The 144,179-nt window shown below is 43.1% G+C and overlaps 1 protein-coding gene across 7 annotated transcripts; it reads right to left on the reverse strand.

Moving 5' to 3' along the window:
- Window positions 1–11,091: 11,091 nt before the first annotated feature.
- FER1L6 (fer-1 like family member 6) lies at window positions 11,092–112,643 on the reverse strand. Of its 7 annotated transcripts, none has more exons than XM_054815514.1 (41): window positions 112,532–112,643; window positions 87,390–87,472; window positions 84,109–84,235; window positions 83,449–83,503; window positions 83,222–83,353; window positions 82,425–82,487; window positions 78,007–78,085; window positions 76,362–76,518; window positions 75,117–75,303; window positions 73,314–73,506; window positions 70,734–71,083; window positions 67,438–67,546; window positions 64,430–64,610; window positions 60,239–60,359; window positions 59,208–59,308; window positions 58,467–58,557; window positions 57,572–57,691; window positions 56,230–56,382; window positions 54,707–54,893; window positions 54,020–54,144; window positions 52,079–52,213; window positions 51,347–51,496; window positions 47,401–47,511; window positions 45,058–45,219; window positions 43,733–43,916; window positions 43,348–43,538; window positions 41,703–41,825; window positions 41,535–41,574; window positions 39,705–39,820; window positions 38,440–38,571; window positions 37,287–37,412; window positions 34,851–34,978; window positions 32,876–33,046; window positions 31,542–31,702; window positions 28,488–28,630; window positions 27,817–27,905; window positions 25,704–25,802; window positions 21,507–21,748; window positions 21,003–21,166; window positions 18,197–18,297; window positions 11,092–14,447 (listed from the first exon to the last, which is right to left on the reverse strand). In XM_054815514.1, the coding sequence occupies exons 1-41, from the start codon at window positions 112,549–112,551 to the stop codon at window positions 14,261–14,263; spliced, it is 5,589 nt and encodes a 1,862-aa protein (XP_054671489.1). In that variant the 5' UTR covers window positions 112,552–112,643; the 3' UTR covers window positions 11,092–14,260. The 7 variants fall into 7 exon arrangements, with proteins under 7 accessions (XP_054671489.1, XP_054671488.1, XP_054671487.1 ...); XM_054815513.1 differs by lacking the exon at window positions 112,532–112,643 and adding an exon at window positions 97,302–97,390 and having other exon boundaries at window positions 43,348–43,532; XM_054815512.1 differs by lacking the exon at window positions 112,532–112,643 and adding an exon at window positions 97,302–97,390.
- Between the last annotated feature and the right edge of the window lie 31,536 nt (window positions 112,644–144,179).

Here is a 144,179-nt window from a genome sequence, read left to right on the forward strand (position 1 = left end):
CAGCGAGAGCAGAACTGCTTCCCTGTGTCATGTTTTGCTACACCAGGGGCTGAACGCTGGCAGAGAGTCATTTCAGATTAATGTTTAAGCCGTGCTGGGGATGACTGAGCACACAAACCATATTGTCTGTCCGGTAATTAGTTGAGCATGAATGCTCTGGCATACCAATGTCTCAGGAGCTTTGCTCTGATGGTGGGTCCCACCATGAGAGCTTTGCAAGGTGCAAGCAGGATGTGTGCCAGCTGTATGGAGCTCAGCACATGACCTGCAACTGCACACACGCCATTCAGAGCAGCACTCAGTTTGCTTCCCTTTCAGTGAGGTATGTTGTAGCAAGTAAAACCAACTCACAAGGGTTCCTGTGCTAATGACCTTATGACCATGGGATGAAAGATATTTTGATGGATTATAAAAAGTCATGCATATTCATTAGACCCCAGTGAAAGCCCTGAGCTAATGTACTTATAAGCAGTGCAATCAAAGAGCTTTCACATATTAAGTACTTGCAAGTTGCCCTAGGTTAAAATAACATTTTTCACTGACAAATTTGCCTTGCCCCCTCAAAAGCGCTGTCAAAACAATACTGCCTGTTTTTCTGAGACAGGGATCATCCTTTATTTAATTCAGTTTCAAGAGAAACTGTCAGTGGTTTTGAATAAACCTGGGAGAAACTTGCATAAAGACTTGCAAAAGTATGGAAATGCCATTGGACGCAGAGAGCTGAGATGAGACCAGATCATTTAGGGGTGGGCTAGTGCTGTCAAAGGCTGATCCTGATCAGCGCTGAGGAGCCTTGACAGCAACAGAGCCCGTCCTCTGTCACGCATCCCACGGGGCACCTCGGTCCAGCTGGTAAGTCTGCTCCTGTTACACTCAAGCTGCTCTGAAACCTGGCGGTAGCAGGACCAGCTGTGAAATTTGGAGCTGGTTCCTCCTCTGTGCTCCTGCTGCAGTTGGGATGCACAGGACCTGGGCTCCAGGTCTGGGTCTGATTTGTGCTGCCAAACCGCCTTGTAAAATGCACTTTCTGTAGCTCATTTTCACTTATTTCCAAGCATGCTACATGTTTCCCAGTCCCAATGACTGCACAGATGGGATCCACCTGCTTTTATGCTGTAATTTACAGCCAATAACAGAAGTCAGTAATACAGGCTCAGTAAATAACATGCCCTGAGTATTTTGCATCACACAAAGCAACGATGAGCCCAGTTAAACCAGGTGTGCATCTATTTTTCATTGCTGGTGGAAGATGCGCTTGGTCCACTGGTATTTAAAATGAAAGAAGAACTTGCAAGGTTGCCTTCTTCCAAAGAGTGGATTACTTGTCTGCTCTTGCACAGGGGAAAAGAAACGGGGGGTTTAGCCAATCAGTTGGTGAATGTTTAATTTCAGCAGTGAGTGAAAACTGATTTAGAAACATTGCTGTTTTGTGATCAGGGACTGCAAGGAAAGCCTTGTGCTCTTGAAGCACGCAGAGGAGAGGTCTGAAAGCAGGGAGTGACCCAAAGTTAATTAAAGGGTAGGATTTGTATTGCGTGCTCTGTTTGTCCTTCAGACCTGTCAGATGGGAACAATTAACAAAGCAAGGCATGATCAGCAGGGATTGATAAATATAACCGCTTTTCCAAGACCAGACTCGAGTAGTGAGTCGGTATTTCTCTCCCCAGGTGCCAGTTCCCCAGCCTGTCTGGGAGGTCCTTGGGATGCTCACAGTGACTCATGAGGAACTCCCTCACAGAGGGAGCAAAATGAATGGGAGCAAATTTAGAGTCAAACCCATCGCTTTTTGTGAAGCTACTGAAATGTAAGTGATGGCAGTAGTCAGTGTTTAGTTTTGTGTGCAGCAAGATAATTTTCTTGCTATGAATAAATTATCATATTTGAATACTAACCAAGTGGAACAACCTTTCAGGCAGATGTCAGACCTTCCCCCCCCCCCCCCCCCCCCCTTCCTAAAAAGGTTTTGTCTCTGGCATAAAGGGTTGAATGTCTGGGGATGCCTCACACGCCTGGATTCCACAGGGAATTCAGTCAGCATCCCAGTGACTACAGGTGCAAGTGATGTACAGGTGCAGCTTCCCTTTTGGGGTCCAATGGGAAGAGCACCTCGCATAACCTAACACGTGCTGGGAAATAATTTGCCTGAGGTAGTAAGAAATGGCTTTGGCAAGGGGGCACTCAGCAGAGCAGGATCTCACCATCTGGAGTGTGTTTGTGATACAGGCCCCCAAGGATTGATACAAGAGCTTAGCCTGGACCGTGCCACTCATACAGCTCTGTGTGCAGCTCTGCCACCGTTCTTGCAGCTGCTGCTGGGTGGACAGTCAGGTTTGATGGCTCATGGTCCAACCTGATGCAGCAGCCCCAATTTCTGGTCAGTCTGTGATTCCCTGTCCCTAAATCCATCTGACTTCTCAAACCACAAAATGGAAATGGAAACACCAAAGGCAATCTATAAAATTTCAGCCCTAAAATCAAAGGTGATTTGGGGAAAAGTGAGGTTCTTGGAAATATAGGTGTTTTGGGACTTGACCTGAAGGGCTGCAGGGCCTCCACAGTCACTGGAATTTTAGAGGGCTGTAATGGGATTTCAACTACAAACATAGCTGTTCCCAAACTTTCCTGTTTTAGCTGCCTGCACAATCTTTGGTTTTAGAAACCAAAAAGGCCCTGACCAAAGCCCACGGAGTCAGTAAAAACAGTTCAGCCTTTCCATCTTTCCTCTACCCATCGCAGATGTTATAGGGAAAAAATGCTGACAAAGCATCCGACCTTCACTTTTCATGCTGAAATACCTTTCATGTCCAAAACTAAAACAACTGGAGGAGCTAATAAATTCTTATTTCTTGAGCACATGTGTTGGTCCTACCCTCTAAAGGTCTGTCCTGGTGGGCAGTGAGCATCACTAATGAGAGACACTGACCCAGGATCACATGGACAGCATTGGAGAAGACAGATATTCCACTCTGCTGAGGATTTACAATACTCCTGGGAGGGGAAATCACAGTGCCTGGCTTTGAAGCCCAGCTTCCATATTGTCATGTTTCACACACCCAGTCCATAAGTGCTCCTCACAAATAGCTACTCCACATCCTTGTGCCCAGAACAGGAAGTCCTGGCCCCAGTACATCAAAATCCAGCCATGTTCCCAGAGCCATGGGCGAGCCCTCTTTGTGGTCATAGCTGCTGATGGGGCATCTGCGTGAGCTGCACCCTATCAGGAATCAGTCAAAACAGAGCCTGGGACATGCAAACCATTTCCAAATGAAGATATTGAAGGAGAAATGTATGAACTGAGCAGAACAAGATGAGTCTCATTAATCCTTTGATTAACAGGTTGCTCTTATTATTACTGTTTCTTAACGGATTGACTTTACTGCATGATATTCACTGCAGTTGTGTTCCAAGGCTCTAAAACAGCCTTTGAAGCTGCTATAGTGTAGCACTTTCAGACAAGCTGCGTGCATCTATCTGCACTGTGGGCACCAGCACTGGAGAGCCCGTCAGCCGAAGGCAGAGCTGCTCTCTTCGGTGAAGCTATTCACACACCAAGCGCCAAGAACATAATGATGGTGTCAAGAGGCCACAGGCTTTTCAGAAGTGCTTTGTTTAGTGTTTCGGTGAAGTTTTATTGCAATGGCTAATTAAAAGTTCATCACACGCACCAAACGCAGCCAAGGTTTATTTGCTGTACAGTCATATTGACAGGCCAGTGTTTTGTCAGTATATTAGAATTGTGTGCTTGGTTCTGGAGTGGATTAACTATTGCTTATCTGTCAGGGAAAAGAAACATCACTAACAAATAAGTAAACAAAAAAATAAATCCTTGTCTCTCATGACGTGCCAACAGCCTTTGGAGTTGCTTTTGCATTTAGCTCTTTTTCTTGTATTTTCCTGAAATTCGGCATGTAAAGTTGTAACGCAGAGCTAAATGGCATGGACCAGCTTACTCTGGGCATGACAAACCGATCTGGATTTCCTTGTGTCTGAAACCTGTCCCTTAGCCCAGTGGCAGCTTGCAGCTGTAACCACTGCTCGTGAGTGCAAAGTGCTTTCATCAATGAGGAAAGTTTGAGAGGCAGGGCTTCCAAACGGGGCAGCTGGGCCAGCTGTAGCCACTTCGGCTGCAGGTAGGAAAAGTGGGTGAAGGAATCCCTCTGAGGTGTGGTACCCCAGGGTGGCCAACTGCCCTGGTCCAGGGACTAAGGGCATGCAGAGACCCTTCTGGATGAGAATTGCAGAGGGTAACAAAGAACTAGAGTAAAAGGACACCACTGGAGGAAGGTGATGGCAGTATAACCACACTGTTCAACCACCCCACCTAGCAACGTAGACATCTGAAGAATTCTTGGTCTATATTTTTAATATATTTTAATATATATTACAGTATTTCCCAATATCCAATGACACTCAATTTTGTCTACTAATGGATGCCAAATTTCTATACATGCTTTTCTTAAAAGATATTTGTGGAAGAAGTCTAACAGCACCTGCAGACACCACCCGCAAGTCTGCCATGTTTTCAGTGCCTGAATGGCAAGGGAAAATGGAGGCTGGGGCTGGACATGGAAATTGGAGATGGTTTCCTTCCCCTCTGCCAGCCTCCCCTTCACTCCAGCTTCTGAGCCAGCAGTTGCATGCAGTGGAGTTGCTGCTTTCCACCTTGCTCACTGGCAGGAGCCAGCTGCTTGCGAAATGAGTACCAGCCACCAGCGCAGCGAAGCGGGTAGGCATTGCTGGTATCGGTGTCTTCCTGCACTGACAGGTTTTGCACAGCCCTCTTGAGGAAAAAGTTCTGTGCTGTGATGAGCAGGTAATTCTGAAAGAGCAGGGTGCTGGATTTAGCCCGTTAATTAGCTGTCAGTGTCGTCAGAGAGAGTTCAGTCAGAGCCACTCTTCAGTCAGTGGGAGAGAGGGAACAGCAGAGATCTTTCCAGATTGCTCTTAATGAAGGTGGCCTCCGTTACTGCCGCGGAGTCCTGGAGCCATGGCAGAGGCATCCAGGAAGCAGATGCACAGTTTCTGCTAATTAATGTAGCTCTGATTAGTCTCCATACCTGCTTGCAGAAGTGATTAAAAGAGACATAGTCTGAAAGATTTTTATAAATCATCCTTTCTCTATCAGAAATACATGAAAAAATGTTGTTTGTTTGCTTTTGAGATGGGGACTTAATTAGAAAATGGAAGGGAGAGGTGGTTGTCATATACCAAATGTCTGGGAGCCTGGAACTAGATCTTGGGTTGAGCTTTTCCCCAGTCACAAATAGCTGATAGAAAATATATGAATTAGTCTGGAAGGAGACAGCACTCTGCACTTCAGAACTGAAGGCAAGCAGGCTATTCAGCCAAGCTCATAAATATCCCTTTTGGAGCTCACAGCTGGCACACTGAGCAATGGGGAGCTTCTCCTGGCAATCAAAAGCCGTTTCTGTGACTAATGTGTGGAGGAAACAAATTCTTATATCACCTCATCAGATTTGTTTCTTCCAAATATAAAAATCATTTTAATGTAGTCATTAGTCACTACGAGACCAATCTGCTGGGTGCAGTGCAGTTTGCGGGCTGGGAGCAAGGCACAGAATATTCTGCAAAAAGCAGGGCAGGGCAGACCCCCCCGACTCCACTGGCTTCACACTCTGACCGAACCACTTTCCCAACAAACACCTCAGAAGCAGCAGCAACTGCAAAGTTACAAGACATTTCTGTGCTTTGTGGAACAATTCGGTGCACTGAGATGGAGGTTTCACAGAATCACAGAGCGGTAGGGTTGGAAGGGACCTCTGGAGATCATCTAGTCCAACCCCCCTGCTAAAGCAGGATCACCTAGAGCAGGTTGCTCAGGATGGCATCCAGGCAGGTTTTGAATCTCTCCAGAGAAGGAGACTCCACAACCTCTCTGGGCAGCCTGTCCCAGTGCTCGGTCACCCTCAGAGTAAAGAAGTTTTTCCTCATATTCAGATGGAACTTCCTGTGTTCCAGTTTGTGCCCGTTGCCCCTTGTCCTGTCACTGGGCATCACTGAGAAGAGTCTGGACCCTTCCTCTTACATCCACCCTTTAGATATTTGTAAGTATTGATGAGATCCCCTCTCAGTCTTCTCTTCTCCAGGCTAAACAGACCCAGCTCTCTCAGTCTTTCTTCATACGAGAGATGCTCCAGTCCCCTCATCATCCTTGTAGACCTCCGCTGGGCTCTCTCCAGTAGGTTTTTTTTTCTTTCTTGAACTGGGGAGCCCAGAACTGGACACAGGACTCCAGATGTGGCCTCACCAGGGCAGAGTAGAGGGGGAGGATATCCTCCCTCTACTTGCTGGCCACACTCTTCTTAATGCACCCCAGGATACCATTGGCTGCCTTGGCCACGAGGGGACATTGCTGGCTCATGGAGAGCTTCCTGTCCACCAGGACTCCCAGGTCCTTCTCTGCAGTGCTGCTTCCCAGCAGGTCAACCCCTAACCTGTACTGGTGCTTGAGGTTGTTCCTTCCTAGGTGCAGGACTCTACACTTGACCTTGTTGAATTTCATTTGTTTCCTCTTCGCTCAACTCTCCAGCCTGTCCAGATCTCACTGAATGGCAGTGCAGCCTTCTGGTGTATCAGCCACTCCTCCCAGTTTTGTATCGTCAGCAAACTTGCTGAGGGGACGCTCTGTGCCCTCGTCCAGGTCATTGATGAATATGTTGAACAAGACCAGACCCAGTACTGACCCCTGGGGCACACCACTAGCTACAGATGTCCAACTTCACTCTACACCACTTGTCACAGCCCTCTGAGCCCTGACATTCAGCCAGTTCTCGATCCACCTCACCATCCACTCATCCAACCCACACTTCCTAAGCTTGCCTGTGAGGATGTTATGGGAGATGGTGTCAAAAGCCTTGCTGAAGCCAAGGTAGACTTTGATTTATAATATTCCATATACGATGAATACAGCTGTCTCTTATCTATATGGACAGCACAGCGGTCATAGTTAATCATGAAAGACTCTAGGGTACCTTTAGGTGAGGAATAAGATTCAAAGGTCTGGGTAATGCCTTCCACTTACTGCAAGGTGCCAGGACTGGCTGGAGATGGTCTAATACATGAGGTGTAAAAAGGGAGACCTCCAGGGGTAGGTGTAATGGTAGGGAGAGCCCCAGGTGTTAGGCCTTCAGATAAACTAACTTCTGGAGCTATGATCACATGAACATCAACCGTAGTGCTTTCAAAGCTTTTCTGAGTAGGAAAGAAATCTCTTTACAGGTAAAATCTTTTCAATTTTTCCAAAATCTTAACTTTCAAGTAAGTTATTTTTGGGGGGAAAAAAAAACCCTAAAAAACAAAACAACAAAAAAAACCCAAACTAAACAAAAAATACCCAACTCCAGGACATCCAGGCTATTTCATACTGGACTTAAAAAACCACAAAGAATTAAGTCTGCGAAGAGGCACAGAGTTGTTGAGTTTGTTGTCTCAGAAGAATGATAGCTGCATAAAGATGTATACAGTCTGTTTTGGAGCTTAGCTTTTCCCCCTTGCTTTGCTTTGCAGGATAAATTGTTCTGCCAATCCACAAATTCAATATTCAGTACAACTTTAATGCAGTGTAACTATGAATGACCACTCAGTATGGTAATCCCACCAAAACTAATTGAGTATGCTATCCACAATTTCTGCCAGACACATTGCTATCTTCCCTTTTTAAAATGTTTGCAAGAAGGAAAAAAAAAAAAAAAGACTAGGCTGTCAAAAGAAATTATCCCTTCCTTACAGACTGGAAATCGGAGGATACATTTTTGAAAGCTGTCCTTTGACCTTTATGACAATTTGGTTGATACTTAGGTATCTCTACATGGAAATTTTACAGATTTAATCAGTTCTTGATGCTTTTCATGGTTTGCATGAAAACCTGATTCTCTGTGCCCTCTCAAAAGGCAAAGAGGAGTCTGTGGCAGAGCCAGGAAACGGTGTCAGATCGCTCCATTTGTGGCACTTTTCTACAGAGAGAGTTGAAACACCAGCACCTGGCCTGACACGTGGTTATGTCCCTGTGTAGGAAAGGACTGCTCTGCTTCTTAAGTGAAGCCTGGTTTATCCTGAAAGCTTTAGTCTCCCTGAAACATTTCAGAGATACAGGTTGATAGCGTAGTTTTTTTTCAATCAGCCTCAATTCCCCTGGTTTGACCAGCTGAGCTGTCTGTTTTGTGACATTTCTGGCATTTTGGAGCAGGTGTGGAGGTGCCAGCTGCTGTGCTGCAGCCACGGCTGTGCAACGACAGCTGTGCAAACACGGATGTACAACCACGGCTGCTGACTGATGCATTTGAGAGACCTGTGGTTCAGCGTGAGCAGCCAGGGGTCCAGCAGCAAATTAGATGCTAACTGCTGCAAGGGGGTGGCTAAAGGGTTGGGGCAGTCAGCAAACACATGTATTTCCATCGCTCCCTTGAAAACAGAAAGAACTGCATAAATGATAGCCAGCAAAGTTTCCTTCCACTGCAGAAACAAATTAGAAAATCTCTGATGAGAAGCAAAGTGTGTGAGTTACTGGAGTTTCTCCCATGTGTGAAAGGGACCTTCTGACATCTCTCCTCCCCTCCGTGTCCTGCTCTTCCAGAGTCTGACCAACGCAAGGCCAAGATGCCAGGCTGGGCTGGCACAGGTCCTCGGAGCCAGCCAGCACCTCTCATGGTGCCTGCAGAGGCTCTCCCAGGTCTCCTGGCTTGTACTGGTGTGGGGGAAGAGGCGAGCACACACCGTGCTCAGAGCACAATGACTCCCAGCACAAGACCTGGAAAAATTTGTCCATCAGCTAGGTTGTCAGAAGAGTACCCCCACAAAGCCCATTTATTTTGGGAGGGAAGCAGACATTCTGCCTCATTCACAGCAGAAGCAAATCAGCCCTTTGCCAAGGTCACAACGAGCAGGGGAGGGATGTACCTGCTGCCAAGGGGCCAGTGCCAGTGCGAAGGGCCCACGTGGCAAAGAAAGGAAAACAGATCTCCAGAGCAGGTCTCCGGACAGAGTACTAAGCTGCAGATGTGAGTGTAGCCCATTTGGACAACCCATGTACCAGCCTGGTCCTGCATGCTGCTGGGACGCTGCCTCACTATATGAAATGCAGACAGACTAGCTGCACAACACACAGAAACTGGCAGGGCCCTGGTGAGTTTTGCAGAAATGACTTTGCAGATGACGGTGAGCATGTCCTGGCTGGCCCAGCATGAGCCTGGGCTTGAAACCTTGTCCTCCAGCACAGCCTCAGGGCTGCACCTTGCTGGGGCCAGGGCTGCTTGGGAACACTGCAGTTGTCCTGGCTCTGCTGGCCAGCTCAGCATCAATGGGGGCTTGGGGGGAACTTGGCTTGCAGGGAAATCAATCACTGCTTTTCTCTGGCTGACTCAATAGGCAGGGAGAGGGAATTAGAAATCACATTTTTTTCCCAGATCCCTTTTTATCCTGTGGCTGTTCAAGGTCCCGAGTTGCGGTGGCAGTGGAGGGAAGCCTATGCTTGAGTTTTCCTGAGGGTTTTGTGCCAGGCTGGGGTGTTATGAGTTGGGACTAGCTGGTAATGGGTGCTGCACATGGCCCCATCCTTAACTCCCAGCGAGTCCAGTGATCATTTCACACTATGGTGTTTTCCAGACAAGCACAAATAAACAGTTGGTCTTAGCAGCTGGGCTGAGATAGCTGCTGCCTACACAGCTAATTGTTCAGTTTTGTTGCAGACTTGTGTAGCAAGAGTCAGGAACAGCAAGTGTATTCCTTGGGAGCTGCTACACTGTGAAGTGTGAGACAACATTTTTTTTTTTTCCAATTAGATATATGGGAAAGCAAAATTGTCAAAAGGGGTCAATACCTATAAGACTCACCTTTTACCATCATGTTGCCAAATCAGTGATAACAGCTCTTTTCTGCGTTTAGAGTAGGAATCCAGGCAAGACTGCAGCAAAGCCCACTGTGGTGGCATTACTGGCAACTGTCTGCTTTTACTGGCTAAGCTCAAAACTTCTGCTGCTTTTTAAGCATTTCATGCTCTCGTTTGCCTGTAGTATTACCATGTCACTGTATGTTCCTGAACTGAGCCAATAGAAATGACAGAGGTACAAATGAATAGATATTTCACATGAGGCTTCAGAAGTCAGTAATCTGTTGGGTTTTTTTCAGTATTGTTCCCTTTTATGGGAGGCCGTGACAGAAAAGATCTGATAGTGATTTTCTATCACTTTCCTCCCGCTCTGTTAAATGGAATGGTTTCATGTCTCTGCTCTACAATGGTAGTAATGTTTCTTCCTTCTGACTCAAGTAATAGCGTTTTATAAAGATTTCATTTTAGCATGCCTGTGAATATGCCCAGAGCTGCGATTTTTTTTTTTTTTTTCTGCAGAGAACCATTCCTCTTCTTGTGGTTTACATTGTATCTTAATTAGGTTCTGCTTTGGTTTTCCTCCTTAAAAGTAGACTTTCCATTTCCTTTCCTCAGATGTTCTTCAGCTGTATCACCAGAACCAGGCAGAGGTCCATCTTCCCCTCTTGCCCCATCTCTACCGCTGTGCTGTTGGACATCAGCTGGTAGCACTTATAAACCTGTACAATTTCTTTTGATGCAATGTGTTGCCTAGTGATTGAAAATACAGCACATCCACCTAAAACAATGGCCACATGTGTGGGTGACAACAGGCCACTATCTGCTCTGTGTCTTGATGTGTTCTGTTGAAAGCATCAAGGCTTTGGCACCAATACATGTTTCCAGGCTAGAGCTGGCTTCCATCTGGTCAGCACAACCCTCTGACATGTCTGTCCCCAGTCACCCATCTTGATGTGCCTGTAGGTTGAATTGGCTACAGGTGGAGCCTAGAGCAGGAAGAGCCTGTTGATGGCCAGCTTGCTCCACAGCACTAAATCATGGGACTCTGTACCCACTCTGCTACTTACATGCCAGGAGGAGGTGAGTTTGTGTCTAAAAATCTGAGCCAGGGTACCTGAAATTGGGCACTCAGAAATTATTACACCCCAAACCTGAGTCTGTCTTCCACAGTTCACGCATAGGTCTTCCAATCTTTCAGGTTTGCCCCCCAGAAGGATAACATCTGAGAAGATTTTTGTGTGCAAAAAGCAGTGTTTATTGTTGCAAGCCAAATGTCTCAAAGCAGGACATGATGATCAGCAGTGTTAGGCTATTATTTCCAAATATTTCGGGGATTCCTGGCTAGCCTTCCCATTCTGAGAGCACAATCCTACATCCACAGATCTTGTACTTGCCAATGGTAGCACTCAGCTATTTAATGAGCTATTTGTGGTCAGAAGCCAGTTGATAAAACTCCAAGTTGTTGAGGCCAAGCTAGCCTCAAAATTGAGCCAAAATAATTGCAGATCAATGTTGAGATAACTGTTCAGGATAAAGATTCCTTCTTTTTGTATGAAATAGATAGGAGTCCCTGACAATAACAGCAATCCTCGATATAAACCTCACTCCCTATTAACCACAAAGCCCATGTCACCATAAACTCAATTAAGATGCAAAATTGTAACATCTAGCATCTGTACAAGTAGTCCAGCATTGAGTGCTGCTATACTTTGTCTCTTTAATACTTACTGACAGCCCTACCTCTCCAGCTACTTTGTAGCCATCTGGAAGATCATTGAGAGGTATTTGATTTAGCTTTGTCCTATGAGACAAAGCTATCCAGATCAGCTTACATGTGTTGAGTGTAGTGATGGGCAGTTTAAGAGTTGTGGAGGTGTTAGCTTCCTTTTTGGCTGTGTGATGCCCTTTTTAGCCGAGACTGCAGGGCCACACAGGGGTAAGGGGACCTTGGTGTTCAGCAATACAAGGGGCTCAGAAATGGCCACGCTGCAGGGGATTGAAGACCCAAGGGCCAGCAGAGGTGAAGGAGGTGGCTATCTGCACTGATATGCAAGGGACAAAAGGAGACAGGGTCTTTACAAGGTCCCTGCTCATCCAGACTGAGACCAGGACTTGGAGGGGGATGCCTTTTCATCCATCTCATCCTAACAGTGCTGCCACTCTGTGCTTGCTGCTGGGGTCCAGAGGCAAGGCTTGGCCCTGGAGCTGTGCAGGAGGACCCTCCAGCAAGGGCAGGGTGCTCAAGCCACAGTTCAGCACTTCACACAGTCCTTGGCAGTAAGGGCAAACAAGCAGAGTAAGGACAGATGGTCACAGCAGCTGCCATGCAGGGTGAGGCCTACTGCCCTGACACACTGGAAAAAAAATCAGAACCATCACCTCTAGATTGTCACAACATACTCCGATTGTCACAACTTCATCTCCTACCTTTTGCACCAAAATAATTTTATTTGCTTTTATTGGAGCTTTTAAATTGTATTTCCAAAATTCATAGTATGGTGAGACATGTTAGGAGAAATAACATTTCCTTTTCTGTTTCATACAGGCTCAATTGCAAAATAGCACAAAATTGAAAAACAAGCGGTTTCAGAGGAATGTGTCACACATGTTGTGTGAGCAGAGGCTGCACCAGATGAGGGCCCACTGCAGAGAGATATGAGATGAAGAGGGACTCGAGGGTAATCAGCACCTTTCCATGTCACTGTCTTGCACTGCTACATTTAACTAGTGCAGATTCAACCATGTAATTGTGTTCTAATTTCTTGGTCATATTAAATGCACTTCTAAAGGAAAATAGCCCAACAGTAAAACCCATCCAGTGTGGTCCTTTGCCACATGTCTAGTTGTAATGTAATTAATCACATACCTAAATAATTCAGTTCTATTTATTGTATACTTAGAACATGAAATTCAGAAGAAATACTGAGTCACAATCTGCTGTATGGGGTGGGGACGGGATGCTTTCAGCCTGTCTTTAGCCATCTGTCTTTATCATCAGTGGGATGAAGAATATGATACACTTTTAGAGCAATTCATCTCACCCAAAATAAGTCTCTAAAATCCTTTTAAAATGTAAAATATTTTTCTCTGTGGAAGTTCCACCAACATCCATTTTTCAGAATAATGCAATTACCTGTGTTGTAGGCCAGAGGGGAACACAGAGGCTCATTGCACAGCCTTAACAGGCCAGGTACAAGCAGTACCACACAGGCTTCCCATAGAATTGGCCTCTGAGAATGATGCTGATGCCTACATTTCTATTCCTGCACCCTGAGCTTGGCAGAATTATCACCATTTCTCGGTTTTCCTTTTCTTTTGATACTTAAAAATTTGCAAAGGGTGCTCACAGTTTGTATGAGTGGAGCATGATGGAAAGCATTTTCTCAAAGGTCACCTTTATAACATGTCTAACCATGGATGAGACTAGAGGAGATTTCTATAGCTACTTCAAATTCACAACCACTCATTGTAAGGCCAAATGGGGTCATTAAGTTACCAAGCCTTGCCTTGCGCATGACACAGGCTGCAGCATTTTCTGTATTCTTAAGTAGGATGAAGACTTTCACATTGACAACTGTGTAATGTTTTATTCCTTGTTTTCTTTAATCCTCCATTATTTTTTCCACTCTGCAGCCCTTCTCTTTTCCATTCCTCTTTCCCTCTGCTCGTCAAGCCGCAGGATTCTCCCTGTTCCCTCTCCTTTACAAGGATCATTTGCTACCACAGTGCTTGTGGCTGAGTCTTTATCTTCCTGATCCGCCTCCTCCAGCGACATCCAGCACTTTCAAACCACAGCCGAAAAAAGTTCTTTCCATCTCTGCTTCTACCTCCCCCTGTCACCAACACTTACCTCATTTATAAGTGTGTCAGATGTCTTTACAGAGCACAGAGCTCCTACAGAGAGGTGCAGGATGAATTCTGCACATGACACAACATGAGGCAATTTAACCTTAGATTTTTTTTTAAATAAACCTTTTATCTCAAAATAATCATGCCATTATAAGGTCGTTGAAAAACAGTTCAAATAATTAGTTACAAAACTAGGCAAAGGCTGAACTATACATGTGTACAGATTTTGCTCTTAATATTTAATCATTTGTCTGTAATAATAACTATTTGTCTGACAAATCAGTTTCCACATAGAATTAAGGAATTTACTTTCAAACTCAGTTTTAGGCGCAGAATCAAACTTTCATTAAAGCTGCAGCAGTATGTCATGATAATGTACAATAAGACTGGGTGTGAATGAGCTGCCAAAGATGAAGTCAAAATATTGTAAGAGACCTCCAGTTTCTGATATAAATAGTTATGTTTTCTTTTTACAAGATGTGTTTCAGGTTGATTAATTCTATATGCCTGACTTTTATTTTATATCTGAATTGTTTGTATATGATTGGTTACAATAAGATTCATAACCTACGGTTTTCCTACAACTATCCTACGACTGATTGCACCTGGCAACGTGTAGATGAAGAGCACCAGGAAGACAATGAGAACAAGTAGAATTATGCCGATGATGATGTACTTCTTGTAATTTCTCCAGATCAGGTGATACAAACACTTGAAAGGATTTACAAACCAAGAGAAGGATGTATCTGGTCGGCTAAAGGGGAAGAAAAAAAAAGAGAAAAACTTTTGTAAAGGCAGATCCAGCCATTTCCAAAGCTACCCCACTGCAAAATATATATTTGAGACTAAAAAGGTCCTTTAACTCCTGAGAACCCACTAAAGAGCTTAGAGGGAACTTCCATGAGTTTCACATACTATTGGGTCACTCTTCTTCCATCTGTCCCTGAGCTCAAGCTCCACACACCACTCAAAAGGAAACTGCCATTCACACTTCATACCTACTGCAATTTAAGGCAAGATACGGGGTTCAAAATTGCAGACAAGGTCATGATAAATCCTAAAGAAGAAATTAAGACATCTTGAACATGAGCACAAAAGCTTTCTAATCATTGCAATGAATTTAGCATTGCAAAAGGAGTAATGAATCACTACAAAAAATCTGATTGATCAGTGACAGTCATGGTGCCATAACAGCCTGACCCAGCTCAGGCCTGGCATACAGCCCAAAATGGCATATTTTCAGAAGGAAATTTAAAACGGACCTCCTGAAAATGGAGATGAGATGAAACTCAAAATCTAGGCAGTTTGCCTAGAGCCACCTTCTCCTAACAGAGAATATCTGCACTGCACAATCCTAAGTTTTTTCCATATGTTGCCCCGTGTTGTATTCTCCTCCATAACCAGGAGTTTCTTCACACTGTACAGCAAAGCTGGCTGTATACAAAGAAGAAAACAATGTTCTCCTTAGGAAAAATGTTGGCGCGGTCTCTCCTCCAGCATGCCACCCAGCTTGGGAGGTTAGTCTGCCTCTGACTTCAACAGCCCTACCCCTGCGATGAGCTGAGGCAGCATCTGTCAGCTTTGTATGATGGGATGACCTGATGAGTACGGTGGTATGGAGCAACATTAACATCTACAAAACTGGGTGCAGGTTGTCTTTCATACCCAATATCTCGGTAATTGTGCAGATGGTGCAGCAGTAAGGAGAATGAAATTAAGACTGAGGGTCACAAAAAGCAATGTCTGTGTCTTACTCCAGAGCACTGTTTAAGGAATTTAAGTAATGTCTTAGTCATCCAGAGAATTCAGCATTCAGCATATGGAAGTGCATGCTAATGTGACAGAAAGGCTGTAAATCCAAAAGGCCAACTTTTAATTAAGGACTGTGTTTTATACTGAGGTAGAAATGACTCAGAAATAAATCAACAAATAAGCCCTCCAGGGTAAAAGGAATTATTAAAAAGTGGATACTCTGAAGAGTAAAACAGTGAATCACAGACTTGAGTAACAAAATGATTAGTCTGCACGTTCCAACTACTTCAGGGCTTTTCATAACCTTTAAAGACAAGGAAAAAAAAGCCAAACTGTTGCTCATTTAAGTTGTTTTCTCTGCAACATAAGCAATAGAATTCAGTACCAGTTACAGCAGCATATTTGTTATAAAAGAGTGCATCTGGAAAAGCATCCTGTCTTGACTGGCAGAGATGGAGAGATGGATAACCTCATGGTGCTTTGGCCAGCAGGAAATTACGCTCACTGCACCTTATTTCTCATTAGCACATTTCTCTTTAGTTCCCAAACATTTAATCTTTGTCCACCTTTGCTCTGGTACATTGAAGAGTCTGCTACTGTCTAGTAGCTCCTAGAAGACAATTTTGGGTTTGAAATTATTTTGTTTCTTAATTTAAAAACTTAATTACTCAATCTCAATATTTCTCTGCCCCTCTGTGTGAGCCTACATGATTAGCAAAAAAAATGTGAACCTGCAGTACTGGCATAGAGATATGGAAGTCCTGACACAAAGCTCATTGAGATCCACTTCTTCCCGAAGAGAAGTCATCTGAGGTGCAGAAACAGTTATCTGTTATCTCTCAATTATTTTGAATACTCTGTGTGTATGAACCACATATTCCATCACTCAGGGGCACTGAGCTGGTAAACTTTAATACCAGCTTTATGGATCTGAGGCATGCAATGTTTTCAGCTATTAGTTTATTCTCTTTCCAGTAAGTGCGTGTCTAGCTAAAATAGTATTTACTATCCACATGCTGATGTTGCTTTAGTAACCTTAGGATTTATTTTGTCTAACTTTAAAATTTAGGTGCCCAACCTGGTCAGTCCTGGGCTGTCTGCATGTGGAGAGGAAGGACCTTCTGGAGGACAATTCATCCCACTCCCCAGCTCCCATCTTAAGATCATGTTAGGTAAATGGGATGACTCCCCCGCCTGTACATGAGCAGCCTCAAAAGGAGCCTGAATCGCCTCCTTCTGAGATGGGTAACGTCGAGTGAGATTAGCTCCACCCTAATTCTTTCAGACAGACATCTGTCAGGCATAGCTCATCCTGCCTTTGGGTAAAGATCTTGGGTGAAATGATTGATTAACGTCTTTCTAAGGCTAATTTTCAACAAATATCTGATACCTCTAATTTTCAGGCTAAATTTATAACTTTTGTAGGGGTATTGGCAATCACACCTTTATGTCATTTTCTGCTTTTTCATGTTTATGATGAGATATATATCAAACCAACAAAATTAAACAGAATGTGCAATGATTACCATTATGATTAGCAATTGTTTCGTAGAAGCTTTGGTAGCAGGAAATATAACATCAATTTCTCTCTCTCTTTTTTTAAATCTAGCTCATTACTTTAGTAGAACAAAGTACTTGAGCTAAAATAGATTAGAAGTACATCTTTTCTGAATGCAAAAAATCTCAGCTGATAATATTTTTTTTGATGTGACAAATACTGAAATATAAAATACTCCTTCTAGATCATCTGCCTCTATTAAACCACTTAAAATGTCCTCATTAAAAAGTATGATGAAAAACAAACATCTTCATTATTTCATTATGAAGTACAAAAATATTACAGACAGATTTGTTAAAGTCATATCATTCCCATATGACCTGATTTTAATTTTATCACTTTATCTGCAAGTGATTAATTTATGCAAAAATAAATAGACATATGATGCAGAGGTCAGTTTTTCACGGACATGTAGCAACTAAGACACCTTTAAATGTGCGTAGATAATTCTTAGAATCATAGAATCACAGCATCATAGAATAATTTATGTTGGAAAAGACCTTTAAGATCATTGAGTCCAACCATAAACCTAGCACTGCCAAGTCCACCACTAAACCATGTCCCTGAGCACCACATCTACATGTCTTGTAAATACCTCCTGGGATGGTGACTCAACCACTTCCCTGGGCAGCCTGTTCCAGTGCTTGACAACCCTTTCAGTGATTAAATTTTTCCTAATATCCAAAATTCTGTTTTCCTAATACTAAGACTCTGTCTCCTAATGTTCATATTAAAAAAAAACCCCTGGACATAGGAAATATTTCAGTCATTTTAAAGCGCTTAAACACTAATGGCTTATAGTTATCCTCTTAATATAATAAATATAATCCATCTGATCTTTATAGGTGACCAAATTAAGGTGTTGGGTGTATGCATAAGTTATGATGGTTTAAGAGGTTATCACATGCCAGGTCAGCTATGGAATGAGCCCGTGTGTGAACCCTAGCTGATGACACATGTGCAGCAATGCAATTTATTTGGGCTTCCAGAGGAAGGCATTTCAGCTAATCTGGAAGGTGCTGCCAGCTATGAGTGCCAGCAGCCAGGAAAAGCACAAGTTGGACAAATGACTTGCTCAAGGTTACAGCAGGAAAGAGGACAAAAGCCAGGAGAGGAGCAAGGAGACCTGCTCTTCCCCGTCTCCTGCTGAACACCCCTGCCCCAGCTTGTTTAATGAGTATGATTCTACTCACTTGGGTTTTTCCAAGGGCTCGGGCTCCTTTCGAGCTTTGCCTACTGGATTCTTCTCAGCTTCTTCTGCTGTGACTAAGTGAAACTCAGCTTCTACCTTGCCCTGGATCAGAGAGATCATATGTAAGCATCCAATCCTGGGTTATTATAATTAAATCACAGCAGGATTCAGCTTGTGGAGAAATTATGGAACCAGCTGAGGGCAAAGGAGATTGATTAAAGAAAATAAGATAAAGTCTTTGTAGTTGAAGCACAAAGGAAAACCCAGGCACCAAATTCCTGACTTATGCTCAAAGACTGTGGGGAAAGAGAGGTAGGATGTTTTCTGCCAGACCCATATATATTTTTTCTGCTTCCTAAATTATAACGTAATTCATCTGAGAAAACCTGTCTTCTGTCTATCACACGTCCTGGCAGCACTGACTGGCTGAGATGGAAGCTGCGTTGCTGATGTGGATGAGGTGTAGTCCACCAATGGGGTGAAATTCAGCCAGTCACAAGTGCTGGAGCAGTTGACCTGTGGGGTCTCAGCTCACAAAAGGAAGATGTATAGAAATGAGATCTGTGTGCAGAAAATGTCATGCAGTCCTAGAGAGTTCTGTTCAGACTAAAAGACCAGCGGACTGGTAGGTGGATTCGGAGTCAATTTTCTTGATGGATGGCCAGATGATACTTGGAGTTGTGACAAAAGGACAACTTTGTTCATCAACTTACTGATAATTTCTAGAATTCAGAAATGTCATAATGGAATATAACTGCTGGTTTACTGCTTGTTTTCATTGTGACAAGCCATTAAAGCTTGTTGAGTGACCAAGAAAATATTAGCACTTATAAAAGATCATGTCTGCTACACCTTGCAGTAGAAATACGTAATCTGAGCTATTTGGACTCTTAGTATCAACTGTAACTTCTGCTAGGGAAGTTAGAGCTTCCTAAATATGGGTTAAATATTTGTTTTTCCCTTGCACTCACAGCAACAAATCTGTTGATATTTCTGTTTGTTAGGTTACAGAGACATTCTCTCTTTTCCCTGTTCATCCAAGTACATTCTTCAGTACTATCTCCACTACAGACTTAATTAGGCCAAAGGAAAATAAATTAAGATTTCAGCGATTTAAACATTCCAGTAACAATGAAGAGCTGGTAAATCAAATCAGCTTCGTAAAATCTGTGATGGATGAAAAATAAGACTTCTCCTGTATTTGTTATTTTCCTACCTCATACCTTTATGGATATTAAAACCTAAAGTGTTAACCTATGCGCAGTGGCTAGGATTCAGCACAGAACTGAGCTGAAAGAAGGATGCAGGTAAAAGGGATCATCGTGGAAGACAAGGGGATCAAGAGATGAAACTGGACCAGAAGAAAGACAATCAATTGTACTAGAGTTGAGAAAATGGAGGTAAAGCAGGGATTTGGGAGTGGAGCCTGTTCACAAAATCCATGGAAAGTACACAGTCACCTTCAGTCTGAAGAAGGCAACGAACCTGAAGATGGCACTTTTTATTAAAATATTCTTCTTGCTGGAATGGATAGAAATATGAAGGAAGGGTTAGGTTTAAGAAAACCCTTGGAGAATCAATGAAAGTCTGGAGAGGGAGGGAGGGAGATCCCCTAAAAAAGGGCCAAGGTAGGTGAATTTGTAGAAGGCTATACTACAGGAAGGTAGCTTGTAGCTCTTGCTCTGTGTCCCCAGAGGGTTTGGATGCACCTAAAAAGACTCCAACCACACTATTCCCAGAACTGGGCTGCAGGGATGCCGGGTTCGGGTCCCAGCTCCCAAAGTGCTCTGGGGCCACGTGAGCACATCAGCTTGGATTTTCCTTTACTAGCTCACACAGCTCTGCTTCATGCTCTGTTTCATGTAAACATGTCCCAAAGACCATGTGCAGAGTTAACTTTCAGGATGTACTTCATGCCTAGATACACGCACTCCACCTAGGAAACAGAGGATCAGAGCTGTCTTTCATTTCCACTGAGGATCCCTATACTGCTGTAACAGTACAAAGGAGCCTTAAAGACAGGGAAAATGGAGAAGTTGTATTAAACAGTGAGAATTTCAGTGTAGCTTCAGATTATATACAGAAAGCACTACAACATTATGAAGAGAAGCTGCAGCAGAAAATCCTGAGATAAATGGCTGGGTACACACTGAGAGAAATTTACACCCTGCTGCAAGCCTTGTTACACTAGAGACTTCAGGTAAATGAAAATTTGTGTGGCAGCATTTATATTCTTCTTAGGAGGATACTTCTAACATAAAAACTCCTGCGGAGTTTGGGGGAAGCTGTCATTGTCCTTTGCATTCCTTTATACCAATTGTATTCTGCCACTAAACCAAAAAATATCGGCTTATTGAGCACACTTCAACAAGGAGAGAGGACTGTGCTCTTTCTACTTAAGAAGTGTCACTAGCAAGGAGAATAATGGTAGACTTCAAAATCAGTTCCTTTGCTCTGGTTGAAGTGAGAAATAAATAGTAAAGAAATAAACAAGCAGGTGAGATTCCTCCCAGGATTTCCTCAGCTGACATAAAATTGGCTGGAAACACCTGATTTTCCACTCTACCCATCCAGTGTGTTGGGAGATGAAGAGTGGAAGAAAGCAAAGAAAAATTACAAAGTGCTCTGGTTGCCTGGGATTATCTGAACCAAATCTATGGGGAACCATTAAAGTTTGGAGGAGTCCTATGGATTGCCAGGGGTGGTTGTTCTTCAGATGCCATAGCCAAAATTAGCATCTATCTCGGGATTTCAGCAGAGCATATCAGTCCCAGAGAAAAGCTGCTCATCTGTAGTGAGCTGCATACCGTGAGCTCCCCAGCCTTGATGAAAGGCCACCAGCCTCTGACACGCTTCTGCTGAAATATGGACATCTTATTTTCTTCACTTGCTGCCATGACCATGCCTAGGTCACAGCTCTTGGCGGTCTTTGCTGCTCGAGGGAATCCATTCAGGTTCAATTCAAGAGTTCCTAAAGAGAGAAGTAATGTGACAACACTCAGAGACCAGACAGACATGATGGCATTCAAACAACAGCTTCCAGATGAGATACATGGAGCAATGCAGCAGCTTGGGCACAAGTTTCAGAGCTGGGGATCTCTCTATACTGTCAGTCATTCATTTGTATTGCCCTGGCATCGTCTCATCTGCGTTCCTAATTATTCCCTCTCCAAGAAATGTGTAAGTTTGCAATGTGATGCTTCAAAGACAAGCAAAAGTTGTGTCTCAGACACCACTTTGTACATACCTGTACAAAATACAGGTCTGGCAAGACCTCAGGTGAAGTTCAGTCAGCTCTATCACATACTTACCCAAGAAATCATCTGCAGAGAGTCTTTCAAAGTCCCACACTTGAAGCACCAGCTCAGCAGGTATTTTGCGCTCTGTCTTTTCCAAGGAAAATATGTTTTCTCTTTTACTAACCACCATTTGTTTCTCTGCTGGGAGATAGTGGAACGGGAACACAAAGCGCCAGTTGAAGTTGCCCTCTCCTGTCAAGGAGTTGTAATGTACGTCTGTCTCCTGCTTGTCCTCTTCCAGACCCTTTAGCCACCTATGGCAAGCACACAGTGGAAAGCACTGCTGTCACCAGGGGAGCTTGAATTGTGGTTGTCATTATTTGCTTACAAGCATGATCATCTACTAATTCCTACCTAATCAGTAGAGGTAACACATCGTTCAGGACTGTGACACGCAGCAACAGCCCTGGCTCAGGGATCTTGGCCACCTCACAGCTGTGGCACAGACTGCAGCAATGGCCAGTGATGATCAAAAGCTGAGAGTGAGAACATGATTTTTATTTTGATCAAGACCCCAAAATACCAGTTGGCCATTTGCTATGGGACAGGCAAAGACACTCAGTCATTTATCCACTACTAATCATCCTGTATTCATGTTGTGCCACACTAATAAATTCTGTGTTAGAGTCTAAATTGTTTGCAGTTGCTGTTTGGGGATATAAACATGGCATACATATGGCTGGAGAAGTCTCCATTTTTTTCTTGTGATTTCCTCTTGGTTTCTGCTACAGTATGCACAACGACCGATGTGGAATCTATGGTACAAAAGGACAATGCTTTCCTAAACATAATCTTCTTCTCTGAAGAGCTCCACTGAGGTAATGATCCAGGTAGGTATGTTTTAGTTCTGAAGATGATTTATCACAGCTTGAGTAGAAATTAGCATTTTTGTGCTGCATCCAAAGAGTGGCTTTTTCCCAGCAAGCCCCATTATTTCAAAAAGGAATTGAGAAAAACAGTAACAATCCCAAGCACAGCACTGCCCCCAGTGCAAATCCATGCCTGGTGACAGATTCAGTGCCACGTGCACTGTCTGAACATAATGAGATTTGTGTCTTCATCATTAAGGCACAAAAGCAAAAAGTTATCCACTCCTGGCTTTCCCCATCAGACCACTCTGGCATTGATAGTGGTGTCCTCATATTATCACACAGCTCAGCACAAAGGCTGGCTCCCTATTTATTTCCTCTATTTCATGCCCTCAGAGCTACTTTGCTAGTGCTCTGAAGACGTTAGTTTATTGCTAAATTGGGTATATCCATGTGAACACCAGTGATTTCAGAGTAGCTCCTCTCAGGGACGTGCAAGGAGAGGTTTGCTCAGCCAGTGTATGTGGTAACCACACTTGTTGCACTCTGGGGATGATATGGTTGTATTGGTGCGTGCTTCACCTGGCCTAATATCGCTTGCTCCAAAGGAGTGGTACAAGTCCTGGTGCCCCACACAGCTTGCTCAGAGCTAATGCAAGTTTCCTTGGTAAAATGCATGCAGATATACCCTAGTCAGGGGTAAAAGCTGCTATCAGACTGCAGCTGCAGACTCCAGCTCTTTGTATTTGGTCATCAGCAATACTGCAACAGGATTTTTAAGGAAATTAATTTTTCCATGTCCCTAGTGCTCTACAAATTCAGATTTTTCCAGGATTGCACAATGACACAATTCATATTGGCATACTAATCTCACTCTCTAATATAAAATCATAGAATGCTTTGGGTTGGAAGGGACCTGAAAAATCATCTAGTTCCAACCCCCCTGCCATGGGCAGGGACACCCTCCACTAGACCACGTTGCCCAAAGCCACATCCAGCCTGGCCTTGAACACTTCCAGGGAGGGGGCATCCACAGCTTCTCTGGGCAACCTGTTCCAGTGCCTCACCACCCTCATAATGGAGAATTTCTTCCTAATATCTAATCTAAATCTACCCTCCTTCAGCTTAAAACCATTGCCCCTTGTCCTATCACTACATGCCCTTGTAAACAGACCCTCTCCAGATTTCTTGTAGGCCCCCTTCAGGTACTGGAAGGCTGCTATAAGGTCTCCCCGGAGCCTTCTTTTCTCCAGGCTGAACAAGCCCAATTCTCTCAGCCTGTCCTCATAGGAGAGGTGCTCCAGCCCTCTGATCATCTTCGTGGCCTTCCTCTGGACTTGCTTCAAGAGGTCCATGTCCTTCCTATGTTGGGGGCCCCAGAGCTGGACGCAATACTCCAGGTGGGGTCTCACGAGAGCGGAGTAGAGGGGCACAATCACCTCCCTCAACCTGCTGGTCACGCCTCTTTTGATGCAGCCCAGGATATGTTTGGCTTTCTGGGCTGCAAGCGCACTTTGCTGGGTCATGTTGAGCTTCTCATCAACCAACACCCCAAGTCTGTCTCCTCAGGGCTGCTCTCAATCCATTCTCTGCCCAGCCTGTAGCTGTGCTTGGGATTGCCCCGACCCACATGCAGGACCTTTCACTTGGTCTTGTTGAACTTCATGAGGTTTGCACGGGCCCACCTCTCAAGCCTGCCAAGGTCCCTCTGGATAACATCCCTTCCCTCCAGCGTGTCAACCACACCACACAGCTTGGGGTTGTCAGCAAACTTGCTGAGGGTGCACTCGATCCCACTGTCCATGTTGCTGACAAAGATGTTGAACAGTGCCGGTCCCAGTACCGATCCCTGAGGAACATCAGTCATCACTGGTCTCCACTTGGACATCGAGCGGTTGACTGCAGCTCTTTTGAGTGCGACCATGCAGCCAATTCCTTATCCACTGAGTGGTCCATTGGTCCAGTCCATGTCTCTCCAATTTAGACACAAGGAAGTAGTAGTGGAAACACAGCAAGAAATCTAAGACCAGTCTCTCACCTGAGGTTTCCAATACTTCCTGCTGTCATAGTTTCCCCCCACCCTATCTGGTACCTGCATTCAAATTGTGCTCAGATGCAGAAAGTGCAAAGCAGTACTCCAAAACATGCAAGTAATTTTAAGAAATATCCTGCTACAATCTCAGGAAAGAGCTGTTTTGAGTGTCGAGCTTCCCTTTCACTCTCTTTTCATTTTATTTATGTGAAATCATTCCCATTTACTGATTATCCCAGTTACATCTCTGAAGCTGTGACAGGCATTTTGTCTGCAGCAGGAAGGAGATGGAGAGCAGAAAGTGCCCACATGACATTCTCCCCAGCATGGCCATAGTCATTCACTCTCCCCACATGAGGTTAGAAAATATTTCCCATGGAAATAACCTGGAATATATGTGCTGTCTTGTTTCTAATGTGGTCATAATTTCTTTTTCTCTGATTATTTCATACCTCTCTGCATCTTTGCAAACCCTTACAGGTCAAATTCAGTGTTTGATCTCTGCTAAACTGTGGCCTGGTTCACAGATTCACAGAATCACAGAGCAGTATAGGTTGGAAGGGCCCTCTCTACAGATCATCTAGTTCAATCCCCTGCTAAAGCAGGATCACCTAGAGCAGGTTGCACAGGATCACGTCCAAGCAGGTTTTGAATATCTCCAGAGAAGGAGACTCCACAACCTCTCTGGGCAGCCTGTCCCAGTGCTCGGTCACCCTCAAAGTGAAGAAGTTTTTCCTCATATTCAGCTGGAACTTCCTGTGTTCCAGTTTGTGCCCGTTGCCCCTTGTCCTGTCACTGGGCACCCCTGAAAAGAGTCTGGACCCTTCCTCTAGACATCTGCCCTTTAGATATTTATAAGCATTGATGAGATCCCCTCTCAGTCTTCTCTTCTCCAGGCTAAACAGACCCAGCTCTCTCAGCCTTTCCTCATACAAGAGATGCTCCAGTCCGCTCATCATCCTCGTAGCCCTCCACTGGACTCTCTCCAGTAGGGTTTGTTTTTTTTTTTTTCTTTCTTGAACTGGGGAGCCCAAAACTGGACACAGGACTCCAGATGTGGCCTCACCAGGGCAGAGTAGAGGGGGAGGATAACCTCCCTCAGCCTGCTCCCTTGGTTCTCGTGCCATCTCTGGCTGAGCAGGAAGTAAGGACTAGTGTCATTTTACAGTTATTTGATTTTAAGAGGGGAGGAATAAAAAAAAAAAAGAAACTGTATGTAATACAGATAAGTAATTTGGACAGGCATTTAGAGCAAAGTGCCAAGGTCACAGAAATAGTTTATCGGATATTCTCACAACATAATTTTTTTGTTTGATTTTTAAATGAAATATTATATGTTCTTTTGAAGACAAGTCCTGACGAACTTACCCTTTTACATAGATATCACTTGATTTTTGCCCCGTAAAGATATTTTCATCTTCTAGAATTACATCCTCTGTATTCCAGATTATTACCCTCAGTTCATAGCTGAAAAAGAAAAGAAAGTAGGCCTGTGTATACTCAAGCTCTGGTCAGACACTAATGTAAATCTCTATCAAATCATGCTTTTATAAAGTGAGAAATGTTGTATTTGTGCAAAACTCTTAAAATAGCATCAGCCTCAGGCCTCTACTGTTTACAAAAATGTAGTGATAGAGAGGGGATGGTGGCTGCTCTCAGCTCTTGGAGCATGCTGGATGACAGCAGAGTGACTGCCAACTGTGGATGGATGGAAAATTCTTTGCTTTTTATATGCCTGTTCCTTTTAAATTCTTTTCACAAAAATGCCACAGTGAAACAAGGCAAAGTTGATCTGAACAACATCATCAGAGCAGTCTCCAATGCTGCTCTGGTGGGCAGCTTGCTAATAAAAAACAGTACTCCCTGGCAGATGCTTTTCAGAAGAAATGCCTAAAACATTGTATTTGGTGAGATCCAGTACACTGAAAGGGAAGAGAAGCACTGTTTAGAGATATTTTCATTTAAGCAAGTGCAATGATCTTTAGAAGCAACAGTAAAAGGAATTAAAGCTTTCCCATCCTTTTCACTCCCTATATACATTTATGGTGGCCATTCAAAGCTCTAGAAGCTTGAACTGATATACAGATGTTGCAGGTGACATAAAAAATTGATATTCAAATATTTAGGTATGCCTTGAGTCATTGTATGAACTGCAAAATAAAAAAAAAACCCAACAAATATGTTTGAGAACACCAACATATGATTTTTTCTGATATGATGTGTTGTCTTGGAAATAGCCTCAATCGCAGGTGTGAAACAGTTCATGCCAGAAGTTACTAGGTACCCTAGGTCATGGGGCTCTTGTGGAGATGTTGACCATGAAAACGAAGCCTCTGAACTAGCCAAAGAAACTTTCATCTGCAATGCTCTGTCAGATCCCTGTTCTGTCGGAGATTGTTTTCACAAAGTGTTTGAAGTGTTATGGAGCCTGGAGCCTGTTTTGCTGCAGCAAATATGCATTTCTCAGCAAAAATGTATAACTCGTGCTTGCATGTTTACTTTTGTTCTCATAATTAATGGTTTGACAATATTTTTCCCCGCTTTTGTAGACTACAAAAATGGCAGCAACAATTCGGTTTTGTGGGTATGATTAGTTTTAAATCTTTTTTGGATTGGAAAATGCTTGTTGTTAAGGAGCTATATAGAAAGTTCTGGTCTGAAGAAAGTAATTGTTACATAGACTCTTATTTTTGTCAAATCTTGGCTTTTGTAAATGTAAAGGAAAAGAAACAAGATTTTATTTCATTGTTTCTTGTTCAAACATAAATAATACAGGAATAGCACCTGACGCTGCTTCAGAAATAAAATTCTCAGGAAAGGCCTTGCTAAAATATTGGAATAAAGCCAAAACAGGATGGCCTGAGAATGCTCTTGCTCATTTTTGTGTTTCATTTATAAACATTAAATTAGCTTGAAGAACTATGTGTAGTGTTGCATATAAAGCAGCATAAATATCTGTGTGAAATTTGGCAGAAGGTTATTCCAAACATATCTCTTCTATCAGTTGCTGCTGCTTTATGTGTTTCTTGATCTTATCTTTGAACAAAGTGCTGGGAATCCTATAGATGTAATACTATTGCATCAGATTAAAGATCTCAACCAGGGTCAAGTAAGCTATGTAGCTGAAAGAGGTAGTGAAACTAGAATTACTTCTTTCAGCTCAACAAGTGGATGATAACATCAGAATTATTAAGGGATACTTGTCTCTAGCCACCTGCAATCTCTCTATGAAAAAGGGATATCTTTCTAAAAGAGATGTGTGATAGCCATTGATGAAAAAATCATCAACAGTTCTTTGAGTTGTTTAATGGAGGAGAACAAACTAGATGCTCTCTTTGTACTTGAAGTCATGTGAACCTAAGAAAACTTTCTCAGGATCACAGAAGTTGTGATAGTTCTTTTTACAGTTCTTTCCAGACACTTAAGACTCAGTCTTCGAAGACTTATGGCATTGTGCTGGGACAAAAACATAGAGTATTACCCTTTGGGTTTTCTTGGTGAAATGTCCACTGGGGGTCCTGGCAGAGGCATATCTTTAGGAAACATGTCGACCCACATCTGTACACGACCCTTGAAAACAAAGAGATAAACGTCTCTGTAACCTCATTTTAGAGAGACTTTAAAAGACTTTAAATGTAGTTCTGACATCCAAACCCACCACTGCTTCTATAAGCACCAACAAGCTCACTATCCTGTAACTGTGATTTCATCTATAAACCCACTATATAATAAAATTTTTATACATATATTCTATCAATATCTCAGGCATTTGGTGAAGTTGGAATGATAAAGTTGAGGCCAAACAATGGCAACTTCAAGGCAAAATCCATATAAAAATAGTACATGAGGAAAGGAAAAAAAAGAATCAAAGCCCAAATACAAGCAAAGTTTGTGTTAACTTAATAAACTAAGGTATTTAAAAGAATGAAAGTATGCAGTCACACTTTGTGTGATTACTGTGTATTTAGGTAACTGGCTGCATACATACATGTGTGACAATTTCCAGGCTGATACTGTACAAAGTCTCATGTATGGTACAACATCTGGATACTGTCTCTGTAAGTTTGCAGGTAGAAATAGAAACCACAGTATATGGAGGAAAGGAAAACTGCTCCTGGGTCTACCATCACCACCTTCTCTGAGCTGCTCTACCTGTTCCATGCCTGGTTTATCCTTATGGTAGAGAGGCCGAGTCTCAATGTGCTCTGGGACCAGTTTGTATCCAGCTCCAGGGACTTCTTCCCAAGCACATAAAACCTTTAAAGAGAGATGTTCATACGATTCAATTGGCTCCTCTATAGGAAAGAGTAAAACAAAAAGAACAAAGAGAGCTGAATTATAATATTGAACCCCTCGGTAATACATTCCATTAATTATTGAAAATGGTCATTTAAAATCTGCTTGAGTTAAAAGGAAGGTTTTATGTATCACAGCTAAGTAAAGAAGGGTCTTGAAATGCGTTTAATTCTCGTAAATAAGGGTACACACCAGCATAACTAGAAGATTAGCACTTAGGCAGTAGTTTATCTATAAAACACAGAGAATCATTTCACTATTACAGCAGCAGTTTCTAACAGGAAGATGGAAGAAACCTGTGAACTACTCTTTTTATATAAAATTGCAAATGTAAGGCTTTTCTATGGTTCATGAAAGACAAGGAGACTTGGATTTTGATGGAACTGACAGTAAATAGGCACTAGGAATTCTATCTACACCTCATTTTGCCTTATGATGGCAATAGCAAAGACACCGCTGGAGAACTGAATCACCCCTCAGGCGAAGAGGGTTGAAGTCCATGGGCAAGAACATGTCACCTCCTGACCAGCTCAGCTTGGCCACTGGAAGAAGGCAGACCCCAGAAAATAGCACCTCAAGGAAGGACCAATGCTAATATTGAAGGTAAGGAGGATATTGGAAAGCAGAGAAAGCCTTTTGAGCTTTTGAGCTTCTCTTTCCTCCCTTTTTCTGTGTGCTCCACACAAAAGAAACCCAGACTTTTGAAGAGGGATGCCTCCTAGATTAGGAGAGAAGGACCCAAGTGAGAAGAAAGTTAAGACTTCTTTCTGTCAGCAAACAGTTATCACTTTTCCTACAGTGTTGCTATCTCTGAGTTGCTGGTAGGAGACAAAAGGTTTGTTTGGGATTTAAACAGTAGCTATCAACCCCTTCCTAATGTCTCAGAGAGGGAGGAATGATGACCCTGTGGTTATGAGTCCTAGTTTCCTCTTGTGCACTGACATGTGTTTGAGATGTGATGTATTTCATCAAATTTTAGCCAGCTAAAAGCAAGGTCTTTAGCCTGAGCTACTCAGGCAGCCAGAATAGCAGGGACAGATCGTCCCCTGATAACCCATATCTTCTCTCAGGCACCTTTGTAAAGATTGTTTTCACCCTCTGAAGATGCTTATTTCTTCCTATTGGCTGCAGGTAGTCCTAGACTACCTGGGAGTAGTGGTCATGTAGTTGGACTAGATGATTGTTGTAGGATCCTTCCAATTGAACTATTCTATTGTATTCTATTGTATCCTATTGTAACTTCTATGATCATAGAGCAAAGTTAAACTATTCTTTCCCTTGCAATTTAAAGCTAGATGTAAGGCCCACGAGTATAATTTTCTCCACCTGTAAAGTGGAAATGGTACTGCTCTCCCTTTTCAGTACTCCTCTGTAGCTCAAATCTGTGGTCCTTGTTAGTTTTAAAGACCCAAATGATGACCAATACAGGAACCCAGCAGGAAATATGTATCCAGATGTACTTGTCAGAACAGCAGTCTGGATAAGGATCATGCAGAAGACTGTATGCTGTAAACTATTTCTTTACAACATGTTGAAAAACTTATGTACATAAGTACTTTGAATTTTGCCATCTGGTTCTGTATTTCCTTGCTTTTGGTTTCCATCTTGTCTGATGCTGGTTTGTCTGAAGCTCATTTTAGTGAATTAAAATTTTGATCAAGAGATCCTGTTGCTGGTAGTCGCACTTAGTCATCTGTTAGTGAGGAAAACAAACAGCAATACTGGAGTCATAAATCTGTCTCCAGCCAAGAAACCAAAAATGGATCAACTCTTCTCCCTTCAACAACGATACCTGAGCAGCTTTCCACTCAAGGTGTGAGCTATATTTTGTAGCTGCCAAGGGGAATGTGCTCAAAGATGAATAAACACAGATAAGGGAGTAGAGGTTTCTCTGCACTGCCACAGTGTCTTCTACTGTCTCCAAGACCAGCTCCTTTTGTTCCCCCTTGAAAGTCTCCATCCTCACACCTCTTTTCCTTACCCTAAGTATAAAACTGAATCATTGAATGGTTTGGGTTGGAAGGGGCCTTCAAAGATCATCTCATCCAACCCCCCTGCCATGGACAGGGACATCTTTCACTGATAGCTCTGTCCCACTCCACTCCTATGTGATATGGACACTCAACTTCCTTATAGCTTTGTCCTCTTTTTAATCTGGGAGCTCTGAAAGCAAGTTCTGTCCTGCCTTCTGGATTCATGGACCCCAAAGATACCTGGATTTACACAGCGCTGTGTTAGTGCTTCAGAAGAGCAGTCAGAGTGGTAATAATCAAGAGGAGGGAAAAAATAACAGAGAGGAAAGCCAAGTAGGTAAGGTAGGACTAGCAGGTAAGTGCCCTGGAACCTAACTGTGGTCAAACAGAGGACTTCTCTGATCTTGAGTGACTCACTTCATACCTTTACTTCCCTTCCATCTTCTTCTCACTTCTTGGGTTTGTCTACACTAGTGTTTTAGTTTAGACAGAGAATGTATTTTTGAAAAGACTCTCCCTGACTTCCCATGCTTTGATTTCTGTGTGGAAGGATCTCAGAGCATGCAAACTGCACTCCTTTCAGATGAAACTAAGCCAGAACACATGTTCCAAGAGGGTCCCCTGCTCTCCAACCAACCCTGGGCATCCAATCCTTGGGATCAGGAAGGAGCTAGTCCAGAGTATCCCCCAACACCTACCACAGGGATGTCAGGTCATCAGCAATAACTGTCTCACCCTACAGATTCTCTGCAATTAAGCTACAGTAATAGCTAATATAGACACAGCCTTCATCACCACAGTTATATGAGTATTTCAAAGCAGATACAGGTTCCAGTAATCTGACTTTAGAGCACATAGCACAACACGGTCCCAGCTACAGCTTGTGCAGCCTCTTGGTACTGCTACAATGCAGGTGAAGCATGATAAACTTCATTACCATTCTCATCTTCTGTGAAGACTGTCTGTCCCTTAAAGACTTTTGTTCCTACTTGTATTTCCCCTGGCCGCATGAAGGGTCCACTTATTCTGTAGTCCTTACACAGTTTAGTGAGGATCTCACTTGGCTTGGTTGCATCTCGCCACGCATTGTACCCTTCTCTGCAAGGAGGGAACAGAGAATGAAGAGAAATGGGTGAGGTTTTCCTTCAGCAAAGTGCACTGGCAAATCAGGACTTCCCATGCAGAGATTCACTCTGTGGTCACTGGCTCTGACATTGGCTCAGTCAAATTTTTCCTTTGAATTATCCAGCACTACTTCTTAATTGAGACATCCCCTCCATCTGCTCAGGTCCTGGGGCCAATTACTCTTTTCTCTTAAAACATAGGAGAAGTTGAGGCAGCCTTACCCACACCTTAGATAAAGTAGCCCAGGCATTGGCATGCTCCCCAAAAGGAAAAGGACCATAGCTTGTTCCCTGTTCTAACTAAAGGATTCAACTCTACATGTTCTACCTCCATTTAAGGAGAAGTGTTCTGCAGCTCCCACATGCAGAGGAGAAGCCAAGATTATTTGGGACCTGGAACAAGCACATAAAGAAATACCTCACACTGGAGACTGAGCTGGCAAGGGAAGTCTTGGTGTTTGGTCTGTGCTTCTGGATTGCTTTTTTACATTGCCCACCCTTTGTAGATAAAATAGAGAAACAATCATAGGAGAAGAACCCCAAACCCACATCTCTCAGGTTAGTGCCCCACCCCAGGGCAATGGAGTTATTTTAGTTTGACTTTCTCTGCATTAGTTAATCTTTGTGCACTACGTCCTTGAGAGTGCAGCCATATGACAGGGACCAGGAGCTCAGCACCACCGCCCTGTGACCCACCTCTGTTACAGAGGCAATGCCAGCAGCCCTGCTCTGTTCCCTCTCCCCCCATGCCACACCAATCCCACCGGCCTTGCTGCAATCACTCCGGTTGCAGTTGAAAAATGGAGAGCAGAGTAGAGCCCTGTCATAACTTCTCTGACAGATTATTTTCCATTTGCCCTTTATGCCTCTCCAAAGGCAGTTTATCAAGCAGGTATGTTATACATAGTATGTTTACTATCTAAAATACTTGGTGAACAAACAATGTTGTTAATTTTAAAATATCCACTTCCTACTGAGGCTGGCAGCTACCCAAAGCCACTGCTAAGATCTATGGTGAAATTTAGTTAAAATACCTCCTGTGACACTTTTGTTCTGCAGAAAGCATAATATTTAGCCACATCTGGAATTTCTCCTTCAAGTCATTCACTGTGTTCTGCTCTCTGTTGCTGTCTGAAGAGGTACTTACATTTCATATTGACTTTGTAATCCACAAGTAGCTCGATGTCTGCTGTAGAAACGATTTTCCAAATCAATTTTAGTCTCTCCAATGAGATCATCTGTTCCCACGAAGTCATGGTCATAGATCTGGAGTGTTAGCAAGGAATCCTTGGGGAATGTAGCTTGGATTTCAAATGATCTACAGCAAAAAATAAGAACTATGTGCAGTCAAATCAGTTTTGAAGCTTAAAAGACTGAGTTAATGAATACTATGCAAATGATGTGTGGACAGTGTCTCTTCTAATAAGCAGTGGAGGTTTTTCAGTAGTGTTTTATGGTTTGATGAAATATCTGAACATACTGGAAACACATAGTGCAAAAGTATTTTCCTTCTCCTGCTTCCCCACCATGCCCTGTACAGGATTCTTCCTACCTACAGTAGACAGAGCCTTGGGATGGAGCTGGTCAGTTGCAATAATTTATCCTGAATCTAACAGAGGTGGAAGTATGGAAATTATAAGGCTAAAGAAGCTGTATGAGAGTTCTGACATGCTTTTCAGAACCCCCAAAAGGGACATCTGAGTATTTTCTGCTTTATTCCAAAAGCTCCAGAATAAATATTGAATATAGGAATCTGGGGGCACCCAACAAAATGTTCAGGCAAAAGCTTTAAAACAAGATTCAAAAAAAGCAAAGATCAGAACTCCCTTTTCATCGGTGCATTTTTCAGGGATACAAATTGTTGTTGTCAGATGTTTAGGGAAGCTGAAAGTATAAAGGTGATTTTAAAAGGGATTTGACAAATTAGTGGAAGACAGGACATCCTCATCATCACAGCACTGGCTCCAGATTTCTCCAAAGCACAGGCAAAACTGAGCTTTGTCTCCTGAAGGATGAGTTTTGTCCTTTTTCTCAAAGTAGACAAAGTCAATTTTGTAGCAACAGCAGGGCAGTTTTTGGAAGAGAGAGAGGTTTGGGAATGGTCTGGGATTGCTAGAGATTGGTGGTGCCATGCCGACCAGGGCTTCTAGGATGGCAAGAGGTGGTTACCATGACTGATGCCACTGCTGCAAAGGAGTTTCTGGTCCGGTCACACTAGTGATGCCGCTGGCAGCAGCAGCAAGGACTATCCAAATGAACAGCCCATTCTTAACCTTGTCTAAAACACACACAGTGGTGATTTCCCATTCCATCTATATGCATCTATAATGGCTGTGGTTCAGTTGCAACCTCTACTAAGGAAGAGCTTAAATCACAGAAACTGAGATGGCATGCTGTGGAGGGACCACTCTGTTCTTGTCTTTTCTCCTTACACGTTTTTTCTTTAAGTCTCTGCTTTTGCAGACAGGACACTGGCCTAGAGGACTTGCAGTCCAGCGTAGGATAGTTTCTCTGCCTTAGCCTTCTTACAGAATAACTCCATCCCAATTCAAAACATTTTCAACCTTGGCAAATAATCACAGCTATTAGTGTTAACAATATAAATAAGTATAAGGCATTGATAAAACAAAGTCGATGTTTACTGACAGCTTGTCCTTGGCTTCCCTATTCAGAAGACTGTGTGGGTTCAAAAAAACTAGATTTTTTTTTGTCCTAGTCCTAATATTATGAGATTTCTTTGGCACTTTGTTCAACCTGAAATAGCAACAAAGATTGTGAAATCACACTTCACTGTGCTGATGTTTATTTCACTTTAAAGTTAACAATTGCATTAATGTGCACAGATCATTTGTTGCCTCATTTCCTCTCATGCATCATTTTGCAAAAACCTCTCACAGATTGCATTCCATGATGTGTTTTGACTGGTATGAAAATGAAATAATTTATAATCAGTTCTCAACATTTTATAAACCAATTCTCAATATTTTAACCAGTAGAATTACAAAACATCCAAACAGGCAGAAATCAGCATATAACAAACACTTTTTAATAGTAACAGCAATATTGGTGGCAAGTGATAAAGCAGAAAACATCCCTGAATAAGAAAATAAGCCATCACTGACCTTCCAAATACTGGGTTTAGCTGCTTGGGGATGTAGTTTTCTCTGTCTTTAATTTCTGTGTTGCCCAGTCTCAGCACAATGTAGGGATCTGACTTGCCATCTGGATCAGCTGGGCTGAGGTTAAATGCCTGTTAGGAAGAAAGACTGTGTCCTCAAGAAACTTGCTTAAATACAGTATGGTCATGACACAGGACCATGGGTTTCCTGCCCAGTCCTGGGTGTTCTGGAAGTGCAGGGGCTTTGCTTGCCTCATGTAATATAAAATTTGGCATTTAGCTTTGCAGACTACTGGAAAAAGATGATCTGGAGAAGAGCATTTGCAAAGGTGAAGCAGATATGAGTGCTGTCCCAGCACTAAGGCAGAAAAAGAGACAAGCAGGAGAGGAAACACCGAGGAAGAAGCTGGCTGCACAACTGCATGTAGAGTTCAGGAAATGTTTCCCAAAAGCATTGGTCCAGATCCTTGAACAATGCAAAACAAATCCTCAGACTATATTTACGAGATTGCTTGGAAGCCTTTATATTCAGGAAATAAAGCAACCTCTTCCTATTCTTCTCTTCTGTTTTGTTTACTACTGTCTCTTTGCATGCCATTCTTCCCCTCTTAGATCACCTGCAACCCTTGTTTCTCTGAAATACCAGCTCCTTTACCCCTTTCACTTCTCACATCATGCTCCTCATCATCTTGTCCTCTATATTTCTTCCTCTTTCTCCACCCCATAGCTTATTCACAAAATCCACCACTTTGATTACAGGCACTTCACAGTTCTCAAAAAATATGCTCCCATTTCCCCCTTACTGAGAAGGTTTTGTTTAAAAGCATGTCATTTTGAAACAATTCTACTGATTAAAACTGGCTGCAATTGCATAATGTGGCTGGAACAGGTTGTCCGTACTATGTTAGTTATGTCCCTAGCCCTTTCAGTTTGAACAAGTGATTCTCCAGTCTTGTGATTTATCATGATTGATTATTGTGATTGGTGACAGCCAACATGGCTTCACTAAGGGCAAATCATGCCTAACAAATTTGGTGGCCTTCTATGACAGGGTTACAACATTCATGGATAAGGCAAGAGCAACTGACGTCATCTACCTGGACTTGTGCAAAGTATTTGACACTGTCCCACACAACATCCTTGTCTCTAAATTGGAGAGACATGGACTGGACCAATGGACCACTCAGTGGGTAAGGAATTGGCTGGATGGTCGCACTCAAAGAGTTGTGGTCAATGGCTGCATGTCCAAGTGGAGAACAGGGACGAGTGGCGTTCCTCAGGGGTCGATATTGGGACCGGCACTGTTCAACATCTTTGTCAGCAACATGGACAGTGGGATCGAGTGCACCCTCAGCAAGTTTGCTGACAACCCCAAGCTGTGTGGTGTGGTTGACACGCTGGAGGGAAGGGATGTTATCCAGAGGGACCTTGGCAGGCTTGAGAGGTGGGCCCGTGCAAACCTCATGAAGTTCAACAAGACCAAGTGAAAGGTCCTGCATGTGGGTCGGGGCAATCCCAAGCACAGCTACAGGCTGGGCAGAGAATGGATTGAGAGCAGCCCTGAGGAGACAGACTTGGGGTGTTGGTTGATGAGAAGCTCAACATGACCCAGCAAAGTGCGCTTGCAGCCCAGAAAGCCAAACATATCCTGGGCTGCATCAAAAGAGGCGTGACCAGCAGGTTGAGGGAGGTGATTGTGCCCCTCTACTCCGCTCTCGTGAGACCCCACCTGGAGTATTGCGTCCAGCTCTGGGGCCCCCAACATAGGAAGGACATGGACCTCTTGAAGCAAGTCCAGAGGAAGGCCACGAAGATGATCAGAGGGCTGGAGCACCTCTCCTATGAGGACAGGCTGAGAGAATTGGGCTTGTTCAGCCTGGAGAAAAGAAGGCTCCGGGGAGACCTTATAGCAGCCTTCCAGTACCTGAAGGGGGCCTACAAGAAATCTGGAGAGGGTCTGTTTACAAGGGCATGTAGTGATAGGACAAGGGGCAATGGTTTTAAGCTGAAGGAGGGTAGATTTAGATTAGATATTAGGAAGAAATTCTCCATTATGAGGGTGGTGAGGCACTGGAACAGGTTGCCCAGAGAAGCTGTGGATGCCCCCTCCCTGGAAGTGTTCAAGGCCAGGCTGGATGTGGCTTTGGGCAACGTGGTCTAGTGAGGGTGTCTCTGCCCACAGCAGGGGGGTTGGAACTGGGTGATTTTTAAGGCCCCTTCCAACTCAAACCATTCTATGATTCTATTAGGAATATGTAATATTTTCTACTCTGAACATCCATTTCTGCAACATGAAACATTGTCTGAAATATGACCAAAAAAAATTCTACTACATGGATGAGGATTTTCAGAAGCTTCACTTCAAAGACACTGGAGGTAAACTGAGTTGAAAATAAATGTCCGAGTTATTTCAAGGTTAAAAGAACATCTGTCTACTTACTGCCACAATATAAACTCTGATGAGGACTTTGACGGATTGGTTTGGTGGTATCCCTTGAAGGATGCGGGGCTGCCCTCTGTCCAGCAAGTTGCCATCCTCAGGACTTGGGTATATGCAGAAGGAGCCCTGGCAATACAGTGTCTTTTATCTCCCTCAAAAATAGTTCAAGTGCAATACAAAACCAATCCTTTGAATGCAAACAAAATGTCATTCATGCAGCCTGCACTGCAGCACGTACATATACACAAAACATTTTGTGGTACCACTCAAAGGAAACGCAAGCTTCAGTGCACTAAACAGCATCTTTTAAAATGTCTTTGCTGTATTAAATGGTACTATCATCACATTTAGATAAATGCAAGAAGTACTTGCATGCTCTCTATTATTTAAAGAACTAACACCTGCAGGTCTTCTAAATCTAGTTTTCTTAGTATTAATATTCTAAAAATAGTATTTGTCCTTAACTGTATATTGCAAATTGATAATTCCACTGAGTCAGTTTCACAACAGTGTGACTGGAATCCAACTGTATTTTTGCAGCCACTATACAACTCATATAAATCAATATTGACTCATGCTGCTGAGTAGCTCATACTGCCTGAAAGCAACTGGCAAGTAATTTGAACAGAAATTTGCATTGCAAACTACTTGAGGTATCAATGAGTTTAATCAATTCCTCTAAACTACAAAGTGCTTGAAATCCTACTAACATTATTCATGCTTTGAACTATGTTTTCAGATTGCCTAATGGTGCCCTGGATCAGGCTGTGCAATTGTTTCCAACTGGAGTAGCTGTAAGGGCCTCCATTTACATTACTGGAAATTACATATAAGGTGCTGCAACTGATAGTGCAGTAATAAAGTTGCATTAGTGGAATCTGAACTACATAATATATCTCTTCTTCCCCTTCTGTGATTTAAAACTTTTTAGTAATTCCTTGTTTCAAAACAACAGTGAGCATCTGGTGCTGGATGCTGTTTTCATCTATCAGAAAATGGGAAAGGAAAAATATGACTATAGATCCATTAAAAGAGATAACTATTTACAACAGACTGTCAATGTCTTTTTTCTTTCATCTTTGGTATAGCTGAAATATGCACAAAACCATAAAGTCTCTAAATTATTACCCATTTAATCAACATTAAAGCTCACCTTAAATTTTCCTATTATTCTGTCTTCAGAGTCAGCATGAACTTCATCATTAGATTTTCCTCTTAAGAGCTGGAAAGTTTTCACCCAGTCTTCAAAGTTATTAAATTCACTCTCCAAGTCTCCTTCATAAATCTTTGAAAACAGGAGAATGCTTATTTTTTGTGGCACAGTGAATATATTTATAACAACTTTTTTATTATAGGATGACTAGAAATCCATTTTGACCCAAAATACAGATTTTAATAAAACCAAGGTTTTGCAAAAGTCCTTGAGGAAAAAAAGTTAATTCCCCACTTAAAAAAGGAGCAGTTTTGTCCTTAACCAAAGTCATTTCCAACTACTGGAATAGCACATTAGTGCAGCAGGTAGAAACAGCTCTAGAAGGCCCAGCATGAACATGTACAAGGACTGGGGTGGGGGGAAAACAGCGTGGATGTGCTGCTCTCTGCTTCTGCTTCATCTCTGCAACGTGCCTTTGATGTACTGACCCATTCTGTTAATGTCTCAGAACATGAGAGCAAATCAGACAATAATAAAGTGCTGTGGGGACAGAGCCTTAGCATAGGTAAAAAGACCAAATAATTTTTAAAAGGACATTTTTTTCCTTCAACGTTCTCCCCCTGTAATTTATAAAGTGTTATTCAGTGTGTGAAATAGAGGGGCCTAGACCAGTGCCATCTCTTAAATAAACGGAAACAGCAGTTTCAAATTCCCCTTTATTCAGTTACAATCTAATCCAAGCAGTCCTAATGTTTTCAAACCTCCTCATCTCTCCAGTCATTTTGCATGACCCATATAGTTTCTTTGAATTCTTTCTATCGTTAATCAACCAAATCTAATGCGAGCTGAATATTACCTCCCCATCAGGCAAGATGCACTAGCAATTGTGGCGATGCTTTCCATACTCTTTTTTTTAAGTTATTTTTAATATGCTGTAATATTTCCAACATAAAATTTGGAATTTCCGATCTCAGTGTTTTACAGGTGAACAACAAAACTGAATTTTCACTTAAGTCTCTCTGGGTGTGTCTTTAGTGCTAAATTGCACGTCTAAGGCCAAGCAGGCCACATCCACTCTACAAGACTCTGGTCTCCTCTGGGCCCCATGTGCTGATGTGCATTGTCACTATCATTTTGTGTGTTTTATTCATTTCAAAGTGTCTGAAATAAATGTAAGGAGGGTATTGGTAAACTGAGCCGCTGAGGTCAAGCTTTGGGGAGACAGTGAATAACAGCCTCACCCCTCAGACCTACTTCCCTCTTACCTGCAGTGTTGCTAGGTTTGGAGTTTCTTTCTGTTTCCTCTTCAGTGTCTTCTCCTTCTTCTTTTTGTCTGGCTCCTCTTCTATGATCAATGCAATGTGGTCAGAAGTCTGCCTGTCTGCAGAGATTTCATGACATCATGAAGGTTTTTAGTGAGCAAAGTACATCAAACGCTTCAGATAAGGATGCAAAATACATATTAAAGATTCCCCTCGCTCCTTCTCCATTCGTTCTTCTACTGCCAAGCATAGGGTCCTCTCTTTTCCCACCACTCCTCCCAGGCAGGGAGGTGGCATTTTATCCTCTCTGTGGCTAACAATCTTGATGAAGAGCTTGGTGGACCAAGTGTGATGGTGTCCTGTATCACTCCTTCCCTGCTGGCCATCTCCCAGAATGCCTTTTTCCTTCCTCTCTGACTCCTCCCAGACACAAACTAACAGATCTTAACAGCTTTCACATAAAATTTGAGGCTCATTTAAAACTGGAAGCCACTATTTAGGCTGACTGGTACTTCAGGTATCAGGTCATCCAAGTCCTTCTCTGCTCCAAGTCATCACAAATAGAGTGTATCTCACTTTGGAAAGCTCAGAAGTATGAGAAATGAGAGGAGGTATCTGACCAGCCTTAAGCCAGACTCTGAACACTGAGAGAGGACTTCCCAACAAATAGAGGGTGAGCTCTCAGAAACAGCACTGAGAGGGTTCAGGTCTTTGGTTGAAGTTTGGATTTTGAGTTCACTTTCATTTTTTGAGTAGTTCATGCATGTTTCATATCACTAAATATTTTGAAATATACATATATGTATATATTATATGAGTGCTGCCCTGTATGTATAATGCTTATCATCATAGGTTAAAATATATAATAAAAACTATCAGGGAGAATTTACAAGGTCTGAAGTCATCAGTCAAAAATGATATGCCACAACTGCCTGAATAGCATGTGGGTGGATGTCACAATATCAAGTAAATATCTAATTGTAAGTGAACATCACACCTTTGTAGACTGTTCTTTATCTAAATATTTCTTCCACGTGAACAAGTGAGTTCCACTCAGAAACTGATCTCCACCTCATCTCTCAGCAGCTCTGATGATCATTGAAACACCATCAGCTGCTATTTCCAGAATGATACCATCTGTACATTTAGGTTATGTCTTCCATTCAGAGCAATCTCAACACCTCCTTTAAAATAGAAATCACCTCAATCACTGGTGAAGTGCAGTCAGCCCTGGGATGAGAAGATGCTATAGTTTAATTCTGAATAGCAGCTCTGTGTAAACAGTGAACACTTGTTTTCTCTCCCAGTCTGCTCAAGCAGTCACATTTGTATAAAAGACCACACAAACTTTTCTAGAGCTCCACTTCTGGGGGGACCTGTTAAGCCATGGAGTACGCATGTATGAGGACATACATACGTATGCATACACACACAGCTTATTTCTGGTCAATTCCTTTAGATTATTGTGCAAAATATTTTCCACTTAAGTCTGAGCTAGACACAAAGCTTTACAGCTATGGAAGTAACACACATGACTATGGAGTCTCCTAGCAGAATCTGTTCCTATTAGGATTAGGATAATCTCCACCTTCTATCATTTAAGACTTTGACTTTACAACTCTTTGTGCAAGAGACTTGAATGACAGGAAACTCATGTTAACCCAACACTGCCTGTGAAATTTTAACCTACCCACCATCTGATCAGCTGTACAGGAAAGAACCCCTTATACCGGCAGAACTCTGTTATCAGACATTAATTGTTGACAGTAAAATAGTAGAGAAGCAAAGTATTAGCAGCACAAAATAATAGAAAAATGCAAGTAATTTACTTACTGTCTTCAGATTTTGCCTCACTGGAAAAAATTCCTTTTGCCTTTCAAAAGAAAAAGATGATGGACAAACTCCTCAGTATGAATGTAATACCAAAAGGAATCATTCAGCAGTAAATCTACTTTTACAACTTTGCTCATTCATGAGTTTTGGGCATGCCGAGTGACTTACCTTTTGCATTTTCAGCACAGAAGCATAGTATTTTGACCACCAGTCAATTACATTTTCAGCTGATTCATCTGCAATTGTTCTTTTTCTCCTCTTTGTTGACCGTCGAATGGATTTTTTCATATCCTACAAATGCATAGGAAAAACACTGTTGAACTCTAGAACTGATTGAAACTAATTGCCTGACTCATGACATCAAGCATGAACAGATGAAGAAAATGAAGAACATGAAGAAAATGTCAACCTCCAAGAGCTAAATAAAATGCAATATGAATTAGTGTCTCTGTCTTCATGGTCATCATATTATTAAAGTTATCTCTACGTTACCTAATGATGATGCCAAAATTTTGAACATTTGAGACTTTGCCACAGGAGCAACTCATGCAACAGGCGAATCTACACAGAGAAATGGGTAATGTTTTAAGGGATGTGAGCATTCAGACACAAATTAGTTTCTCCCATTTAAGTCTGCAAGTATTTTAAGAACTCCCATTATTACTTTATTGCCTTTTGGAAAAAGAGTCACAACGGTTGCTACAGTTCAGCTGTTCTCTTCTTACAAAAAGCTAAAATCTGATCCTGAAAATCACCTGCTCATGTTGCAAATCTTACTAGGTTCATTCTAGCCTAAGAAGGATTGGCCCTTGTTAAATAGAGTGTTTCATCCTACACCTTTACAAAGAGCTGTCAATTTGGCTGGGGAGACCAAAGAAAAGATAGAAATAGAAAGGTGGGAATGACAATTAAATGACACAGACAGTTAAATTGCAGGTTTCCCTCTAGGAATCATTTCTTACTATACTTTGCTGTTGTACATTAAATTTGTTCTGTAACAGATGAAAGATCCAGACTATCGTTTATCACTAGGGAACAGGACATCCCTGCAGTTTCTTTGACCTCTTAAGTATGAAGGATGCTGGAAATATCTGACCACTGAAACATCAAAGGCTAAAGAAACACACTTCATGCAGCTGCAGAAACAGCTTCTGAAATGAAATTCAGTCCTGTGTCCTGTTTTTATTGTTGTTAATAAAAGAATGATTGTGATGGGAGAAACTACAGAGAAAGGAGGAGCATGTTCATCTGAACAAAAAATACAGTGCACAATCTAGAACATATACTATACTGTAAGTACCATGCTGACCGGAATTGCCTTGTTTTCCTGTACTTTCCTATATGCTTCTACCCACAGACTGACACCAGTTTTATACTTTGACCATAAGATCTTTTGGAAACAGACTTTGTGCTCCACATTTGTACAGCATCTAACAAAAGGCAGCTTTCACCCCTACCTAAATGCCATGGACACAGAAACAGTCATTCACAGTGAGAGTTTTGCAATTAAGCAGATCATTCAACGCCAGGAAAAGCAAAAATCCTGTTACTCCAGTAGTACTTGCCCATGGGATGACCATTTAGCACAAAAGGAAAGAAAGGAAGTATCTATTAATGGAAGTAATGAAATTATGTGGGGTCAGAGCTGCATTGCTAACTAGTTCTCTCAAGGGCCGGCAAGATAGTGTGGGTGTTAACACCAGTACCCAGAATCTCTAATCCTGAGTTATGTAAGAGATTACCATTTTATAGGGAGGGCTAAAGTGTGCAAGACTGCAACAGAAAGTTAGCTGGCATCTTCAGCTATACCCACCTTCTGTTTTCTGTCTTTCCCTGGTTCAGAGGCAGAATGCTCTGGTTCAGTGGGAGGAACTGTTGCAAGATATGGGTCTGGCTCTACCACTGTACATTTACCCTGCTCCACCTCGGCGTAGACATGATCAGCTAAAAATGGTTCTTCTTGGGATAACTCAGCAGGCTGGGATGACTCAGGTGAAGCTGAAACTGAAAATTTTTGCGTTAGGTAAGATTTTGCCAGAAACTTTATCATCACATTTGGTGATCATCAAATGATCATATCATTAAGGGTTTGACCCTACACTCAACACAACAAAGCATATTTTCTAAGTATGTGCCTAGTATTAAGCCTCTGAACAGGTCCTTTGTCTTTTTATTTGGGGTCAGGATTGGACATTTACCTTTCTCAATTTCTACAATGTCTAGTCTGTTTGGTGTAGCTTGAGGACCCAACTGGGTCTTACATAGGAATTGCTTAAGGTAATTGATGGTGTGCGTTCCAACAAGAGTACTCCTCCCAAATGCTCTCCAGTCGACCACACAGATGCTTAGTGGCGGATGCAAGAGTTCATTTTCAGGCAGCTCCTATGGAGGAGGGCAGACAGCAGCATGAGAATTGCTAGAGAATATAGAAGAGGTGTAGAATATTTGTTGTGCATAGCAATGAGACTATTAGTCTTCCCTCCCTTCTTCTCCTCACCTATTAACATACCCCAAATGCAAAATGCATATGGCATAAGCAATATAGTTCTGACCACAGTTTTCTGCAAAGTCTGGAGAAAGCCTTGTCCTTAAGAAAAGAAAGTGTGCTGCTGAGTTCGGTCCCATGCTGTCATATACAAGTATCTCTTGGTAGAGTAAACTGGGAGTATCAGGAACATTTAGAAGGAATGAACTCTGTGTTGGAAGTTGTGAGTCTTAATGCCACTGCCACTTTATTGAAGACTATCAACCCTATCTGCGTCAGTTTGCCCAACCATGAGATGTGGACACTGGGTAGTTACAAGCTTTATGGGAGGAATTACAAAAGGGAAAATGGCTCTTTGGACATGTGACATACAATGGAAGCTAAAAATACTGTAGCAACCATACTTCAGTATCCAGGTTAGTGTTTTGATATCCTTTTGTCTTATAAATAAACTTCTCTCTTGATGCTAGCAAGTAGAGCAAATCGAACAGATTATTTTTTTCTGATGCTGACCTTCGTCCACTGAAAGTACCAGCTCTTATAACCCAGCCAACAGGCAATAATTAAATTTCCACTCCATAACAGCAAGTGTTACAACATGAAAAGGTCCAGAGCTCATGAGCCAGAAATGATCTATCCCCTTAATAGCCCAGTAACACATGAAGGAAAATTAAAAGAATTGAAAGAAAATAAAGGAAACTGAACACTACCCTGAAAAATGGGAAAGGAGGAGGAAAAAGTACTAAAAATATCCCTGTTATCTGACAACAAGTTCCAACCTATCAGTAAAAATTTGATTACAACATATTGCCTTGCCTACTTGGGACATAACATGAGGAACATCATCTTTTATCATACGTTTGTAGCAGAAGTCTTTTAAAGCATCTTCAAATCAGTAGATTTTGCGTTAGAACTGATGTCCCTTATTATTTAATCAAGACACAGAGGAAATTATTTGACATGAAAGGAAGGAAATTAGTAATTAACACTTTGTCTAACCAGAGAACAGACAGGCAAGGAACAGCATGCTGTACGCACCACTTCAAACCAGTCTGCAAGGCCACTGAAATTGGGATTTTTCTTGTAGCTCTGGATGACAGAGGATTTCACTCCTTTCCCCGCACATTCGATGAGAACCTGAGGGCGATCTACAGAGAGGAGTTGGACTTTCTTCAGCTCTCGAACACCCCAGAACAAGACCTGTGGTGGGCAGAGAGAAACATTGGTGGCCTGCAGAGACCCCTCAGTCTGGGGGAAGCCACTGCTGGGATCCCATCACCTCATATCCCTTTTGGAATGCAGGACTACCAGAAAAAAACAAACATCTTCTTAAATCTGATATCCAATAACCATCAGGATTATGGTGGAAGTTAAAGCAGTTAATAACATCCAACTGATATCAAGGAGTTATTGCCAACAGCAAGCCATAATAATCAAATTGGCAAAAATAATCTTTTCAGCAGGGCAAGGGGACAATTCATCTGAACAGCAGGGGCTCGGTTTGTTTAAAGTGTCAGAGCTGTTGAAGGAGCAAACAAATCCCATACTAGCAGACGTGATGAAGAGGTTTGCCAGCTGAGCAAGCCCTGAGGTCTACAATGGATGGTGGGAGGTGTCCAAGCAGCTTTCCTTCAAAGGACCGTGCTCCTGGTCTGGAGGACAAGAAGGAGACTGGGACTGCAGGAAAAATGCGACTTTATACAGCACACCTTAAGGGGCCCTGAAGGAGAAGGCTGGGGCAGTGACAGATGGTTACATTACGGTTGGTGAGAGAAGCCATGAGTCTCATGAACGTGAAATGAAGACTGGAACCAAAGGGAGCATGGGGGTCTTTGTGGACAACTTGAATGCTGGCAGGACTAAGCGTTTGTGTGAGTCAGGGAGTGGCAAGGGGCACTGGAGAGGCATGAGGATCAGCGAGATCCTGCTGTGTTGCCAGAGGTTCCTGGTTAAAATTGGGGCACACTTCTGTAGTTATAATAGCTCCATGGCCTTTTCCACTACTGTGAAATATAGTGTATAATATCTTAACAAAAATAGTTGTGTTTATATTCATTCTGTGGCATTTCCTTGCTGGATACCCCCCAGAGTTCATATTTCACTATATATACATGCACTTCAACTATAAACCTGTTCTTGAAGCAATTTAACTGTCTGGATCTGAATGCAGTTTCCCTGATTTTAAGGTGCCCAAGGTATCAGACTGAGAAGTAGAGTTGTCCTGGGCTCCCTCCAGGACCAAAAGAGGCAGAGATGCACTTCCAAAACACAATTTAACGTATTTAAGATCTGGATCACTCTGAGAGGGTGGCTGCTCTGCTCAGCTGTCCAGACAAGAAGCCTACAGTGAGGATGCTTCTAAGCTGGGTGCCTTAGAGCTACTTGGGATGAATGTCACAGCAGGGTAAACCAGAAAATGTACAAGCAGCAAAAAGCAATTGTACTGCAGGGGTAGTGGGAAGGCCTTCATAGCACAATACTTAGAGAACACTGAAGTTTAAGGATTTAAGTTGTCCCTTTAGCATCAGCAGAGTAGTTCATGGGCTTATTTACATCACAATGTCAGATGTAAAAAAAGAATAGCGCTAACGAACTCTTTTCCACATACGGAAAACAATAGCTTAACTAAATGATCTAGCAGAGCTAATAATTGTTCTCTCCTTTTCATCAGCTCAGTTGCTTTATCTTTTAAGGCAAAGCTGGAACTGCTTCTGGGCTTCTGAACGAGTATTTCTGGGGAAGGGCTACCAGGTAACGCAAGCAGGGTCTGACTTGGCACAGCAAAATGGGCAAATAAGCAGGTAGTGTGAAGGCTGCAGGGTGGGTGACAGAGAGTGGTGAGGCTGGGCAGCATCCGGGCATTACACCCACACAAAAAGCTGCCACATTTCCCTGCTATCTAACATAAGTGGACTTTGGGCCCAAATTGTGCAAGAAAGGAGGGGAGAGAAGAAGCAAACATTTGTACGCAGGCAGGTGAGATCGCCTGGGACCCAGAAAAGGCCTGGTAGGTGGCTGATGCTGAACTTCATCTCCAGTGAGGGCAGCTGCAAGGGGAAGCTCTCCATCTCTTGCAGACACTTCTGGGCTGCACAGAGCGCACATCCATCAGCCACTCTCTGCCATGGATGCAGTCCCTTCCCAGCATGCCAGGACTGAGATATTGCCTTTGCTGGCCTCAGGTGGAAGCACTGCCTCACGTGCCCAGCCTCAGAGAATCAATTTGGTCTGAGCTTACCACATTTATTTTGGGATCCATATGATATTTTTGCGTGATTCCTATTGATCAGGATTTTAAAATCATCATCCCTTACTGTTACAGTTCAGTAAGAGAATAAAAGGAATTGAGATTTGAAAATGGAAATATTCTAAGTAACTTACCTCCACCCTGTACTTGCTTAAAACAGGTCGGATGTTAGCTGGGACTGGGTAAATCTGGCCAACATCTGGTGGATCCAGTGGGGGAAGTCTGTCTGGATCTGACTCAGGAATCTGAAAAATTAAGCAGTCATAACTTAGGCTGGTTTCTGGAAGGATAAAGCCAGTATCAGAAGTATCTGTGAATGGTACATAGAACATGTTGGTTTAATGCAGTTTTACAAGACACGTTGCAGAGCAGACAGGTTGTGCTGTGAGAGGAATGTGACCTGGATCGCTGTCTGCCCTGCTGTGATGCCAAAATACTTGGCAGAAGGAGTATTCAATGGACTGGGTTTATGCACCTTTCTGAAAAAAAGGTTCCTTTGTCCTAGGCGGACATAATCTGCCCTAAAGATATCCACTTACTGAAGCATGGTAATTCTGTTTACTAAAAATTGAAAGCATGGTGATTCTATTTAACAAAAATTCTGAGCAAAACTGCTTAGAAGACTTTCACAGGGAAATTCTAGATCTGGTTCTAGTTAAAAAAGGCTGGTAAACAGACAATACACATCAGCTAAACCACACATTTGCCAGACATAATGCTCCGCAGTCAGTATGGAGTAGCGGTCCTGCATTATTGCATGCTGTCACCATTTGCAGGACTTGCAAATCATATCTCCAGCATTAGGGCTGGGTCTTCTCTGTGCACCTACTAAAATCTTGCAGCAGGCGGCACTTATGTTATTTGCTTGTGATTGCACATAAGCCTGCCCCACATTGAGGAGCTTCTTTGGAGTGCGTGACTGCCCTGTGCCAGGCGGGTGGGAGGACAGCATGCTCCACTGCAGCTCTGAGGCTTGACCATCTCTTTGCCTCTTGCCATGCTCCAGGATCTGCTGCCTTTGGTTTTCCTTCTGTGGGAAATCTCCCTGGCTTCTTTTCCCAATACCAATCCTAATTTTCAACAGTGTATTTATGACCTTCTCAGTCCATGCAGGGCAGATCTGAAGCCTGGCCTGATTTAGCAAATTTCTTCATAAAACAGTTAAAGCCAGGACCTGACAATCACTCCTACCAGAAGCTCAGGCTGTGATAGCAATAGCAACATGGCTTTCACAGGTGAGGTAACCTACAGGCAGAGCTCTCCTCGGCTTTCTCGTGAAGTATGGTACCTATAGCATCCCGTACTTGCAGCTTCTGGGAAAAAGAAACACAACTTCTGGAGTGCTTCCTCATTCCTAAGCTAACTTGTCACTATTGAAAGGTGAAACATCTGAGATACAGACCTCAAAGGACCTGTAAAGTTGAAGTCTTCTGCTTTTAACTAGGCCATCTGTCTGTTATCTGCAGCTGTGTACAGTTGTGTGGGAGTTTAATTAACATAAAGGAGAAAGGATGTGTTCCTTAGTACCTCGTAGGTGAAGGAAGGGATGGGTGGAAAACATATCTTCTTGCATAGCACCTGCAGCATATGTGAGTAGTTGCATTAACAGCAATAATTCACATGCACATGTTTACTGCCTTTTATCAGTAAAAATCCAAAGCAATTCATTTAATAGATTTTGTGGAAACTTGAGGCTAGAGATCTAGGTCTAGTTTTGTTGTTCCCCAATGTATCTGGTTTCTATCAGCCACCTCTGTGGTGCTGTTTAAAAAGCCAAACAGAAACATTGAACTTTGTGAAAAATACCTGCCTGCCTAGAAATCCACTTGTTTAGCTTTAATTACATTCAGAGCTTCCAAGTGTATATTAACTGATATTAAATGCTCCAAATATTTACTCCACAATAGATTAACTGGTACTTTAAAAAAAACAAGAGGCAAAGACCACCTGAACCAGATCACATACCTGATGTCATGTCCCCGCACAGTTTACATCTCAGCGTACCCACTTTCATTGCATTATCTGACTTGGGTACTGATGGCAAATGAAAAAAATATATTAATGTGCACAATACAGTGACTTATGCATGTTTAATTTCTAAAATGCATTATTTTATTTATTTATTTAAACTAGAACATGCATAGCTATTTGTGTCTTGTCTTATAGCTATGAGAAGGGATTAGTTCCCAAGGACATGACTTAGGAGAGGAAGGCTGGTGAGATCTCACATTTGAGGACAGAAAGAGTTTTATTAAACTGCACTCCAGGACTGCAAAACCTAAGACTGATATAAAATCAAAATTCCCTGGATCTTCACTTTCATTCTTTTTAAGTATTGCAGTTAGTTTAACAGTTCTCCAATATATTTCAAGGTCCCCAGTTTTCCAACAACCGATAGCGGAGTTGAGAGCGCTTCTGTATCACGCAGTGAAACTATTAATTTCAGTGAAATAAGCTTGGCTGAGGACTTTGTTTCATGTCCACAGTGAAACTGCACAGAACAAGAGGTGAAGAATGATTTAGCACTCAAATGACAGTAGAGGAAAAGATCCACAAGGTGTGTTTACAAGAGGATTTTGCTTTTTTGATTAAAAAAAACCAAACAGTAAATTCTGAGATCACTTTGGGCAAAATCAAGACTCCTAGTATTCATTAGTCTGTATTTTTTTAGTCTATTATTTTTCTAAATGCCAGGATGCTTTGTTATAAGAATAATTTTATCCCTCCAGCAAGACACAGCATAACAGCATTCATTTTCAGAAAGGAGCATTCACTTCTTCCACAACACTTCTTCAGCTGAAGCAAACAGTACCTGCGGATCAGAGTTATCAAGCACGGTATGTCATGGGAAAGGTTATTGGCTCAGAATGAGAATATATTAGTGATGAGAGATTTTTTTTTTCCAGTCTCACAGAGAGCATCATCAAGATTCCCTTGATATTGCAAGGAATCACCGGCACATCACCTCTGGGAGTGCTTTGAAGCCTGGCAGATGTTTATATATGTATATATCTTTTCCTGAAAATTTCTTTAATGTCCATATTGCTTTTTTCTGCCATGTGAGATGCTCTGCAGTGTTGTCACTGAGAAGAATAACACAGAGTGTGAAAATAAGGACTGCAGGGTCTTTACTTATAGTTCCTGTCAAGTCTCTAGAGAAGTCTCAGGGGTATATTTGGATATATCCCAGAAGCAGTGCTGCTTCCCTTGTCCCAAAAGATGGCAAAACAAAATACAATGCTCTCTTTGTTCACCAAAAAATGGATTTCAATAAAAAAGAGGGAAAATTATAGCTAAGGTACTAGACTCTACCCCTAGGTGCCCACCATAATGATGCTCCCTGTGGTGTCATATTTCAGGCTTTCACCAAGAACATAATTAGCCCATCATGCTTAAAAGCCTGTTTTATCTCAGGAATATCTTTAAAATGTGTCAAGGAGCTCCACATTTTGTCCATTTCAGATTTCAGAATGAACTGCTGTAGGTTTTCAGCAGAGAGAAGTTTCTCCTAACTAGCAGGCCTGCAAATTCCACTGAAATTCCCTGAAATCCCAGGCACGATACACCCCACTCGTGCATCTGCTAGGCTAGCCCCAGAGGTATACTGAATTTGTCTTTTCTCTCGCAGCTGGTAACCAGCGTAACATTTCTCTTAATATGCTAGGATTATCTGAAAACTCAGTCTCCCTAATCCAATCCTTATTATTCACCACTCCCTTTCCTAAGAGAGAAGGTATTCTTGAGAGCTTTGAGGTTGCTGAAGTCAGTGCCATGCGCTACTCCAAAGAGCAGGTCATTGCAATGGTTGTGTGATTTTCATAGCTGTTTCTCAGGACAAAGCCCAATTTAGGACAGGGCAAGTGATGGGCAAATGAGGCTCACAGCATGCAAGGGACTGACGGCGGTGGTGCATGGACAGTGGCCCCTGGCAGGGTGGAGTGACAGAGATTGCATGGGGACTATGAGGTTCAGCAGTAGAATGATCCTGCTCCAGTTGCAATTCCTGCTAATTCAAGAGGGAGGTGGTCCTCAATACCACAGTTGCTTTTGTGAGCCCAGGATGTAGAATGATTAGTTTACCTCCAGAAGCTCAAATGTAGCAAGAAGGTCTCCTCCAGAAAGATTTCCACAATACACTGGGTGGTAAGCAAGTTTAGGTGGTTCATAGTTTTGATCAGCAAGTCTCACCACAGGGGCAGCCACTGTAGACCCAATATATTCTGCTTTACCCTAAATAAAGGAGAATATAGGTGTCAAATGCATTTCAATTTCATAGCTGCCATAGGAGCCAAGATGATGCAGAGTTTAGCATTTGTGAAAAAAAACCCAACCACAAAACCAACCAACAAACCTTCTCCTGAAGTAAACAGTAAGGCAAAATGCAAGGCAGCTATGAAATGGAGGAGCTGAGTACTTATTACCTCTTCAGAGCATCCTTAGTTTCTGAGCTCTATACTCAACCAGTGAGACTGTGTCAGAGTTTGCATGGTCAGAGATAAATCCATGTCTCCCCAGACTTAGATACAGTATTTATAGTTGTGAGCAAGGGAGGTGGGGGCAAGATGCTTCTGATTTCTCTAAGCCAGTCTTTGGGAGCAAGGTTCACTTGGGAAAAAACAAGGCCACAGCTTTGCAAGGACGTAAAGTGAGTCTCAGGGCTGTTTTCAGACGTTGAACTGCAAACCACTGTAACACTGAGCTCCATTCAGCAAGGTCATCCATTCATGCCTATTCAGTGACACAGCTTTGCTTTCACACCGGCAGTAAGATGTAAGAGCCCAGGTTTTTTACTAAGAAGTATTTTGAGTTTACCACTGCATCGTCATCGTACAGCTCGATGACGATCTCTGGTGGGAACTGAGCAATCTCCTCTCTGTTGCCATGAAGCACAATCCTGTTGAAAAGTAGCATCTGGTTCCAGGTGGGGGATAATGTCTGAGAAATGATCTAAGGAAAGAGAGGAAATGTTTAATGAGCTATGAACTGGTTGGTGGGGAGTCCTTCAGCAGGACGTGCTGATCTGCTGGTGACGTCCTTTCTCACAGCCTGAACAATTCCTTGTCTGAGACACCACATTTTTCAGCAGCTGTTCCCAGCCAGAAGAATATGATTCTTTCACCTTGAGGCCAGTATCTCGAGTTTCTCCATTTCCCTGTTTGCCTCACAGACCCCTCAAAAGCATATCAATACATGACCACCAGTCTGTGTAGACAAACCTCAGTATTAAATTTAAAGGAAAGATGTTGATTTAGAAGAGCAGGTGCTTGTCCAAATTATATTAAAATAAAGCCTTTGCCCTAAACAGGGGCCAGTTTCACTTCTCCAGGGTACTTTTTTTCAATCTGGTTTTAACTTCAGTGTAATGACACATAACACTTTATTAAAAAAAAAAAAGATATTTTAATGAATCACTCATAATAAATTGATAGTTATTAATTTGTTGTAATTTGGCTTATGTGGATGCTTATGGCATTTCATTATTGACAATGTTTTAACTGTCTTGGCAGGAAATATATTTAACAAAGATAACATCTAAAGAGGAAAAATATGCCAACTGCAAAATGACTCATAACCCGTTATCATTCTTTTGAATGGAAATAGGGCTCTTGACTACAGTTTATTGGCACTTGGCTGATAGTCTTCTAAAAACATGCAAGTTATTGGCTACAATATTTTATTCAGGCAGTGAATAAACTTAACACTTCTGTACCTATGAAATCTGAAATCCTATTTTTCCTCGGCAAAATTCTACTTTCCTGAATCTGGTGCATCTAAACACTAACTTCATTGGCTTCATTCACCAAGTTTTATTAGAAGTTGAAATCACATAATAGGAAAAAATCAATTCATACCCTTGAGGCAAAAGCAGCACAAACAGATACCTACAACTTGAAGCAGAGAGATTTTTGTTTGTCGCTCCCTTTGGCACATGCTACAGAGCCTCCTTTGTAAGAGAAGGAGGTGTCAGAGGAATTTTAGAATTAATTAAATTAAAACAGTCTTCTGTGGAGTTTTTTGGGAGAGGGGCTGCATTGAGGGGGGGTTAAATACTTTTTCTGAAGCAAGACCATATTTGGCATAGCAAATTCTGCATGTGGCATGGATTTCAGAAGTCCCAGGACCATTTTAACTCCAGGGTAGTTGTAGAGGGCTCAGGATCTCTGAAAGTCAGTCTGCATGTTCTGCGAGGGACCATCCTGCTCATTTGCCAGGGCTGTACTTCAACTCTTCTTGCTGGAGCTCTGTGGAAGTTCCCCCTTCTCTCTAGAGACTCCATCAAATGTCCACAGGAGATCATTTGCCCCTGGAGATGCCTGAGGGAGGTGTGAGACCACTCCCTATGGGCACATTTTTGCAGCATTTAAGTGGTGTGGAAAGTCTCACACCTTTCTGTTTTCAGCTCATTTCAACTTTGCCACTCTAAAACCACCAGTGTGCTTTGCCAAATTCCATCACAAAAAGCCATGCTGGCTCACAGGGCTACAGCAAATATCTTGACTCTGCTCAATCATTGCACACATAGACTATAGGAAAAGACAACCATGGGGGTTCATCCTCATACCAAGCAATGACAAGAGCCCAAATTTAAAACATATAGAAAAAGATGTAGAGAAAGTTGATTCACTTGCTACAAAGTTCCAGTAGCCCAGAGACTCTGATATCTGAGCTAAAATAAACCAAGATTTTTCCTTTTTATGGCTAAACTGGAAAAAATAAAAGTATTTTCATTTACTGAAAGACTTGGGAACTTACCTTCGTGGTCTGGCAGTGTGATGTGAAAGTAACTTTTGCAAAAGGATCGGAAAGTCCAGTGCTGTCAGCTGCAATAAGCCCTCTCGCCTGATACATGTGGGCTCTCAGCTGGAAGAGGTGCGGGGCTATCACAAAGAAAACAGTAACGTCAGCTTCATGGAAATGATGCAGCACATAGGTAGGAAGGGAAGATTCATCACCTGCTGTGCAACCAGGATCTGACAGAGGGAACTGTTTCTAGTGCTGTGTCACTAAAGAAACATCTGAGACATTCAGAAGTTGTGTAAGACTTTTGTATTCACTTAAAATCAATGTCTCATGCAAGTCTGTACTGCAAGGTTGTTAACTGCCAGTTTTTATCTCCCATCACTGGTGTATCTACTAGCTGTTCAATGCAGTAGCTTCATCAGAAGAGTTGAAGGATGTTTCCTCATTACGAGGAGACAGACCCATGGGACAGGGAACAGACATTGCAGGCGAACAGGTCCTTTCTTTCCCTGACATCTGCAAAGTGTCAGTGGCAGGACTGATGACTTGGCAATGAAACCAGTCTTTTCTGGTGAAAAGATGCTAAACCATGATCATCTTAGAACAGTTACTTCAAACAGAGGTTATGTCTTCCTCTGAATTAGCGCTTTTGAGGCCGTATCTCATAAATGTTAATAGGGAGAAGAAACAGTGCCTTACTTTTATACAGCAGGCAGGCAGGTGAGGGCACCACACTGTGCCCTGAGTTGGTGTTAGATGGTAATTCAGTCTCATATCCTATAGGCAAATTCTCCATGATGCTGTGGGCATAGCTGGCAGGTCCAAGCCATAGGTAGATGTCCACCTTTGCCTGCACAGTCCAACCCAGTGGGCGCTTTCCTGGTAACTGAAGAAAAAAAATCCATCCATCACCAATGAGCTCAAGAAAGAGAGATGGCTGGATGCTGAGTCCTACAAAGTCAGAGTAAAATAAAGGAGTATTCACTGAGCTGATAAATGGCATTTCTCAGTGGCCCTGAGACTCATTTAGCACAAGGAACTTCTGTGATTCTTAGGGAAGAAATGAGCAGCTTGCTCAGCTGAAAGTCTATGTAAATGGTGTACTGGCTAATATGTAGAGGTTTGTGCAGGCAACCTAATAGGTGCAAGCATGTCAGTGCCAGGTGATACCCTACTGTTCTCAGACTTCAGCCCACTCTCCATTTCATGCAGTTTTGCTGGTCTCCAACAGTTAGTCTCATGTATTACTAAAAATATTACTCCGTTGGGCAGGTCAGAAAACATTTTCCAGTATAAAATGTTACTAGTCTCAACAAACAATGCTATTATTTCCTTCCTCTCCCTTCCCACTTCATCTAGCTCTGCTAAGCTCAGTGTTTAGTATTATCTGTTCCTAAAGGTAATTCTTGATATTGAAGGGGCTGGAGAGTTAATTACGGTATTTTTTTTGTTCATGCAGGCAAATAGTACTGTGCTTAACAAGCACCTATGGCAACTATCGGGAGCTTAGATATTTCTATCTGCTCTTTGGCTGTGCTTTAAGGGAGTGCTCCCAGCAGCTCCAGGTGAAAACCCACTAAAAAGTCATTATACGAAGTTACTGTTATCTTGTGTGTTTGGGCTTTTCCTGATGGCCATAGTAACAATTCCATTGCATAATATTCCACTGCCACGTACTACCTGTCACACTGCCTTTGTAGGAGTATATCCACTAAGAATTTCCTTCAAGATGAATAATCCCATAACAATATTTTGGACATGTATTGCATAAACCTAGGCACATTTTAAATAGCAAGGATAAACAACTGCTCCATTACCTCTGAATACCTAGGTTTCCTTGCTACCTGAGTTGCTGCATGCTGATCTCTTAACAGTCTCCTCCCGGACTTTCACATGCTGCATTCTGACGTCTTTGCCAGCAAAGAGGCTGTACCTCTTCTATCTCTTTATATGTACAGCGATAGATAAACAATGCCATATACTTGCCATAATAAGTAGTGAGAGAATTAATTACTCATACACCAAAAGTCTGGTAATGATGCAGTGCTTAAAGAAGGACAAACATAAATGTAAGAAGCAAACATTAATAGATGGCAGATATAAATATGTACACATTTTTAGTACATTACAAAGATGAGCCTGTAAAATACAATCCCTGGAAGAAATTTGAATACCGAATGCTCCCCGGGCATTATCTGCATTTGAGATTGCTCCAAACTTACTTTCAGGAAATGGGTTTTAATCTTCCCACAGTCCTTGCCTCTCTGCTCTTTTGCTGGGGAATAGAGTATGGTTTTTGCTGGGACTCTTGCATATGCAACTCTCTTGTTGCTGCTGAGCATCCAGATGAACACATCAGGCACCGTATTCTGTGGCTGTTAAATGATGAGAATATTGAACTACAACTGAATTCTTTCTATGAGTCACCACCATTATTTTTTGTTACAACACTCTCTACCAAGAGCTGATTCCCTCAGGGCTCCTGTGGAGTGGCAGATGTGCACCCAGATGAAAAGAGGCTGTCGCTTCATGCTTTGCAGTCCAAACCTCCATTCCTAAGCACAGCTGGGGTAAAGAGCTTTGTAGAGTGATTAAGAAGCACCCACCCTATTAATCATTCCAGGAGAAACTAAAACTAAAAATCTGGATATGACTCTGTCTCAGAAATAACTTACCTACAGACTGCATAAGCTGAAAGTACCGACCATGGAAATACCATCAACTTCATCTATACTAGCAAACCAAAAAGGACCAGGGCCAAACTCAAGCACTGGCATACAATCATCTATTCTGCTTATGAGGATGCTCCACAGCATCGCCTTGCCCTGTTTCAAATAACATTTCCCCAAGCAAAGCCTGAGCGTGGTTGGAAGCAAAGGCCAGCCCAGGGACTGTTCCCAGGAGGCACTGTGAGCAAGGTCACTCTCTTTTGGGAAGGAAGATAATTTGAGCATTGGCTGCAAACCATGCCAGGCTGTGCCACTTGCTGCCTGAGCCAGGGAATAGCCATGGCCTTGTTTAGTTTGCTAGCACAGACAGCTCTCAGAGGGACAGCATTCCACTGGCTGGATTTTGGTCTGGCCAAATATATCCATTCTTCTGTAATTCTCAGGCTGGATAACACGTCTAAGCAGTGTCTGCACAGAGAAGTATAGTATAGAGACCCCTGAGCCCATACCAGTCCAAATCACTACAGCCATACAAGTGGAGACATTAACTCAGATCAGAAAGCAGGCTGTCTCCAAACCACCAGGACACATATGGGATGACAGTATTTAAAAAAAAAAAAAAAAAAGAAGAAGAAGAAGAAGAAGAAGAAGAAGAAGAAGAAGAAGAAGAAGAAGAAGAAAACACTCTCTGTACTGCATCCTCTCCAACCACATAGCCTAGTGTTTCCTACTCCAGTCTGTGAACAGCTCCATTTAATGCGAAACAGAATTGGGTCCAAATGTCCAAAGGAGAACTCTTTGGATAGCCAGGCCAGGAGTTATTATTCACATGGGATTATGAAAATCAAAGTCAAGTCCTGGATTTTAAATTTTTCTGAATTTCTGCATGGATTACCTCATCAACCAAGAATCGAATTTTATCTATAAAGCTCTGAGTCTCACGCATCATTTCATCCAGTGGCATCTTCTTTTTCTGCTGCTGAACAATTCCCTTGGCATCACTGGACATTGCTTCCTGCAGTCAGGAAAGACAATATGTATTTTTTATGCATTATCAAGTAGTTTGAACTGGACACAGAAGGAGAAAAGAGTCTTCGATTCAAGTTGAAAAAAGAAGATGGAGACATTTGGTTCAAGATAACAATTACCTTCTTTGTCACAACAGAAAGTGATCAACTCTTTGGAGCTGGATAACATAAAATGTGAATATTCTCCATTTTCTCTTTGTATGTATGGAAGTCCCAAGAGACATGTGATTACCACCTAGAATTATAGGGCCTCAGTCTTGACAGAAGTCACAACCTAATTCTGTGCTACAAACAGTAAATAAAGCTAATAAACATTCAGACAACCTCCACACAGTTTGATTTCTTCTCACTGGTTCCCTGGAGGAGGTGACTAGGTCCAGGAATATCAAATGCCAGGCTTTACTAGTCTTGAAGTTCAGCCCCACCACAGTAATTAAATGCCTAACAGCAGTGTTAATTCAGTGGTTTTCCACTGAACTCAGCATCATCCCATTTTAAGATGCATGGGAAAGAAAAAACAGCTCATTATTATAATGTCTTATTTGTATTAAAAACAACATGTTCTGAATTATTTTATGGTATCTTACAACTCTTTATTAAGCACAGCAGGGTTTATTAAAAACAATGTTCTTGGATACTATATTCATATTCATTACAAAGCATTCCAGTATGGTGAAATCAAATAGAAATTCAAATGTATACAACCAGCATGCTTTCAGTTAACATTATTGCATCAATGCTTAAAGGAAAACACACACATACCAGCTCTTGCTTGAACAACATGAGTCTCTTTTTGTCCAAAGCAGTGTAGTTCAATCCTTTGGGCTTCTTTTCAGCAATGGTAATGAAGGCCCTAGGAGACAAGAATAACAGATTATTTAAATATGGTTTGGGGCGGGGGGGGCACTGCTAAAATACATTGGAATGAAATGTTCTCTGTCTGCTGCAGTACATGAATAGAAGACAGACATGCTGAAATTGTTTAAAATAAATATTGAGCACCTATAACAATCAAATAACAGAGCCCAAAAACTCTGTACCACATTTCAAAGAAACAGGGTTAACAAGTAGAAATTAGGGTTTATATCTATTTTGAGCCCAATCATGTCATCTGACACAGAACCCACAGGGTGATTTATCCCAACATGTGATATCCTTTGTTTTTATCTTAACCTTGTCCTTTTTTACAGTATGTCTTTATTAAATCCTACTTATCCCATATATGTTCTATTCTTAGAGTCCAGAAAGACAAAATAATATGACAATGATTGGTAGTAGCCTACTGTCAATACTGAATATTGAAAATAATAATAAAATATTTTCTCTGTATAAATATAAACTACAATTTTGGAAGGCCTTTGCTTGTATAAAGAGTAAATAAAATATATATCTCAGTAAGTTTACAGTATTTTTTTTTATTATCATCAGTTTCCTTGTCTAGCCTCGAATTTGTAGCCAACATATAAAGTTGATTTTCTGTATGCCTTTAGTAAATGTAATTACCTGCTTTGATTGATAAAATAATTTAGGGTCATCCTCATTTTCTCCTCAGATGCAATCTCTGAAACCTTGATCAAGTCCTTTACTTGATCTAATGATTCTTCCTACAAAAAACACATGAAAAAGCCGTTGTGTAAAGGAGGGCACTTTGTCATTCTGCCAGTGTTATAACACCGTTATTCACCATATGACTAGCAAGAATGTGGGAGGTGACTTTGTAACCTGACAGAACAGGACCTTTGATATATCACTACACTTGAAGTTTAATTGAGAAATGGAGTCTGTTCTTACAAACTAAAATAAATGGCTGGATTTCCAGCAAGGCCTGTGGGTGTTTAGGTACACTGACAAACATATCTTTCCATATATATATTCAGATGCTTAATTTTCAAATAACTAGGTTTGATATATTAGCCTATAAGCCACTGTCTTCTCATTAAACAACCTTGCATGAGTATGACTTCAGTGTTGATGCTCATGAGGATAAATAAGGGATGAATCAGACTCTTAATCTGAGTGCCCCAAATTTAAAAAATTCAACATTAGAGGTCACTTTAAAAAAAAATACTTCTACTTTCTTGAGACTGTTGATAGTCAACTTTAAACACGGGTAGAGAAAAACATCATCATCGGATAACACCATGACTAGGGTATCACAGTGACTGCCCATGAGACAATATGGCATTTTGTCTCTATCAATGCTTCTAGGAAAATTAAAACCAAAAAGTGTCCTTTAAAGAGTCTCCAGCATAAACATAGGTTAAACCATGTGGTCTGGGCAAGAAGACATCAGAGGAAGAGCCACAGGAGACAGCATTATTCTATATCTCATAGCTTAATTCTTTGATTGTTCTTACAAATAAAACATTTCTGAGAAAAGAAGACAGCCCTACGACCAAAAAAGCTACTCTTTCACAAAATGAACAGCAAGGGATGCAGTTGGGGGAATTTTTTAAGGCCTGTTTTGGGGAACACAACCTCTCAGTGCCATACTCTGCTGAATACATGAGCCTGGGAGGATGGTCGCCATTTACCAGGTGATCCGCCATTTTCTCAAGAGTGTTGGAAGAGTACAGACGAAAGGTCTGGTCCCCCCAGTAGCTCTTGACGCAGATACAGGGCTTCCTCTCATCGTATGGCAGGTACTGGTAGTTCCTGTGACAACAAGTACGGAGCAGATCATAAAGGTGAGAGAGGAGTTCAGGGGGAGGCGTGGGAAACAAAAACTGATGCTCTCTCACAGGACAGAAACCAAAGACACAGCAGGATGCGTTCACATGTGTTAACCAGCAAATACTGGGATGAACAAATGCAAGCATCAGTTATTGCTACCTGTGAGATCCCTGAAGAGAAAAAACTTAAAGTCAATGGATCTAATTTCAGTGCTTTCCAGGGTGGGAGAAAAGTCAGGCAAAGAGGCATGCAGAGAAGCTCTGAAATACCGTTAATAGTGGGCAGCAACAAGGGAAAAAGGAGCAAAGATTAAAATCTGATCACCTCTTAGCAATGGCTCCACACACTGCACAGTGGGAGAGGCATGGCAGAGTCTCACCACCACATTACTTTCATGAGATGCTTTTTTTCAGAAACAATAGCTAGTGAAGATTGACATTCCTTGGCAGAAGCTCATCTGCAAGACCCTGCTTAGTAAAAGTGATACCAAACTCATAACAACTCAGTGATAAAATGCATCTGCTGCTTTCTCTTTTGTCACTTTTTATCTTAGGTCCAAGTTGCCATACTGACTCTTTTTGTAATGCTGCTTTCTTTGGGTGTTCAGCTGTATGAGTGTCTTGCACTGTAAAAAATGAGCAAGACACCAGCATAACCAGAGGTTCTGCAGACTTTAATGCACACCTGCCACAATGGTGAGACTGATGTTTTGATTAGAGTTGTGGTAGGCACTATGTCAAAACCATGTACCTGATAAGCACCTTGTGACCCCTTTATATATACTATAGCCCTATGAAACATCCTGCTCAGCCATACTTGATTTAACACTAGAGGTCTCACCATTTTCCTCACTAATGGTGGGACAGAGGAGAGCTTTTTCATTGATATGAAGCTCTATAAACTGCTTTATGTTCTGGGAATAGCTCTAACCCAATGCCAGCAATACATGCTCTGCAGCTGAGAAGAGACTGTACTGGAGAGCTATTTTCTGGCATGTACTTGTGTCGTGGTTTAACCCCAGCTGGCAACTAAGCCCCACACAGCCACTTGCTCACTCCTCCCCTGTGGAATAGGGGAGAGAATCGTTAGGGTAGAAGTGAGAAAACCATGGGCTGAGATAAAGACAGTTCAATAGGTAAAGCAAAAGCCGCGCACACAAGCAAAGCAGAACAAGGAATTCATTCCCCACTTCCCATGGGCAGGCAGGTGTTCAGCCATCTCCAGGAAAGCAGGGCTCCATCACACCTAATGGTGACTTGGGAAGACAAACACCATCACTCTGAACTTCCCTCCCTTCCCTCTTCTTCCCCCAGCTTTATATGCTGAGCATAACATCATATGGTATGGGATATCCCTTTGGTCATTGGGGTCAGCTGTCCGGGCTGTGTCCCCTCCCAACTCCTTGTGCACCCCCAGCGTACTTGCTGGTGGGGTGGTGTGAGGAGCAGAAAAGGCCTTGGCTCTGTGTAAGCACTGCTCAGCAGGAACGAAAACATCCCTGTGTTATCAAAACTGTTTCCAGCACTAATCCAAAATACAGCCCCATACCAGCTATTATGGGCAACTCTATCCTAGTCAAAACCAGCACAACTTGCCTTGTGACCCTTCAGTATTTCTCCACAGAAACTGATTCCCTAAATAACAAAGAATAAAACTACCCAAGACTCCTGCTCTTCACAATCTTCAACAACTGGCAGAAAAAATGGTTGCACTTTCCATTTCCTCTCCTCTGGGAGAGGCTGTGGTATCAAGAAAGGAGAATGCACTTGGTATGGAGGGAAGACTTGACTTATTCAATTTCAAGGTCTCTCTGAGCACAGCCAAATTTTCAGAAAGTCCTGATCATCTGCTCCTGAAATTCAGAGCCCCTCTAGGCTGAGTTGCCTAAGCATGGGCATCCACCTGTGGGCCCAGAAGGGTCTGGGTCTCTCATGTTTGCTTGTAAGGATGCCTCAGATACCCTAAGTCAGTTCGGATAGAACTGGGCCCATGTGTTTAATCACTGAGCCAAGCCCACAGAAACCAAATCACTTGTCACTCTTGAGCATCCTATCTGTAACTCCTAACTTCCACATATCCATAATAGATTTATGTGAGAATTTTTCTGTTTAAAAAGATGAAGATCTTCTCTACAACTTCATTTTACTGCCCTATGGGCTATCAAAAGAGAAACAGAATTTCCCATTTACTTTATCCTCAATAACCTACAGCAAGGTGCGCATTACCCACTGAATTCAGTGCATAGCAGAGCTACATAGGTCTCAGGCAAACATTAATTTTGGTGGTTTCATAAGAGGGAAAAACAATTCAACTATCTCCCAATGCCAGAACATCTTAACCCGAAATTCACAGAGATTATGAGTCTTTTCATAGGATTTACTAAGAAAATTATATAGCCATGAAATAACACAAATTATATAGACATGAAATAACTTTCATGCCCATTGTTCCCTCTATGAGAATTCTGGGAAACAATTTTTTCATTGTTAGCTTATCCTTGCTGTACATTTTGACATAAATGTGGAAAATTCCTGGCAATTTCATGGTGTCTGCTTTAGAAGTCTTATTGGTCTGCCTGCTCCTTTAATTACATAGTGGTTTTAATCTCCAAAATGGACTCTTCTTATTGTTTGCTATTGTTCATTTATGACCCTAAAATGCAGAGTTTATTTAAACTATTGGATATCCCATTAAGTACTGATTAATACTAAAAATATCCACTGATGACACCAGTAAGACGCCAATATGAGATGATAGTCATAAAGTCATTAGTTGGTATCTGTGGCTGGCCAAACTGTTTTAGATAGTACAGGAGGGAAAAAGAGACATACCATTTTACATAAATTTGAGGAAAAGGGATCTTTAATGAGAGAAAACTTTGTTAATATTGGAGTGAGCCAAGAAGCAAATAGCCTATTTGAAGAATGATTCATTCTTTTACAACGGTTCTTTAAATCTAAATTCTTATTAAGGGAAAAACTAAAAATCCCACAGTCTCTCAGGGAGGATAATAACACAGCATGTACCCAAATCTGCAGTCCTGTTAACGAGGAGAGGCAACTATCTTTCTGTCAAACATTGTTTCCCCCCCCTTCTCTTTATTTGCTGCAGAAACAAAAATTTCTACCACAGTATTTTCATTCTTGTTTTCTTCCACTTATTTAATCTGACTGAGCCACTAATTGCAAGAAATGGATGAAAGTACTTTCTTCCACTTATTTAATCTGACTGAGCCACTAATTGCAAGAAATGGATGAAAGTACTTTTTAACTTTAGGGAGGTCCAGAAACCAGACAGATCCAGGCTGATATTTCCCACCTGGTCCTTATATCTGTAAACTGCTTAGCTGTGCCTGGCCTTCTAAAGAAAGAGGTACCATCTAATCTTGGCACTCAGCAATATTGGGGATCGTTCTACCTGCCAAAGCAACAGAGAAAATATTTCTTTTTATTAGCATTTTTGAAATGAATTAAACCTTTACACTTCTGTTTATAAGCAAGGGCATTTAGAAGAACTGTTCTGCATGTTTTCATCCACTGCTCCATTCTTTTTTTCAAGGACTATTTCCTCCTACTTCTGTTACTACTTGCTGTCTAAGTCTACAAACATAATTATTAGCTCTGGAAAGTGTTCTGGGAAGCTGACTTTGTCTTGACCAGATTTCAATATTTTTGATGTGTTATTCTGCTTTTGGAGCTGGTCACTGGGTGGATGCTACCTGTGAACGGAGTATGGGACCCTAAGCCAGGGACAGCACTGAAGGAATCACACTTTCCTATAGCTTTTCAATGTATAGTTGGTATAACGCAGCCCTTTTAGAAACACCTTTTAGAAGTTCAAGAGCCCACGAGGATGAGTGTAAAATGGCTCAGAGCCCATTCATTTCAGTGGAGCCTAGAAAATGTACTGTTGCAAACGATGCAGTTGAGGATTTGAAAGCCTCAACTCCACACAACCTGTTTCATGCTGCAGGGTTCATTAATGAGTCCCACAGGATTATAAAATAGGAACCACAGTCCTACATGATAAGGTTTTGAAACACAGATCCTCACCTGTTCCCACCTGTGATCAGTGGCTTCTCGGGGGATGTGGTGGATATCAGGGGTACTCCAAGGTCATGAGAAATTTCATCCTCCCCCTCATGCAGCAGGCTTTCTTCTGCTTCTCCATCATGTGTCTTCTTTTTGCCTCCAGCTCCTGATGACACCCCATCAGTAATATTTCCAAAGTTACCTAGAGACACAGGGTTACAAGTGAAGAGATGACTAGCTTGGAGGTGGTAAACCTGAATGAGGTTTAAAAAAAGAGAAAGACCAGTCATACCAGTGGAAAATCTTTGTCTCCTCCTGTTTATTAGCTGTTCTAGCCATACCACAGCTTCTAAAATTCTTGACAGGGTATGTTGGTCCCAATCACTTTTCAGACCTGAGGACAGTGGTTCTTTACCTGCCCTATGTGATATATACCTAGTGTACTACCCCCATCACTAAGTGATGTGATCCTGTGGTTGCTGGCCCCAGGACCTTCTGCTTTTGCTAAAGAAATTCAGAAGCAAAAACAATACTGATGTTAATATTTCTAGACCCAGGAGCCCTGATACGTGTTTGATTTACATAGCAAACATATGGATGATCATTTCAAAGTCTGATCTCAGAAGTGCGAAAGCTCATTTTCAGACAAGCAAATTTTGCATAGTAGGGTTGCAGAGTTGGTAATAACAATGCTTTGAGGCCCCAGCTTCAAGCCTAATGCCAGACAACTCTGCTAATGATACAGCCATCTTCTCTGATAGGATTTTGCCTTAAAGGGCAATTATCAGCACTGGGAAAGAGGTGCATCCATCAGACTGGTAATTAGAGATTTTATTAGAGACAGTCAGAAAACATTCTCTGCAGGAGAAGGATGTGCTGAATCACCCCACATGACATCCTGATCTGGACTCTTGGTTCAGCCTTTCATGTAAATAATGGCCATTTGCCAAATTAGGATCCAAATTTCAACTGCACAGATACCTGGTAGATGTTCAGGTCCAAAATTCAGAGTCAGATTCATCTTTACTATTAATTCTGACAACGAGCAGTGTAATTTCTTCCCCAACTATACAAATGAGTTTCTTGTCATTCTCAGCTCAGCTTCCTGCTAAGTTTCAGCAGGAATCAATATCACACATTGATTGCCCTGTTTGTCACAGACTTCTCTCCCTGCACACACAGCCTTATGATTGAGCAGACTGAGGTATACAAGCACAAAGATGGGAAGCCCCAGGGTGCTACTGTGCACTTGGACTCTAAGTGGGGTGAGTACAGAGATAAGCAAACCCCAACAAGGGAAATGAGACTAATTCAAGTTTTTCTCTTAAGGGAAGTTTCTTCTGCTTTGTAAAGATCCACTTAATGTTCATGAAAATGTCTTCATTTTCTCTTTAGTCTGCTCCCAGCGTCCTGGTTTCAGCTGAGATAGAGTTAATTTTCTTTCTAGTAGTTGGTTTAGTGCTGCATTTTGGATTTAGTATAAGAATAATGTTGATAACACACTGATATTTTAGTTGTTGTGAGGTAGTTGTAGTGTCTACTCTAAGTCAAGGACTTTTCATCTTCTCCTGCTCTGCCAAGTGCACAAGAAGCTGGGAGAGCACAGCCAGGACAGCTGACCCAGGCTGGCCAAAGGGATATTCCCTGCCATAGAACCTCATGCTCCAGATAGAACTGGGGAGCTAGCTGTGAGGCAGATTTGCTGCCTGGAAACAGACTGGGCATTGGATTGTTGCTTTGGGTTTTTTTTTCCTTCTGTATGTGGTGAGCAATTGCATTTGTGCATCACTTGTTTTATTGTTATTACTGTTATTATCATCATCATCTTCTTCCATTTTTAACCTATTAAACTGTCTTTATCCCAACCCACAAGGTTTTTTTCCATTCTCCTCCCCATACCCTTGCAGGGGGAGGGGTAAACAAGCAGCTGCATGGCGCTTAGTTACTGGCTGGGGTTAAACCACAACACCCAGGGACAATTGTTGGAGAGAATCCAGATGAGGGCCACAAAGATGATCAGAGGGCTGGAGCACCTCTCCTATGAGGACAGGCTGAGAGAATTGGGCTTGTTCAGCCCGGAGAAGAGAAGGCTCCGGGGAGACCTTATAGCAGCCTTCCAGTACCTGAAGGGGCCTACAGGAAAGATGGAGAGGGACTGTTTACAAGGGCATGGAGTGATAGGACAAGGGATAATGGCTTTAAGCTGAAGGAGGGTAGATTTAGATTAGATATTAGGAAGCAATTTTTTACTGTGAGGGTGGTGAGGCACTGGAACTGGTTGCTCAGAGAAATTGTGGAGGCCCTATCCCTGGAAGTGTTCAAGGCCAGGTTGGATGGGGCTTTGGGCAATCTGGTCTAGTGGAGGTTGTCCCTGCCAGCAGCAGGGGGGTGGAACTAGATGATCTTCAAGATCCCTTCCAGCCCAAACCATTCTCTGATTCTCTCATTCTATGATTCTATTAATTCAGTTCCACCATAAGGAGGTCCCTCACACAGTACAGTCCTGCTTTACTCAGAAAGAGGACAAAACTTACCAGGAGGATCTTAGAGGACAAGCTGGTACATGCATTTTGAGTCTTGGCTGTACATCACCCCTATGCCACACTCACAGACCCTTATGTAGCTCAATGGGATTGGCCAAGAAGTTCCACATGGTTCCTCTCTGCAAAGGGGCTCCTTCACAGTCAGGGACTAATTGCAACGTGCACCACAGAATGAACTCTACCGTGAAGTAAATTATTTGAGTTTGGTCTCCCAAGAGATTAGGAGGCTAAATACCGGGTGAGTTGCTGTGTATAGTGGGTGAGAGGATTTGTATTAATACAGGGCATCTAGGAGTAGAGACAGTTAGGCATCAGTATGCTCAGCTTGACTGCTATCCAGAGAAGTGATGATCAAGATTTAATTCAAATGTAAGCCCTATTCTGAAGCTGACTCCTGAGCCCTGAGACACAGTTGTCAATAGGACATAGCATGCTCTTGCTACTGAGACTCCCTCTCCGCTTTGGAGAAGAGTTTAACACACTTACCAACAGAAACCTCAAAGGTTATTGGCTTGTCCCCAACTTTCCTATCAATCATTGTGGCTTCAAAAAATGTCCCAAAGAGGAGGAATTCCTCAAATTTTTCTTCATAGATCTATTGGAGAAGAAAGAGGCAGAAAAAGTACATTTATTTTACCTTATTGTATTTTTACAGCACAGAGGAGTCTTTATAAGTCTCTAGCAGCTGTGTTACTGTCATAGATCTATCCGTCTGGGGCAGTCAGTGAGGCACAATTTGTAGGAAGAAGAAATACCTCTTCTCTGAGAAACTGATATGACTGGAAAAAATAGATAATCCTGTGTGACTGTGGTCTTGTCATTATTGTCCAGTTATATCAGAACTGTTTACATGAAAGTCATTACTCCTCACTTCATACTCTGCCTCACCAGTAGTCACTATTAAATGGTTTCAGCATCTTCACGTACTCATATACCATCATTCAAACTATACATCTATGGCAGTTCAAGGGCAGTTTAAGGGCACTTTTTTAACACATCAGCAACAAAATATCACCATCCCAATATAAGTCATTTATCAGTGAGTGCTGCAGTAGTGTTCCTTTGCACTGCAATAGTAAACGCTACCATCGTAATGCATCCAGGCAGGGGGGTGCTTGCCCAGCTCTGCTTTCCCTGGGGTGACTTTAACCTACTGCCTATGTATTTGTACTGTCAAGACTTTGACCTTGCTCAAAGTTAAGACTCTGATACTCAGCTCCTAGTGACACCAGTAAGACACAAAGATTTCCAGTATCCACATTTTAGTTGGCAGCTCTATGCAAAAGCCTACTGAAACCAAGCAGTCCTTCATTTTTTTATATCCTGCTGTGTTTTAAGCCACAGGCCCAAAGAAGGGGTTCTCAGTGCAGGGGGGTGTAGTCCTCTGCTTTTTGCCTTCCCTTGCATCACAGCATAGAAACCAGTAACCCAGTAACCTTTTTTTCAGCTTTTGACAGAATTTGGAACCAAAGTGTCTCAGCACAGCAGCACACCCTGAAAAGTGTAATGACCTTTTGTGGCATTTTCAGGCTCTGCTAGGCTTTGTTGAAACCTGCTGGAGACCCAGCATCTGCTTGTCCCTGGCACACACTCTTACTCAATGAAGGCCAACTAACACCTCTAGCGCTCTTGCGTCGTTAACAAAACAAGCTATTAGCCCCGTATCAAGACTAAGCTCAAAGGAGATACATTTTGAGGTTTGAGTTCTCCCCAAATATATACCCTGACTGCCACAATCTCTCCGATGTAAACCCTACTCATTTCACAGAACAGACACCAACATACTGAAGCCCAGTAGGCAAGATCAGTACTAGCTTCTTTTCAACAGTGAGGTGATGAATTAAAAATCAGCTGTATACGAATATTTGTTTCCCTGACTTGTGCAAAGCAGAAACAGCTTTTGACACAGCCTGGGATCTCATAATTTTTAAAACCCTCTACTATATGCAGTAAAAGCATAGGTCTTCAGTGAAAGTATTAGCAGCATCACATATCAAAACCGACACCACAAACAGATTGCAGATCCAGAGCAGCTTTACTTTCCTTGCACCTTGATTATTTTCAGCATGAACCCAGAGCACAGGGTGCCTAATAAAGCTGAGGCTCAGAGACTATGACACACACATCTATCTCCCATTATAAAGCAAGCAAATTGCAAATGTTTAATGTTTTCTTGCTGCTGGAATAGTCAATAAAGTTGTGCTGTGGGGCTGGGTAATTTGCCTCTCTTGTCTCAGAGGCTCTCTGAGACATTTTTTGCCTTATTTGTAATGTCTTCAGTTCCTGCTTTTCCTTTCAGAGAGCTGTAATACAATTACTGTGTCTACTGTAGCATGAAATATTGCTGAATGTCAAAAACAAAAGAATATAAAACATCACTGAATTATGTTGTTGCCTTTTACTCATGCTGTATTTGAAACTGAGGTACAGTAGGCAGAAATAAATCTTTATTACTAGTATTAATATTTATTGGTGTTACAGCAGGGTTTGTTCCTCTACCTGGAGTATTTGCTAGCACCTAAAACCATAGTGTTTGAGCTGCTCACAATAATGGATTTTTCCACATCAAGGAAAATCTATATGGAAATAAAATTCTTCTCATGTCACCTCTATTACAATCTTCAGAGAAGAAATGAGGGACAGAGGCAATTTACAACTATATGAGTATATAAAGAAAGACCAGGGCACGGGTTCACACAACTGGCTTGCAATTACCTATGTCATTTCTCTGCTAACACACTCCTTGACCTGCTCGAGCTAGTACTCATGCTGGCTATGCCAGGGCACAGGCCAAGGAAGAGTACTTGTCACGGCTAGGTCTTAAGATAAAAGAATTTCTCCTCTCCTGTTTACTTGTAGAGATGGAGTCAAAATACCAAGAATGAGATCTGATAAAGGACATGAGTGTCTTAAGCACTGAGGTGTGACCCCCACTACAAAAGCCAAAATTTTGATCAATGACTTACTGAAGTGGGAAGAAAATTGGTTATGAGAATACTTTTTTTCCTGTTTATTGGGTTAAAAAAAAAATAATAATTTTGCATATGCACCAATGTGCTGTTGCTCCCAGACAGTGATGTGATAGAGCAGAGAATCAAAGCTCAAGTATTGGCTCAGCACCCTGCCACAACTGCACAATCTTCTCAAAGCATCATAGCACAGATCTTCCCATGATGTAACCCAGTACAACAGGTGGAGTTAGGAAAGTAACATTGGTTAACACCAGCTGAGACTGAGCACATGATTTGCAGCTCCTCTCCTAAAGATATCAGCAACCTAAAACTACATTGACAATGCAGGAGAGGAGACAAAGAGGAGAGTAAAACAGGCTAGGCTGTATCTCTCTGCATTTGCATGAATTCTATGTCAGTGATTTCCTACTGACTTCAGTTGACAACTATCGATTTTCTTGAATGCAGGAAATCAGACTTTATGATTACCAGCTGTCACCATCGACTCTCTGTCATTTAGCAGATATTACATCATATAAGTTCCCAGTAGGAACACATAGATGCAGCTAGTGCAGAAGGGACAACAGGAAAGGAGATTAAGTTTTATGGAAACCAAGTCCTACTTGAGAGTTTTTTATGAGTTACAGGTACACATTAATGCTCCATTTGTGCTGCATTATTATGGGAAAGTCCCAAGACTATGGAGGCATGGAGAAGCTGCAGGGAGCACATAAAAGCAGTATTACATTGCCTGAATGCAAATAAACACAGCAGTGCTATCTTTGGAGGTTTAGGGATACTTGTCAGTCAATCTCTTAATATCATACCAACCTCTGAAGGCACATCAAATGGCTCAACTTCTACTTCAGTTGAGTTCATCTTATCTGAAGGAGAAACTGACTTTCGATCCTCTCCTGGTTTCTCAGTTTTGTCTTTTCCTTTGGGTGCTTTGAAGTCTTTATCTTTAGATGGCAATTTTAGATCCTTGATAATACTTGAAAACTTCGACTCACGGGCTCCTCCTGAAAGTATCTCCACAGCAATCTCAATGAAGAGACGTCCCCTGAAGCAGACCCCTTCTCCAAAACCTTCGTTAAGCTCCTGGTGGTCATCCATTAGGCTGTGGTTCCTGGGTGAGCCATAGAGATTGATCCAGGCAGGCCCAAAAGTAGGCAAAAACCCTGGAGATAAAGCACCTTTTATGGCATTTCCATTAGACATTAGCACGCTCCCCTCACTGTCTGCTCCAAGAAATCTTGCCTCTTGCACACCAAAAACCAAACCTGGACCCATTTCTATGCGGGTGGGGACCACCTCATACAGAGCACTGTTTTGCAGGGCAATTCTTAGGCACCAAGGAGCTTCTGCCAATACCCAGCCAGGCACTCTGACGATATGGAGCTCTTTCTCAGAAGGCATTCATACCACATGTGCTGGGGCATGAGGCCTATTGCACCTCTTGAAAAAAAGAGCTTGCTCCCATAGGCTGAGGGTTGGGACATAGTAGGAGAGGAACAGAGGTTTTCTCACCTTGTCCGAACTGTTCCCAAGCTCATGTCACTACTCAGTTTATATGATTTATTGTTTATTTTCTGATTAAGCATTCAGACACACATTTGAATTGCCAGGTTTAAGGAGTTACTATGCTTTTGCTGAGCTGTGATAACTGACCATGTTCCACATTGTGTTGGGTTTTGTGTGGCAAGGTTTTGGTAGCAGGAGGGCTACAGGGGTGGCTTCTGTGAGAAGTTGCTAGAAGCTTCCCCTGTGTCTGACAGAGCCAATGCCAGCTGGCTCCAAGATGGACCCGCCGCTGGCCAAGGCCAAGCCAATCAGCACCTCTGTGATAACATATTTAAGAAGGAAAACAAAACAGTTAAAAAAGCTTCTGCAGCCAGAGAGAGGAGTGAGAAGATGTAAGAAACTCTGCAGACACTAAAGTCAGTGCAGAAGGAGGGGCAGGAGGTGCTCCAGGCGCTGGAGCAGAGATCCCCCTGCAGCCCGTGGTGAAGGCCATGGTGAAGCAGGCTGTCCCCCTGCAGCCCATGGAGGAAGGATGAGGGGGTGTAGAGATTCCACCTGCAGCCTGTGGAGGACCCCACGCCGGAGCAGGTGGAGGCACCTGAAGGAGGCTGTGGCCCCATGGGAAGCCCATGCTGGAGCAAGTTCCTGGCAGGACCTGTGGCCCCGTGAAGAGGGGAGCCCACGCCAGGGCAGGTTTGCTGGCAGGACTTGTGACCCTGTGGGGGACCCCACGCTGGAGCAGTCTGCTCCTGAAGGTCTGCACCCCGTGGGAGAGACCACGCTGGAGCAGTTCGTGAAGGACTGTAGCCCGTGGGAGAGACTCCATGTTGGAGCAGGGGAATGTTGAGAGGAGTCCTCCCCCTGAGGACAAAGAAGCGGCAGAGACAATGTGTGCTGAACTGACCACAACCTTCATTCCCTGCCCCCTTGTGCCGCTGAGGGGGGAGGAGGTTGAAGCCGGGAGTGAAGTTGAGCCCGGGAAGATGGGAGGGGTGGGGGGAGGTGTTTTAAGACTTGATTGTATTTTCTCATTGCTCTACTCTGTTTTGCCTAGTAATAAATTAGATGAATCTCCTCTCTACATTCAGTCTGTTTTGCTCGTGACGGTAATTAGTGAGTGATCTCTCCCTGTCCTTATCTCGACCCAAGCCTTTTGTTATACTTCTCCCCGTCCCGCTGGGGGAGGGGTGAGTGAGCAGCCGCGTGGCACCCAGCTACCGGCTGGGCCTAAACCACGACACACATGTAGATCACACAATATAAATAAGGCTATACATTTAGACCCAAACACCAGTGAAAAGACTCCAGATAGTGAGCTTTACCTCACACACGTGAGGACAAACACACTAGTCCATGTACCTCCTTGAGCTGTGATAACACCCAGCTTAACTAACACTTTGCTCTTACTGGGTAGATCAAAACCACAAACCTGGTCTGCCTGTCATTTGCACTTTGTGCTTTCATTGCCCAACAGAAACTCACATGAACTGTGCAACCTGCTCCAGGTGATCCTGCTTTAGCAGGGGCGTTGGACTAGATGATCTTCAGAGGTCCCTTCTAACCCCTACTGTTCTGTGATTCTGTGAACTATAAACTTACATCAGTCATCCCTAATGGACTAGAGCAGACTATTGCCACAGTCACAAAGAAGGTACCAAATTATGTAGCAGCTCTGTAACAAGAAAGGCAGTGGCAGACCACAATGCACGAAGCACAGCATAATATAACTTCAAAGTAAGCAAGAGAAAGTCTCTCAGAAACAACAAAAACTATGGATGTTCACTTGAGCTCTGGGCATTCCTAAAATGGGATTAGCCAGTGCCCAGATCCCAAGCAAGTAGATTTTACCTTAAGGGCATATTCTGGAACAGACATTTTCCCCTTTACCTTTGTCACCGTCTTGTTCATTTGATATTTTCTTCAAGTCAATGAAGTGGGTGGCTAAGGCCACATCATTCATGCTGCCTTCATCCCAGACCTGGATTTTGACTCTCCGACAGAGTGGAGGGAACATTTCCTTGAAGACAATCTGTTCATGCCATATTGGATCTGCACAGTTCTTTTGCACTGTTGTCCGACCCTGAAATGAAAGTCCAGCAAATTTAACCCCAGAGGGGTCAGGCTCTGGAGAATGGCGATGAGTGTAGTGCAAATTGCATTTAGCAACATCTCTCTGGTCATTTTTAAAGCACAAATATCCTATCTTGAAAGTACTTTGGCTTTTCTATTAGCTTGTTTATTTCCCCTTCCATATCTAATAAAAGACCACATTATGGCTAAAGAATTCTCATCTGCACACAGCAGAGCCTGGAATAAGATCTAATTCTTCAGGGCCCTTATGCACAAAACATGCCTGTGAAGCCAGACTTTTACGTTTCTGCTACAAACTGTACATCTTCAAATGGCTTTTGAAATACCTGAGTAGTAGTAATGCAGTGCAGTTTGTCTCATAAAAGATGAAATTCATTACAGCTGCCAGGTTGTATGTACCAATGGAATTACCTTAAATGAGGCAATTTATCTAGTATAAAATATGATTACTGTGGCTCATGTTCTGGGTGTTAGGGATGTAGAGACTGGAGCTATTCTTCCTAGCTTGAAGGAGACAGCAGGACCGTATCACAGTCCATGCAGCCACATGCTATGGCAGGCTTTCTACTTTCTCATTCGGTGGGGAGAATCGAGTCAGGAAACCCACCAACGACACCTCTAAACCCATATTTTACACACTAGCATGCAACCTCACATCAGTGACCCATTCTTATGTCTTCTTCAGCCCTCTATTAAACCTGAAGTAGCTGCATGCATCTGACCGTTTTAACCCATACTAGTTTGAGATGTAATACTTTGCCATATGAATTCACAACAAAATATTAAATAAGCACCAAGGGCCTCATTTTCATGCCTGAAACATCTGTAAAGGACTAACTGGAGTTCTCCCTAAGGCTTCCTTGCACACAGAAAGCATTGCTGACTTAAAATCGTTTCCAGTTTCATTCTTTCCTTTTTTACACCAATAATCAAGACAAGGTCCCTGACATGGTGTTTCACGAGTGTACCCCAGAGAAACCAGGACCCTGGACCTCCTCTGTGCTCCTCTTCCACCAAAGTCAAAAGGCCCCTCTCAGCAGCTTTCTGTAGCACCTTGTTTGATGTTGAAGGAGCTCCGGGAGCAACGAAGCCAGGCAATGCCGAGACAGAGTCTACTCAAAGGCTTCCTCTTCTGCTACCCACAGCAAAGCTGCAAGGGTCCTGAATTACAGCAGAGTAATTCAGAAGTCAATTCACAGCCCTAAAATCCAGATTAAACCATCTTTACTGATTTCAGCCCTGCTTCCTTTTTTTCACTCTGGAGAGACCAGAACATAACACTTACCTAATACCACACTGGGTAATTCACTGTCTTGTTACCTGAAGTTTTAGTAACAGATCTACAGAATTCTTTCCCCTCCTGCTGCCTGACTCTAACCTACTGCTGTGAGGCTGATATTAGATCTGCTGGCATTAAGTGTTTCCATCACTTTGTTCCTGCATAATTTAAGAACTGAAAATTTTCTTTCTGATGACGGAAATATATGTTTTACTTAATTTATGTAACTATAAGTTAAAGGACATCAGCATAATCACCTGCCTGTAGCACAGCTAATAGGAAAGAAGGCCTACATTTGTGATCAAGAGGATCCCAATTACCATTTGACCTGCAAACATGACCACCACATAGGGATCCACAAGGTCCTTACTGTCGCCTATGAATGCTTTGGTGACATTGGCCATGATGCTAGAGTTCATCTTTGGAAGTCCTTCTGCTTTGTAAATTCTCACATAAAATCTGGCCCATGGTCTTTCAGATGGAAAGCCTTTGGGGATCAAGAGGTTCCTGAAAGAAAAAAGAAGCCATTTCCTTAAAATTGAAAACTCGGATGATGAAGCAATATTTTTTTCTAACAAAATTGTCATATCAAGTTAGCTTGCATTCTGAAAAGACACAAAAAGGTGTATCAGTTTGCTTCTGCATCTAAACAAAAAAATTTTCTGGTTACCATGAGAAAATGGTACAGCGTTTCTTAGCAAACTTGACTATGTAACATAGAACCAGGTCCAGTTAGATCAGGTATTTCAGGACCTTGTCCAGTAAGTTCTGAATATCTCCAAGGATGGAGATTCCCCACTCTTTCTGGGCCCCTGTTACATTTGACCACTTTCATAGTAAAAAAAAATAATCCTGTATCTCTTCTGAAATTCCCTTGTTCTAACCTGAGTTCAAAGCCTCTCATCCTTCTACTGTACTCCTCTGAAAAGAATCTGGCTCTGCTCTCTTTACATAGGATACCTCTTAACCTTCTCTTCTTAAGGCTCAAGAAACCAACTCCGCACCCCCATTTCCCTGTAGACCATGTGCTCCAGCCCTCCATCATCTTGGTGACTCTCCATGGACTTGGTCCAGTATGTCAGTACTCACCAGAAACATTGCTCCTGTAAAATTTAAAGTATACTGACAGCATACTTGACCACCTTGAACTTCTGTATTTTACAAGGAGAATGCTAACGCACCTGAGTTTATCTAAGGATATGGAAAATATCCATGCACACACATGGGAAAGAGAAGGAATAGCTTTTCCTGATATTTTTTCTTCTTCACTGCTTTTCAGAAATATTTAACTAGTTTCAGATCAATGAATCTTCTGTCAGGGATAATCTGGCACTTAGCCACAGGGCATGGTCAACTCTATCAGCTGCAGAGAAGTGACCCTAACATGCACTTCAATTTAGTTGAGAGGATTGTAAAAACTCTCTGAGCACATCAGAACAGCCGAGTGTACAATGCTATCCTGCTATTAACCCTCAGTTAGCAAGGAAAGGACTGAAAGGAGGGCAGAGGACTCTTGAGGTACTTAGTAAAGAAGAAAGCAGTAAAAAAAACCACTATTGCAGTACTTTTCAATCTGCTCCTCAGTATCAGCTGTTTTCTGCGTAGCTTGTATTGCATCACCTTTCCCAGTCACACTGATGTCACACTTCAGGTATCCCTTGGGTCCCGTCCTAATGTCAGCAGGGTCTGTGAGAAGTGCCCACTTGTCACAAAACTGGTGACCTGTAAGATGGACAAACTTAAACACCCAAATAGAGGATGCAGAAAATGCAAATATTTCTCCTCTCCACTCCCAGAAAGGGCATTGCAAACTGCAGGAGGATCATGCTGAAGTATGCTTGTTCACCAGGCACCTCTAGAGGGCCCAAAATGTTGTGTGATCAAAAAGGCAAACAAAGGATTGATCTAGAGCCTGTCAGGAACAAGGTCATTTTCATCAATGGTTACTGAGATCAGTGACTAAAGACCAGCGGAAGCTGAATTAAGACTGAGGCTTTATGAGGAAACATCAACTTCTTGATGAGAACTCTCTGAAGATCTCAGAACTCTCCAGCAGCAAAACCCTTGCTGGGAGCTGTGGCCAGTCATAACACTGGCAGCCAGCTGAGAAAGGCAGGAAGGAGGGTGGACAGTCATCAGAGGAAGAAGCAGCAGCCAGAAGAAGGTTCAGCTCAGTGGGCAAGTGCACAAGACAATTTACCCACAATGGCCCTTGCCGCAGCCCTGCTTCAGAAACCCCCCTTGAGCAGGGTCCTAAAACCTTACATTAAGCCCTTGGCCATCACCTTAGGTGTGTAAAGGAGTGGGACAGAGAGACCAGAGTGTACGAGGGATATGAGCTCAAGATCAACCCTCGAACACCACCATCCTGTAAAAGTGTGAGCAAGAAATACAGGACAGAACTCAGACTAACACTGTCTGAGTACAGACATAGACTGCTCACTTCAGTCAGGCCATTTTTCTCTATTGACTCTTGCAGGAGCCCTGAAGAGAAGGTGGCCTGAATGTCTCTATGCTTTTGCCAAAACTGGGTGACATCTATAGCAAGTAGCTTTAAATACGTTCATTCCCAAAAACTAAAAAGAGACCAGGTCCTTGAGTAATTATGGAAGAGAAAAAGATACATGTTTTGTGGATGGTTGTAAAAACAGGCCAAAAAAGGGGTAGGTGATCTTTTCTTGTCTTCAAATTTCAGAAAGCACTGGACATCTCTGAAGATGGCTGGTCAAGTGGACCTATGGTCACCTCTTTGTTGTCTCCTTCCATCTCCCACTATGGTCTGCTCCTCCTCTTGTCTTGTGCTCTCCTCACTGTACCTTCCACACTCGGTCCTGCTCTCCCTCCCTCCACCTCTTCTACCCCAACACACAAGGCAGAGCTTTGGACACTCTGTAACAAATGAGTGGAGTTGGGTTTTGTAGACCATTCAGCTGCCCACTCCAACCCCCCCCAAAAAAGCTGCCTTTGATAAGCGCTTCCCACCAATGGGCAGATTGCCAAGGTGTTTTCAGTGTTGAACTTTTTTCCAAAAATTTGGCTGCTGGTCTGGTATCCAAATAGGAAAAGAAACCTTCCAAAAACCTTGTTAAGTTTATCCCTTGGCATAAACCACAAGCATCTAAGTGGAAAAGGAGCACACCTCCCTCTCCTCTCCTTCCCTGCTTCACATCTCATTTAACAGACAAAAAGGGCAGAAAATGCACCACTTACCTGGCTGACCATACACCGTCCCCAGATCTACTTTAAAGGATCCTATCAGCACACTGCCAATGAGTTTATTGTGCATAACCTGTCAGAAAAAGGCCAGTTAAAGAATGTCATTATCTCTCTTCCCAGTCAGCATAGGAAAGAGCAGTCCAAACAAAGATCACATTTGGTTCAGAGGTAATAAGTAGCAATGTTGAGCACCACCCAAAACTGGGTGCACATAGGCACAGCAGATACAGCAAGCATTTGAAATCTGTTCTTTACCCAATATTGTGCCAATTTAGAAACCAATATAGTTGCATCCAAGTGGAATCACACAGGTTCATCCCAGGTCCCAGGATTATACAGAATGGGAATCAGATGTATGTGTCTTCAGAGGAGATGCAGTTATATTACTTAGCCTGGCAGTTTTAAATAAATCATAATGAATATAAACACATGGGGCATAACTGCAGAAATCATATAACTTTCTGTGCACTAGCTGAATTGCCATAAGAACAGAGTACACCCGGAGGAGAAAGAATTAAAGTCTGTCTTTGCAACATTGCAATGTGCGCATAAACCAAGAGATTCAATTCTGATTTACCCCCCACAATATTAATGAAATCAAAGAAGTGATATAGATGTAAATGAGATGGCAAGCAGGCCCCAGCGAGTCTGTCTCCTTATCCTTCCGGCCAAGAATTTAATTTAATTGAATTAAAATTTAATTAATAATTTTCCCTTGTCATTATTCCCAGATCTATGTACTTCTGTGTCTGGTTTTCAAATACATGCATGTGCTTCACTTTAGAGACAGGGCAGAGGCTAGCAACATCTTCTCAGGGAAGATTGGTTCTAGAACTGTATTTCTCAAAAAAATTTATCTCACCTGGTTTCAGAATAGCTTAAAAGGTTGGAAGCTATTCTTTGGTTGTGTAAAAGCTTCTAAAAGCAGGCTGAATTATCTGGCCAAACTGCAAAGAGAAACTAAGCCCAGGGGATTTGAGTCCACGGAAGCTAAATCTAAATGTTGAAGCTAAAGAACCCAGCCTCTGAGAGCTTTTTAGGAACCTGGAATACATTATTATCTACACATCCTAGAGAGTGATACAAGACGTGTGATTTTGCACTGGGTTTGTCATGTGACTTCATTTTGTGCATTTTTCTTCAAGACCAGAGACATACATTCCAAAGTAAAAATCACTGACACCTTCATCAAGATCTACCAGAAAATTCAGGAGGTTTCTATTTGCAACATAATGTCATTCCCTGTTAAAGGCCTGGGGCCACTGCGCCCCTGTAATTTAGGGATCACACTCAGTTGCCCTTGGTAATTCCTCACTTCAACATGGAAGGAGTTTCTAGGGCTGAAAAATCAAGAGTGGACAAAGGAGCAGTTTTATTTTACTCTACTATTAAAGCTTAAAAATTAAGCAACCTTCATGTGGGAGAGGAGCCAGTGTGAAGCCAATGCTTCGTGCACTGGTGCTGCTTTTTCTCAGTCACTGATGTTGCCAGGTCCCATCATAGCACTGGACTATGCCCCCTGTGTGGTTGGACTGGGGCACACAGGAGTGGGAAAGAAGCCATGAAAACTGGTGGGTTTCATCCTGAAGCCAGGCAAAAGTACAGCTTTGGAGGAACTACATGTAAATAGGAGCTTGCCCAAATCAACTGATCCAACATGGGATGGATTAAAGGGAGAAGAAAGCTGTAGCCTTTCTGTAGCCAAAACAAACAAACAAACAAACAAACGAGTTTCTTGAAGAACTAGGAGGATATGTGGTATACGCAGTGAGTCCAAGGTGGTGTTGTCTCATTGTTCTTTGCATTGTCTCTCCAGGGCATGACAGTATGTTCAGAGAGTGTTAAATGTGTAAACCTCACTTCTCTGTCTTTGAGATTTGCCGTGTGAAATGTGGTGCCCTCAGGTAAATGTCCCCTGTTGCCACTGAAATGATGGGGGTTTCCACTCCCTGTAGTACACATTGCTTTTAACTGCTGAGGAAATAACTCACTGCTTCTATTAAATGCTCTGCATCTTTCCTGGTACTTTTTTTCAAGCATATTTTTTCTAATGTAACAAAGGTGAGCAGGAAGATTATACCAAACACCTCTTGTCTTCTCTGAGAAGAAGCATCACATTTACATCGTATCTAATTAAAGGTTTGTGTCTTTTCACACTTGACTATAGATGACTGAAGGATTTTCTTCAGATTTTCTAAATGAGGACAAGCACGCACAGTATTAAACTGGGGAGTATTTCAGTGCTGGAGATAACAGGTTTAGCATGAAAGGGACATCTCAGTTTTACTCTGGCATTACTACAAGGTTGCTGGAATGCACTGGAATTAATGAAGAAAAAATCTATTAATTAGCAGATGCTGAGAAACTGAAAATCTCATTTCCCCTCAAATGCAGGGTTTGAATACAGGTAGACTAACTGCTGAACCGATGGAGAACGGCACTAAACTTTTTTATTTTCCTTGAGCTTCTGTATGCAGATGACTTCATTTTCACAGATCAAGCAAATTCAGTGCATGAATGATTGCTGGTAATGGAGGCTGCCAATCTTTGTTTCTCCTTAAGTGAGATTCATGCTAAGCAAGTATTGTGAAACTTTCCACCCCCTAGGGTTTCCTTCACTCCCTGCACACATATTTCCTCTGTTTCTATTCCCTTGATACATTGCATCCTCCAAAACTATGCTGCAAGGTAATGAATCTCTGTTTTCAGTAGCATACATGAGCATTGTGCTGGTTTAGTTTGTTGGTTTGGTTTTTTGGGGTTTTTTAAAGTCATCTTTATCTAGAAGACATTTAATTTCTTAGTGTTGCACCTTCACCAGCTATAAATCAAATAAGTTTGTTGAGCCCGATGAAACTATGCAGATAATGGTGACACATTTCCCCACATCCCCAACACACTCAGAAAGCTGTCATTCTGTCCTCCACCACTGGATATATGAAATCCTTATCAAAAGAATGTGAGATTGGAAAGACTGGCCATATCTTGGAGAGAAATAACTATACATCCCCAAGCAGAGGTATCTCACAAGACTCGATGCCTCGGTACTGTGCTGATACTAACCATGTCAGAAAGCACATATAGGGGCTATACGCTGTGATATAAGTCATAACAGAGAGACGATATCGACTCCCATGCAAAAGATGGGCCATTGACAGCCTGTAGTAAACTCTATCCTCAGGGATAAGTGGAGGTCAGATCTGCCTACCTTATGTAGGCATGGATTTCATATATCTGAGCTGTGCATGTGATATAGCAGATTTGAACTGGAGCTTAGGATTCAGACTGTCAGTTTACTACCATCATGGAAAACCTAGTTGTCCAGCTGTCCATATGTAAACTAACACTTTTTATTTCTGTAGCTGAGAAAAGTCACTTTACTAGCAGCTCAGCAAAGCAGGTACACAGTGAACATCTCTAAGAGGTTTTGCACAGATGTTTCCTACAGCTCCTGACCACTCTCTGTCAAGCACGACCAGCACAGGTCCTCTCCTGGTGTACTTTTCTGAAATGCACAAAGCACTTCAGGGGAAAAGAACCTTTCCTGGGGCAACAACTCACTGCTAATTTCTCTGGCCAAGTGGTGGGACTTTTGGCAGTAGAAACACAAAAAAAACAGCTCATGAAGGGCACAGGATGTGATATTTCTAAGTAATACAAATACAGCACTGTCCAGAGTCACATGAGATCTTCCTTAATTCCTCAGCAGCTTTGCTAAATGTGGTGATGAACCTCAGGAGCCTCAGGTAAGAGAATTAGCATGGCTCCATAGATGGTCTTCCAAACTGCAAATCATTATCTAATGTCCCAAGTCGAAGAGCATGTGTGTCTTCCATCAGGGCTGTTCTGAGACAGCACATAGCTTTGCTGGGACTTGCAGCGAGCAGTGGGAGCAGCACTGAACGCTTGGAGCCCAGTGCCCTGTTAATAGCAATCAGCCACTGCCACTCCCTGACAGCCCAAGAGCTGCTGCTGAGGATAAGGTACCTGCATAATTTAATTAGAAACAGTTTTATGTGAGGATGTGAGATAAGCCATAAGTTTCAACTCAGTCATATGAAACAAGTGGCAGCTTGAAAATTAGAGGGATGAAGATAATGCTGACAAGAGTTAACTAAGCTAAATTTTCTCGTTCTACCTTGCAGATTGCCAAGCCAGCAATGAGCATCCCTGAAAATGCACACTTAATCTTCCTTTAGGGTTACATTCCTTCAAACCATTGCCAGCTGCCCTTTCCTCCTTTTCCTTTCCCTGATCCTTCCTATTTCCTATACTTCATGCTGACTTTGTAGCACTCTTGGTACCTAAAATTATTTCTCTTTTAAATTACATTAAGAAAAATCATTTAGAGCTGAAGTGAAGCAAACAACAATGACCTTTACTTACTGTGCTACGCTTTCCTAGGTACTTACAGAGATGTTGATTATTTTGTCGAACAGGAACACCTGTGGTCCAACGAAATCAAACATGAAGTACTGCGGGAAAAAGGAATAGCAGATCAAAATCGTCCTTGTGCTGGTAGCCAGCGCTGTCAGCAGCATGATTTAGCTTTTTGGGTTACCACACAGAGCCCTGGTGAAACACTGGGGGTGCTGGGGAGGTGGTGGTGGGCACAGCAAGACCCTTTCCTTGCTCCCTGGCTCATGTCTACCGTGGCCCAGACTTGTTTTCTACTCTCTTACTTGCATGGCTGCACAGAACTGCCCTTTGCAAATGCCCATGGCCCTCACTCCTCATCAGAGGGTATCGTCAGAACGGACAGGAAGCATGAGGGAAACCCAAAGAACTGTTCAGTTTTGGGAGTTGTTTTGGTCTGATTTGTCATCAGCTGGGACAAACACATGTCAAGGAAAAGCTGAAACAGTGAAATGGTAGAAAAGGCGGGGGCGGGGAGGGCAGCAGTTTAAACAAAGCTCTCACATGGATCATTTGAAAAAATGCAGAAGCAGTGGTAGTAGGGCAGGATGTGGTGAAGGGGGTGGGGAACAGGATGGACAGAGCTTGAGAAGAGAAAAAGCAAATAGAGCTAAACCCAAGTGAGTTATTGCTGGTGCTTGGCCAAGCTTGAAACTCAAACAGGTCCTGGACAGACCTCCCTGCTCAGACATGCAGGTGCTACAAACTTAGTTCATCCCCTTTTGAGCTACCAAGTGGTGGAGGCCACCCAGAACCACTGAAGAAAGTGTCTTCTTCAAGAGAAAGCACCTACCTCATTGTAGAAAGGGGCATTAGTGCCTTCCTTTACTGTCGTTTGCTTCTTCTCATCACCTATCTCGATGATCACCACGGGGTCGATGTTCTCACCAACCAGTTGCCTGGCCTCGATGATGGTGATGGCAATCTGTGGGGCACAAGGACACCATGCACACTCCTGGGCTCAGGTCCAGACTGCTTGGGGATTTCACAGGTGCATGAGTACCATCACCCCCTGCTCACCTGGTAGTTCTGGGATTTCATCTCCTCTTCGTGAATTCTGGTCACCAGCTTTGCCCTGTTTAAATGACAAAGCAGGTCATTAGGCATCTCTAGGCAAGAGCTGGTATTTGGACACATGTTGGAAAGACTTCTTGTCACTAAGCAAGCATTGTTTATGGCAGGTGGCTTTGTTGTGAACTGTTAGGCTTGATTTCATCAGCAGAGACTATCTCTGTATTTCTCATAGGGAAATGTTTTGCATCCACACAGACCAGTGCAGCTACCTGCCATCACTTGTCGATCCCATCAAACCTGACTCCATTCCTCCCCGTATGAAAAAAACAACTACACAAGCTCTTGGCTCTATCTGGCTATAGAGATTGTTATCCTCTTTGGCTCATTTTCGTTAGTAGAGTTCATTAGCATAGCTGAGGCACTCTCAGCATCCATTTCAATCTCTCCCTGCACTGGACAGCACCTGATGACAATCTATCTTGAGCTGATAATATTTTGCTGACAAGTACATCCCACTCTGTCATGTGGGAGAGGAGCAGTGAAGGGATCATTGCTGTGAGCAAATGGATTTTCTATCAACAGGTGTATTGTCCTAGGGCATACCATTCCTGGGAAGGATGGAAAAGGTGTTTGGGGGGATATTAAGTAAGGTACGCCAATGAGCACCTTTTCCTCTTTGGGCTTAAGGATCCAAAAATACTGGGCAGTGCATTGCTGTTCATTAGGTCTTCCTCTGTCTCTTCTTGTCTTCCAAGAGTGTCACGGTGAAGATTTGCATTTTCATCATGATCACCTGATGAAGAAAACAATCAAGAAAGTAAAACCTGCCTCTGATTTCTATTAGCAAAAAGCTAACTTGGAGCAGAGCAGTGATTTCATCAACATGAAGAGAATATTTTATTTATTTGGGTATCATCATTAGAGATAGAGTAGTGGTTTGTATTGAGCAGCATTGATTACAGCAGCAGCTGCTCTCCTGTGCAAAATCATATACCATATAAATTGTGACCATAGCTGCTCTCTTCACCCCATGTGCACCCACAACAGGCACATTCACACTAGTTGCATCTGACTACCTCATCTGCCATTTGCTAGAAAGACAGAGGGAAAGATTACTGCTGGGTTTTGCACGTTTTACTTTGCTGCAGTGAGTCTGCCATTCATGTATTGTCATAACAGTCTGACACACTTCCAAGCCACCAAAGTGGACCCTAGCTTAGAAATCATTTCTCACTTTTCCTCTTTGCAGAGATGATGAACTGGAAGATCAAGGACAGAAAAAGAGAGCTGAATAGCATGATTCATGGGATGTCTTGTAGAAAGTTATACTCAGATGAGACAAATTGCTTCCAGAAGTGCTTATTTTTCTTCCTGATCATTAAGAGAATCTCAGCAACTATCTCAGATACAGACAACTACATTTGGCCAGATAAGCCCTTCCCACTGCTCTGCTTTGTCCTCCTGGTCTGACAGAAGTCCTACCAGCACCTCTGCTGCTTGCAGAGCACGTCTGTGTTGAATATTTGCCTTGGGAAGGGAGCTGTGTGGTTTAGGTGAAAGTTTAAAATTTAGGTGGCTGTAGATCATTCCAATAATTACATTTATAAGCAAGAAATGTTCAGCGACTCTGGACGTGAGTTATTTCTGGTCTAGAAGCTGTCAAGTGGTACCTGCATCAGTAAAGATGACTTGCCCAGCAATTGCCAGGGGCTTAGGTGACCTTATGGAGACACCCCTGCATCAAATAAAAGGAAACACGTCTAAGTGCATTTTCTTCAAGTACTCTATGGCGCTATGCTCCCACTACAAAATTAGACAAAGGGTTGTAATAGTGCTTCCTTTGCAGAGGTATGGTCACTTCAGGGTTGTTTAGAAACTGGTGATGGTAGCAAAGGACCATCCATTGTATAGTAAAACTCACTTGGATAGCTCTCATCAGGTCTGAATGTTCCTTTTTCAGCTGGCTTCCACAAGCCCCCACTCCATGGCAAACCACCAGACAGGTATAGACAGACACAACTTTTGCCTGTGTTGCAAGGCAACCAGGCACGAGCCAGCTCCATGAAGGTTCCTCTACTAGCAATCTCATATAACATACGCTCAGTGAAGGTTACTCCATTAGAAATCTCATTTAACATATATGCTCTCCAACTGCCCCTCTCACTCTTGTCCAATCTCCCCACAAAACAGGGAGGGTGAACTTGTCTCTGTATCCGTGTAGACATAGCCTGACTTTCAGCCCTTGACGTAAAGGCATCTGTCCATAGTTTTGCATCTGTAGCACCAAGTTCCCATGACTACCCTCCATATCCTATTTACTCTGGAGCATGCTGTTTGATTATGGGCTTGTAGGACTCTGTAATGTTTGCTCTGAGGCTAAAGAAGATAAAACTTCCCCCTGGTTGGGGGACAGGTGTCTGACAGCATGATGCCCTGCCTGGACCACTTTTTGTGAGTTCCATGTTGTTTCTATTGAGATGTAAACTCTTTGCAATGCTTCTTTCCCTTTACAGCTCTATTTTCCTGACTTTTTAATATCTTTTTTCCCCTCAATAACCATATGTATGTTGTACATAACCAACCAGCAGGAATTATTTCCCTGTATAGATGCAGTGACAGAAAATGCAAATGGTTCCGTCAGTGACCATGTTTCCTCACTGCATACTTCCCCAATAGATTTCTGAAGCCCAAATCCCAATCAAGACAAGAGAGAACCAGTGATTGCTCTATCTTTGCTAGTTCAGAATCTTCAGCAACAAAGACACTAATGAAATAGATGAAGATGTAGCATAAGGACCCAAATCTATCCAATGATTCAAACACAATCCTTTGAAATAAACAGAGATTTGAATGCTCACATGAAAGACTGAATCAAATTACAGTATGGTATATCTTGTAGAGCATGGTATATTTTATGGAGCATAAGATAAATAAACTGTAACATATCTGTAATTAGTAAGAAGTTTAATGGTCTTTAGTTTTCTCTGCTCCAAAAGCCCAAATCCCTTGCTGTGAGGACCAGAGGAGAATCTTTTTAAAAGTAGTGCCTTTTAGCTAAATAATGCTTATAGCACAAAATATGTATTCCTGTTTCTGCCCAAGAGTGAGTCAAGACACATATGGCTGGTTTATTACAACACTGTAATTCAAGGGCTGCACTAAACACATAGTAGTCCACGTTTTAAAAATTCCATGAAATCTGAGGCATGAGACTTCAAAATAAAACTACAGGTGAAGACTTTGTTGTGGTGAACTACAGGTTCTGCTGAAGGTAAATGGGAGGACTGTGGTGACAGGAGGAAAATGACAGTGGTAGGATGTGCAGGGGAATGTCTCCTTAGCTTGGAAACCAATGGTGTGTTAAGGAAAAGAAATAGGAGATTCTGCATGTCTTATGGATGTACCCACATCTATTAAAAATAAAAAAATAATTATTAAATATAAAAAATAAAATAAAAATAAAATCAAATAAAATAACATTAAAAAACTGCCATACATTTAAGAGGAGAATTGCTACTAAGTAAAGCTTCCAACTTTACCAAGCCAGCCCATCCAGCCATCAAAGTCTACTCAGGTTGTGTTCTTACAGTTTCTAGAAGCAGATCCTCTGGAGGAATTACACACCTGTAATGAATTATCGATCTCTAGAGTAGGAAAAAAACTTTCAAAAATGTGTCATCTCTCTATGGTAAGAGTCAGGCTGACATTCTTGTTTTACTTTACCAGATACATCATTCTGAACTCACAGAATCTGAAGGTGGACTTAACGAAACAGTTAATGCAAAAAGAATTAGCTCTCTGTTTACTTGGGAGTGATAAGAACTTTACTGCCCGTTTTATCGATACTAAGCCCTAAGACACAATTCAAATGAGTTCACACAAAATTAGTTGTAAGATAACCCCCCACCTGCTCTTCCCAGTTGCAATATTGATTTATGAGGCCTTACCCAGTGCATCTTTGTTTGCAATAGTCAACCCTTTCTCGCCTTTTTTCTTCTTCTTCAGCTTCATGCCAGCAAACAGCCCCTTTCTGAAAAAGTAAAGAAAAGCTATCAGCGCAATAGATTCAAGATGTTTTCTCAGCTGGACTCAAATTTAACTCAAGGAGCTGCTGAGAAGGAGTTTTGATTTCCAAATGAGATCATTATATTCTGATTTTCCTTTTATTGAAAGCAAACAAGAGAAAGATCTGGTTTTATGCTTCATCTAATTTTGTTTATTTTTAAAGTTTGGTCATGTACAGGCAAACGTACTGAGAGAAGAGCTAAAATGTCTTTTCAGAAGAAGAGACAAAGAAAGGAAATCCAAGATAAGTTTCCAATTCTATTGATTTCCCCCACATGTAATTCTTGTGCTGGTGACAAGATGGGAGATACAATCTTCTCATAAAGTATAGGTTCCAGGTCAAAAGCAGTTTTCCAGTGAATTAAGATAAACATAAAAGCATTTGTGTAAACTTTCTTGGTGAGGACGCCCACGGTACAGGTGGCACATACACCACCACAGCTTTTGCTATTTATTTAGTTAGTTCTCACTCCCTTCCAACAGCAAAGCCATGAACAGGACTGGATAAGGGTTTCTTCTCAAGATGTGTTTCAGAGATGTTTCAGCCCAGCTACCACTCTGGGGGGCTTTTCTGCCTCCCACGTCTTCCTGTACTGGATTAGGGAATTGATCCAGCTTAAAACTAACCCAGTAAAAGCTTCATGACGTAGTTTCTTAGATCATGCCTGGCTAACGTGGCTCTAGAGCCTTGTTAGGGCTTCCTTATCCCTTGCGTTCACTCAGTTTTAGCCATAACTCCTTGCCAGGAGCCTACCATAGTCATCCAGGAACGAGGTGTGTTTGTGGGGTGAGGGGCAGGCAGGGCAGCATGGCCCCGGGCTGGTTACCATCACAGATAAAACATGACAAGACATGCAGCAAGGACCCAGGGTGCAGTCCTGCTTCTCAGGAAACTGATGGCAAAAGTCCCCACGGCCCCGGGGCAGCAGGCAGTGCAGCTGCCAAGCTGAGATAAAGCACCTCTCCCAGCGACGACACAAGCCCAGGTTTGTTGCTCAGAGGTTTGTGCTGTTTTGCATTTTTGTATTTTATCCTTCCATTTGTCCTTCAGCTCTTTGGTGAGTAGAGAGAGTAGAGAGAAAGACCAGTTGCATTTTGTAGAGTTGGTTTTAAAGAGGAGGGTGAAAGGAAATATCTCTACAAATGTCATACAGTATTTTTCCCCTCAAAAAAGGGTCTACTTTTTCCTCCCATCGCCCAGCCCAAAGAAGACAAGAGAAGGGCCACCAGTCCCTCCTCCTTCTTGCCAGCCAGCCTCATCCCACCAAAGTCTTTGTTTGCCCTTTGTCAGGGTCCAGGAGTACCGGTCCTGGAATAGGACACTGACACTGTTCTGGCATTTTGCAAGCACAGAACAAAGTATGACTACAAGGGTAATAACTTTAACAGTCTCCAATTCACACCTGACCTACTGCTCCAACTTCATACCCTAGAGCTGAGGCAGGAGCTGATACCGCAGAGAAGGAAAGCTGTGGGAAGAAGATGGGACTTCTCCCTTGACCCTAAGCAGGGATCAGCACAGCATCCATTCTCAGCAACATGGAAGAAAAACACCATTTTCTGTGTTAAAGCTGTGCCCAGAGAGACCCTTTCAACCCAAGATTTTGGAGAAGCAGAGGGAAGCACCTGTCTGTCTTGCAATTGCCTTACACTTTGGAAAAGGACTGGCTGGGTTTTGTTTATCTATCATCTTGATGATTTTCTTATTTTTCTTCCTTTTACAAACTGTGTGCTTTTAAGCCACATGATTCATCATTCAAGAGGGGATTGGGGAGTGGAAATCAGATCTCTGAGCACTGGAGCATGCAGTTTAATTTTTCCAGGTTTCTGAAGGTTTCTGGAGGCTTGAACTAGTGCTTAATAATGACCCTTAGAGTCTGCACATGTCTTTTCTACTGCCAATAAAGGTCTGGCAAAACAGTAACAATAATGTAGGAAATATACACAGAAGTTCTTCCTTAATGGTAAAGTGGACAGTGCTTGGAATAGGGGTAGGCGATAATGAACTCTTGGCTTTGAATGCCTGAACTACAACAAAAAAGAAAAAATGGGAAAAGAAATCAGTAGAACCAAACCAGTTTTGAGAGGCTATTTTCATTAAATAAAAGCCTATGGATATATAGTTTTGAATTAACCAGACCAATCTGACTAATACTCAGAAACCCAAAGTCATTGCAAACAATTCACTTGGCTTTATTTGATGGTGAAAATGTAAATGTTCTTGTTGCGGATCTTACCTGCATGCTGAAATCAACATAGCTTCAATTTCATATCATATCATACTGAAATACGCGGTTCTGTTTACAGGGAATTCGGCCCTTTTCAATTTGAAATGTCAGGAAAAACATTTCAGCATATCTGAAACATTTCATTTTGAAATGTTGAAATTACATGCTTTTATATTTTGAAAATATACTTCTTTACACCTCATTTTGAGACCTGAAACATTCACTAAATCCCACTTGAATTTGTAAGTAGTGGTGAATTTCAACCCACCTGGAACTCCATTTTTATTAGCGTACTGCTCTGTATTATTTTCCCAATTATTGGTCACATTGGTTCAAGAGGAACTCTCTGTGGCATGATTTCATACTACAGTTTTTCCAAGGAAACAAAAATGCTGCATATTTCAGAGGGAGAAACAACCCGTGCTGCTCAAGAATTTTCTGCTAGTACCTCTACTGACAAACCAACCAAGCGGTGAGAGTGGAAGCACAAAGAATATAGTATAATGGCAACATTTTTCAGGGTTTTTTTTTTGTTGGCCACAAGCATGCAGTGACAAACAACCAGCACATTTTTTCCCCTATCATGAGATGACTTGTTTGCCTAAATTGCTGTAGGAATAAAAACTTACCTGGGGAAGCACACAGCCCAAGTAGCCCAAACAAGCAGTCACCCACGAGCAGAGCAAACCTGATAGCAATCAATGCTCAAACATCTGAAATCACTTGCAAACTCAAGGTGCATGGAGGAAAAGTTACTGCAAACTGGAAAGGGAAGCTGATAACTTTTAAAAGTTGTATTCAGAGCAAGCAAATTAAGTTTACTGGCCAGGCCCAAGAGGAATGCCAGCAATGCTGAGCACTATCGCAGAAAAAGCACAACTTCTGTGTGCCAAAGAATTCCAAAACCTGGCCAAGTATGACCAGAAATATAGTACCAAGACAAAAAAATGGCTCAAGCAAATCAGGATTCAGAGAACAACTGAAGGCAATGGCCATTAATAAAACCTGATGTGGAAACTGGGACGTCTTCCATGATTTTTATTTTTACACAACACCAAAAGCCTTTAAAGACAGCACTGCAGAAGGTGCAACAGAGTAACAAACAGAGAAACAGCCAAGCTTGAGATAACTCCACAGGTGCCAACAGCAAAATTTATCTTTGAAGCAAACCAGATTTCAATCTCAGTTTTTTAGTCTGCTGGAGGTTCGTGCACAGAGAGGCATCAGGGTGCACCTGAGCTCTCCTGCACGCCTGGCCCACTGGTTACCTCGGCCGTGGACAGCAGTGGCCACGTAGAGAAATGTCCCACAAAACCACCGGAGAGGCAGCAGCACAAGCCACTTGCAAGGCTCAGCTAAGGGAAAGAAGAGCACAGGGTTGTTCGCCAAGATGTCAGGGCAGCGTTCATTATATATGGGATTTGCCAGAGAGAAACTTCTCTGTAAAGGTCTAAGGTAAGTAAATGAAGTTTTCAGGGAACTGAAGGTATCAATCCCTCACAACAGAGAGGATCCATCACTTTGATATGTAAACTGCTTGTCATTCAGTGACAGTGTACGTGCTCCACATATTGTGCACATGGGTAACATCCACAATGCTTAATAAAATCATTCATGCTTCTGAAAAATGTTCTGTGGATACTCTTTTTTGATAGAAAGTTTGTTCTCTTGGAAAGAAAAAAGAAGTAATCTTTCTTCAAATCTCCACAAGGAATGTTTCTTTTCACCGCAGCTGCAACATAAATTCGATCAACTGCTAAAAACTTGAAAATTACTCCTTCTCTTCTCCCTGAGATTGTGAAAATTTTCACAGGAAAATGTTGCCAAGAAGGGAAAGTTTCAGGCTTCTGTGTAGTTTCACCAGATTTGATAATGTCCCCAAAGTTATTCACGCCCGTCTGTTATCCCTAATCCAGGCATAAAACTGTGTGCCACCTCTAGGCAGACCTCAAAGATGTCGTGAAGAAGTGTCTCCCACGTTCCCCACAGGCCCTCCTGGCTGTCAGCAAGGCACGAACATGGCACTGCAAGAACCTGGGAAACAGGAGAGACTTGGGGTGCACAAAAAGTCTTTCATCCGTCTTGGACCCATGGTGAGATTGGAGGTTGTTAGTACTGTGGTGGTACTGACAACCTTCGGTGAGATTTTGTCCCCAGATGCTACATGATGCACAAATACAGGTAAGGATTTTGTTCCTTCCTGGATCCAACAAGCTAATTTAAGATACAATAAAACAAATCCATGTCCAAAGAGAAGCTGGAAGAAAGAGTTCCTGCAGGCTATCAACACATTTCCCATTGTAAGTGCCATGATTAGAAGCAATTAAAAATCAGCCATCTCAGCTAATGAAGAACTTCACGTAGTTCAAAGAGGACTGAGTATCCCAGCTCCTTCCACATGGGGACTGTAAAAATTCTGGAGTAAGGACAACTATTTCTCTTCTGCACATGTACAGTGACAACATGGGCCCTAGTTTATGACTGTGATTCGTTGAGGTTTCCCTGATATGAATAGTAAATAAGAGTGGGATAGCAACTATACCGCAGCATTTGACTATACTCAGACCATGTTGGATTTGCACCAGAAATCTGTAAATAAAAGGGTTCATTTCCCATTATCAGTGCCACAGGTTCACTGGGGCTCTGAATTATTCTTCATACTCTTTCAAAAACACTCACAAACTGTATTGTCCTCTCATCAAGATTTATCCATGGCAGCTTCCACCTTTCTAGCTTGTTAACTTTCTAAAAAATCCTTTCATGCCCTTTCTTTTTCTTTTAAGCTATGCCATCATCACAGAGGCTTCATGGTCACTTCTTGTACTGCATAATGTTCTCTCAGGTATCTGATAACTGCAATTTGCAGTCTAATTTAAAGGAAAACTGGCAAAAAAAAGCACGTCAGAGTTGTCAGCAAGAGAACACAAGTGACCTTACTAAATACAGAATCTCCTTGGAGTTTTTCAACATTGTTTAAACTTAGTTTCTTCTTCCAGAAAAATCCTTCCAGAAGTCCGTGTGCTCAGAGAATTGGTGTATGAGGAGAATAGCTTCTTGCAGTGGGAATGGTCACACATCACCCAGAGACAAATGGACACTTAACAGGGAGCAGGTTACCTGCCTCACTGTAGACATTTACTGTAGGATGGCTGAAATCACTTCTCCATTGGTATAGAGTCAGAAGAACAACCAGAGCCATCTAAACACACGGATGTGTAGCTTGAGGAGGGACCTTCTGCACCCTTTCACAAGACCCCCTCTCCATGCAGCTTTTTACCTCTTGTTCAAGCAAAATCCAGTCTTAGGATTAACCTGCATTAGACTGAGATGCTTGTCAAGGTCCATTTTTGTAGCCACGAGCCTTGGGCTGCCCTTCCCTAGTGCTGGTGTCTGAAGCGTGGTCCTGGTGGGCACCAAGGAACAAAACAAGGGAGTGAGATTTAGGGATCCTTGGAAACACAGAGGGCAGGCATAGAAACAAATCCTGGTTTAGAATCAGAATAGTTTGGGTTGGAAGGGACTTTTAAAGGTCAACCTGACCTCTCCTGAGACCATCCAGAAGTCCTCAAAAAGACAGAATGAGTGAGCTGCCAGTGTGCTCCTGGCAGCAGGAAATCCTTATTGAAGCAGCTGCCCCACTTCTTCTCCCCCCCACCCCCCCAGGTTCCTTCCTCCCTGGAAGCAGCAGTCTCAGCAAATTTTTTGGAACCATCAAAATTATTTAGTTCAGGGATGATCAAAGGTTTGTGCAGCTCAGATCTGAGCCAGCTCCAGTGCCTAAGGACTGTAAAGCTATGGGTACAGTGACTGCCTTGACTGAAAAAGTGTTAGAAACTGAAAAAAGAGGAAGAACAGCCTTCAGCCTTCTCACACATGAATGTAAAATTCGTTAGGTGGGTCTGTATCTTTGCATTTTGTTCTTTGCATTTTGTAAAGTGGTTTATATTTTTTTGCAGCTCCTGAAAATTCTGCCTCTTTCAACAAAACAATTTTCCAAAGAGTTTTGCACTAGATCAAACGGTATTGCACTAGGTGAATATTTATCTCCACATTATTAGTTCTAATTTTCGTCAAATAAACACAAGCAAAAAGAACCTAATTCTCTAGGTTATAAAAATGTTTTCTTTCCTTTGTAAATGCAAAACCATAAGTCTCTTCGCTCATTTTATCACTTCCACAATATATACCAGTCAAGGAAATTGAAAGGAAATGTAAATTATCTCATAATTTAAACCACTCATTTCAAAGAATAAAACATAGTTACAATACAAAGATGGGGGATTCAGAATAAAAAGCCTAATCCATCTAAAACTATAATGCGAGCATAATTGGTTAATTCAGGAACATTTTTATTAAGCTAGTATCTCATTTGTGATAATAAATGAAGTCCCAGGGAAGAAATTTATTGCATTACATTTAATTGTCAAAGAGGGCTGAATAAAATAGCTTCTATATACTTAGTCATCTAGGAAGCAAGAAACACTTTAATGAATGGTTAATGATGTATCCATTTCATGCTTTCTTTTCTCATGATTACAGAAGTTCAGGGAAGACTTTTCCCATTTGTTCATTTAATTTATCTCCTTTGCCAGTGCAGAGTTGCTTCATACAGTGTATTGTCAGATACTTTACCATGATTCAGTAGTGACACTCCCTTTATCCCAAAATCCATTATTTCTGCTGTCGTTCTTTCACCAGCCAGAGCTCTCACTAGCTGTCTTAACTTGTTTCCATTTTTCCTGATTTCCCACTTGGGTCCTCTGTTTTGACAGGTCCAAGGATTTGCAATGGAAAAGTTTCAGCTCCTCCAGAAGGTGAATACACAATCCTGTATGACAAGCTGCTGTTTAAAAATCAGCTGTGACACACACACAGGTATCAGTTCTTAAGCCTGAAGTTCTTCACATCTGTGTGACACTCTGACATTTTATGTTTTGTCTCCACTATTAACATCTCATCAGTAATAGGAAAACAAAATTGCAAAGTGACAATACAGTGGTCAAAGCTAGTTATATACTAACGCTGTACGTTCAATAATAGGCTCTAAATTAGCTACTACAACTCAGGAAATTCTGCTGTCTTTGTGGATAATTCCTTGTAAAACTTCAGTTTATTGCACTGCAGCAGTCAAGAACTGAAATCAGCCATTAGGAAGTGTAAGAAATGAGACAAAAATATGATAGGGAACATCATATGCCACTAAATTACTTCATTTTGGCTACTGCTTGTTGCTCCAATTGCATCCTCTTGAAAAGAACTCAAAACTCAGCAATGTGCAGAAAACACTGGTAAGCGTGATCAGAGGAGGGTAATGGCTCCTGGCAGAGTCTATTCAGCCTGGAAAAGAGATGATAGCCTGTGTTTTTAAGGTGATGCAGTGAGGTAAAAATAATCAAGCATGCCTGAGAAGGACTGAGCTGGCAATCAAACTCAAGGAGATGGTCCTGGAGTCATCGCTAGAGGTCTCTGAAGTCATCAGGTCAGTGTGCAGCATCAGTAAAAAAAGCCAGTACAGTGCTGGGTATCATCAGGAGGGATATTGGGAAGAAGCCAGTGAGTGTTATTTTACCTCTAAAGCATTGGTGAACCCACACCAGATCATAAGATGGGATCACAGAATAATTCAGGTTGACATCTCGGATACCGTGTGCAGCTCTGGACTCCAAATCTCAAGAAAAAGAGGGTCAGAGGAGGCACAGAAAAGAGTGGGAGAAGCCACCTGATGGGAGACTGAAACATCTTGGACTCGTCATTTGGAGAAAGGATGACTAAATGGGAATAGGATCACAGTTTAGAAATTTAAGCTGGTGAATGAGGTGAAAGCAGAGCTTCTTGTTACCTAGCAAACCCCACAACACTAGAATGAGGATGCACTTGATGAAATAGGTCTAAAAATACTAAAAGGACCAGACAGGGATGTATCCATTAATACTCATGATAAAAATGTAAATGCAGGGGTGAATGGACTGCAGAAAGTGGCTAGGCTCACGTGCTCTCCCTGAATATCACCTCCTTTTGCCACTACTGGAGACAGAGCACTGTGCCAGACGGATACTGGATCTGACCTCACAGGGTGTTCTCATGTTCTGGTGGTTCCTAGATCATAAGTACCAGATCGGTGCATGGCTGGGTCACCTGACAGTCATGCTGGATTTGAATCAGGTATGGGTTCATTATCACATTTCTGTCAGAATGATCAAAGCAAACAACACGAGCTTTTGCCAGAATTATACCTGATCCAGAATAAAGCCTGATTGTGAAAAAACTAATCCGTTCTTGGAACACACTTGAACAGGAAAGTGAGTTCATCCCCAATTAACATGGCCTCATGTGAGCACCTTGTTCTTGAGATGTACCTGGATTTACTGTATTGTCTAACTGCAGCTGAAGCAGTGTTTGGAAGTGAGCTATAAAATAATGAATGACATAGAAAGATGAATAGAGAGGGAGTTTCTCAGTTTCAGTCCCCAGACCACAAAACGGGAGTGCTCTCAATGACTTTATCAGGCAACAAGTTTAAAACAAATGAGCAGAAATGTTCTTCAGAGAGACACATAAATCATAAGACACATTGCAAGGAAGGTTGTTGAGACTAAAGAATTCTAAGGGATTTCAGGTAAATTTATGGAGTTTGTTGACAGCAGGTCTGATATCCATCCAGCTCATAAACTTCCTGGCTGCATGAAACTGCTAAGGGCAGGATCATGTACCTGTTTCACAGACTCTTTTCCCAAGTATCCACCCTTGGACCCTCTTGGGAGGCAGAAACTGGGGTGAAGGAGACCTTACAGTTTGATCCAGTTGCTTCCATGTTTTTAGCATTCTAATTAAATATTATTTTCCTGGACACTGTTATATGCAGAATAACTAAAAAATGATCTAGAAGAAGATCAAACACACTCTGAATAACCTGCAATTTGCACTTTTGAATTGTGCATAGCTCCGTGCAAATAATCTTAAACTCCAAAGCTCTGAGAAGGCTTCAGAGCCAGCAGCACAACAGCACGGGACCTCTGCAAACACTGCCCATTTACCCACGCACATACAGACTTGGTTCTTTCAAATCCCGTCCCTTCTACAGAAAAGCAATGACTTTTTATTGGCACATTTACCATCCTTACACATCATGATTCATGACAGCAAAGAAGCCACATCCTGAACAGGTGCAAAGTAAGGGTCATATTCCACAACTTTTCTTACATCAACACACAAGAGCTACATATGAATATATGCTCACAAAATAAAGAATGCAGTTATTACATACAGGGTGCTCATTTGTCCTGTTCCTGCACCTCTTAGAGTCCTTTCCTCCCTCAACGGGGAGCTTGAACCATCACCTGCTGGTCTCAGAAAGTCTTATCTTGACTTCGTGCAGGTAGAAATGATTAAAGAAAGCACAAGACGGTATGGAATAGATAAATACAAGCAATAATAATCACTTCTGCCAGGAGCAATTAAACAGGCATTAAAGGACGTGTTTCTTTTCCTTCAAGAAGAAGTCTTTAAATAGAATTAGCTGAATTTAACTCAAGCCTTGGAAGAGTCCCCTGAGGGTGTCAGACATACCTGTGGGCCTGAGGTGCCACTGCTGAGGGCTCCAACATGCTGTTTTAATGCCAGTTGCTACCTTTTACATCATGAACAGGCTCTCCAAGCTCATATTTGCATTTAAGACTGCATATGTGTTTGCTACTTGCTGGTAGCAAATGTGGTGCCTGGTTAGTCAAGTTGGTAAACACTGAACCAGAACAAAAACTTATCCCTGTGCAAACATTAACTCCTCTTACTCTGCAGAGACCTGCAGGATAAAGCCCGCGAGCCACACATTGCCCCCAGCAACAGCTAAAAGGATACCAGCATCTTCACACCCACCAAGACACCTTGAAAAGGTTTAGATTTCAGACAAACTGAGCAACCACTCTCTGGAGAAATAGGCTTATTTTAAGTATTCATGTATTTATGCCCAGTTATTATTTAATAAGAACATCATTTCTTTTTCTGTTTTCTCACTTTTTCCACCCATACCTTGCCTGACTCTTCTCTATTGCAACTCAATGTACAGGGTTCTGGTTTGTGGTTCCCTCTTCTCCTCCCATTTTCCCAGTTAAAAAGCTTAATACATGTTATTTTTAGTCAGTAAACTTCCAAATTATTCACAACTGTTGCCTCCTGTCTTGAACCTGCAGCTATTTCCTTGACATTTCCTCTTGGATGGACTCCAGTCCTTGCTGAGAACAGGTTACAGAGGCATAAGAACCTCTTTTGTTCTGCACTTCTCACAAGACCATTTTCACACTGTTCTTAACCTTGTCTGATGCCAATAAGAGGGAACTGACCCGTAGAGAGGATAGTCTATTGCTATGAGGCTGAATGTCTCTTTAGAGACACCTTTGGAATTAAGTATTTGAACCTCAGCAGAGGAGGGAGATTCATTCTTCCCAAGATAAATAATTAAGTTCACTGCTGTGATGAAGTACCCACAGCATGTGAGGCACCAGTAGTTTTGCTGGAAGGAGAAGTGCAGCAGAGAAATGAAACGGTGTTAGGCAGCTTAACCCAACTGATCAGTCAGGTTCAAAATTCTGCATCCTTTCATTTCTTTTGGGTGACGGCTGCACCTGCTCTGCCTTGGTTTAAGGATGTAGAAGGTTCCAGCCTAGCTGTCCAGCAGTTGCCCTGCCCTTCACTGGCACCAATCGGACTTGATTTACTTGAGTGGTTGGGCAAAGCTCTGCTAGGAGGAAAAATGGTAATTAAATCAGATATCTCACACAATCCTATATCTTCAAAAAGCCTGTGCAAAATCCCCTTTTCTCCAGTGGAGCAGAAAATAAATTGGTTTTTTTCATTCACCCTTATGAAGTTCGCAGTTAGCCCCAAGTTCTTATTCTGGCTTTTTATGGGAGTATTCTTCTTCAATATCTTTTCCTACTTTCTCTCATCTTCCTTCTGTTTCTACCACAAACAAGCCACCATAAAAAATAATAACAATAATAGAAATCATCAGCACATGTCTTAGGTTTGGGTAATGATGTGCTACACCCCAAGCAGTTACTGTTGCTTTAGCTTTCTAATTTCCTAAAAGGCTTAGTAACTTTTGTTGGTGAAAAGCATGAGCTACACTAAGGAAGGGTATAGCAACATGTATAATAGTATATAATAGCACCTCTAGTCCAGGCCGACTGGGCTAATGGCAAAACAGTGTGGTCCCTGGGACATGCCACAAAACACTGCCACTTCCAAGCACATTCACCAAAGCCAGGTTTTAAAGCGCTCTGCTTCCAGATGAAATCCTAAACACTGTGAGCAGCCTATGAGCCCTCTTAGTGGTGGGTTGTTCACAGCCTGGTAACATCCAAAAAAAAACCCCAACATCCAACTTTTCATGGCATGACTTCCAACCACGTCACTCTTGCAGGGCTGAATTCAGTAATGATTCATTACCAATATATAACAGTTTCACTACCTTGCTCTAAAATTTGCAACTGAATAAGTCAAGGTTCAATGTGCAAAGAGGTGTAAATCAGCCCCCAGGCTACATGAGATGTCTTCCTCGAGTGGCCTATGGGGCTTTTTTAAGAGGAGGATTAATGCTGAAAGACGTGGATGTAAACATGTACATTGCTCCTCAGTCCACATGGCAAGGGTTGGCATGGCGGAGAAATCCCACTGGCTGGTTTCTAACTAAGTGTAGTAACAGGAAGGAAAGGCTGCAAGGGTGGTATCTCCTGTTCTCATTGCCAGGAAGGACCACATCGTTATGCTTCCAGCTGCAACTTCTGCTCATATTTCCCAAAGTTTAAGTTTCCAGAGCTGCTGTGCAACAAGTAGGGCAGAAGCAGACTCCGTATCTGTGCCTGTATGTACAGCAAGATCAATACATGTTTGCAGAGCACTTGGTACAACAGAGAGTCTTGGCCCAGGAACCACCCCTTCCTTTTACTATTAATCACTAAGAAAGTCATGGCTGCTATAGAGAAGATAGATGCTGAATTACTGAAATCAACCTAAGTGATGTTTCCCACCTGTACGACCATTGTACTGGCAATTCCTTTCCCCTCACCCTTTGCCTGTCTTCGCTAGTGAAACTAAAATCTCTTTAGGACAGAGACTGCCCGTCTGTGCACATATCCTGGCTCAAACACAGTGGGGTCCTGGCCTCTTCCTGCCATTGCATCAAGAGCAGTGGAAAATGTCACCAGAATAATTCTGGCTATTGCTGCAGCACACAGTAAATGCCTCCTGAGGGGTGCAGTGTCCAGGATTGGGGTAACAGGCTTCAGGAAGGAGGTAGCCAAAACTCGAGCTTTCTTCAGCGGGTAGTTGGCAGCATCCTGTTGAAACTGGTGTAAAATAAAGGGGGCTGGTTCTAGCTGTGGTGTTAACACAGGGAAGTGGTGGCAGCAAACAGCCCTGCGGGCACCCTGCCTTCACCAGCCGTCCATCACAGATCACAGAACACATCACAGATCCCTGCCTGGGGGGCCTAGTTTTCCCTGAGCCTTGCCTCTTTTCTCCCCTCCCCTAGTAAATCCATCCACAGTAATATTTGTTGAACTCATTTTTTCCCGCCGTGCTCAGAGGCTGGCTGTGCTTTGCATCTCCCGTTGCCGTCCAGCAGAAAGACCTCGTGCGTCGGGCCGTGAGCATCAACCCACCCACCACAGCGCTGATGCCTTCGTGCCTGCTGTGCAGGGTGGCACAGGACAGCAATCCCTCTGCGTGGTGAACTGCTCTGTGCCACAGGAACAGCTGGTGGAAAGCGCTGGGGTTTCATTTTATGAATCTGAGGCTGAACAGAAAACTCCCTTGTATTTACAAAGGGGGTGTTTCTCTGAGCTGCCTGATAAACCAAGGTGGGGGCTGTGCCCAGCACCAAGTTATAGTACATTTAGGAGTGTAAAGGAACAGAAAGCTTACATAAGGGGAGGTTTTCACTAGTCAATATATTAAAAAAATGACTCAGCCCCTCTTCTCATAAAAAAGCAGACCAGTCATGGACTAAGCAAGGTCTCCAGTGGAAAGGAAGGAATAAAAAGTAAGTCAAGATATTGAGTCTATTTCCAGGTTCACTCCGGCCACATCCATAAAGTTACGTAGCTTTGGGTGGCCTGTTCTGTTAATGGATTTAAAATGTTTACCTGTCCCATGGCAAGAGCATCAGGAGGCTTCGGTGTTATTTGAGAAGTGCTCTGATTGAAACCACAGTATTTATAGAGATGGGCCAGTGCATCTAAGGAAAGACTCCCTTGAACAAAATGGTTCCTCACAACTACTATAGGCACTTAGCTATCCACATGTTTTGTTTTGGGTTTCTCTAATGGGTGCAAAACATTGTTCTCAATCACCATTGAAACCCTGCAGCACTCCGTGCCTTTTGCTCTGTGGGATCTGGATTGAAGTAAATTGCCTCAAACTGGGGATGTTGCTGCCAAATGCAAGCAGCTACAAATAGGAGTTAATTCTTCTTGTTGTATGTCAGAGAACCTGAACCACATTGTCTGCCGCTGGGGAGTCGTTGGAACAACATTATTTGAGAGAAAGAGATACTTGGTTGGAAAAAATGAGAAGCTTAAATAGGCCACCTCCTCAGCAGGTATAAATTGGTATGTTATCTCAGTGACTGGGTGGCCCTAGAAATGGAATTACTGTAATTTTTGAGGGAGGAATCCATGTGTTAAAAATTAGGCAGAGGCATCCAGCTGAAAATAAGTAAAGACGTTTGATGGAGCCTAGTATAAAAAGCAGAATTTTACTTTTGTAAGTGATGCCGCAAGTTGATCATGGGCCAAGAGAAGTGCAGATATGGAAGAATCTGTACAGAACCATGGCAGGAGCATTTTCCTGATGCTTCCTGCAGCTTCAGCAAGCATGTTGCAGCGTGGTCAGCCAGGGATGGAGAGCCAGAACCTGCCGACTGCTGCAAATCCTGGCTGGCGTGGGGCAACGCTGTCAGGTTAACCTCAGTGAGTGCATTTCTTACTGAATATTGAACTGATGGATGCTTTGATGTAAAGGAAAATATTTCAAATTTGTGGAAGTGAAGTACTACATTCAGTGCCCTACCCAGGGGGGACCTCGGCTTTGTGGTAACATCTCTAACTCAATCTTTTTGCACTTGCTTTACTAGAAATTTTAATTTTGGGAAGAGAAAAACATGCCGAAGTGCAGAGGGGCTGATACTTGGGAGCCCTGAATTGTGATCCTAACTTTGCTTCAAGGCAGCCAAGCAGCTGCTGGCACATCTCTGCACCCTTGCTTCCCCTTCCACCTACCTCCTTGTACAGCAGGTGCTGCAGCATGGCTCAGGCAGCACAAAGTAGCTCAGACCCCTGCTAATGCCTTTGGTTCTGCTTTTGCAATGTCATACAAATCTACTGTATCTACAGAAATAACAAAGCATCAGTGATAGGCTTGGGTCTGTGCTGGTCTGCAAAAGAAAGTCAGCCAGCAAGGCAGGGAGAAGCCTCATTGCCAGGCCAGCCAGGAGCGGTCTATAATCAGCCTGATAATCATTGCTGATACCTCACTTAGTGCCCTGTGGGTTCCCCTCCTGAGTCTCCATCCTGAACAGGAACCGTTCCTGACCAAATGAAGTCAAGGATCCCTTACTGAGCCATTTCGCAGACAGTGGTTCAACCTTTCACAAGCAGTGCCCAGTGTCAGCATTCAAGCCTGTGTTTTTCAGCTCAGCTCTTCATCCTACTTCTCCCCAAGGGGCTTGTTATTTTACAGTACTCCCAACATACTTAATCTTCAACTTTCCAGAGACTGTTGGCAAGATTTGTCAGCAAATTACTGTGGAGCTGGAAGAGGAGAGAAATAATAAGTCCCATCTGGGTGGACTTAGCGCACAGTAAGACGTAAGCTTTGGACATGGTTCTAGGATCAGTCCCAAGTCAGAAGTTACTCTCTTGTCAAGGTACAAATTAAGCCTCAGGGTTTAACTCCTCTCCCTCCCCCATACACACGTTCCCAGTCATTGAAGGCTGCCTGGGCTGTGGGTATGAAACATCCTTAGGGCTGCTCTATTTTTACCAAACCTTGTTGGTCCCAAAGGCAGAGCCGTGAATTCTCCTGTGCTCTGATGGGGATACGATGATCTGCCTTCTGCTCAGTGCAGGATCCTGCATCCAGCTGTCAGGACTCATGGCCCAAAACTACAGCCCACCAATACAACCCCAAACTGCTGACCAGTTCATCACTCTCCAGTGATGATGTAAAATAATCTGTCAATGCCAATTAAGCAGTGACATTTGCAAAGATGCTTCTGTTTTATCAGCACGTTGTTTGCACTGGAACATAACCATCGGCTGTTCAGCAGGGAAGTATTAATCCCAAATTAATCCTTTCTGGCATAGGAACAAAACCAGACTGTTTACTGTGGGAAGTGCTCTGCATCTGAGCTCATCACACACATGGTGATATTCTCTATCAAGTAGACATGAAGGTTAAACACTGTTCAGGAGGCCAAGCAGGTTGGTTTCTATAAACAAAAAGGTGTCTGAGCACAAAGCAGCTCAGAAGTCACTCCACCTGCCAGAGAGCCTTTTTTTATTCCACCCTTGGAAAGGTTGTAGCTCACCTTACCAAGAGAAGTGCCTGTTGGGCACACACAATGATCCTGATGGGCAGATGTGGAGGATAAGGGATGTAGGTTACCCTCCCAGAGTTTTACCAAAAGCTACTGCCAATTCTTGAGCACATAATATAGTTCTCTCTTTACAGCTGCCTGTGTATGAGATTAAAGTGATAATTTTTGCATTGCCCATGTGCTGACAACACTTTTTCAATTCCTATGCCCCTGTGATTCTACATCACCAACAATGGATTTCTTTTCTTTTTCAATCTATCCTTCCATCATAGATCTGTTCTTATTGTGCCTACTTCAGTCCCAGTCCAAATAAGTAACAAGACAGTCGTTGACCAATGTAAAAGATGCTCCTAGATGCAGAGGTTAGTAGCGGGTGTATTTGACGTTTCTTGAAACAGGATGGATATCCTGCTTCTCTTAAAGTGCTAAGAATTAATTTATTTCTGGCTCAGTGGGGCTGTGAAGTGCTACAGCTTAAGTCATATATTGCAGAATAACCTCCTGTTCTGCAAAACTTTCAAATTAATCTTCAGTATGATTTTAGAGGATTATCTTCACAACAGACATATATCTTTTGAAAGCCAGAAGAGCAGATGCTGCCTTCAGCTTTTCTATAGATATCAAGTTTAAACTGAGCATTTTATGAAATAGCTGGTACAGTAATTGTGTCCAAGTTCAGACAGCAATCATTGCAGGGTGATTTGATTTTCACTCGGGACAGCCTGTACCCTGCCAGGCCAAATAAACTCCTTCCTTCTCTGGTCCTGAACTAGTCATGAGAGAGAGAAAAAAATAATATCACCTTAAACAATCATTTGTAGAGTTATTGCCCGAGCCAAATTCCAGGGAGCTTCCAAAGGCTACAAGCAGGACACAGGGCTACTGCCGCTCAGTGCCGGGTGAGCCATTGGCAGTGCTGGTCAGGGAGGTAGCAGTGGCCAGTCACAAGTGCTCATGCTTCACACTGATGCTGCCAAATACCTTTAAACTGGACTGGAAATTGGTCTGCACTGGTGCTGCAGCAATTTGGTTTCCATTTGCTACCAGAAAATCCAAACTTGTAGAAAGAAAGCGTGCAACTGGCCCAGGCTTTCCACAAAATCACCCTTTCATTCAAAGTTAGCTGTATCTTTCAGATGAGAGGGCCTGAAAGTTTCCCAGACAAACATCTCCTCTCTCCATTTGCATCATAGCCATCAATATAACATCATTCATCAACATTCCTCCTTTACTTTACTGAAGTTGGAGAGAAGCTGTTCAAACAAAGGCTGTATGAAATGACTAGAGCACTGCTAGTGCCTAAAATAAACATCTTTATGTCTCAATATTTGCCTCCCATTAATGTGCCTGAGAACACCCTGCCTCCACAGGGTGCACCTCAAAGGAGTTTGCTGTTCTGGGGTGTGAGTCACACTTTGTCAACAAGAGGCACATTTGGTTGAAGAAAGCACTTCTGGTTACTGCAGAATTTCTCAAGGTGTTTGGAAGCAGCCAAGCTCCAGCAATTGCCACAAGCATTGTTAGTATCAGAGATAGAAATGGCTCATCAAAAACAGCTGTCTGCATAGTCAGGCAAGGAGACTGTCTCCAAATAAAAATTTGGAATGAACCACTTGTGAAAGATCGCGTCTGCAACACTTATGCTTCAAATTTCATCCATATTTTACTAGGACTATTTAATAAAGAAGAAAAGCAAACAAACATGAAATAAGATACAGATTATTATATGAAGAAAGATTGTTGGAGGAATTATTAATATGCTCCCTTCTGTATAAACATACAGAGAAATAATCTTCTATTCATAGAATCACAGAAGCATAGATTGGTTTGGGTAGGAAGGGACGTTTGAAAATCATCTAGACCAACCCTCCTGCTATGGGCAGGGACATCTTTCACTAGGTGGGGTTGTCCAAAGCCCCGTCCAACCTGACCTTGTCCACTTCCAATGATGGTACATCCACAGCTTCACTGGGCAACCTGTTCCAGTGTCTTAGCACCCTTATTGTAAAAAATTTCTTCCTTAGGTCCAATTTAAAGCTACCTTCTTTCAGTTTAAAACCGTTGCCCCTTGTCCTTTCTCTGTATTTCTTGTAAGAGCCCTTTATATGTTGAAAGGCCACAATAAGGTCTCCCCAGAGCCTTTCCTCCTCCAGGCTGAACAACCCCAATTCTCTCAGCCTGTCTTCATAGGAGAGGTGCTCCAGCCCTCTGATGATCTTCGTGGCCCTCCTCTGGACTCACTACAACAGCTCTATGTCCTTTTGTACTGGGGCCCCCAGAGCTGGACACAGTGATGGCAGTGGACTCCAGGTGGGGTATCATGAGAGCAGAGTAGTGGGGGAGCATCACCTTTCTCGACCTGCTGGCCACGCTTCTTTTGATGTAACCCAGGATACAGTTGGCTTTCTGGGCTGCAAGCGTGCATTACTGGTTCATATCCAATTTCTCATCCACCAGTATCCCTAAGTCTTTCTCCATAGGACTCTTCTCAATCCATTCATTCCCCAGTCTGTACTGATATTGGGGATTGCCCCAAGCCAGGTGCAGGCAACTTGGCCTTGCTGAACTTCCTGAGGTTCACATGGGCCTCCTCCTCCAGCCTGTCGAGGTCCCTCTGGATGGCATCCCTTCCCTCCAGTGAATCAGCTGCACCACTCAGCTTGGTGTCATCTACAAACTTGCTGAGGGTATTCATATTACTGAATGAGGAAAGCAATACATCACTGAAGTAATTTTCCATACCTGCTATTTCAAAAACATTTCTTCCCTGGCACAACTGATTCACTTTTCCTTGTGCTGCAGTCCCTAACAGAGCTGCTGAGCTGTAGTGAATAGGACTATTGCCCCAAACTTGAAATAAAAGTCACTTACTATGTTCGCCATTGCTGGGGTGGAGGAAAGGAGGGTCCCACTGCATATTAGCAGGCAGGACCTCTCCTAGCAGACCAGCGGAGACAGACAGGCTCTTCCAGGCAGCATTTAACAGCAAAGGCTTATCTGGTATTATGTGAATTGTTTTCAGGAGGAATACTTGCCTCAATGACAACAAGCAGCCTGGATCCTATATAATACCTAAAATTAATCAGAATAATCCCACTCAGCCTCCTATTGCTTTTCTACTGCGATAAGCCCTTTTCAGAAGACAGTTCCTTTTGTTTATGTTAAAGGTATTCCTCAGTAATGCAGCAGAAATATCTATCTGATAATAACTAGAAATACTTTCTTCTGAGGATTTCAGAGAGCTTTGCAAGGGCAAGCATAGACTCATTTTTAAAGACAGCAAAATCAAGGAACAGAGAAGTTAATGGTCCTACAGAGGCTAGGCTGTAATTCATAGCTTGTAGTTCCTATTTGCTTGTCCAAAAGGCAGGATTATTTAGGACATAGTTAAAGCATGTGAAAAAAGGTAAGAAGTGCAAGCTGATTTTGACTTTAGAAAGGATTACTTATTTTTGTCACAAACCTTGCATTATAGCAAGTCTCTTTTATATCTTCTATAATTCCCTGCCACCGACAAATCCCCAGTGCAAAGGAACATTAGCTGGAACAATGTGAGACACTCTCAGAGAGGCAACACAGCCATTTGCTCTCGGTGGAGAGACCATCCTACAACGTCTCTGTCTTGGAGGAAGCCACAATGCACAGCAAACTTTTGGACCCTTTGCCTTCAGTGGGGACACACCAAATCCTGGTAGTTTTCCATCTGTGGGGTCCATTGTAAGGGTCCATTTTTGGGCACTTCTACCAGGGCAGCATTTCTGAAGGTGATGGTTAAAACCATGGTTTCAGAGTTAGCCAAAGCCCTGAACTACAGCTTGGAAGAGGCACAGCCGATGGGAATGGGGTTTAGACACAACTGAGTTGCCTTGTATCAGTACAGATCATTAACTGCAGGAAATGACAAGCAATTTCACTTAACATAAATGTCTGTTGTTGCAGGTTAAATTCAATCAAATTATCTCCTATTTTCTAAGAGTACAAAAGCCCAGAGTTACTGCTGATCAGGCACAGTGTGCACATCTCACCCTCAGTCTGCACATGCAGGTTGGATAATGGCTCTTCAAGGCTTTTTGCACGGCTCCAGCCTGCACAGCCAGAAACACCAAATTTTAAGATATCCATTGTCACAGAAAAGATTGTGTTCTTCAGAAATTTTATAAAACACACAGAAAATCCACCTCTTCTCCTCAGCAGGCAGTAAGAGTAAAGAGCTAGCAGGAAAAATACACTTTGCTTCAATTCTGATATTTGCAAAGGTGCAGCTTAAAAAAAACCCAACAAACAAAAAAAACCCACAACAGCCCAGGAAACAAGACTTTCAGGGTGACTTTCACATGAAAATAAAGCAGGAAATATGGATCCACATGGAAAAAGAAATTTAGGCCAGATGCTTAGTTTGTGTTAACCAGCACAGTCCCTCTGACAATTTCCCCACTTACACCAGCTGGATCCAGCTCAGCCACCTGGCCAGCACTTTCATCAGAAAGCATGAGAGGATAAAGACATAAATAGCCCATAAAGTCACAATATGGGGTTTATTTGAGTGTGATCTGTTGCCACACATCTAGATGCCAGTGACAGATTCATCTCGCCTAACTTCAGACATCTAGATGTAGGCTGCTACATCCCAGCCAGCGATGCCAGGTAATCCGTATCAAGTAGATGTCAGAAATGCACCCAAATGAATTGGCATCAGAAGTGTCCATTTCTCCCCATCAACTGGGAAGGCAGTCTAGACACCTGAGACATCTACATTTGTTCAGATTAATCCCACCCTCATGTGGCAAGCCTGAGCAAGAGGGTGTAAAAACAACAAAAAAGGATATATTAAACTTTCTTAATGAGACAGATTTCAAGTACAGAGAGATTGTGTTGACTGTTTTGAGGCAAACAAAAATATTGTTTTATAAAATTTGGGGGATTTCACTTGAGAAACCCAAATATAAGAGTTTTCCTGCCCTTGCACTAACCTCCAGATGGAGCACAGCTCATCTTTTTATGAATGTGATCAGTTTAGCTCTAACTCAGGGCTCTACACAAGTAACTTGATGTCAGCATTTCTCTGGGTCGGTAAAGGGGAGACAGCAGTGCGAGTTCTTGCCCACTCATGGCTGGAGTCAGCAAATCTCCCCACTCCGAAGTGAGCTTATCCATCACCCTGTGCTGGTGGAGGAGTAAGTGACACTGCAAAGCCTGTCTGTGCCACCAGCACTTTGGTCCTCAAATGTGACCTGGTGGTGCCTCTTCAAAGCCCTGTCAGGTCATCACAGGCATCATTTGAGGATAAAAAGGGCTGAGTTTTGTCCTGTGAGTAGCAAGCTTTCTGCAAGAATGGAGATGCCTACAGGTCTGGTCCTGACTGAACGTAGTTATTTGATGGGCTTATAATAAAGAGTTTAAGGCAGAAGTAAACACTGGTGCAAGCAACATAAAATATAACAGAAAGGGACAATGGGGAAAAGTTGCATCAGAACCAATTCAGCAAAACTTCCCTGAGGTGTGCACAGCACATGTGCATTGCAGGCAGGACCCAAGGCCGGTGTTACACACAGGAGTCAATGCATGTTTTCCAAGTCCCATCCAAAGACCTCACCATCAGTCACCTTTTCTATTCATGCAGTCCATTTTAGTCAGGTGAGGTTATTCAGTGATACCATTACCAGCTTTAGGAGCAAGACCTGAATGCCAACCTCCCAGCGCTTTTACAGTAACCCTGTAATCAACAACAAAATGGCAATAAAATGAAAAAAATTAGCAATAGAGAAGGACAAGGAGTCACGAAGAAGAGGAATCACTTGATTCAAAGAGCAGCAGTTTTACCATTGGCAGGGGACGTCCCAGTGCTTCACTGCCACTGCGTGTGCAGCAAGTTGCTGGTTGTCACAGCAGATCACAGATGATTTCCTACATTCCCCAGGGCAAAGGGGACTGGAGGAGATCCCTTTCTCCCAGGGAAGCTTTCTCCATCCTCAGAGAGTGAATCCAGGACCTTGCTGCCCTGGATTTCCCAGGTCACCTGCTGGAGGCACAGGCTTGCTCTCCAGTGCCTGTACATCACCCTGACCCATGAAAACGCCAGGAAAAAGGATTCAAAGCATGTAATGAGGAAAGAGAAGAAGGCTGCATTTTATGCATCCTTGAGGCAAAAAGTCTTCTGGAGGTACTTGCTCAAAATACTTCAGAGTACCATTGATTTGTTTGTTTCTCGGTGGAGAGCACTTTCTGGACTGTATAAGCCACCACACTTTGTCTAGGTGCAAAACCGCAGTGGGACATTTCCCGCTGTGTTTACAGGCTTAACACCAGGAGCTACTTCTACATAGACAGGTCATACAATCCTCAAGGTGGATTTTGCCTTTCCCAGCAAGCAAAACTTGTGTCCATAGCTCACGGCTTGCTATGAATTAAGGGCGTCTTGAGCAATGGCCCAATACTCGGAGCTCTAAACCTGAACTCTCCAGTTTTTCATGTGCCAGAGAGTTTTACACACAGGAGCTGGAGACGTGCTGGCCTGAGCCAAACTGCAGGCACTTACACATCCAAACCCCATGCTTGGACACAGCCAGCCAAGTCAGGAGAGGTCAACCTATGACATTGAGTGATGAAGCCCCAAGACGCCAAATGCCATCATGATCCAGCTAAAAACACCAGCGCCCCAGAGCCTCGGCAGATGTTCATCTTGTGCTCACATGTAAGGACTAGATTGTGCTATTAAGCACAGGGTTGACAAAAGTAAAATGCTCCCCGGGGACCTCATGAGGGGATTCTCCCCCTGCCTTTCCCTCCGCAGTGGTGCAGATGGTAATCCATAGCCTGGGGCAGAAAAATGAGGGATCACAATTCCCTGAGTGCTTACAGAGAAACCCAAAGCCTCCTCCAAAGCAGTGACACTGTCAGCATAGTCAGATGCTTCTTGCAGACACCCAGAACTTGCCAAGGGGAGGCTCAGCTCCTTCCTTGCTGCATGTAGTGTGGTTTTTCTGACAAACTCCCCGTGCCTGCCTCAGCCCAAAGCTGCTTTGCGATGTGAGTTTCCTTCCAGTGCTGCAACACAACACAGCTGCATGACAGCAGCCTCAAAGGATTCAGACTACAGCGTGGCAAAAAAATATACGCAAGTGGGAACAACTGTGCTTTGTTTTCAATTGTAAAATGATTTTTGGTCTCATTTACAATAATTGTGCATTTCTTTTTTTAAACCCAGTCATTTACACCTTAATAAATAGCTGAAGTCACACCATTTATTCTTAGTGGATCAAATCCTGCTGTCAAGTGTGCTGATGTAAACTCTGAAACAATTACTTATTTCTCTAGAGCTATCCTAGAACTGCATCTGAGAGAAAATCAGAATCAATAAGTAGAATGTCAGCTCTGATACTACGCATATTTCCCTACTACCCATAGAAACTAGGTTCACTTCTGAAGTTACTATAGCAGTACACAAGAGAATGAGACATGAACTGAATGAAATACTAAATACTTCAGCATTCTCAGACTAAAACTCTATTGATGTCAGAAAGAGCAATCTAAGCAAAAGAAATTGGTATTAATATTTTTTAGATTGTTTTCATGTCATTGTGCTATTTCACATTTTCCTGTGAACGATTCAAATTCCCAAATGCTTTAGCACTTCTTGTTTACAACCCTTTGCGCTGTTATGACTGTGGTTTCTTAAAAATCAACTACATCAACTGAAATGAGATGTAACTAATCCATGAAAAACAAACCATTACCACTTTCCAAAGCTAATAAACTGTTAAGAGTCAATTTTAGAAGCCCCGAGCCTGGGAACTCTCTGGTGCAGAGACTAATCCAACAGCCCAGGCATCTGACAGAGAAGATATCTGCTGTCTGCAGGATCAGACCCACAGAACAGTCAATGACTTGGGCTCCAAAACCGTGTAGCGCTCTCAGCAGAACAAACCCATTTCAGCAGAAGGAATAGAAAAATTGATCTAAATCTTATATCAGAGCTAATGTTAGATTAATGTTAGGTAAATTTTCTTAGACTGTTACAATGAAGGAAGCAAACTAATGAAACAAAATACGGCTTTCTCTTCACACAGAAAACCTTGTGCACTTGACCTAGAATTTAAGGCAGGCACAAATTAAAATTTGTCACTTTTTGTTAAATTTATTTAACTGTTACCATTCATTTACATAAATTAATTTATGGTGATTTCTCAGGCAAATCTTCTAAGCACTTTGGCCAAGCTTTGATTTCAGTTCCTCATCTCTGAGTCCATAGATCTCTAGAAAATCCAAGAAAAAGTTCTGGGTTTGGTCTACTCAAAATTTGTCTCCTGGTACCACATTGAGCTCTACTGTAAAAGAAGGTAGAAACAAGAACATACACTATAAGCAGAACATCCTAATTAAATAATCTTACCGTAAACATAAATTCAGAAACATACAAATAAACATGGTTATATACATATATATACACTGATAGACACAAACACCCATACATTCCTCTGTTCTCTTTCAGCAAAAAGCCAGTATCCTTTCTTTATGAAAAACAAGCACTTCATAAATTAGAGCTAATCCTCAGCTCATGAATTGGATTGATTTCAGGAAAATAAGATTATTTCCAGCTGCTGTACCTAAGCACTAAAAGACTTGTGTCAAATTTTGCTCTTAGATGCATCCTATCAAAATGAAAAGAAGTTCTCACTGGGTAAAGTCAAGCGTGCATGCTTCTACCTAAGAAACATGTTTCTACATACTTCTTCAAGGCAGGATCACAAAACTACAGGAAGAGATACCAGTTGTATTAGACTAATTGATGTGGTCACAGGAACCACTCTCATACATTCAAGCCCCAAAGCCCTGGACCAGGGCACTCGGGGTGATTTTGTTCTCCTACTTGCACTGCTGGGTCGATGCACATCAAATATGAACCAGGGTAATCCCAAAGATGCTACACTTCTGAAAAACTGTGGACAGGAAGAAAAAACCCCTAAAGACACAACATTCATCTCCTCCCATTTGCAGTTCAGTGGAATTAATGCTCTCTCCTTAAAGACTTTTAAAGTATAAACCTGTACCAGTACAAAACTTGCTGACATAAATGAAACCCTCAACAAGCACCTTAATGTTAAAATTCTATGTCTTTAAGTATTCCTGAACCTCTTTTTTCTCACTGCAGAATGTCTTACATTTTCACTGCCAAAAATAAATGGAAAAACAGAAGAGACATCACCTTGGCTTTTTTTCCTCCATCTCCTATGCTTTCCTGATGTCCGGTGTCGAAATGGCCTTCAACAACTCATCCAGCACCTGACAGACACACCACTCTTCTTCCCTTGGCTGCCATAGGGATTCTGCCTGCGTTTATGATTAACCCACTGAGATATCCGCCACAGTGGGGTGAGGCTGTTTAAACACTTAATTATATTCATGATTCCTGATCTAGATAAGGTTTCGCAAAGGGCTGAAGTGTTCAAGTGCGGTTAGCTGCTTAGTGAAGACTTGCAAAACTCTGTGGTTTTGGCTCATAGTGCTCCTTTACAGAGACATTTTCTCTTCCTCCTGCCATGAGTGGGTTGTCCCCACTGCTGCGGTCAGGTGGAACCAGCTTATGACTCAGTCAGCATTTTGGCTCATAAAACAGCTCCAGAAACACAATAGTCTGATGTTCTGGGGTGCAACGATGCCAAAATGGGGTATGCATCTCCTTTCACAGGGCTTCATGCAGTTCAGGTATTAGCTGCACTACTACAATTTCTGCTTCTCCACAGGCACGGACCCTCTCTCCAGACTTGCCAGTCCAGACTACTCTCTCCAGTGTACAAATATCCCAGTGAGATCAATGGGAGTTTGGCCAAGATATGAGAGACTGGTGGAGTGAGTAGGCACAAGAAAAAGCTCTGGAGTTTATTCCCTTCAGGGTTCAGAGATATTGCTCCCTATATGTTCTGCATATACGAAAAAACATTTTCATGATGAGGACAGTCCAGCATTAGAACAAGCTGCTCAGTGCAGTTGTACAGTGTCTGTCCTTGCAGATTTTCAGTACCTTCGTGGACAAAGCCCTGAGCGACCTGGTCTGCGCTCATGGCTGACCCTGCTTAGAGCAGGAGGTTGGACTAGAGACTGCCCGAGGGCCCTTCCAGCCTCATTTCTCCTGTGATCCTCTCCTACAATCCTATATCCTGTCACTGGTAATGGTGTGTGCAGGTATATCAGGATTTACAGCATGGGTTGAGGATGAAATCTGCTCCCTGTAGTAATGCTGATGTTACCGTGACCACACAAGTCACACATCCTCTCTGAACTACATTTTATGCAGCTGCGATATGGGGATGATTCCTGTTCCTTATTTCCCTCTGGCATTTGCAAGCATAGTATAAAATTTTCAAATTATTCATACAGCAAATGATGATCTATGGTGTCACCGCGATACAGCAAATGCAGCATTTCCATTAGTCCTTGGAGCAATACAAATGTAAACTTTGCGATAAAGCACAGGCATATTTTAGGCAACGTCTTGCTTAACATAATTAAAATAACTGAACATCAACCTGCTGACCGAATACAGAGGGTATTAAATAGCTGATCATGTCATCTCTCATATAAAAAATATATACATGCTTCACTGTGCTACACAGTTCTGCAAAAGTGAACCTGCTTCATGTATTAAAAAAATGCCATTCGCACAAGAGGATAAATGAACTGCTGCAATTAATATAATTAGCACAAAAAAGAGGAGACCTGGCTCACTGTGCAGTACATTGCATATGCAGTCATTTTGCTGCTCAGTTCAGAAGCTTTGCAATTCATGTTCAAGTGTTGCTAAACAGTTGTGTTGAAGAGCACGGGGAAGAAAAGAATAGCCTGATCTCTTGGCAAGAGGAATGTCTTACATCATGAGCATTAATTCAGGCCTTTCCAAACAGAAACTGTTCTCCATCCAGGTTTGTCAGAGGGGTACAATAAAGGGCATCAACATTTGTTAGGATTCTTTTTATTTTATTTTTTAGGGTTTATGGCTGGTTTAGCACTTGGCTAGTCAGCACAGATTTTCTAGGTGCTAAGGAAAAGAGACGGGGACACATTCGTACCATTTAGTTTAGACATTTGTCATTGGTTTCACACAGTAATCTGAGCCAATTTAACAGCTCACTGCTGCTGAGAAGGGATGGGGGCATCACTCCCTCTTACCAATCCCCTCTCCTGCTGTCAGCCGTGTTCCTGACACCAACTGCAGCAACACTGCTCTGAGCCAGTTTAACTCAGTAATCCACCAGAAACAAGTGGACAATTTGGAACTATCTTGCAGGAGGAACCAGGGAGTCTGGAGCCAGGAGGAAAGGAGGGAGAGCCTTTGCGCAACGGGGAGCAGGAGGTAGGACAGGAGGGAAGAGGGAGCCATCATTTTGGCTCTGATGCTGATGAAACCACAATCTGAACTACATGCTCTAGACTCACAGGTTCCCTGTGAGGCCTATGAAGGTACCAGGAGAGCTGTTTCTTCCTTCCTTTACCCAAAGATAAGTTTATCCTGACAAAGTAGTTCTAGCAGCTGTCTGAGGTAGGACTAGGTATGTCTCGGTGGGTGCTCATCAGGACAACAACTGGTGACAGAAGAGGACCCAGGTTGAGAAATAAGGATGCAAAGAGAGCAATTCTGCCTCAACAGGGGCAATCAGTGCCATCTATGATGGTTAAGGACATCCCACTTGGTCTCTCTTCACTGCTCCAGAAATGTGTGGGTGTCCTATGGATCCTGTGCTATACCTGCCAGCCCTGTGGGTGGCTGAGCTCCCCAGCATCTCTAACGGCACTAGACACCTGTGTTTATACAGTTCTCATTTTGCATGTGATAGAGCAGATTAGGGGGACTGAGTGTGACACGTTAATTTTCCATAGATAATGCTGCAGGGCTCAGTTCTGAAAACTGATTCAAATACAACAAAAGATGGAAACTTGATGGTTTTTTGAAAGTCATTCCAAGCTATTCTTAGTCAGTCCAGCTCCCACATTCAAGGGACTTTGCCTTTCACAGTGCTGGGCTCCTTTACTTCGTAATTATTTGGGGCATTTTTCTGGAGCACAGTTAGCTCCGTAGATATTATAGCCACCACTAAGCATTACATTACACAACTGATGTAGTTTCCTTCACATTTAGGACACTGAACCATCTTAAGGAGGGAGAATCATCTCTAATGGTGCCAGACCTCCATCAGGGTCCAGCTGCCCATGATTCACCACTCCAGGGTGCTTCTAGTGCCTCACTGTCCTGCAGGGACTAGAAAAGGGATTTATGAGATTGTGACATTAATCTCAGCCTAGGTATTTTTATTTCTCTAATTCCCTAGAAGAAGCCAGTCTTCCGGCTCTGTGGGAGACCACTGAAGGTTCTGCTGCACAGGTGACCCAAGGGAGTTAATCTGAATTAACTTTTAAAGTGGACAAATTCAACTGCATTAATGGCTGTGTAGAGACGCATGCTCAGAATTACTGCATCAGTAATTTGATTTGGTTTGCTTAAGTTTGGAAGTGAAATAAATGAAAGTGAAATGAGGGGCACTTCAATGCCCTGGAGGAGGTCACCCAGGAGTTCAAGCAGGTCTGTCTGAGCTGCTTGAACACCCTGGGGGCAGAGGAGGCTGCAGAATACTAACTGTGAGCTGAAAAGCAGTGACTGTGGCGATGGTCTGTTGTCTGCAGGGAGGAAAGGAAGAGGAAAAGTGTGTCAATACCAGGCTTTCACTCTGCCGATATCTTAGGGTTAATACATACTCAAAGAAACAACAGGGTCTTTTTATAGTATAAATATACTATATACCATACTATATAGTATAAATAGACTTTTATAGTATAAATAGTCAACAATGATTGACTCTATTGGAAATCCACAGTGGGGGTCTTGCTGCCTTCCGACAGCGGGGTTTAGTTTGGTATCAACTGACACTAATAACTCAAGAGCAACACATGAACATTTTTTTCAAAATAGCTACTTGATGATTAAAAATAGAAAGTGTTGTGTGTTTCTATAGGGGTGAAAAAAGGCAGAAGCAGGTCTGTCTGAACCCACCTCCAGCAATGCTATGCTGATCGTAAAGAACTCTCTGGCTGAGGGATTACGTGAGCCCACGCACTTTCCTGCTTCCCAGGCAGGTGACTTCTAGAAACAGCTGTGACTCATAAATGTTTACTGACTAACATTTCCTGAACCCCTTGCAAGGTTGAGTTGATTAGACAGTTTAGATGAGAGTAGCAAAAAGGTGTGGCTAACTTTCATTGTATGGTTATCATTATTAGTTTGAACAGTGCCATTATGCTTGCAAGGGAGGGTTTGAGTCATGTAATGTAGATCGTTGAAATGCCGAGGAGTACAGTCCAGGTAAAGCACATTGCTGGATAAAAATGGGAAAAGAGGCAATAAGAAAAAGGTCTCCACCCAGGCAGATGCAAAAGCTGGCAGAGGTTCCCATAGACTTCAGAAGGAAAGGGGAAAGACAGACAAATGGAGCAGTTTATTGTGAAAATTTACTTGGGGATTTCATTACAGGGCTATTTTATTTATGCGGTGGTCATGTCTAAGAGTCCCTTTTGTGGATAAAGCATCCATCATTGTTCATTTTGTGGCAAGGATTATTATGCCACTCTGTACACTCGGTTTTAATATTCTGAGCAGTCTAATATCCTGGGTGGTCCTCCCAAAAGAAGACAGTAGAAACTGGCGGGGGACAGAGGAGGGTGACTGAGGTGACCAAGGGCATGGAACAGTTTCCAGACAAGTTACAGCTACAAAAATTAGGACACTGATGCTTGGAAAAGACAAATGGGTGGCTTACACTGGGGCCTCTAAATTAATTAGTGGAATGGCAACAATGAGCAAGAAACACTTCTTCACAGTTTCTTGCTGTAGAAGCATTTTGCATAAGATACAAAACTACAATGTTGAACAGATGAAGCAGTTCAGCTGCTGCTACTTAGTTGTGGTGGGTTGACCCTGGCTGGGGGCCAGGTGCCCACCAGAGCCGCTCTCTCACTCCCCTCATTCACCAAACAGGGGAGAAAAGGCATAACGAAATGCTTGTAGGTCGAGATAAGGACAGGGAGAGATCACTCACTAATTGTTGTCACGAGCAAAACAGACCAAACTTAGAGAGGGAATTCATCTAATTTATTACTAGGCAAAACAGAGTAGAGGAATGAGAAAATAAAATCAACTCTTAAAACACCTCCCCCCACCCCTCCCATCTTCCCGGGCTCAACTTTACTCCCGGCTTCAACCTTCCCCCCCTTCAGCGGCACAGGGGGACGGGGAGTGGGGGTTACGGTCAGTTCATCTCACGGTGTTTCTGCCGCTTCTTCATCCTCAGGGGGAGGACTCCTCTCATCGTTCCCCTGCTCCAGCATGGAGTCCCTTCTCACGGGGTGCAGACCTTCAGGAGCAGACTGCTCCAGCGTGGGGTCCCCCACGGGGTCACAAGTCCTGCCAGCAAACCTGCCCTGGCGTGGGCTCCCCTCTTCACAGGTCCACAGGTCCTGCCAGGAACTTGCTCCACCATGGGCTTCCCATGGGGCCACAGCCTCCTTCAGGTGCCTCCACCTGCTCCGGCGTGGGGTCCTCCACGGGCTGCAGGTGGAATCTCTACACCCCCTCATCCTTCCTCCATGGGCTGCAGGGGGACAGCCTGCTTCACCATGGCCTTCACCACGGGCTGCAGGGGGATCTCTGCTCCGGCGCCTGGAGCACCTCCTGCCCCTCCTTCTGCACTGACCTTGGTGTCTGCAGAGTTTCTTACATCTTCTCACTCCTCTCTCCGGCTGCAAAAGCTTGCTCTCTAAGTGTTTTTCTTCTTCTTAAATATGTTATCACAGAGGCGCTGATTGGCTTGGCCTTGGCCAGCGGTGGGTCCGTCTTGGAGCCGGCTGGCATTGGCTCTATCAGACACAGGGGGAGCTTCTAGCAGCTTCTCACAGAAGCCACCCCTGTAGCCCCCCCGCTACCAAAACCTTGCCATGCAAACCCAATGCATTAGTGCAGAACCATGTAATGATGATATACCGGAACAAATTCAGGGCAAAACTACTCCACTCAGAGCACAGAAGACAAAGTTCTCAAATACAGTAGGTTTTTAAAGCAAGGGGGTTTAAATTCACAATTAATAGATCATCATCTTTGGCTTCTCTAGCAGTTCAGACTTCTCTCTGAGAAAGTCATTGGGTTTTCATGAATAAATTCAGTCCTGAAAAGATGGTTATTGATATTAAAGGATTGGAATAGACATCATGCACAGCTACTATAAAAACATTTTCCAGGCACTGAAATGGAAGAATAATTCTCATGTAAATTAACTACAACCTGCCATAAAAATTTGATGGCCCTTTTCTTGCTGCTTTTAAATGGAAAACCCCCGAGGCACACAGATAACATCTGATGCTGCCTAACTGAGGCTGGTATGGAGTCTGGAGCATACCAGTGAGGCAGCAGCCCATCTCTGCCCTACCATAGCCTGGACAAAGCACAAGCCTGGGCCACCCTCTCCAGGAAAAGCTTGGGCTAGAAGTTTTTCAGGCATGAGGTCTCCTGGAGGTTCAAGCCTTCCAGGGAAAGGGAGGTAAGGATGCGGCCCTGTTTCTTTTCTCTGAATTAGTTAGTAGAGACAGCAGCAGTTATAACAAGAGGAATATCTGCTGGGAAATGATGGCAGGGCACACTCCAGAGAAACCCTGTTGTCATGGTTTAACCTGGAAGGAAGCTAAAACAACCACAAAGACATTCGCTCACTATCCCCCTGCCCAGTGGGATGGAGGAGAGAATCAAAAAGAAAAAGGTAAAACTTGTGGGTTGAGATAAAAACAGTTTCATAGGACAGAAAATAATAGTAATATACAAAACAATCAATGCACAGCACAACTGCTCACCACCCACTGACCGACGCTCAGCTAGTTCCTCAACCGCACGCCTCCCAGTCAACTCCCCCAGTTATATACTGAGCATGATGTCATATGGTATGGAATATCCCTTCGGCCAGTTGGGGTCAGCTGTCCTGGCTGTGTCGCCTCCCAGCTTCTTGTGCACCCCCCACCTTCTCGCTGGCAGGCCAGTAGGAGAAGCTGAAAAGTCCTTGACTGCTTGGCCACAACTAAAACATCAGTGTGTGACCAACATCATTCTCATCCTAAATCTAAAACACAGCACTATACCAGCTGCTAGGAAGAAAATTTAAGTCTATCCCAGCTGAAACCAGGACACCTGCTAAGAGGGTCAAGCTCCCCAAGAGTTGGATTTTCTTGGTCTGTAGCAGCTGAATTGGGAGGGGAGAGAAGGAAGAGCAAAGCACTTCACCCCAGCATCTCTAGCAACCACAGCTCCCCAGTGCCACCTGCTCCACAGCTTGCCTAAACCTGATGCCTAAATCTTGCCTAAACCAAACATTTTTTACTTTTACACTGCCTTTTAGTGCAATTGGTTGACCTGGAATTCTTGTGTTGGAAGAGGTAGTGAACATGATGTCCAACCCCTTCCCAGGCCACTCTGGACCTCTGTTGTTCTCAGCTATTTCCTATCCTTTGGATTCTCAAAGCCATTCTCTCTGAATGCTCCCTGCTTCCCTGTAGCCTTTCTGAGGGGGAAAACCTTCAGCTTCCACCACCACAAGCGTTTTAGGAGGGGCCACCCCCCTTTGCTACCATCAGCACAGCATGACCACAAGGGAAGATATCTCCATTTCCAAATGCACAGCAAAGAGAGATGCAGGTATCAGTTACACAACTGCAGGATGTGAGTCTCAGACCATGTGGAAGACAGCCATGGTCAGAAAGACCACCACAGTCCTGTCCTCCTCTATGGCCCCACTCCCCAGAACCCTCAGCAGCACTTGTTCCAGGCCCCACGGCATCCACACGGCCACCAGGACACTTGGTTCCTCCATCCACAGGCAGCTATGTGTGAGAGACGGTGATGTATCTGCGTACACCATGGCACCTTACCCATCTCAGCAGCACGAAACCCTCTCGTCCACCGCAGGAAACTCTGAGCACCATGTTCCAGCACAAGTTACAAGAAGGCCAAGGAGAAGGGCTGTACCACTGTGAAATCTATGGGCTGGAGCACGTGGGACTGCTCAGCAAAGTCTGCTCCCAGTGATTGCAGTGGGACTGTGGGTGCTCAGCATCCGGGCCTGCAAGGTGCTGAGCACCCACAGACATGGGTGCTATGTAGTCATGATGCTACTTTGGGCACATTTCTGACTCCCTGACATGACAGCCTTCAATGCTCTGCGGTTTTTCCCCCCTGACTTGCTGTGCTTAAGCACCAGGAAACAAACGTGGTAAAGATCTGTTATCTCTGTAGCCCATGCTGTAATTCCTACAACACTGATATCTTCTCTCTCTCAAACCCACCTACTAAATGATTGCCTTTACAGCAGGAATATTTGTAATTCTGCTGAAAGCACACACAGTATTAGTCTCCAGAATACTGTGATTTTTGCAGACACAGAGGCTCTCTTTCATTTTACTTCACTTATGTCATCAGCTTACCTCCATCTTAAATTAATCCTTTTCCCCTCTTACCCACAAGCCTAACAAAAAAAAGGTGCAAAATGAAGACAGCCACACACAGGCCAACTCTAACAGAAAAGGAGGAACTTGAACCTGCTTCCAAATTTCCTATTTTTCTTCCGCTGTTTTCTCTCCTCTTTCCTCTGAGAAGGCAGTTGTGTTGGGTTTGCGTGGCAAGGTTTTGGTAGCGGGGGGGCTACAGGGGTGGCTTCTGTGAGAAGCTGCTAGAAGCTCCCCCTGTGTCTGATAGAGCCAATGCCAGCCGGCTCTAAGACGGACCCGCCGCTGGCCAAGGCCAAGCCAATCAGCGCCTCTGTGATAACATATTTAAGAAGAAGAAAAACACTTGGAGAGAGCTTTTGCAGCCGGAGAGAGGAGTGAGAAGATGTAAGAAACTCTGCAGACACCAAGGTCAGTGCAGAAGGAGGGGCAGGAGGTGCTCCAGGCGCCGGAGCAGAGATCCCCCTGCAGCCCGTGGTGAAGGCCATGGTGAAGCAGGCTGTCCCCCTGCAGCCCATGGAGGAAGGATGAGGGGGTGTAGCGATTCCACCTGCAGCCCGTGGAGGACCCCACGCCGGAGCAGGTGGAGGCACCTGAAGGAGGCTGCGGCCCGTGGGAAGCCCACGCTGGAGCAAGTTCCAGGCCGGACCGGTGGACCCGTGAAGAGGGGAGCCCACGCCAGGGCAGGTTTGCTGGCAGGACTTGTGACCCCGTGGGGGACCCCACGCTGGAGCAGTTTGCTCCTGAAGGTCTGCACCCCGTGAGAGGGACTCCATGCTGGAGCAGGGGAACGATGAGAGGAGTCCTCCCCCTGAGGATGAAGAAGCGGCAGAAACACCGTGAGATGAACTGACCGTAACCCCCACTCCCCATCCCCCTGTGCCGCTGAGGGGGGGAAGGTTGAAGCCGGGAGTGAAGTTGAGCCCGGGAAGATGGGAGGGGTGGGGGGAGGTGTTTTAAGAGTTGATTTTATTTTCTCATTCCTCTACTCTGTTTTGCCTAGTAATAAATTAGATGAATTCCCTCTCTAAGTTCGGTCTGTTTTGCTCGTGCCGATAATTAGTGAGTGATCTCTTCCTGTCCTTATCTCGACCTGCAAGCATTTCGTTATGCCTTTTCTCCCCTGTTTAGTGAATGAGGGGAGTGAGAGAGTGGCTCTGGTGGGCACCTGGCCCCCAGCCAGGCTCAACCCACCACAGCAGTTCTGTTGCAGGTCACACAGTTTGCTAGGTCATGATCCACATAATGTGGATGACAGAGGTGAGATTCATCTCTCCTAGCTCCACATGTCTGCAGACTAAATGTTCACATGTGAGTTAGTCATCTAGAGCTTCTTGGTCAATGGAGGTAAAGAAGCATTTTGAGAGCTTGGCTGACCTAACGCACTTCTAGTGAGCTCATGCAGATGTAGACATCTACCAGGGGAACCCACTGAGCTCTTCCAGCAGGTTCAAGTTTAACACTTGCAGCCATGGCCCAGTAAAAAAGTGGAATAAAAGACCCAATAGTCCTTCCCATTCTTGTGGTAGTAAGATTATACTTAATAGCACAACAAGAAGATATATCTAACAACTAACACCATGAAGGGAGTAGCTCCTGTTCACATACTCCCATCAAGCTCAAAACATCAGACCACCATAGCCTTGCTATAAATGCAGTGTCCCCATACCATATTGGCTGACACCACCCAAGAGCTCTGCAACGTTTGATTTTGGCATCAAGCAGAAAGGACATCATGAAAATATGCACCAGACTGACCTGCCCTGCAGTGTGATCACTGACACTTTATCCATCCACTCCACAGGCAAAGTTTCAACCACATCCTTTGCCTAGTTTTACTTAAAATCAAACATAGCTTACAAAGGCTTGTACCTGGATCCCCCACTGCTGTTACATGAGCACTTCCCAATGGTTTGAGATGTCTCTGCTTCATATGCATCTCTTTCTCACTTTTACTTACAATATGGAGAGACTGGAATTTACATGGCCAGATTTCTCCCATGTGAATTAAAATAATTTCTTCTCCTCATTTGCATTCTTACAGCTTCCCATGCAGATCAGACATAGGTGTTTTGGTTTTCCTCTGTGATAACAATCTGTATAAACTATTCAAACAGTTGTGTCTGCACAACTGCAGTTAAAAACATGATAAAGTCAGATTGCTTTCTTCCTCAGCTGTGTTGCATTAGAAAAGGGAAAGAATTTTTTTTTAGCAGCTGCACTTCTTGGTATCCCATATAGATATGCTCTGTTGGTTTATTTAATACACAAGTTTATTCTTTTAAATTGAATCTGAAATCATGTAGGTGACATTTTTAAGCTCATATGTCAGCAGATGCCTATTTTCCTTTTTTTACTTCAACACAAACAAGTTTATACAGAATTTCCTCAGCAGTGTCCATAATACAATCCCACCTCTAGGCAAGCTTCCAAGGCTCAGCTGCTTGGTCATATGGATGAGGGAGCGGTTTGTGCTTTAAAACCTCACATAAAATTGCCCACAGTAATCTTTCATTCTCCTTTCCAAAATTCATCTTACTACCATCCTCTGATGCCCCTGAACATACTTTTGTGCAAACATGTTGCTTTAAGGTTAACATTGCCCATAGATTTATTTGTATACCTTCTCCCCTTTTGCATGATCAGGTAGTTATTGTATCTATAACACTACACGCTTCTTCATTTGTTTAAACCTTAATTCATAGTATGCACTTGAAAAGGCAGACAGCTATACCTTTGAAATGCTTTTGATTTTAGTGTGAGTTGAGCTGAGCCCCTGATTATACATAATGATTTTCCTCCTTTTTCCTAATTTCTGCATTAAGCAGACTATTTCCTTCTATAAGCACTTGTGAAACGATCACTACTCCTTGTTAAGTTGGATCACTAGTAAGTCTGATTTTTCCCAGCCTCGTCTTTGCTTCTCTGTGTGTATGGTTATGCAGAATACTTAATGTCAGAGCCTTGCACAGCTCCCCCGTTACTGTTCCAGCCTCAGTATCGTGAGCATTGCTTGGAGTGTGCATTTTTATCAACTTATGGACAGCTGCCCACAAATTTCCATAGCAGACATGGGGCTTCTAAGCACACCCGCTGCTAATGGATTTGGAATTGCTCTGTGTATTTCATCTGCGCTGCTTCACCTTCATAATACCTGTGGGATAATTTGTAAAATAGTTTTTATAGTATCCCCTTATTTAATTTTCTTCCGTGACGTTTCAAACCAGAATGAGACCAGAATGGTGATGTCTTCATATGGCTCTGCTTCAAAGCTGCATGCAGGTCTTAAACAGGAGATTACAGCAGTAATAGGTAGCAGTCTCTCTTCCTGATGCCTTAACATCATTGCAGACCAGCTCCAGAAACCAAAACACAGCAGAGGGCCAGATGCAGACAGCCTGTCTTCAGCCTTCAGCATAGCTACTACATACAGTCCCTAAAACGCCCAGTCCCCCAGACACTCTGATTCAGAGCTCCAGAAATAACTCCCAATTCAACTGGTTCAGGAATGAATTTTTAACCAAACAAGCTTTCCAAATGATTACACCAACTTTGGAGGACAGAAAACATCTTCAGCAATAGCCACACTGGCACTTCTGAACATCTGATAACGGCCTCGATCTAAGCATCCTTCAGCTTTCATTAGTTCTTACAAACTAATCAGTCAGTACCAGCTCAATTCAGTTAAAAGAAAGTGATGGACAAATGTCACATCTTCTGATATCACAGCAGCAAGTTGGAATGGATTTTTTCTAGTGTGCAGGGCACAAGGTCATTACTTTGACAGAATCAACGCTAGAAATTTTTCACAAGTATTTCCATGACCAGGTTTATCTTGTTTTTATCATTATTTTATCATTAGAAGTTTTGCAAGCGATCACAGTCTTCTGTTGTTTTGTTGTGTTCTTTTAAATAGCCTGAGCTGTTGGAATAACATCACCTGAGAATGTCAGCCTTTTCTTAAATACTGCCCTCCATTTCTAGCATGCTTTGGCTGCAGAGAAAAACCCATCCACGTGTGCAGCAAAACCACCTACAGGCTGAGAAATCAAGGAATAACTCCAAGTCTCACCTGTTGGGGCACTCCACCCCTGGGTGGTATGCACTTTTTAATGTTCCCACATATCATGCAAATCCGTCCTAACTGACCAGAGAATTTGACACAATCATTGCAAATTATTCAGGCATAGCATGGAGAAGGGGAAGGAGATGTAATAAAAACTTCCATCTACAGTTCTGCTAATAGGACTCAGTTTTTCTCCTTGCAATGGCTATTTTTCAGTGCTTGGCTTCCTTTTGATTGTCAGCCCTTTGAGATCGATACGTGGTGCAGCTTTTATAGCAGATATCAAATGGTAGGCCAGGTACAAATATAAAATCGGACTATAAGGTGGAATTTCTGCCAAGTAGGCTGGTGTGTCAACACCTCTGTACACTGTGTGTTCAGACCAGCTTGAGTCAATACCAAACACACAGTTAAATTTGAGGAAGTATCTTGTTATTTCAGTGCTGCAGCCATGAGAATTTTCCTTGTGTGTTTGGCAAATGTGTATTTACACAGTCATGATTTCAGGTGCAGCTGCAGATCAGAATATGCAAAGCCAGGACGGTGGTTTCTCTGGCTCCGTGGACTCACTTCCCTTACCAGGGCACAGAGGAGATGGCAAAGTTGGCAGACATCACCCAGCAGAGACATCTTTGTGGATCTCCCCAGTCTTGTCCCGGTGGGTACCTCCTGGCTCCACGCTTGCACTTCACACCTTTTTCCCTGGTCACTCAAATCTCTTTCTCAGTAAGATACTGCTGCTGTTGCCCAAACACAAGTATTTTACATCTCCCTGAATGGCCTCAGCAACTGCTAAGTGCTTGTGAGTGTCTCTGTTTTAGCAACAGTGATCAGTTCTTAAGGACCTCACTCAAAATTTGAGTGCCACTATGTTAGGACTCACTCAGACCTATGCAGAGGGATAGTTCCTGCCCCAAAAAGCTTAAAAAACTGAGCAAACAAGGCAAACAGTAAGTGCACTGTCCCATAAATAGATCCTGTGGCATGGCCTTCTCTTCACTGGCTTCACTTTTCATATCACTTTCATATCCCTCACGTATAAAACTCTTTTACAAAATGACAAGGTGGAAGACAGAACTCTCTTTTACCAAAAAAATGAGCTCAAGAGAACAGGAGGTGGGTAAGGTCACACAGATTGAGCACAGACCACTCAACTCCCACGTTAGTGAACGAATGGGGCAACCCACAGCTCCGTACTGAGTCAGAGAAGATAACAGTGCAAAACAGAAATACCAGAGGCATCAGTGTGCCCCCATGGCCCGTCACAGCTGAAGCCCTCAGAGCTGCCAGCAAGGGACAGTCAGCCTGGGATGTGCTCCATGAACAGTGGGAATGAGGTGGAACAGAGGCCATCTCTTTGCTTTGCAGTACCCAACACCTGCCCCAAGGGACCCTGATCCCCCAAACTCTGACCTTAATAGGGATAATTATAATAACCAGAATGCTGTTCATTGACACTCTGCACGATTTTCTTCTCTCATTTTGTGATGGTGATCTTTACTGACCTGCACAGGGCTGGCTGGAACGTGGGTCTGAGCTCTCTCTGCGGCAGCACCTTTTCCCTACTGAGAGTTCAAAGAATGGACAAGAGCATTTTGGTCACAGGGCTTTAATCCAGAATTTTAAACCCAAGCCAAGGGCTGAAGGGAGCTTGTATATGGTATACACTACTCCATCAACAACTACTCGCCAAACACCAAACATGAAGTCTAGTTGCAAGATGAACTGGTTTCACAGTGCGAGTTTGACGTCTTCATTCTGATCACTGCCTCAAACTGTACTAAAAAATACAGTAACATAAAAGGCAAAGGTAAAAGAAGAGGAGATGTTTCTTTTTATACAAGCCAGTTCTATGCTCCTTTTTTTATAATACTCTGTGAGACATTAAAGCCAACAGTCCACTGAGCTCTGTCCAGACTGTCAGAGGGAGACAGGAAAACATAGCTGCTGCCTCAAAGTACCCGCTATTCAGCAAAGAAAAGAGTATATGAGAGATAAAGCATCTCCCGAAGCTCCCTGTGATTTGACTCACTGTTTATTAGGAGGGTTGGATTTGTAAATGGGAGGAAATATGCCTCCATTAAATTGTCTTTCCACACCAAACACATGCTGCACAAATTATAGCCCTTGTTAAACAAGGTGACGCACAAAAAGCTGTGTTGCTTCGCGTCAGTTATTCTGCACAAAATGAAGTTAGCGATAATATTTGTTATTCTGAACTGCCATAAGTCACAGCAGAGATGTCTGGTTACCGAACACATCAACACTGCCAGGATCAACACAGAAACAACCCACCTCCTCAGTGCATCAGCACAGGCTAGCAAAGCTCCTGATGTGGAAGCACATTTGTTGGCCTGCAAAGGAATTGCTTTATTTTAAGCAGTGAAAATCCACTGCATTGGGGGCTTGAAAACCACATAAAACAGGCATCTCAATAAACATGAATTAAAATCTTTTTTCCAAGACATTGAGGTTAGTTTCGTAAAAGGTACTGGGTAGGCTGCTAGCCATGCTTTTCAATTTGAATTTAGATATTAATATAATAAAAAGATACTAACACAAAGTTGAGGCACGCTAAAACTTAATTAGTACAAAACAAACCCAAGCAGCACTGTGATAATCATTGAAACTGGAAATGCAGCTGTCAGTCACCCGTGATATCACTTACATCAGCATTTGAGCACATACTGTTACCGGAAAGCGGCAAAATAATTCACTAAGACTTATTTTGAAGCTTTAGAAAGCAGGCATTCTTTATTGCAGCACTGGGTGCACGGGGGATAACTCCACCTGACGTGCACACCCAAAAGACAAAACTAGCAAGTATTTATACTGTGTTAATATACATATTCATTATATTTCCAAGCAGCACTTATCACATTCATCGTCGGTGGGGGTCTGGTATCACGTATACCTTATCCCTCAAGGCTGGTTTTGTGATCGCCTTGTAACTTTCTTATCTTTGCGCATCTGTTCTTCCAAGGCCGAGCTGTTTAAAATGAGATTGTTCCAGAGCTTCTTATCTTACAACTAATTATTTTCTAAGTTACAATGGTTTCCCTTTTGTTTGGTTACATCTATTGAGCAATGGTTCTAATTGCTTGAATTGATCTTAATATTTCAATATACGCAGGCATCAGTACAGCCTTGGCATTTTCCAAAATCTCTGTAGAACGCAGACCTGGCTTGCTCTCATACAGGGTTTCATACCCTGGAGTAGTTTACCAAACCACTTATACGCAGAAAATGGGATGATCTAATAAATTTACGGCTGTCCTCAAAACCCTGCCTCTTCTCCGTAGAGAGTCTTTTAAAATAATTAGCCCATCCTTCATGAAAATACAGTATTTAGACAAAAATTTTCTCCCATTTCCAAATGGGAGAAAAATTACTTCTGATGGAATAGAAGAAAATTCAGGATCTCTCTCGAAACAACCACTCACGGGCATTTCTATGTGCAAAAATGAGCAACTGGATGTAGGAATCACAGATTTGCAGACCTCAGTATTTGTAGGAGTCTGTGCAAGAAAGCCTGCAGGGGAAATGCTAGACTCTGTGTTAACTCCTCTGCCTTCTCCACAGCTAACATGTTTTATGAAAGATTTAACAAAGCTCATTTAACTGTCAATGTTTTCACACAAACACAGAATAGAAATCGAGGGAAAAAAGCTTAATGCTTTTTTGTGAAGGGTAACCAAAACCCGTTGTCACTTAATTGCTTTCTTTCTGAGTAAGGAACCATTTGCAAGCAGAGCCCAGAGCCCGCCTCCTCTCTCCCTTTCCCCCCAAAAGCAGCAGCAGCAAAGCCCCTGTCCCATTTCTTGGGGATCCATTTCCACCACAGCTCCGGAAACTCAGCTGCAGCATCAGGAACACGCACAGAGCTCTGACCACACACTGCAGATAATGCTGTATCTTGGAGCACAATATATATTTTCAGGAGCCAAATATCCACTTATCAGAGGCTGGATAAAGCCAGTTACTAATCTGAAATGACATTTGTTTTCAAAAACTCCAGGCATTTCTCCTAAAGTACCTGTACACCAATTGAAGCTTTCCATGATAAAGTCTTGACACTCATCACCCGCTAAGCTATTTCTATAAAAATGTGGGAGAGGCCAGTTCAAGCTGTTGTCTGATAGAAACCCAACCAGGAGGTGAGTCTTCTGCGTCCTGCCCAGACACACTAATCGTGACACTATGAATTTAAGAAAAAAAGAAAAGAGAAAGGAAATATGAGTCTCTTTCAGTCTCTCCTGAACTTGTTCTTCTGCTTTCTATAAATAATAACATATTAATAGGGCAGCCAGGAAGGGGCTCCCTGAACCAGTGCATCCACCTTACAACCTGCTCACCATCCTCAGCTGGGCTGAGTCCGGGCTGGGTCTCAGAGCTGGCAGACAAACATGTTCTCTGAATTGAACAAAATATAAACCAAAAAGATCTCAGAGCTCTGCCAGCCCCATCCCTCAGGTGCTACACTGCTGCGGCACGGGATCACCTGGCCCGGGGGCAGCCCGGGAAGCCAATACACCAGCAGAGCACATGAACAGAGGGTCAGGTGCTGAACATTGAGCGAATGCACCCTGGAAGACTTTGCAGGGTGGTGTCAGTATTTTCTGTTTTATTTTTAGGTTAGAGAGTTCCAAAACCAGTTTGCCTGCAAGAAAGATACAACCATCTTTATTTTTTCTGATGGCAGTTCCCATGTTGCTAGAGCTTTCCCATCGCACTTTATTCCCTCTTGGGCTGGTTCTAAGGACACCTTCAGCAGCGCAGTTCTCCAGATTTATTTAACTGCAGGCTCTTCCTGTAAAGTAAATCCATGGCTTGGGAGACCTTGAACCATTGCCTGCCCATGTCTCTGTTTCCAGAATGTCTGCAGCCTCTCTACCTCCAAAAACAGAAGAAAATGGTTAGCAATCTCCTTGGCAGAGCAGAGATAACATGTCTGGTTGAAGGACAGTGTTACCTGGTCTCTTGTGTTTTTAAAAGCTCCGGTGGATTATAATATTGAGATAAATTCAACCTTGAATCTTGCTGGCAGTTGCCTGAATAACTCAGGCATGCAAGGGTCCCTATAGATACAGGTTAGCACAGCTGAAGCTAGCACTTGTATATATGTATCTGTCCCTTCATGAAGCAATGACTGCAGCATCAAGTTAAATATCAGTTGTGGGTTTTTTACCCTGATTCAAGTATGCATCAGGAATAAAATCCCCATTTTGGCTGACCGTGGGCTAAAAGTCTCCTGCAACCAGCACACAAGAACAAACCTGTGGATTTTCTCCCCCATCTTTGGAAACGTCAAATCATTTTGTCTTCTATTTGCAATGACAAATCCTTAGGGTCAACAACAGCAGAGCAGGCCACACTCCCAACAACATCCATTTAACCAAATATTTGCCAGAAAGGCAGGCCGTGGTGTATTTTGTGTGCCTATTTAGAAATACACTTACTCTCTGCCAAAGAGCCGTTTCAAACTATGCTATGCAAACACTGTTGTATTTGAAACGACCAGACATGGGAATTTACAAGCTATTTTTGGAACTAGTCTGGTGCATTGAAAGACAAGACACGTTGCCTCTCTTATTTTTACAAATCACATTACCTGGGTTGCTCCTGGTGAACTCGCTATTGTGGTTACCATACTGGCTTTGGAGTTTTTCAGCCATCTTGCCTTCAGCACAATTAGGAAATCAACATTTCTGCACTTCAGTGTGATGAAAGGGATCTCTGCTCTTTTCCTTAAAAATAAAAGGAATTATTTGACCACCACCATGTCATATATAAAATTGATGTGGTGGTGAAGCTGATGAATATATCAGTCCTAAGAGGCTGGTAGGGACCACTGTAACGAGGACATCCCTTCACTTCTGTCCTCTTATTTTCATCCAGGTCTTTACTCCTTATTCTAAAGTATCCTTGTTCCAGGTATCAGCCAGATGACACACAGACACAGCACTGCTGCTCGGCCAGTCAAGAAAATAGTGGTTACCTAGAGTTAAAACCTTTTTCCCTTTTACATCTCTCCAACAGAAAAACCTACTGACATAGATGGTTACAATCTCACTTTAGCACTTTGCCTCCCCAACAAGTTCCCACCGGCTGATCAGGGTTTGTGGTGGCTGCTCCATTGGACATGGGCACCATGGAGGGAACAGTGGGATGGCGCACGGCAGCGTCCCTGGCCAGGCATCCCTCCCTGAGAAGATACTCACACAGTGGAGTTTGAACCAAAAGGGTTTGGAGAAGAGGAAATTGGCCCCACAAATTTAATGCAGTTCATCTTCCTTTAAACAGCAGCAACTTCTGTAGATCATGCAGGAATATGTGTTTGCACCTCTAGACCCATCAGGACTCTCCCTGGGGGAGCAGCTGGCACTGATCTCCATCAGATGCCAGGGAACGCGCGGCAGCCTCACGGCTGTCTCATGTGTTGTGTCACCAACTGAAAGGAGAGGGCCAGGCTGGTTCTGCTGGTGAAATGAAGAATAGAACCTTGACCAGTTTGGGATTGAATGAAACCCAAAAGGGTCATCAATCATTGGAACAGGCTGCCCAGGGAAGTGGTTGAGTCACCATCCCTGGAGGTATTTAAAGGTCTTTTCCAATCAAAAAGAGCTTGAGTCTATGAAATGCCTATTTACTATGATTTGATTTTATTTTACTTTTCAAATTTAAATGTAGGCAAAATATCTCACAATGGAATATGTTTAGATGAAATCAGCAAGTAGTTCAGCAAAAAAAAGCCTGTTTCATTTGCATTTTTTTCAACAGGTAAAATATTTGTCCAAAATATGTCATTCAACGGAGTATCTCAGCTCTGGTCTTCAGCTTCAACTGGCTTGTTTGCATTGGGAAGAAAATGGGGTGATGCTTCAGCCTGAATTTTTTAAAAATATTATGATGATTTTTTCAGGAATGATCATACACCATAGCATACCCCTGTAAATAAGCACTTTGCTATTAGCGCAAGCATTTTTTTTTTCCTTTCACAGATGAAATTGACTCAACAATTTTCTGTTTTATTTTGGTTTATGCCTTGTGTTAAAAAAAGCTTAACTCAATTTCTCTAGAAGATACCAGTTATCTGTATTCTTTGAAGTGAATTAGAGCTTGGTGCAGGCATGAATCTTTTTGCCATCCTACTCCTTGTGCAGGACTGCAGGTTGGTTTGCAAATTTTTTTAATCAAGCAAGAGTCAAATCTCTAGATAAATCTGAGCAGCAGAACAGAGACAATTCATTTTTTTCTTGCTGTCTGCATTAATCCCAAGGAAGAGCTGACAAAAGCAGAGCCTGCAGAGCACACCTGTGAGAGGTGCATGGCACAGCAGGAGATCGGCACAGCACAACACCTCAATCTCCTCCTCCATAGCCGGCCACGCAGATGTAAAAACTATTCCAGTTTTCTGAGTTTGAGATGACAGGCTGTGGAAGTGAAATTCTACCCATTTCAGAATAAATAAAACATGATCAAAGGAAGTCCTTCAAGTAATTTTTATTTCTGAAGGGCTCACAGCACCCTGAAATGAAACATTTGATACAACTAGACACAAACTGTGCCCACCATTTTTCTCTTACAACACTTTTTGAGCTGCAATTCCCATAGCAAGACATCACGAAGGGAGGAAGCACAACTAAAACATAGACTAGAAAAATACACGTACATGATGCTGTCTCATCCTCGGCTTCTTTCTCATGTGAGGACACCAAAAACATCCAAAGGGCATCTAACACATAACACCAGCAAGAGGCCATGCATGTCTCGGACAATAAAATATGTGTGTGTTTTGCTCCAAAACCCACCAGAGAAGTTTGTTTCTCATGGGCTTTGCCCAAGGCAGGCAGCAGCCCAGGCCCACTGCGGATTACCCTGCGGTTTGCGGCACGCACAGGCTGGAACCAAGCTCAAAGTGAGAGTTGGGGAACAGCATGTGGCATCCCCCAGGAGGAATACAAACCAGAATATTATTTCTTACAATCTCAGTCTCTGCCTCTGCTGGGCAAGTGAAAGACCAGCCCCATCCCTGCTGGAAACCCTGCCAGCCATCCTCTCCGTCCCCTGCCCACATCCTGTGGTCCCCCACACCTCGCTTCTGCCCGCACGTGAAATTCGGGATGCAAACAGGGCTGGGTGCTTTCCTCTCCGGCCACAGCAACATTCGACATGAAATACCCTATGTCAGGCAGATAGACCTGCATGGGGATGTTCTAATTGTCATTTCCCAGGGCTGAAGTCCCAGTGGGCGAGAGCCTGGCACTACCGTAGCTCAGCCCATGCTATGAGCAAGGCTTAACAAAGCTGTCACACCAGCTTTTCTTTCCCACATCATTGCTCATGACGTGACATTCAGGTAGGTAAATATATTTCAGAAAAACTCAGTGCTGAAAATGGCCTTTCTCACCTCAGCGCTCAGTGGAATCAAATATAATAGTATCGCTATTGCCAGCAGACCTTCAATTGCAACTCAGGTTCCCAAAAGCATTTCTAGGTTTTCAGCACTGAATATCTGCTTCAACCACATAAGAAAGCTGCTGGCATGATTTGCAATTGCAACTCAAGAAATTTCTACAAGTTAAAAAGTTCTGTGTCAAGCTTAAAAACATTATTTGATTTTTTTTTTCTTTGGTTCAAAACACAAAAACTGCATTATTCTTAAAATTTTCATCTGAGATAGTTGTCTCTCTGGAAAAAGTGAGTGACATGCTCAAATGATCTGTAAAACTAGGAACAGCTCCTCCAGAGGCTAATTCAGTGACTTTTCAACCTCTTCAGAGCAGAAAACTAAAATCCATGTACAAAAACACCAGCACCCTGCACAGCTCTTGAATACTTAGTAGAGAACTATGGCACCAGCATCAGAGCCAAAGGTTTGTGGACAGCAGGTGTTAGGCAAGAATTAAACACCATGGGGAAGACAATTGCTTCAATATCACTCTTTCTGCAGACAAATACTGAACCCTCCATCCTTTCTGCATTAGTGTTCCCACTCTCAGAAGTGCAACTCCATCCAGAAGCTGCTAACACCGATAATACCACTTAATGTTCCTGTGCGTAAAATCAACATACACACCACACTAAACCCCTCTGCCTACGACAGTCTAATAGGTTTTAAAGATATAAATTGTTATAGTATGACTATGTATCATATATTTGGTTTGGGTTTTAATTCCCATTAGTTTGCCATCAGAATTGTCTGATGAAAATATCAACCTGAGTCCAGGGCAGCTAGTTCACAAAATCACACTGGGAAGTTAAATATTTACAGTAAAAAAGCAAACATTAAATCTGACAGCAAAATGCCATGAAGCTCAGCTGAAATCTGCAGAGACTATAGTAAACTTTCAAATTACACTGACAAAATATTGTTCATGAATCTGGCATCTTCAGTCCCATATTAAGACAAGCATTTCAGACCCACTTCATGCTCTGAGCACCCTCGCTGCTTGTTCAGGCTGGAGAACATCAGCTCTGTTCTGGTTGTCACCAAATATGGGATAATAAACTCTCCAATACTCCATTTTTAGTATCAGAAAGCAGGCGCCGGACGAACAGGGGATAGCTCTGCCTATCGTGCATACCCTAAAACAAAAGTTCATCCTTTATATATAGACATGAATATTCATACATTTTCCAAGAAGTCTCTGCTTCTCCACCTATCTACTACATTTACATAATGCTGGCATTGCAAAACTACACTACGCGTGCACGGGGGCCTCAGGTGGTCATCGGTGGTTGTTTGGGGAGTTAGACCCCCCACTCCTTTTTCCCTTTTATGGTCACAAGTCTTTGAGGACAGTTTCTTCTCCTTGGATGTTTCCCAACTATGCTGTCTGGCCAAGCTGTTCTTCCTTATCAACCCTGTTTGGGCAATCTTGCCAGGATGTTTCTATTCTCAAGGTTAGGATATCTTCTCCATACACATTAATTACTCATAGGCCTTGTTAAATTCAAAGCTAATCATTGTTTGGTAAAAGAATTTCTCAACATGGTAACCTCAGTGCTGCTTTCCTGAGCACTTTCAGCCAAATCCATTCAAAAGCTCAAAGATCATAGAATCATAGAATGGTTTGGGTTGGAAGGGACCTCAAAGACCATCTAGTTCCAACCCCCTGCCATGGGCAGGGACACCTTCCACTAGACCAGGTTGCCCAAAGCCCCATCCAGCCTGGCCTTGGACACTTCCAGGGAGGGGGCAGCCACAGCTTCTCTGGGAAACCTGTGCCAGTGCCTCACCACCCTCACAGTAAAGAATTTCTTCCTGACATCTAGTCTAAATCTACCCTCTTTCAGTTTAAACCCATTACCCCTTGTCCTATCACTACACTCCCTCATAAACAGTCCCTCTCCAGCTTTTCTGTTGCCCCCTTTAGGTACTGGAGGGCTGCAATTAGATCTCCCCAGAGCCTTCTCTTCTCCAGGCTGAACAACCCCAACTCTCTCAGCCTGTCCTCACAGGAGAGGTGCTCCAGCCCTCTGATCATCTTTGCAGCCTCCTCTGGACTCGCTCCAACAGCTCCATGTCTGTCTTGTACTGGGGCATCTCCCTGACCTGCCATTTTAAGAATGTCACACAGACTTCTTTGCATTTTTTCACACGTTTCTTCCTTCATCATCATTACCACATAGCCATCTCAAGTGCATCATTTGGGAACTTCAGTGGTCTGCCCTTCTTTACCGCTGCAACATGGATGAGGGTAAATTTGGCACCTGATACAGAACAGCCAACATGCACAATCTTGGACAACCACAAAACCTGAGCACATTTCTGGCAATATTAATGCTACGTCTGTAGTTACTTACTGCTGTATCAGAGCAGACCATCCCCCGTGGTGTTCACAGCATCACTGATGGCGGATCTTCCGCTCGCATTTGCCAGAGACGCCTGGCTTTGCCCAAGATGTTTGCGTTACACCACCAGCATGGCTAAGAGCAGACCGTACCGCAAACTGTAACTTCACTAACTGACAGCAAAAGCTCTCGGGGCTCTCCTGTGCAGAAAGACACCGGAGTGTATATCGCCATGTCCAGCAGCACCCTTGCTCTCCTTCAGCCTCGAGCTCTTGGCCCAAAATGACTTTTGATAAAGGAGCAAAACCCTAAATAAAGCAGAAATCAGATCAGCAGCCTTTTACTCACAAGGCTTCCATAGCACTGCAGGCAGCCAGCATAATATGTGGAAAGTGTCACCTGTGTTCAGTGATGGCATCATAACCCCAGCAAGAAGTGGAGGCACATACATGACCTTCAAAGCAAGCATAATCCCGTGTTACATGCCATTACAGTCACTTAGCAAAATACCCACTTGCGTGTTTTGCTGCACCAGGCTGAACCATCATAAATTGTTATAAGAATAATTTTAATTGACTGTGAAAAGTATGTAAAGAATTTGCAAGAGTTCTGGGGGATGTGGGGAAGAAAAGGTTAGCATCTCCTGCAAAAGTCAGCTCTCCATTTCTTTAAAATAGTTTACATCCTTTGAAATCAAGAGGAAAAGGATCTGGACTGTGAATTGATGTTTTATTGTCTTTGCTGTTTGTGATACAGATAACCATTTTTTATTGCTGAAAATGATGCAGATTCAGAAAGTTGTCTTGCTGCATAATTGGTGCCACAGATCATAAGAACTTCAGGGTTTCCTCCTGGAGCCATGAGACTGCTCAAAATTACCACGTTCATGTTTTAGAAAATCTAGTCCTGGCCCGTGATCTGAGCATAAATCACCAGTTCTACAATCAAAGGTAAAAATACCTCAACCCAGTTTTCTCATATGTTATGATTTTTTTAGGTTGGGAAGATTCATGCTGGATAGACACTTGAAGGCTGCATCTCCAATAGCACATGGAACAATGACCACTTTGGCCAATCTATAGTCACTTCACGAGAATTTGATACCATCTGCCTTGAAATGAGGCAGCACCTAGCACAGAAAGTTGAGCTGGTTTCACAGTGTTACCAGATTTAGATTTTAATTAGCTCCAAGCTATTCGTTAACACCTCTGGTTTCTTCTTTGCTCTTCAGTATTTCAGTATAGGAGTTTTAATGAACTTACCAGTGGGACAAAGATGAATTTTTGCTATGAATTTATATATTTAAGATCTGTCTCTCAAAAGCATCTGACAGAAACAGATGATGTGGATCCCCCGGGGAGGGTCTCTGACAGGGTGATAAGGTAGGAGGCTTTTCTGCATTTCACACAGAGACTCACCAGTCTGAGAGCATTTCCTCCAGAGGCATTTGACAGGGGACACATTTCAGAGCAGGGAAAGAAGGTATAGAAGAAAGGAACAAGTATATGGCACTAGATACGCATGTTACACAGGTACATACACGACTTCCCTACCAGCTTTGTACAAAATTATCAGTTAGACCCCTAGGTTTCAGCAGCAGCAAGCAATGTTGTGTAGAGCTCTTCACAGCAAAGATGGGGCTGTCTCTGCTCTGCAGGATGCTGAACAACCTTCCAGTAGTGTTCTGGGCAAGTAAAGTTCTAAGTTCAGTCACGTTTGCAAATCTGTGGCAAATTCATCCCTTCAGGGCTCGGTGCTTTTTAGAGGCAGCACAAAGCTGGGGCATCTCCTGGGGCATCTCCATCCATTCACCCGCATTTGACCTTCTGCTGACTCAAGCCCTGGCACTAACCCAGGGAAGGGGGAAGTCGAAGGGGAGAGGTCTCCATCCCTTCTAGAGCATCAGCACTGTGTTCTGCAGCTACCATGCAAACATCACAGTGCCAGCTGCAAGACCTTTCTGACCTTGTCATAATTCCTTAGAAATGCAGCTGTCAGGGGTGAAGTATCTTTTTATTATTAATATTGTTACATATTTTATTATGCTGTGTAGTGGTTTGTTTACAAATAAAATGGCACAAAGCAGTCAGTCATTCTCTTCTGTCCCACTTAGGGCAAAGATAAGCCTGCAGCAAAATGACTTAACACACAGCATGGAGCTAGGAGCTCTATTTTTAAGTATTAATAAGACGTCCCAAACCTCGGAAGACTTTAATTTTCATTTGGTTTAGGCAATCTTTCCCCCCACCCCTCAAAACTGCAATCTCTCTCTGCCCTGAGCCTGCTCCTCACATCACCCATCCGTAGGCAGCCTCAGAAGCTGCTGAGCACCGAAACCTCAAGCTGTGAGGTTTGACACACACAGCAATGCAAGATGAATTAATGGAGGGTGTCTGTGCTGTTATAATAATAAAGCCTAGAACTGCTACTGTGATTAAATACAGATCTGCAGCAGAAATGAACTCTTTTGGGTCTGATCTGTGCCTCAGCAATACAGATGAGTTGTTGGCAGACAGGCCTAACTTTTCCCCACAGCTGTAATTAGCACAATAGATTCATCATTACATGGAAATTTAGATTTGTTTGGAGGAGGAGGGGAAAAAAGCCTACTGGGATCCTGGCGACTGTATTCATTACCTAAAGAAATGTCAGCATCTAGATCAGGGTTGGACACAGACAGCCGTGGGTGCTTTCTCCTGATGGTCTGTACGTGTGGGACTGGGGGCATCCCAGGGGCAACCACTAAACCCATCCCCTTCAGCACCACCAAACACCTTAAATTTCTAAATATCCAAAGGCAACCATTCTCCAGTTCTTTTCTTTCACCCCACTGTAGCTCACAGTTAACATGACAGAGATGCAGAAAGATTAGGGTAAAGAACTGTATCTCAAGCATCCAGACCTCTGTCTTGCCTTCCACAAGCTTAACTGAGATGTGCACAGCTATATTAAAACCCAACGTAGCTCAGGGGTGGCAAAATGAGAAAGCACCTGCACGGGGCAGTGTTTGTTACCTCCACAATGCCGCGATGGTTTATCGGAGTCAGGCAATACAAGAACAACAGCTGAACAACAGGGTGCAAGATCACCTGCAGTTGTCCTCCAGCTGGAGATGTACCTAACCCCGGCTAGCCCTGATGAGCTGCGTTAAGGGTATTAGACTGGCATATTAAATTGGTCAGGGCGCTCAGGCATGCTGCTAAGCCTGCCAGCCCAGCCTCCCTGCGTGCTGCCTTGCACAACTCCTCTGAAGAAAGGAAATTGAACCTGCCGGGGAAATCACAAAGACCTAAAATAAGCCTGATTTAAGCTAGCGGCTTTCTGGCAGCTTAACCCTGGCAGAATGGAGCTCAGCACAGCTGGCCCAAGGACCGGCAAGCACCGGCCATGCCAAAGTGTCCCCAGGAGAGCAAGCACACAGCTAATTCAGCCACGATCCCTCCGCTGCACTTGTGGCAACAAAAATGCTCTTATAGCACCCGTCTCCTCCGTGAGGAGTTTTGCAGAGGTGCCAGTAGAGAGTCGTCACGACCCCTCAGCGAGGCTGGTGATGTTGTATTTGCATCTCAGGCAAGAACAGAGGAAGAGAAGCCACTTGCAAAGGCCCAGCGGGAGCCAGCAGCGGGGCTAACGTTAGAAGTTGAGCTCCTGCATCCAGTTTCACCTATTGTTTCTTCATGTGTGAATGTAGCGGGGAGCAAAGAGGGGCTGCGAAGGATGCCATCGTCTCTCCCCAGGCACCCTGTGGTCCCAGGATATGGATACAGTGCTCAGCTGTGCCTCTCACCCGGGAGCCAGGTCTGACCCCCGACACCAAGCAGCAGTGCCCCTCCAAGGGAAGGACATCGCGGGTTCCTAAAGCACCTCAGTCTGCTGAGATGCAACAAATTGCTGAGAGGTCTCGGGGGTGTCAAGGAGAAGCTCCACTCATACAAGCTGTCCAAGCTCACATCAGATGCATCGCCCTTCTTGTTTACACCCCTGCCCACCTTGGCAGAGCTTCTTTAGAAAGAACAAGACAAAGAAATTTATGCTACTTTTTGGTAATGACAGTTTTCCTCCTGAAAGTAACCGGCTTCAGTTTCCATGGCCTTTTCAAACTGATCTGCTGCAAGGAAATTTGCTTTCAGTTGTTTCCCACCGCTGCTCCAAAGCGGGATGTTTCCAAAGGCAGCAAGCAGCAGAGCCTGCCCCCTTCCACCCGCTGCTGCCGGTGCTGTGTGAAAAAACCTAATCTGCTTCAGGGACAACACTTTTGCTGGTTTGCAAAGCAGTAAGCCAGCAAATTCATCTAATTCATCCCCAGTACGAAAAGCCAGTGTCAATCATTCACATGAAGGGCAGAAAAGAATTACACAGCGTTCCCCAAATGCAAACTCTGATGATTTTGTCAGTGTAAAAGTCAAAGGCTGTAACTGGTCTTTCGCCCCGGATAATTTGAGAAAGCACTTTCCTAGAACTGGCCCTTGAAGGCAGGAGACTATTGGGTATCTGGCTAGATGATCATGGCAAGGAGGCAAGAGGTATAAATCCCCACAGTAGACTTTTTAAATTTATATAAGCCATACTTAGAATGGGGATTTCCATTTTCTGCGAGGATTTCAACAAAACCCAAGAGAAAACCTTTTCATCCTGCCACTGTACACGTGTTAGGTGTCTGAGAAGTGAAGACAGCAAACAGGCTCACTGGGGCTGCTGTAAAAAGCCAAAACCCTCCATGAAGTATTCCCAAGTGGGGAGTGATATCCAGGGACACTTCAGTGTCATAGGCCATTCCCTTCCCTCCTCCTTTAAACACTTTTTAAAAGAAAAGACTATAAAAAAACTATAAAAAGCAAAGGAATGGGAACAAAAAATCCCACACAGCCCCGGCACAGCTCAACCACGGCAGAGAACTGCAGCCACGTCATCCACAAAGCCACCGCCACCAAGCCCCAGCTGACCACCCTTTCAGCCACCCCACTGCTTTGACTTAGTACCAGGTAAGCTCAGGAGCTGGACCCACCTTCTTAATAATCCATTAAATCAGGTTGAAATCAGCCAGGCTGGACTGGTCTCTGCAAAGAGACAGGTCCCTGCGGAGCAGCTTTGTGCAGCAAGCAAACTCTGCAGGTTGTCCAACCTCTGCAAAGCTCCTCAGGGCAGAAATTCACCAAGGAACAGGGGATGGGAGGCAGGAAAGGGCAGTTGCATCCCATCTATCCATAAATTTATCGGCAAAAGTTAAAACTAGTTTGGAGGTAGAAGCCCAGTTCTGCAAAATCTTTTTTTCAAGCTAAGCCTGACCCTAGAGGATAGCTACAGTCTTTACCAGACATATATGATGATTAAAAAAACCCCCTTATTTGACAGGTAAACACATCAGATTAATTCTTTGAAGCATTTGAAGATTTTTCTGTCATTTTTCCCTTCATGTGTAAGTAAAGTTGGATTGGTAGTTTGATGCTTGCTATTAAATTAGCTCCTATTTTTAGACCTTGAGGACAATCACATAGGACAGAGCAAACTAAGCAGATGAAACCTGTAAGACCACCTGAGGACAAAGGAAGGAGCAAGCAATGCTCCAGCAGAGTGGTTGAGCAGCTCAGGTGTGCCAGTCTAACTCCCCCATGAGGGTACCTAGTCCCAGATTAAAAATACCCCTATTCCAGAATGACAACTCTGCTTTGAAGTGTAATTACCCTCTTCCCAAGATGCCATTCAATTCCCTGCTCTAGAAAAATTAAACTTAATAGTGATTAGGATTGGAAAGATTTATTTCAGTGACACAAATACAACGTAACATTTAAAAGGAGTTTTAAAAGGTGTTAAAAAAAGCTTGCTGCATTTTTTCCCCATGTGTAACCCTCCATGTCTTCTAACACTTTGCACAGCTTCTGCCAACATCAATTTTAGTTTCTCATGCATGGAGCAATCCTTCCAAATACAATGGCTGCATACAGCTTTGCAGCTCTCAGTTATCAGTGCATACCTTCAGGAGAAGCTGTTTCTTCTTACAGAGACAGTACAGCTCTATCAAAGTCCTCTCTGCTGGTTATTAACCACCCAGTGGCCCAGCTGTCCCTTCCAGCCCCAGGTCCCTGCACAGACTTTTCTGAAGCCATCTGAGATAGCAGAAGCCTGAGATGCTCAGGAGCCCTTTGGGGTGCGTTTCATCTCCATCTCTACTCATCCAGCAAGGTAAAGGCATTGTGAGTGGGAAGGGGAGGTGTGCGGCGAGGGACAGGCAGGACCCTCAGCTGTCATGGGGAAAAACCCTTTCCAAAGAGCTGTTATATGCTGGAATAGCAACACAGAGCGAGTCACAGGTTTGACAGCAGAGTCGGAGGAAATGGAGCGGAAAGATGTGCAAAAGCAATCCTAGCCCACGGAAATGCAGCAGCAATAGCAATAAAATTCCTGCGAGTCGCCTCGGTTGTATGGTACCATCTATTTCTACTCTTCTTCCCCCGCAGCCCTGCTAAGAGCCCAGAGGTACCCCAGTGTCAGACTCTTTCCCTTGAATCATCTTGCCAGCGCTGCTAATTGCTCTCAGCACAGACTAATTGATCTGAGAAGAGGAGATTTTTTTTCATCGTGGGAACTTTTTTCAGTGGCCGACCGTATAGTGTTTAATCAAACTAAACTTATCTAAATATTTTAAGAAATCCACCTGAGCTCTTCTCTACTCAAGCAAATGGAAATCTATTAAGAGCATTAAAAATTCTTAAGGGTTTTTTCTTAAGGTCCAATAAGGTCTACACACTAAGAATCATTTCTTCTTCTCTCTCCTTCCCTCCTCCCACAAAGTATTACCTGACTGTATGTCTGTTAGCCCAGAAAAAAAACAAAGCATAACCCAGAGTACTGTCTACACATGACATAAGATAGTCCATCACGCCGTGCCACCAGCTTGGGTTTGCAACAAGCCAGTCAACACCCACTCCCCTGCGAGGGCAGCGGGGAATCCAGCCTTGTTTTCCTAACGTGGGGCGGCCCAAAGTGGTTGGACACAGGGATGAAACTCTGCTTTTGGAGATGTCGTCTTGGGCCGTGCTGCTGAAGTGGTCGGGGGATCCCTTTTAAGTGCAAAGGGAGCAATGGTCTTTGCCCTGGGGAGGTATGCACACCCATGGCAAGCAACACACGCAGAGATTGGCAGCTGGGCTGTTTGAACAGTACAAGCCATCACCTCTGCGAAAAGGCAACTGCGCCAGTGGGAATGCAGCTCGCAGGCTGCCGGGCACACCACGCCGATACCTCCCGGGGTCCTCGGTGGACAGCTGGAGACCACCGCTGCAGGCACCGCACCGGCACACAGAAGGAAACCACTTCTGCACTGTAGCGCTTGCAAAGACAAAGTAAGAGCAAGAAGCCAAAGCCAGGAGCTGCAATCAGAAACTTTGCACCTTCACAACAAGCTCATCCCCTCTCTGCAGACGGAGATGCAGTCAGGAATAGGGACAGGAGGGGAAAGGGACTGTTTTGAAAAGAACATTTTTCTAAAAGCAAGAGCTTCTGGGTAGCTTCTCTCTCCTAACCTAGGAGGAGCAGGCACAACAGCACTTCTCTACAATAGATAGTCTCATTTTTTAAATGCAAGACTGCTCTCTGTTGGATGGGAGAAGCCCTGCCTGCTGTTTGCATCCTATTAAAACCCTGTCAGGCAACAATCGGTACTTTTCCAGTATCAGCAGGACAGTGGTACCACTGGCTGGGAGTTAAAAATTGGTTTATGTAAAAAGGAACAGTTTGTTCTGCATCCTAAGAAAGCAGTATCTAGACTTTTCCCTTAATAAATGAAGTATCTGTTCTGCTCATCTCTGAGCAAGGACTATAAACAATTCTACATGGGATGCTGATTACTTTTTTTTTTCTAATTGCAGGCTACAGAGTTTCTTTCCATAATATGCAGTTATTTATATAGATTATACTAGTTCCAGCAGAGAACAGCATACCACTGCAGAGTCACAGCACACCTGGCTCAGAGCAGGGATGGAACGTCCTGCAAAGACATCTTCTGCTGCAGGGAAAATGGTCCATCGCACACATACAGGTGTCTCGGGCCCATGAAGTTCCCTTCCAGCAAGTCAGTGCTTTCTATCCAGTACTGCTTATAAAAAACTTTCCAAACAGTTCCAATAAGCGTTTAAAAAAAAAATAAAATTTGTTGGTAGCCTTTTGGTAACCTGTTCCCTTCTTTCAACCTTTTGCTGGTCTAAAGCGCAGGTTTACACAGTGCATGCAGAGCAGGTGTCCACGTGCAACCTCACACGGGCGTCTCCTTTGGCACAAGCTGATCGACCTGGGTCTCTCCCACTTCAGCCCTCCACCAGGTTCCATAAGCAGAGGTTGACTCGGGCACCCCGGGCATTTATGCAGCCTCATGGGTGTATTTTGTGCCCAAGGCCAAGCTCTCCGCTGCTGCTGCCTTTGCACCGGGCAGGCTGCCTTTGCCCATCTCACCTCAATAGAACAAACTGAG

This window comes from Grus americana, chromosome 2, assembly GCF_028858705.1.
Source record: "Grus americana isolate bGruAme1 chromosome 2, bGruAme1.mat, whole genome shotgun sequence".
Classification (NCBI taxonomy): Eukaryota; Metazoa; Chordata; class Aves; order Gruiformes; family Gruidae; genus Grus; species Grus americana.

Bases quoted from the DNA above. Each gene is read 5' to 3' on its own strand.
- FER1L6 (XM_054815512.1), bottom strand. From the start codon at position 97,339: ATGTTGGAGCCCTCAGCAGTGGCACCTCAGGCCCACAG. The intron at 83,354-83,448 runs GTGAGCAGGGGG...TGTGCCCCACAG, and splicing joins TGAAATCCCAGAACTACCAG to ATTGCCATCACCATCATCGA. The intron at 54,894-56,229 runs GTAAGTTTGGAG...TTTTTTCTTCAG, and splicing joins TTAAAACCCATTTCCTGAAA to TTACCAGGAAAGCGCCCACT.